At 42.4% G+C, this 121896-nt stretch overlaps 1 protein-coding gene across 2 annotated transcripts; it reads left to right on the forward strand.

Moving 5' to 3' along the window:
- Positions 1-55412: 55412 nt before the first annotated feature.
- On the forward strand, positions 55413-106606 carry HECA (hdc homolog, cell cycle regulator). Of its 2 annotated transcripts, XM_030316467.1 has the most exons (5): positions 91560-92197; positions 92319-93359; positions 96180-96302; positions 99687-99841; positions 102988-106606. In XM_030316467.1, the coding sequence occupies exons 2-5, from the start codon at positions 92432-92434 to the stop codon at positions 103150-103152; spliced, it is 1371 nt and encodes a 456-aa protein (XP_030172327.1). In that variant the 5' UTR covers positions 91560-92197; positions 92319-92431; the 3' UTR covers positions 103153-106606. The 2 variants fall into 2 exon arrangements, with proteins under 2 accessions (XP_030172326.1, XP_030172327.1); XM_030316466.1 differs by lacking the exons at positions 91560-92197; positions 96180-96302 and adding an exon at positions 55413-55830.
- The last annotated feature ends 15290 nt before the right edge of the window (positions 106607-121896 follow it).

A 121896-nucleotide genomic window follows, 5' to 3' on the forward strand; every position in this document is an offset into this window, starting at 1 on the left:
CCACATCCTCTCCAGCATCTATAGTCTCCTGATTTGTTCATTTTGGCCACTCTGACTGGCGTGAGGTGATACCTGAGTGTGGTTTTGATTTGTATTTCCCTGATAAGGAGCGACGCTGAACATCTTTTCATGTGCCTGTTGGCCATCTGGATGTCTTCTTTAGAGAAGTGTCTATTCATGTTTTCTGCCCATTTCTTCACTGGGTTATTGGTTTTTCGGGTGTGGAGTTTGGTGAGCTCTTTATAGATTTTAGATACTAGCCCTTTGTCCGATATGTCATTTGCAAATATCTTTTCCCATTCCGTTGGTTGCCTTTTAGTTTTGTTGGTTGTTTCCTTTGCTGTGCAGAAGCTTTTTATCTTCATAAGGTCCCAGTAATTCACTTTTGCTTTTAATTCCCTTGCCTTTGGGGATGTGTCGAGTAAGAGATTGCTACGGCTGAGGTCAGAGAGGTCTTTTCCTGCTTTCTCCTCTAAGGTTCTGATGGTTTCCTGTCTCACATTTAGGTCCTTTATCCATTTTGAGTTTATTTTTGTAAATGGTGTGAGAAAGTGGTCTAGTTTCAACCTTCTGCATGTTGCTGTCCAGTTCTCCCAGCACCATTTGTTAAAGAGGCTGTCTTTTTTCCATTGGATGTTCTTTCCTGCTTTGTCAAAGATGAGTTGGCCATATGTTTGTGGGTCTAGTTCTGGGGTTTCTATTCTATTCCATTGGTCTGTGTGTCTGTTTTTGTGCCAATACCATGCTGTCTTGATGATGACAGCTTTGTAGTAGAGGCTAAAGTCTGGGATTGTGATGCCTCCTGCTTTGGTCTTCTTCTTCAAAATTCCTTTGGCTATTCGGGGCCTTTTGTGGTTCCATATGAATTTTAGGATTGCTTGTTCTAGTTTCGAGAAGAATGCTGGTGCAATTTTGATTGGGATTGCATTGAATGTGTAGATAGCTTTGGGTAGTATTGACATTTTGACAATATTTATTTTTCCAATCCATGAGCAGGGAATGTCTTTCCATTTCTTTAAATCTTCTTCAATTGCCTTCATAAGCTTTCTATAGTTTTCAGCATACAGATCCTTTACATCTTTGGTTAGATTTATTCCTAGGTATTTTATGCTTCTTGGTGCAATTGTAAATGGGATCAGTTTCTTTATTTGTCTTTCTGTTGCTTCATTGTTAGTGTATAAGAATGCAACTGATTTCTGGACATTGATTTTGTATCCTGCAACTTTGCTGAATTCATGTATCAGTTCTAGCAGGCTTTTGGTGGAGTCTATCGGATTTTCCATGTATAATATCATGTCATCTGCAAAAAGCGAAAGCTTGACTTCATCTTTGCCAATTTTGATGCCTTTGATTTCCTTTTGTTGTCTGATTGCTGATGCTAGAACTTCCAGCACTATGTTAAACAACAACGGTGAGAGTGGGCATCCCTGTCGTGTTCCTGATCTCAGGGAAAAAGCTCTCAGTTTTTCCCCGTTGAGGATGATGTTAGCTGTGGGCTTTTCATAAATGGCTTTTATGATCTTTAAGTATGTTCCTTCTATCCCGACTTTCTCAAGTAACCTTCTTTCTTTATGTGGATATCGTACCAGGATTTCTAGCAGTGTACAAAGGGCCTTTAAAAATAGTTACTAATTACTGCATTTCATAGGGAAGCAAAGACTGGCCAGATGTTTCAGACTCAGTGCTTATTTTAATATAATTAAACATAAATCTGGGCATCATTATTTCTTCTCAAGTCTGAGTACATAATCAGCACATAAAGCATGATGGTGCCTGTATTATGATGATTAAAGGAACAATTCTCATTGTTAGTATTCAATTATCCTCCCCAAATGTTTATGAAATGCTGACATATTGATGGAGCTGTGATTAGACCCTACATAAACCAAATTAAGGTGACAGGTAACCACCTAGGCACCTTTCACTATTCAAAATAAACAATAATGCTAATGAGACATACAAAATAATGACACTGATAGGCACAGCATTTTTAGAAAGTTCTGGGCTAAGTACATTTTACAACTAGCTTTTGTGAAAATATTAACTTCAACAAAGCAATGAAATCCATAAACAATTGTGTCAGCTGTAACAGGATTAGTTTAGGTCATAGTCTGGGTTAAATATATATAGATGAAAAAAATATATATATATAATATATTATAAATGTAAAATATATTATAAATATAAATACATATAATAAAATATGGGTTTCATGTACTTATTATATTATAATATATATTTATTATTATACACTTATGTAAAATACATATTTATATAAAAGCAATTTTCTACATTCTTGTAGAGGTTGTAGCATTTTATTTTATTTTTTTAATTGGAGACAGAGAGAAAGAGAACGGAAGTGAGACAGAGGGGTAGAGGGTGAGAGAGAGAATCTTAAGCAGGCTACACGCTCACCGCAGAGCCTACTGGGGGGCTTAATCCCACGACCCTGAGGTCACGACCTGAGCCAAAATCAAGAGTTGGATGCTCAACCAACTGAGTCACCCAGGAGCCCCTAGACTGTAGTATTTTAAATTCCCATTTCTCAGAAAAGAATAAAATGATTATTAAATCAAATTTTATTAAGTCCTTTCTATATGTGTTTTAGCAAGGGAGGGGTGAAATCAGGAAAACCTTCACGAGGGATGTAAATAGAATGTTAAGAGAAGAAAAGATGTCAGCGGTAAAGACATGAGGGATGAAGTCTGTTTTAAAAGAAAGTGGGGAGGGGCGCCTGGGTGGCTCAGTCGGTTGAGTGTCAGACTCCACCTCAGGTCATGATCTCGTGGTTCGTGGTTCGTGGTTCGTGAGCTCGAGACCTCTGTGCTGACAGCTCGGAGCCTGGAGCCTCTTTCAGATTCTGTGTCTCCCTCTCTCTCTGCCCCTAACCCACTCACGCTCTGTCTCTCTCTCCTTCAAAAATAAATAAACATTAAAAAAAAATTTACAAGAAAGTGGGGAGACAGAAAAGGTCTAAAAACAATGGACAATTTAGTGTACTTCGGTTTATCTGGAGTGAAGAGGCAAGGTCAGCAGTTAATCTATCAGGGCAAGCGGGAGTCAGAACATGTCCTGGGACCTAATGTTTCCTGTGAAGGAGTTGGTGCTTCATTCTACAGCCAGAGGAGGCCATTGGGTGGCAAGCTGAGACCCTAACAAGAAGACGTCGCCTCAGGGAAATGGACAAACCAAAAGACAAGGGCTCAAACTATGGCAGTGGTTGTAGGGACAGAGGAAATGGGAATGATAGAGATGTGAGGGAGATAGACTCGTCGGGGCTTGGACCACAGGTGGGTGTGGGGAGGGAGGGAGAAGGAGCGTCGCAGGGTGATCCAGGTTTCTGGCTTGGTTCAGATGGCAGGGCTGCTGTTTGGCTAAGAAGCTGGCAATGCAGTCTACTGCTGTTCTGTAGGCTGTGATGTGGGTGCGGGGAAGGCTCCCTCAAGCTTTCCGCTCAGCCTGCTTTTAGCATGGGCCTCCCCCCTCACGTTGGCATCGTACTGTTACTGTAAGAACCCTGAGCTACTCTGAACATCGCGTGTGTGGACCAGGCTGGATGAAGAAGGGTGAAGGACAGAGGCTGAGTCTGCCCTTTGAAAAAAGAGCTTTCCTGGACAGAGGGAGACAGAGGATTCGAAGCAGTTTCCACACTGACAGCAGAGAGCCCGATGCGGGCTCGAACTCACGACCCACCACGAGATCGTGACCCGAGCGGAAGTTGGAAGTTGGAAGTTTCAGTTAGGCATGTGCTGTGTCTGAGGTGACTGTGGGTCATCCAGCTGTGATATTCAGCTGGCCTCTCAAAATCATGAAAAAGCATGATGGATGATAGTTTTGGGAATCCTTGGCCTGTATATAGCAGCTGGCCTTTCTCTTCCTCATAATAACTGTTACTGATTATATGCCTGGTTCCATTAGGTGTCAAATCAGATGGATTATTTGGTTCTTAATAGCCATTGTCTTCAAACTGGGGTGCTCCTGGGTGTGGAAGACTTTCCAAGGGGCAGTTTTATAGGAATCAACGTCCAGGCTCTCGCCTCCCAAGAATACTCTTATTTGAAATTCATCTTCCTGAAGACTAGTTGGCACGTTTCTCAGGGTTCTTCATCCTGACATCGCCTTTCCCAGAAGTCCTTCGCCCACTCGAAAGAGAAAGGCATACATCTACTGACCTAGAATTTCATATTCCATCGCTTAATTACAGATTTGTTATGAGAAATGTGTCCTTTTTGGTTTTATAATTTATTGTGAAAACGAGAAATTAATTCTATTACCATTCCACGCTTTTAGTCTCCTTAATTTTTAGCCATCTATTTCATAAGATGGACCTCAGAATTTATTTTTCCAGAGTTTTCAGGATATTCCTTAAAATCTGTATTGCTACATTTACTCAAATTGACAACTGAAGTCAATTTTTCTGAAGAAAGAGGTTGCATGCAATATGACTGATTTGGCCAACTCGTTAGATTGGCACAATTAACGTTGCCCACAAATTCAGGGAGTTAAATCTATTGCTTTCGCTCATTGAAGTTTTGACAAAAATATATTTAAGACATGTGATAAGACTAAAATAATTTTATTATTATTAATTATGACTATGCAAAGAAGTCCTGTTAAGATAAAGAAGTTCTATGTTTCCAATCCTTTTGCATATATCTTATTTTAGACAATACCTCGAAGTCAAAAGTAACATATATAATTAATACTCATTTGATAAGTCTTGGCAAAGCTTTCTTGGTGAGAGAGCTAATAACTGGATAAAAATTTTGGTTGCAAGCCAGGTGGTTTTCATATCTTTTCTTACAACAAAATTGAAGGCAAGCCTAATCAAGTTGTCATTTGATAGAACATGAAAAATAATTTAATGACAAATCAGTAGGTGATTTTTGACATAAAACTTAGAAGGAATTCAAAGAATTAAGTGACTTTGTTTCAGCAAAATCTTGTCTCTCCCCAGATATTTATTTCTGAACAAGATTTCTTAGACCTTACAGTTACAAAAATTAAAAATAGGAAAAGAAAGATACCAAATCTTTCTCATACCAGTAATAATAATATTCATGGATGGATATGTGAACTAATTTTTAAAATGCAGCCTCATTCATCTTATTGAGATCCATTTCTAATAAAGAATTTTTTTTATGTTTGATAATTATCTATCAAAAGTGTCAGCATATTGATGCCGTTTTGAACAACTGTGTACTAGTAATTACAATTGCAGAAAATTTTAACATTTAGAGCACTATGGGCTCAGAAAGTAAAAAAAATATTCAAAAAATATACACATTTGTGTTGCAGATAAGATAATATGGTGATCTATAAAAGACTTTCAAGCTTAGAACGATATTACATTTGGGTAAATTTATGTGGAGGAGGTGGAACAGAGTTAGCAAGGAACAAACTAAAATTTCCGACTGCTCACAGGAACTTCTTGTTCAGATGTTTTATTTTATTTTATTTAAATAAAAAAAATTTTTTTATGTTTATTCATCTTTGAAAGACAGAGAGAAACAGCACAAGCAGGGGTGCGGTGGTGAGAAAGGGGGACACAGAATCTAAAGCAGGCTCCAGGCTCTGAGCTGTCAGCACCAGAGCCCGACGTGGGGCTCGAACTCATGAACCGCGAGATCACAACCTGAGCCAAAGTCGGTTGACCGACTGAGCCACCCAGGCGCCCCAGTTCAGATGTTTTAAAAACAGATACTTGTGGGTATCAAATTGCTAGGATATTTACATTCCATTGGCTACTTTTAAAAGAGCCACATAACAGTTTTAACATATATATCAATATCTAATACAAACTGGAAATTATATGCTGTGCAGCCCTTAAACCTTTTACTAGCAAGCACACCTAGAATCAGGTTGAAAATGTGTGAAAAGATACATAGTTTTATAAAATCTTTATGTCAACGCATAAGGCTTTTAGGGTGTGGAGCAAAATGTAGTTTGAAGACCACTGTCATTCGGGAAAGCTGGTCCTCCAAACTCTCCCAGGCTCCAGGCCCCACATGCGTGGGCTACACACAACTGCACACCCCGCTCCTGTGCCCTGTCCCTCCCCCAGAGCCAGGTTAGCCTCCAAGCGCCATGCTTTCTCTAGAAGGTGCTGTTCGTGTGAAGAGCTCTTTTGAGGCTGGCTGGTCCAAAGATGGTTCTGAAGGCATCTTGAGGCCACCAGGACTAACCAGAGTGGCTGAGGAAGGGCTGGAGAAGACAATCCAGGATCAACCTGGAAGCCATCCAACAATAAGGACTAAAGGCTGAAGTCTTCTGGTGAAATTGAAGGCTCTTGTTCTCTCAAGAACAAGGGAACAGGTCAGGAAGAGCTGGTACAAGTGTCCACGGAAGGGAGTCAAGGGCTCGGAAATGAAACCCCACAGCCACCCCTTGAGTCTTCCGGGTCTGAATAAACACAATAACACGGTTCGGCACAACTGATTTCTTAAAAAGAATAAAAAAGAAATGCTTTCAGCACAAGAAAATGTACAGAATATCATGACACGTGTCCATGTTCCATTCACCAAAACTTAATGGGACCTTTTTGCTGTATTTTCTTCAGCTCTTTCCCAATTAATTTCTAACCCTATCAGCAATGTATTGCAAGTTTTTTTAGCTGACGAAAACTTGATATGTGAAATAGATTTTAAAAAAAGAAATACGTGGGTTGTTCATTGAACATTTGAAACTTCTGTTTTACAGTGAATTTCTAGTCCTTAGCTATGTGGGTTTCATAATAATCTACAGTTGAAGTCTCTTCTTTTCACACGATGGCTGAGTTGTTCCTTGAAGTCCTTGAAGTATTATCAGTATGCTCAAGAAACTCGTTTCCAGGTTACTAGCTCAAACCCAGCTTATGATCACTAGAGCGGCTGCAAAATAATTACGATTCATGAAGTTCACCGACACATAGTAAAGACCCATCATTAAAGTAATTTAAAACATTGTCTGATTCCAAAATTTTGTGATGAGCTCCACTCACTGATCCAGACAACTGCACATCTATTGTCAAATAAGAGTGAGAGTGGGTGTTTTCTTGAGTGCTTTTTCTAGGCTGCACCCATCTCCGTTCTCTTCTCTTGCTTTGCCTCTTCTTAGGACTTACGTGTTCAGTATGTATTCTGGTGCTTTGCCGGCGTTGTGATAAGGAGATGCCATACCCCCTTCCACTAGCACCAGAAAATTTCACATTTGTGATCAGGATCCACAGCAAGAAATACATCTTTTAAATTGGCCCAGTAAGTGCACGCTCACACACACACACGCACACACAAATGTATACTCTATTGGGATGAATAGTGTTCCCCCTAAATTCACGTTCACCTGGAATTTCAGAATGTGACCTGGTTTGGAAAGAGGGCTGTTACAGATGGAATAAGTCAAGATGAGGTCATACTAGATTAGACTGGACCCTCAATCTATATGACTGGTGTCCTTATAAGCAGAGAAGAGATACAGAGACAGACACACACACCCGGGGAAGAAGACACAGGGACAGAGACTGGAGCTATACAGCTACAAGTCAACGACAATCCAGAATTTCCAACAAACACCGGAAGCTGGGAAGAAGCAAGGAAGGATTCTCCTCTAAAGTCTTCAGAGAGAACAAGGCTGTGCCAATACCACCCAATTGGTGGTTGCTTTGTTGTAGTAGGAATCTCTCTCTCTTTCTAGATAGATAGATAGATAGATAGATAGACAGATAGACAGATAGATAAGATAGATAGATGGATAGACGGATAGATAGACAGATAGATAGATAGATAGATAAGATGGATGGATAGACGGATAGATAGATAGATAGATAGATAGATAGATAGATAAGATAGATGGATAGACGGATAGATAGATAGATAGATAGATAGATAGATAAACAGACAGAAACACCTATCTATCTCAACACAAAATGTCCCCATACATTATTTTCACAAAATCATGCTCACCTATGTTGTATACTGCCACAGTCTGATATTTTATTTTGTGGCACACTCTGCTATGTTTTAATTTGTTGTTAAGACTGGGCTATGATTATATTGATTTCATTTGGATGCCATGCTTTCTTCGATAAACCTTCAGGATGGAAAGCACTGAACTAGATACTGCTAAAGGAAAGAGAGTACATAATGTATTGGAAAATACCAAAAGTGTTTAATAATTAATGCAAGACAAAAGTTACCAGAGTCACTTGCATTATATTGGCATCATTATTACATTAATTAAAAGCCCCCAAAGGAGGTAAAGTATTAATATGCTCTCAGAAGTGCGTGAGTATTTCTATGTCATGTTTCAGTGGCTCCACACAGAGCACAAATAGAAAATCTACTTTTCTATCCAACTCAGAGACATCTGAAACTACACTAATAGAGTCTTGTATGACTGTACATCTTTAAGTTTTAAAGAGAGAGGGACTGATTTTCAACCAGGTCCCAAGAGTTACTAGATAAATGACTTTAAGAGAAGTGAATAAGTATCTCTGAATTTCACTTTTCTTATCTGCCTCACATCATACACAGTGCCAGGCATAGAGAAAATATATAATGTATGTCAGTTGTCTTCTATTCTCCATTTATACTAATGTGTTCAAAGAAGGAGTCAATGGAAAGATCATGAGGACGCCAGAATCTGAAAAGAGACAAGAGGTGGAAATAAAGATGCCATAGAAGGGCGCTTGGGTGGCTCAGTCAGTTAAGCGTCCGACTTCAGCTCAGGTCATGATCTCGTGGGTTTCTGGGTTCAAGCCCCATGTCGGACTCTGTGCTGACAGTTCAGAGCCTAGAACCCGCTTCGGATTCTGTGTCTCCCTCTCTTTCTCTGCGCCTTTCCCACTCATGCTCTGTCTCGCTCTCTCTCAAAAATAAATAAACATTAGGGGCGCCTGGGTGGCGCAGTCGGTTAAGCGTCCGACTTCAGCCAGGTCACGATCTCGCGGTCCGGGAGTTCGAGCCCCGCGTCAGGCTCTGGGCTGATGGCTCAGAGCCTGGAGCCTGTTTCCGATTCTGTGTCTCCCTCTCTCTCTGCCCCTCCCCCGTTCATGCTCTGTCTCTCTCTGTCCCAAAAAAAATAAATAAACGTTGAAAAAAAAAATTAAAAAAAAAAAAATAAATAAACATTAAAAAAAAAAAAAAGAAAGATGCCATAGAGGTGACCACAGATACACAGAAATGCAAGATCCCAGGGGTCGTAGTGGTGACAACTACAATGACGTAACAGTACACCATTATCGGTGCCACTACAATTAGTGGTAACAATACCAATTATTACATGGGGTTCTAACTTTTATTTCTAGTTTCATCAGATTTTGCCAGCTAGTCACTCATTAACTGTTATATTTGCTTCTCCATTAGTATCGTAAACCACAAATATTAGACTACAAGTTAAGCTTTTTCAACAAAGCAACTTCAATACACAGTGGCTTGAATAAGACAACAGTATGACTATCACGGAACAGTCCAGAAGTAATCAGGTCATGGCCAGTGGGAGGCTCTACTCTCCCCAGTAAATGTCTTCTCCCTCCCGGAGGTCCTCATCTCTCAGCCAGCAGAAAGAGGGAAAGGGGAAGAGCATACATGCCTTCTTTTTGAGGGGACACCCCTCTAAAGAGACATAAGTCACTTCCATCCACATCCCATTCCCCAAATTTTGTAATATGAGGACACCAACGGTGCAGTGTGCCGTACCTTGGCAGTTGTATGCTCCCTGGAACTTGGGAGTTCTACATTAAAGGGAGAAATGGATTTGGTGAACACTTAGTGTCTGCCATAGTTCTCCCCCCCCCCCCTTGCCTTCCACATATGCACACTCTTCTTTCCACTCAATGGATGAATTTACTCCTTCCCTAAAGGGGACAATTCAAACTCCCATCCAGTAACTACGATCAGCTCACAGTCCAAGGGCTCTGCATGACGTGTAGTCCTCTCCAGCCAGGCTGCTGGTAGACCTTTTGGCTTGTTGACCATAAATGAATAGAAAAGTGTTCTTCCCAGGGGGGAAACAGGAGTGGAGAGAGGAAAGGCAGGGAGGATGAGAAGAAAGAAGGGGACTGCCTTTGTCCCATCGCAGGGCCTTAGAGAGAAGCCTACTATTGGATGGATGTCGGCATTTCACTTATATCTGCTACCATTTTTGTACATACTATATTTCTTATGCATGCAGACTCCCAGGGTGCTTTCACTCTTAACAGTCAGAACCTGGGTCTCTTTATCAGAGGACGGTCTTTAGTCCCAGACCTCTCTTTGCTTGCACGCACAGACAGCCACAAGAGCCCATGCACAAGAATGTGCACACTCCTTAGAGGGCCTTTAACCTCTGACAGGCACAAGAGTATAAATGCCTCAACTCCCTTCTCTCTGTCTGAGACAACTACCTTCTCCAGAGCTCTCCTGCAGTTTTGAAGCAGTGAGCCGTGCTGGACACTGCCCTCCCGACCAACTTCCTTCTATGCCTCATCATTCCTCCCCACCGCTTTATTGTTTCATCCCCGGAATTCTTCTGCGTAAAGCACTTTAACATAAAACAAACATGTGTTCTTCCCTTCGCTTATGCCCAACATACAATGGAGAAGTCGACATGGGATAACTTCAATTGATATTCTCATTTGGAAAAGAGAAGGACAGGAAGCACATGGTGGCCGTTGGTCAATGGGAATTGTGCATTCTTGGGAGGCGGGAGCTGTGAAGACTTGGGCCCTGGAAAATTCCAGAACCCTCTTAGACGCTTGAAAGGAATTTTTGTGAATGTCAGTGTGCGGCAGTAGTTGCTCTCAATACTTCTGGCAAGCGCAGGCAAGACGGACCGTGTGCACAAGAGTCTGGAGAGCCAGTACTGGGTCGGGAAAATGGGAGAGAAAGAGACCTTATCATTTGCCATCAGTCTAGGGACAAGTTAGGGCTTCCTGGATCTCCTCTGGCACTGAACAGGAGTCATTTGCTTCTTTCCAGAGAAATGGCAGGATGATGAAATGGATGAGCCACGTCTGGTTTTGTAGCCTTAATAACACCATCTTCAAGTAATAAATATCGTAGCAAGATCGCTGTTGCCCCCGCCGAGGTGGCTCACTACCGATGCTATTATTAACACCACAACCCTCTTTACAATGAAATCTGGGTGAAGTGGTTACCTGTCGTCACTCTGAAGTAGCAGTACACCGAGTGGTAATTTTGTAGGCTGAAAGATGGAAAAACTTAATTAAACTTCCTGGGGCACCTTACCACGAACAGTTTGGCTTTAAGGGATTATCTGGCTCATATGCTCCTTTGTTTCTCTTGGACCACAGTTAAAGAATCACAACAGACCTGACTATTAGTACTATGTCTCAAGAAATTTTCTTATAACCCTGTAAGCCTAAATAAATGATAGGTTCTACGCAGCAAAAATGCCAGCCGATTTTTAAGCCTGCAATGTCGCAACGAACAAAATAGCACGGTAGACAGATCACGCACACTTTTCAAATGTTGAGCGCTGTCCGTAGATTTGCATCTGAGGAGATTGGTGGTCAGCTAAGGTCATGAGTAAAGGAAGCTCTGAGAAGGTTATTTCGCAAGAGAACTAAAGGCAAGTTCCCTCCAGTGGTCACAGAAGAGAAAAGTAATGTGTCCCTTCTATGATCAAATAAATAGAATGTTCTAAGTGTTAGCAATAGTGACATTGCCCTTCACAATAGAGGCTCTACAGAGAGGAATATAACTGGGGTAGAAGAGTATGGGGATGAAGAAGAACTTCTTACTCTATGTATTTCTTTGTGTGTGTGTCTCTCTCTCCCTCTTTTTTTTTTTTTATTTTTTATTTTTAAAAAAAAATTTTTTTTCAACGTTTATTTATTTTTGGGACAGAGAGAGACAGAGCATGAACGGGGGAGGGGCAGAGAGAGAGGGAGACACAGAATCGGAAACAGGCTCCAGGCTCTGAGCCATCAGCCCAGAGCCAGACGCGGGGCTCAAACTCACAGACCGCGAGATCGTGACCTGGCTGAAGTCGGACGCTTAACCGACTGCGCCACCCAGGCGCCCCTCTCTCTCCCTCTTAATACACACACACGCACACACACACATTTTTTCTTTACTTAGTTTTAGGAGGCAATGTCACTTGAAAGCTAAAGTTTGGACTTTGGAGTCAAGCTCCACTGTGGCCTTGTTCTGGGGCTCTGCTAGAGTTGTTTAACTCCTCTGAGCTTCTACTAGCTCATTGGAGATTATTATTTTCATGCCAGCCTCTGAGAGCTGTGGAGGGAGTAAATGAGATAATGTCTGTAAGGTGCTTAGTGCAGCACATGGCACGTGGTAAATTCTCATCAAACCTAAGCTGTTCCTTTTATTCCCACAGGATGATTCCACACTACATTGTGGACTTTTAATGGACGGTAATCGTGTTTAAATTTGTATAGGGTTCATTTTTGGAGGAAATAGCATGAAGAATAAGCATATACCGATATGTTAGTATCAGAGCACTTATAAATATCTCATGATAAAATAATGAGAAAATGAGGGTTACTATCAGCCTCAAAGTTTAAGTCTATATTTTGTAGTTAACTTAAATGCTTAAAGAGCAGCATCAGCTCTTTTAGCACACTGTCATTATATTAAATATATCGGAAGATACGCTAAGTAGCTTATAATGTTGTGACAAATGTATGACCCGTATGCAAAGGGGCAGGGCATGAAAAAGAGAATTTTTTAAGTATTGAAAAGAGCTTTCTGCAGGAATAGCAGTTAGAGGACTGGTTGCAAGATCTGCATATTAAGTAAAAATCTTTTTTGTCCCTTGCCCTAAAGCTGTGGAAGAAGAGAGATTGTTTCAAAAGGGATCCAGGAAGCAACTATAGAGAAAGGAGTCATCTATTCCTAAAGGACTTAATCCTCCTTGGCCAAAAACAACAGGGATGGTAGAAACAGCTCTTCCCAGGAAGGTATGAGCAGAGACCCAAGATTCTAGAAGACGACAGGAACACTGAGAGCTGAGACGTTGAGCAAGTCATAGTGACAGCCAGTGAGAAATCAGATGCCCACTGAGACTGATGATATAAGAAGGCAGCAGAAGCAGAGGAGAGCCAGAAAGAGGTTACTCATCTTGTGGTCTCTGGGCTCAACATGTGTTCCCTTGGAAGATTTTCTCTTGGGCCTGGTGAGCAGAGGGAAACCACAGTTTTGAGAAGGTGAACCAAAGGATGGAGAATCACAGGTTAATCCAGGAATCCTACCTTTGGGACTCAGTGCCCTCTGTGGAGGGTTTAGTATTATGCATGAATGGACATGAACACCAGCAGTGATAGGAGGTACAAGACGGTCTCCTGAGGAAACGCAACAAGCCTAAGGGGATTTGGAGAGTCTCTTGCAAAGTCATGACTACCACAAAATTCAGAGTACTCTGACCAGATCAGGCCAACGATCCAGGAGAGGGGAAGGCTAAGGACCGACACTGGGATTGAGGCTGTGTCCCCACAGACCTGTGGCTGGAAATGTGTACCAGTCCTTTAATGAGAAAGCATATGGTGACTGCATGTAAATCACTTCTGTGTATTACTCTTTATTGGTATCAGGACACAAATATATGTCCAAGTTAAAAACTTAGCAAATCCATGATGTAGACCGGATTCCTATCAATTAATTTCTTTTTGTTCTCAGTTCCCTAAATAAAGAACCCTAATAAAATGTTTCAATAACATCTGATATTTCAGTAATATCGGTTTCATTCAGAGGAAACTGAGTGAAAGTAAACAGCTAACGCTCAACGAATCCAGAAGACTGTCTGTTTGGAAAAGTAACATGGTGCCATTGTAATCATAACAGAACACATATGTTGGAATCTGCCAGATCCGGGTCTGAGACCCATCGCTAACACTTGGTGAAGAGGTGGGCACACTTTTAACTGGCATTCCTCAAATTGAAAGTAAGGATAGTGATGGCAACCTTGTAGGGTTGATTGTTGTTTAAGATTGAATGACCTTATACATGTAAAGCATTTGGAATATGGTAGGTGCCCAGTAAACGTTAACCCTTTTCTTATGATTTTGAACTTGCCAAGAAATTCAGGCTCCGAGACAGGTCTGACAGGCACCCTGATGGGTATGACCCCTGGGCCAAGTATTTCCAAGTCATGCAGGCTTTCAAAGGGGCTGCTAAGGTCTCCAGAATCAGACTGCCTGGGCTCAGAACCACTCAGCGGAGGTCTGGCCTTGGAGAAGTTACTTATTCTCTCTGTGAGTTGGATTTCTTACATATCAGTGAAGGTGTAATAGCTCACAAGGTTGTTGTAAGTGCTAAGTGAAATAATTCACACAAGGCACCTTGAATGATCTGAAAAATGCAGAACCGAGATAAGGTTGATAGAGAAAAAGTTCTCAGAAGGTCAAGACCTGATATAGCAGTTTCCTAAGTTGCCTAGTTAGGCTTTGATCAAAGGTAGCACTGGGGGTAGCATGTTGATTGCAAGGCCCCTACTAGCTAGCAGTCCCTGTGGATGACTCTAAGTAGGCCATAGTAGCCTTCCAGGCAGATGTTGTGGCATAGGTCAGAACCTGGGAACGGCCTCCCCTACTCGAATATAATGCCATTCAATCTGGTAGAAACAATCTGTGGCATTCTGATCCCCCATGGCCAACTTTGGATAGGTAGCTTTTACTTAAAATTCTACTCTATGTTTATTTTCTTACTTGCTTATTTTTTCTTCTCTTCACTTAAAATGTAAGCCTTCTGAGAAGAGAGACATTGAATTATGTACTTTCATGTCCCCAGAGCCTAGAACAGAGCCTAGCACAAAGTAGAGGGGTACGGGCGCCATAATACTTACTGAATGAATTTATATGCCTTCCTCTGCCGATCACACTAGATTATTTCCGAAACTTGTATCCAAGGTGTTGTAGTTCATCAAGTCTCTTTTGGTGAAAGTGACAGGAACCCAAAATGAAATAGCGTCAATAAAAAGGGAAATTTATAACCAAGAGGTCTGAGGGTTGAATCCATGGCCTGGAACAAGGTAATCAGGGTCCTGTAGTGCTGCTTTCCTGTTTGGTATCGTAGGTTTGAGGTAAAGATTTGTATGCAGGAAGTTCACTGGGGAGTGTTCTTGGTATCAGCATGTGTGAAGAGAATGAAGAAAGTAGGATTGAGTAGAGGGAGGTAGCTGATTCTTTAGGGATACTTTGCTTGGAGGGAAAGGGTCTGGGCCTTTATAAACCCACACCCCTACATTATTCAGTCATTGGGCCAGGTGGCTATTTGGCTGAGGGTATGTCATGGAGAACAGCTCAGCTGAGAGGCATCCCTTGCCAATATTCCAAGCAAGCGGGGAAATAAACGCTCCAGCTCTGAAGCAATGGTCTGGGCAGACCATGCATCCAGTTGGTTGACTTTATTCTCAGGCACTGTCTTTCCATGTGCCACCAATGAAGGCCACCAGCAGCTAGGCTTACATGATCCTTAGCAACTGCAGTCTTTCCTGATCGTTACAATGAAAGTCCCAGTGAGAACTTTTTAATTGCCTTGATTTGAATTATGTGTCCATCCCTAAACAAATCATGTGCTTTTCTGATTGTTGATGTCTGTATTATATGTCCCTCCCCCCCCCCCCCCCCGCCAGGGCAATTAATGGTGATTACTGTGAAGATTTCAGTTTGGGAAGGAAGTGCAATGGACACGGACCAGGTAAGTCTAACAGTTGCCTATGCAACCTTATTGTGGGTTGAATTGTGTCCTCCCCAAATTCGTATGAAGTCCTAACCCCCAGCCTCTCACAGTGTGACCTTATTTTGAGATAGGGTTTTTATAGAGACAATCAAGTTCAAATGAAGTCATTGGGATAGGACCTAATCCAACATGACTTGCATCATTATAAGGTGAAATGTGGACACAGATCAACATACAGGGAGAATGCCATGTGAACCGGAAGATGGATGGCCATCTACAGGTCGAGGAGAGAGGCCTGGAACAGCTCTCTCCCTTAACCTTGCCAACATCTGACTTCAGACTTCTAGCCTCCAAAATCATGAGGCAATAAATTTCTGCTGTTCAAGCCATCCAATTTGTGGTACTTTTTAATGGCAACTCTAGCAAACTAATACAAACCTGGGACATTAAAGTTTTTAGGCCACAAGATTTCCTGAAGTCATAACCCAGATAATAAAATAGGTTATTTGTTCTGTAATTTTGGCTGCCCAAGATTGAGTGGATTGAAATATTGAATTGCTCAGTGAGAGCGGCCCATTTTGCTTGGCATAAGTGTGATCTATTTTAGCCGTTGTCCCTAGCCCTTCTCAACTAAGATTACATGAGAGGATTAAGTTAAAAAAATTTTTTTAATGTTTTATTTATTTTTGAGAGAGAGAGAGACAGAGTGTGAGCAGGGGAGGGGTAGAGAGAGAGGGAGACACAGAATCTGAAGCAGGCTCCAGGATCCGAGCTGTGAGCCCATGTGGGGCTTGAACCCATAATCAGTGAGATCATGACCTGAGCCAAAGTTGGATGCTTAACTTATGGAGCCACAGGTGCCCTGAGAGGATTAAACTTTAAAGCATTCAATGTATATAATGAATTAACTTCTCTGTGTCTGTAATGGTGCTAATAATGGATCATCTCAGGGATAATTAAGAAAATAGTCACTCCAGGGGCACCTGGGTGGCTCAGTTGGTTAAGTGTCCAACTTCAGCTTAGGTCATGATCTTCAGGTCCGTGAGTTTGAGCCCCACATAGGGCTTTGTGCTGACAGCTCAGAGCCTGGAGCCTCCTTCAGATTCTGTGTCTCCCTCTCTCTGAAAAATAAATAAACATTAAAAAATTAAAAAAAAAAAGTCACTCCAATCATTTTATGTAGGGCTTCATTTTCTCACAGAACCCCTACTGAAAAAAGGTCACTGCATTATATTGGTCTAAGTGTTCTCCCTTGTGCTACCAAACTCGTCTCAATCAGACATCTGTACTTTGTCATCAGCTCTCATTTATGCACCTGGCTGTTGCCTTGGCCTGACAAGTCAATGTCATTGAGAAAAAGCAATGGGAAGATGCCACCACTGCCTCTTTCTTCTTATAGCACTATGGCCCTCGTGTCATGGTGGGAACATCCCTTCTGATGGCATAGAGCTGCATGTAGTCAGAGAAAGCCAGGATCCAGCGGGGGCAAAAGTGAGCAAAATATGGAAAGCCTTCACATCCTCCTACTTCTTGAATTTTGGTAAAGTTAAACCAAGAGTAGGAAATGTGCAAGTTAAAACTGTGACAGTCCTAGATAGAGGATGTATTGTAGGATTCAGTACTGGCTTAGGAATCCAGTCAGTGACTTCGGCTCAGGTCATGATCTCAGGGTTCGTGGGTTAGAGTGCCACATAGGGCTCTGTGCTGACAGCTCAGAGTTTGGAGCCTGCTTCGGATTCTGTCTCCTTCTCTCTCTGCCCCTCCCCAGTTTATGCTCTGTCTCTTTCTGCCTCTCAAAAATAAGTAAATGGTAAAACAAAACAAAAAAAAAAACACAAAAAACCAAAAAACACCTAATTTTAATGTCTACATAAAACCAAAGATATTCTCAGCTGTCTATTTTGTACATGCATGTGTCATTTTTTAAGGGCTAACTTCTCACCTATGTCTTCATTTAGATAAAAACCCCAACAGGGGTGTCTGGGTGGCTCAGTCGGTTGAGTGTCCAACTTCAGGTCATGATCTCATGGTTCCTGAGTTCGAGTCCCACGTCAGGCTCTGTGCTGACAGCTCAGAGTCTGGAGCCTGCTTCCGATTCTGTGTCTCCCTCTGTCTCTGCCCCTCCCTGCTTGTGCTCTGTCTCTCTTGTCTCTCTCTCTCTCAAGCGTAAATCAGCATCAAAAAAAACTAAAGAAAAAAAAACAATAAACCCCAAGAATTGATGATATTCTTTATTGTCCCGAGGGACTCTCTGACTAGAATTTTGAGGTGTTTTTTGGGCATTATAAAATACATTGTTTTTGCTTCTTTGAGCTTATGCAATTTCATATTTAGTTTTTCTTAAGCCTATGAATTTTTTCATTAGTAACCATGCTTTATAAACATCATTTTTAATGGTTTAATAGCATACATTCTGTGAGTATATCAATATTTATTATAATTTCTCCATAACTGTACATTTAACTTATTTCAATTTTTTATGCTTATAAATAAATAACAACTATAACTTTTTCTGCATATGTCTGTTTATATTTCATATTATTTCTTAGGATAGATTCTTATTAGCAAAATAACTGGATAATAAAATATGGACATTTTTGTCCTCATTATCTTTTAAAAGTTGCAAATGTAATAATTCTTACTATAAAATAGACATGAAACACAGGATGTTCAGTTTATACTTTTCTATTAGGAAGTAATTAATATATATAACCTCCCTCCCAAACAAATAAAACCGTCTCTTACTGTAATTGTCTGGACCTTTATTTTCTGATAATCATTATCATGCTTCTATTTTCTTTTTCTTTTTTTAATTTTTGTAAATGTTTATTTATTTTGGGGGGGCGAGAGAGAGGGAGACACAGAATCCAAGGCAGGCTCCAGGCTCTGAGCTGTCAGCACAGAGCCTGACGTGGGACTCGAACTCAGGAACCATGAGATCATGACCTGAGCCGAAGTCAGACGCTTAACCCACTGAGCCACGCAGGCGCCCAATGCTTTTATTTTCATAGGAGTTTTTCTAAGTAATTGCACTGATCCTTGAAATCACATTTTCACAGCAATCATTTCAACCTGACTCTAAGTTTTACAAATGTCTTTACACCCACTGTTTTACTCCTTGTTTCTCTGGGAATGTCTCTTCTTTACTCACTCAATTCATAAGGTCACAATGGGAGCAGCCATGTTCCTGCACATGATGTTGTCACTCAAGCCACAGTTAATTGTGTCAGGGATGAAGCTCTGACCTAAATTAGGAGATGAGCTCCATTCCCTGAGAAAGTTAGAATCAAATGAGGAGATTCAAGCTTCGTTGTCTGTTTGGCTTCTCTCTTGAGGGAAGGAGTCATCAGTTCGTTTTACACCGTGTAGAATGGATTCAGACAAATAAAATTTTTAATGCTTTCTTGTATTCACAAGGAAGAATGAGAAATTCCTAAATGCCAAAGGCTAAAAGTAGTGAAAGCACAAGCTAAAACTCTCACAGCCTAGACCGAGGTATTATCAGATTCCGTATCAGCTTAAGAGCTTAAATTTTAAGGGGTGCCCGGGTGGCTCAGTTGGTTAAGTGTCTGACTCTTGATTTCAGCTCAGGTGATGATCTTACTGTATGTTGAATCGACCCTGCATTAGGCTCTGTGCTGACAGAACGGAGACTGTTTGGGATTCTTTCTCTCTCCCTCTCTCTCCCCCTCCCCAGTTTGTGCGCGTGAATGCTCTCTCTCTCTCAAAATAATACATATATACATATATACACACACACACACACACATATATGTGTGTGTGTGTGTGTGTGTGTGTGTGTGTATATATATATAGGCACCTGGGTGGCTCAGTTGGTTAAGCATCTGACTTTGGCTCAGGTCATGATCTCCTGGTTCATGAGTTCGAGCCCCACATCGGACTCTGTGCTGACAGCTTAGAGCCTGGAGCCTGCTTCAGATTCTGTCTCTGTGTCTCTCTGCCCCTACCCCTCCCATGCTCTCTCTCTCTCTCTCTCTCTCTCAAAAATAAATAAAACAGGGGCGCCTGGGTGGCTCAGTCGGTTGAGCAACCGACTTCAGCTCAGGTCTTGATCTCACAGCTCGTGGGTTTGAGATCCGCATTGGGCTCTGTGCTGACAGCTCAGAGCCTGGATCCTGCTTCAGACCTGTGTCTCCCTTTCTCTCTGTCCCTAACCCACTCGGGTTCTGTCTCTGTCTCTCTCAAAAGTAAATAAACATAAATAAATAAGCACTTAATATATTATATATATAATATATATATATATTACGTGCCATCAGGGAAATGCAAATCAGAACTACAATGAGATATCAACTCACATCTGTCACAATGGCTAAAATCAACAACACAAGAAACAAGTATTGGCCGGGTGTGGAGAAAAGGAACCCTCTTATACTATTGGTGGGAATACAGACTGGTGCAGCCATTTTGGAAAACAGTGTGGAAGTTCCTCAAAAATTAAAAATAGAACTACCGTAAATCCAGCAATCACACTACTGGGCATTTACCCAAAGAATACAAAAACATTAATTCAAAAGGACACATGCACCCTTATGTTTATAGCAACATTATTTACACTAGCCAAGATATGGAAGGAAGCCAAGTGCCCGTCAATTGATGAATGGATAAAGATGTGGTATATATATACAATGGAATATTACTTAGCCATAAAATTAAACAAAATCTTGTCATTTGCAATGACGTGGATGGAGCTAGAGTATAATGCTAAGTGAAATGAGCCAGGGAAAGACAAATGCCGTATGATTTCTCTCAATGTGGGATTTAAGAAAGACCGCAAACTAGCGAAGGGAAAAAAGAGAGAGAGACAAACCAAGAAACAGACTCCTTTTTTTAAAAAAAAATTTAATGTTTTTTAATTTATTTTTGAGAGTGAAAACAAGACAGAGTGTGAGAAGGGGAGGGGCAGAGAGAGAGGAAGACACAGAATCTGAAGCAGGCTCCGGGCTCTGAGCTGTCAGCACAGAGCCTGACGTGGGGCTCAAAATCACGACTGTGAGATCATGACCTGAGCTGAAGATGGACAACCAACTGACTGAGCCACCCAGGCTCCCCAACAAACTCTTAACTATAGAGGACAAACTTACGGAGAGGAAGGGGAGGTGGGGGGGTGATGGGTGAAATAAGTGATGGGGATTAAGGAGTGCACTTGTGATGAGCACTGTATGATGTATGGAATTGTTGAATCACTGTATTGTACAATTGAAACTAATAAAACATTGTATGTTAACTAACTGGAATTAAAATAAAAACTTAAAAATATATATTATGCATACATACATATATATTTCATATATGACATATAGCATATAATGACATACATACATATATGTATATGTGCATAAACATATGTATATATATGTGACAAGACTGCTTTTCATGAAGGTTCTGCAAATGTACATTCTCATTAGCTATCAACGTAATATTTTAGTATAGCATCTCTACAGTGGATTTTATTAAAAAGACACATAAAACTCTGCCATTTCAAAGATATGGTATATATGCTTAAAATAAGCCATCATTTTTAGTGAGGTGAAACTTTTAATCTAACTTTATGCTACGAAAAAATTGTAAATATATACAAAAGTGAAGAGAATTGTATAAAGAATCTTCGTGCTCGGCACTCTGCTTCAACAATTGTCGATTTTTTCAGTGATGAAGGAGAAATGTTTAGTTAAATATATGTTAGGTATTGTATTTCTTTCTTTGTGAATTGTCTGTTTAATGCTTCTAACTATTTGTTTTTTGGGATTTTGATGTTTTTCTTTTGAAAAAGTATGAAGATTTTAGAAATTAAGTCTATTTCTTTTTTGTCATTATCATTGCAAAATAGTGCTATCACATATTTTCCTTTTAATTCTCTATTTTGTCATACTGAAGTTTAAATTTTAGTTTGGTAAATGGAATGAGGTATGGACTTGCTAGGAGTCAAAATTTTTTAAGTTTATTTATTTTCAGAGAGAGAGAGAGAGAGAGCACGCACGCGCGCGCGCGCCTGGGCAGGAGTGGGGGAGGGGCATCTAGAGAGGGAGCGACAGAATCCCAAGCTGGCTCTGCACCATCAGCGCAGAGCCCTCGGCGGGGCTCGAACCCATGAACCCTGATATCATGACCTGAGCTGAGATCAAGAGTCACCGACTCCACCCAGTTGCCCTGAGTTAAAAATTTTTTAATATGTTTTCCAGCGTATTTTTAGATGTTAAAAATGTTAACAGCCTTTATTTTAGAATAATGTTGCAGGAAGGCAAATATATATTAATTTGTTTTTAGATTTTAAGATTTCCTAGCATTTTTTTGGTAAAAGAAGTTTACTGAAGCATTACCTTTATGAAATAGGCTATATATTTTAAAGCAACTTTACATTTACAGAGAAGTCGCAAAGATAGAGAGTTCTCATAAACCTCATATTGTTTCCCCTGTTATTACCATCATATATTAACATAGTACATTCATCAAAACTAATGAACCCATCCTGATACAGTGTTATTAATGAAAGTCCATACTTTCTTCAGATTTCCTTAGTTTTTACTTAATGTTCTTTTTCTGTTCCAGGATTCCATCCACGATACCATATTACATTGAGTCATTATGTCTCCTTATGTTCTGCTTGGCTGTTACAGTCTCTTAGAATTTCCTTGTGTTTGATAATGTTGACAGACTTGGGAACTGGTCAGGTGTTTTGTAGACTGTCCCTCTGTTGGGATTTGTCTGGTGCTGTTCTCATGATTAGACTGGGTTATGGGTTTTGGGGAGGAAAGCTACAAAGATACGGTGCCACTGTCATTACATCATATCAGTAACACATATTAACATGACTTATGCTTGTTGATGCTGACCTTGACTACCTGGCTGAGGTAGTGTTTGTCAGGTTCTTCTACTGTAAGGTTACTTTTGTTCCCCTTTCCATACTGTATTCTTTGGACGGGAGTCACTATGCAAACAAAGTCACAGGTAAGGAGTGGGGACTTTTATGCCCCTACCTTGAGGGTAGAATTGCTACATAACTTACTTGGAATTCTTCTACATGGAATATTTATCTTCCTCCCTCTCATTTATTTATTTATTGAATCATTTATATATATTAATACGGATTCATGAATATTTATTCATATTTTGATTTATAATCTAATGCTACTTTGGTGTTTTGCACAAATTATTCCATCTTTGACCATTGGGAGCTCTTTTTTCTTGACTCCTGTGTTTCTTGACATACCTTCATCACTCTGTCTGTGTGTGTATGTGCGTGCATGTGCGGTTGTGTGTGAACACTTCTTTACTTTATGGCTTTACAGAATGTTCCAGGCCCATCTTTTGTTTATTTTATTTATTAATTTTAATTTTCTTTTTCAAGAGAGCATTCAGATACACACGCGAATGAGCAGAGGAGGGGCAGAGGGGGGGGGACAGAGGATCTGAAGGAGGCTCCATGCTGACAGCAGAGAGCCCCATGTGGGGCTCGAACTCACAAACCGTGAGATCACGACCTGAGTTGAAGTCAGATACTTCACCAACAGCCACCAAGGTTCCCTTGGCCCATCTTTTATATTTCCTGCTCCAGTCTTAGAATCAGTCACTTCACCAAGGAGTCCTTTTCCATTTTGTTGGAGAATAATATTATAAATGAAGATCTGGGTGGTAGGTATACTTTTTGTTACTAGGATGCTGTTGCTTCTGGGACCCCTCAGCTGACAGTGTGAGAACACACATATACATGTGTGTGCTAACCTGTGTATATACACATATCTGTACATATTTCTAACCATCTGTATCTATATAAAGCCAAACATAAAAAGAATGCATGTTGATGTCTCCGATGTTAATCCATTACTGCATGGATTGTTCTAGCACCTCTCCTTGCTTATCTCTCACTCCCACAGTCAGAAATCAGGCTCCTGCCGCTCACCATCCATTTATTTAATTGTTCAAATCCAGTACACATGTGTAACAGTAGCAGAATTGTGAAATCAAACTGTGGGAAATAACTTTATCAACTAAAGTATAGTGCTATGTACATTTTCTTTTGCCTTTAATTTTCAGAGTCTATTCATTTCCAAAGTCTGAGGTCAGTACTTCCCCACCACCTCCTACCCCCAACCTCCTTCAGTGAGGTTGTTTCATATATCTGTAATATAGTTAGATTGTTTTGTCATACTCTGCATTTCATCCTGGATCCCCCACCCTCCACCCCAAGATAGTTTTGTTTTAATTTGTGTCACTGTTGTGTTTTCAGCCTTACTTAAAAAAAAAAATTCTTTTCTGGGCGGCCGGGTGGCTCAGTCGGTTGAGCATCTGACTTCGGCTCAGGTCATGATCTCGCAGACCATGAGTTCGAGCCCTACCTGCGGCTCTGTGCTGACAGCTCAGAGTCTGGAACCTGCTTCGGATTCTGTGTCTCCCTCTCTCTCTGCCCCTCTCCTGCTTGCATTCTGTCTCTCTCTCTCTCTCTCAAAAATAAATAAACATTAAAAAAATTCTTTTGTTCACATCTAATTGGTAAGCCTTTCTTTATCACGTATTAAATTCTTATGCCTGCCGTTATCTGCTTCTTTGCTCACTGTGTGGGACATGAACCTCCCAATCCAGAAATTAACATAAAAAATAGTCTCAAGTCAGGGCAGAGAAAAACACGAAAGTTCCCTGGAGAACTGTCCTCTGATCTAGGCTGAATGGGATTCTGACAGGATAAAACCTGTTAAAAACAAGTTCACTGATATATACAGAAAGTTACAAAGCAAGCAGAGAAACAAGCTACCATGGGTGAGAGCCAGCAGGTACAACAAATGGGAAGATTCATGCTCCCAGGAATTTGAAATGCAAGATGAAAACTGAAATGGAAAATGAAAAAGATTATAAATAAGCCTGAAAAACAAATAGCAATGTCTATTCTGGGAGTTAAAAACAAGGTGTACTAGGAACAGTTACACGTAAGATGGGAGGGCGTTTTTAGAGTGTCAGTATTCCAAGTCCTTTTACTGTGAAATATGAGGTCTACAATACCAATTAATTTAGAATTTTTAAGTATCCACAGGCAAAGCAGTTCTGCAGAGGACTGATTCTAGGTCTTGATGAAAATGGCACTTTGACAAATAAATTGTGTACCAGTTACATTTTACTGTCATAAACTCTTAAGCATAACAGAGAACATCAGACAGGCAGATATTCAGTGAGCAAGGCTTCTCAAGTCCCCAGTGCTTCATAGACATGCTTGTATTAGACAATAGTGCTCTACCCATTGAAGGTAAAACAATGTTTATGAAGCTTCTTATACCTCAGTTTCTCAAATTTCAACATACTTAGCTTTTGTGGGTTCAGGCTGCCTTTATATAGTTATGCCATTGAATGGTTCTGTGTTTAGAAGTTGTGTAATAACGTCTAGGCTGTGGTAACATGCAGTTAGTTGTCAAGTTTTCAAATTTGAAGAGCAATTATAAACAGCAGGCTTGACCATAACCTACCATAGCATGTTAAAGTTTAAGAAAAAGTAAAGTAAAGGTAAATAGGAATATAAGGTAAGACCTCCAAAATAGCTGAAGAAGAAAAGGAAATGTAAAAAGGGAAATTCACTGGAAAGAAGGCAGGAAATGAGAGAGACACACACACACACACATACACACGGAGGAAGGGAGAGAAGGAAAGAACGTGAAAGAGAGAGGGGAAGTGAGGGAGAGAGAGGGTGAGAGAGAGAAGGAATGAATTAGTAGTTAAAAAAATCTACCTATAAATAAAACTAAGCACATGAAGCCAAAATTGTTTTATAAGCAAGTTCTACTGACTCTTCAAGCAGCAGAATGTCTATCTTATACATAATATTCCAGAGAATAAATAGAGACAATCCCTTAGTTCATGTTAGGAGAATAATGTAATCTTGATTTCAAGGACTGAACGAGAAAGAAGAATTGTTGGCTAATTTTCCTCCGGGCCACGGGTATAAACGCAGCTAGATTGGAGTGGTTTAAATACATCATCGACTCTTCCAGCAGGGGGAGCCCACGGGCAACCTCCAGTCTCATGACCGCCTCTTTCCAATGGTTGAGTAGTTGGAACAGATGGATCAGGTCCTTACAGAGCATCTTACTGATTGTAGTGTCTCCCAGTATGGAGTGTCAATTTGCTACCTATTAGAAGCTGAATCATGTTCCCCCCTGCCCAAAATATATGTTAAATATGACCTTATTAGGAAATGGAGACTTTGCCAATGATTAAGTTAAAATGAAATTGTTAGGGTTGGCCCTAATCTGTCATGACTGGTATTCTTATTACACAGGAGATATTTGGACATAGACACAGTCATACTGGGAAAACGACATGTGAAGAGACGCTCTACAAGCTTCAAACTATCAGAAGGTAGAAGTCTCTCTCTCTCTCTCTCTCTCTCTCTCTCTCTCAGAGCCTTCAGAAGGAACCACCTCTGCCAACACCTTGATTTTAGACTTCTAGCCTCAGAACTGTGAGATAATACATTTGTGTTGTTTTAAGCCACCTAGTTGATGGTACTTTGTTATAGTCTCCCTAAGAAACAAATACTGTACCTAAACTTTAAGGCCAAGCAAGATACTAACTTAGTGGTCTCCCAGATACTCGTGTCTAAGTGTGGACATAATTGTCCAGTCTGCTATTGAGGTGTTTTATGGACATCATCAGGTAGAGGTTTCGGAGGGTGCATTATAGAGAATTCCACTACCTCCCCCAATATCATACCTTGGTTGAGGGGGTCTCCTCTGGGGCTGGGAGGAAGTCTGGCTGAGAAAATAGAGCAGTTCTCAACTGTGCGACGTGAAGGGGGGATACCCTCTTATCATGAGGAGTATCAGAATCTCCGGGTCCGCCCGGGAATGGGTAGACTACAAAACATATTTGTTGAAAGCATATGTAATATTTTATGGCTCTTAGTCATGATTTTCCATTTTGTAAGCTTTGGATTCTAAAATAATGATTGGATCACAGGAAGTTACTTTTCCATTTATTTTGAAATTTCAAATAGACTTGCAGCAGTGCATATTAGTTTGCTAGGGCTATCAAAACCACATACCACAAACTGGGTGGCTTTAAACAATACAAATCTGTTGTCTTACAGTTCTCGGGGCTAGAAGTCCAAGATTGAGGTAGCAGCAGGTTTGGTTCCTTTTGAGGGAGAACCTCTTACCTAGCTTCTGGTGGTCTGTTGGCCATCTTTAGTATTTCTGGTCTTGCAGATGTATCATTCTGACTTCTGTCTTCATCTTCATAGTCCCTGTGTGACATGTCTGTGTCCAAACTTCCTCTTTTTCTAGGGATACAGTCATATTGGATTAGGGGCCAACTTAGGGACCTTATCTTGACGATTTACAAAGACCCCATTTCCAAATAAGGACACATTTGCAGATACTGGGGATTAGGACTTCAACATATGGGGGAGCACAATTCAACCCACAACAGAGTATATGAGCTTTTTATGTTTATTCAAAGTAGATAGGGTTTAAAAGGTTGAGAATTTCAGGGACGCCTGGGTGGCTCAGTTGGTTGAGCGTCTGACCTCGGCTCACGTCATGCTCTCACGACTCTTGAGTTTGAGCCCTGCATTGGGTTCTGTGCTGACAGCTTGGAGCCTGGAGCCTGTTTCGGATTCTGGGTCTCCCTCTCTCTCTCTGCCCCTCCCCAGCTTCTGCTCTGTTTCCTCTCTCAAAAATACATAAACACTAAAAAAACAAACAAAAAAAAAAAAACAAAAAAAAAAAACCCAAAAAACCTAAGAACTTCAAAGCTTAAAAGGTGTAGCTGAGACCGGGAAACTGGACTCCATAAAAATCTGCTTTTTCTCCTTTTTCTCCTTCTATTCTTACTAGGACCTGCACCCTCACCCCACTTCACACACACTTCATAATGCAAATAGTGTATGTCCTCCTTGTAAGGGACAAGGAGTTAATGATATCTTCAGAATAGATAACATCTAAGGAAGGACCAGGTGAGAATGACCAGACAAGCCATCACATGTGCATTCCAGATCACCGCACTAGACATCTCAAGGTCAAGGCCCCCTAACTCCAAGGAATGACACCTGGGCCCTCATCTTTGTTCTAACTGGTTTCTGGATGCCTGCGGGCACATGTACACCAGACCACTGTCCTCCATAAAAAAACCCAGACCCTGAACACAGATGAGACTCATGCTCCCTTCCTTTCCATGTCTTCCACATGCTCTGTCTGTATCTGCTCTTCTTTCTGGCTTGCGTTTGGTTCCATCCTGTGCAAAGCCGAGGACTCTCTTGGTTGGTCCCGCAGGACCCCCTCTGGATCCTCGGACCTGGGCTGCCAGCATCATTCCCATCACAGCTGACTTTTTACATAGGTTCCCTTGAGATGCTCCCTAACTTGGTGACACCCATCACTAGTCAGTGATGCTCTTACTGTGGAGCTCCTCTTCCCCGCCTGACCCCCATTTAGCCTCAAAAGTCAGCAAAGCAATGGATTCATAAGTCTCACATGGGAATCTTCCATACTGTCACTAAATTCGGGCTCCCAGGCAAGCAATCCTCAAGAGTTATTGCCAACGTAGTTTTCTTGAAAATTTAAGTTCCTGGCTATAAGAGAAAAAAGTGAACTTAATTAAAAAACCTGAATTATGCTAGCAACACCAACCCCCTGCCCCCAAATACACACACACACACACACACGCAATACAGATACACACAGGAATGTGTGTGTATGTATGTACACAATGAAAGGCTACATCTGTTGCAAAGGAGCTTTCACACAGAGGATGGTAAGATAGGAGCTTGGTTTGGGGCCTGTACAAGGTGTCCTTGGTGAACCTGAACTGGCACTGGGCTGCAGAGAGGATCCAGGCTGAATAGAAGTCCTGTGTAACCTGGCCATCACCTCCTTATTCTCCAGTCTCATCCAGAGCCTTCTCTCTGCTTGAATTCCTTCTCCTTACTGTGTGCAGGGCTGTTGTGCTCCTGTTAGCCCTTCAAGTGACCTCCGTTTATAACTTCACAACAGGTATTTTTTTAATTTTTCATTTATTTACTTGTTTGTTGGGCTTTCCCCCATTAAACTGTGTGAGAGCCGAAAGTAGCTTGTCCTTCTCAGCATTTGGCATGTAAGGCAGACTCAGCATTTGTCGAATAGATGAATGGGTGAATGGATGAATTTATGATTCAGGTATAGTGGCATGAAGGACACCCTGTGATTGTTTCAATATTTTTCAAGATCAGATATTACATTATTCCCACAGATTCTATTAATGAGTCCAGAATATCTTATGCCATCTTATTCCACTTAAAGATGATAAGGGTGCTCTATTTAATTCTGCCCTGTCTTGCTACTTGTCGATGAAGGCTTCTGGGGAAAGTGCAACCAAACAAACATGAGTTCACTCCCGGGTGAGTCACAGATAGAAACTCCATCAGTGGAGTTGTTGCACAAAGGAAACTTTATTTGCAGCAAATAAAAGAGGTCACAGGCAATAACTTCCAAAGCCATAACTACCCAAGCAAGGGTGCCTGGATCTCTTTTATTTAGGGTTAGAATGAATATTTAGATAGGGGAGCCTAGCCATCATATGTCAAGGTGGGCACAAGAAATATTTAGGGGTGCCTGGGTGGCTCAGTCGGTTAAGAATCTGACTTTGGCCCAGGTCATGATCCCACCCTTTGTGGGTTCCAGCCCTGTGTCAGGCTCTGTGCTGACAGCCAGGAGCTCAGAGCCTGGAGCCTGCTTCGGATTCTGTGTTTCCCTCTCTCTCTGCCCCTCCCCTGCTTGCACTCTGTCTCCTCAAAATAAATAAATATTAAAAAAAAATGTTAAAGAAAAGAAATATTTAAATCAGAATGGAAAATATTTTACAATTTTTAAAAAGGAACTAGAATAACTCTTCATGTGCTATTAGATTCCAAAGTTCAGTGAAAATGCTTCATTAAAATATCCTTTTCCCCCATGGTCATGGGACCATCATCCTAGGACACTTAAGAGCTATCCACTGTGTTTGTGGATATCGGGTAATTTTATGAGATCTCAAAGTTATTTTTCATTGAATGGGGTCAGGGTAACATTTAAATGAGGAGTGAAAATAAGATGTGGAATTTGCTAAGAGGGTGCCTTTCCATTCATTGTGCTTCTGGAAAGATAATGCAAAGTGGCAAAAAAGAGGGAACAGTGATCCTCGGACTTAATATTTCTAAATCCTTGAGACAAGGTCCATGATTAAATGGATACAGTGATAAATACACAAGTTAATTCAAGCCATTAAATGATTTTCCATTAAGATGATTTCAATTCAGTTACAATGAAATTTAATTCACATTTATTGAGCGCCTTGAGGAAACAAAGTTTTGATCATGGGTTTCTCGGTATTTCCTGGTTGTTCTCAGTTAAAAGCTCTGTTCCAGCTCTGGACATAATCCACTCTTACTCTTCTAACTCCCGGACCTAATCTCATGCCAATGGATGCCTCTTGTAGAGTTTATTCCCACAATCTCTTTAACAAGCAGAAGTGTGGATTCTCAAGAAGAGAAAGTTATTGAGCTGTCTTCTGCCCAGCTTCCATTCCCCAAATTCCCCACAGACACCCCCAATGCACCCCAAATCAGTAGCCCTCAGTCCCGGCTACACATTAGAATTACCTGGGGAACTTTGAAGAAGTTCTTTTTAGGAAGTTGAAGAAAAACTTTTAATTGGGGAGCTCTTTGCCAGGCTAATTAAATGATCTGAGTGTGAGACACTCACAGATTTTTGGTTTTGTTTTTTAAATTTCTAGGTCATTTTATTAGTTGTATTCTTTTCTCTCCTCCCATTCCCAGTAATTTCTGGGTCGTTTTAATCTTTGTCCAAGGAGGAGACTATTGAAATACAATTCAACAGAGAAGACTTGAAGCTCTTAATTGGCTTTATTAGGCAATTCACGAAATGGGCACCATCCCACCTAGGAAGCAAAGAGGAGCTCCCAGGAGTTGGCCAACACGGGAGGTTTTTATAGATGGGAGGGTGGGGCAAGGAAGTTATTAGCAAAAGAAAAGGATTGTTTTTGCGAGGTTGCTTTCCCTCGGGGGCAATAATAGGGGGTCTTGTTATGCAGATGACCTCATCTTGCTTTTGGGGGGTGGGGATGGAGAGGGCCCACGGGGCAGATTACTTCATTAGCACTAAGCAGAAAATTCCTGAGTGACCAGTTAAGACTAAATTTCTGGGGCAAGTTGAAACTGCAGTTAGGTTAGGTATTAAGACCCAGTTTGGAGGCTGGGGCTGAGTCACCTCATTCCGAGCTTGTAGGTTTTGTTGTCATTGTTGCTTTTGTTTTTGTTTTTGTTTTTTTAACAATGATGAGGTTTTAGAGTGTTGGGGGTTTGGAGCTGATGGCCAAGAAAAAATTCTTGAAGACGTCTTTGGTGCAAAAAAGGTGATTTTATCAAAGCACGGGGACAGGACCTGCGGGCAGAAAGAGCTGCACCGGGGTTGAAGAGTGACTGGTTATACATTATGGAGTTGGGGAGATAAAGTCAAGAGGAAGTTTCTTTTTTTCTTTTATTGAAAATTTTATTTTATTTTATTTATTTTTAATATCATTTATTGTCAAATTGGCTTCCATACAACACCCAGTGCTCATCCCAACAGGTGCCCTCCTCAATGCTCATCACCTACTTTCCCTTCCTGCCCATCGTCCATCAACCCTCAGTTTGTTCTCTGTATTCAAGAGTCTCTTATGGTTTGCCTCCCTCCCTCTCTGTTTGTAACTTTTTTTCCCCTTTCCTTCCCCCATGGCCTTCTGTTAAGTTTCTCAAGATCCACATATGAGTGAAAACATATGGTATCTGTCTTTCTCTGACTGACTTATTTCACTTAGCATAATACCCTTTAGTTCCATCCATGTTGCTGCAAATGGCAGGATTTCATTCTTTCTCAATGCCTAGTAGTATTCCATTGTATGTATAAACCACATCTTCTTTATCCATTCTCAGTTGATGGACATTTAGGCTCTTTCCATAATTTGGCTGTTGTTGAAAGCACTGAGATAAACATTGGAGTACAAGTGCTCCTATGCATCAGCACTCCCGTATCCCTTGGGTAAATTCCTAGCAGTGCTATTGGTGGATCACAGGGTAGTTCTATTTTTAATTTTTTGAGGAAATTCCACATTGTTTTGCAGAGCGGCTGTACCAGTTTGCATTCCCGCCAACAGTGCAAGAGGGTTCCCGTTTCTCCACATCCTCGCCGGCATCTATAGTCTCCTGATTTGTTCATTTTAGCCACTCTGACTGGTGGGAGGTGGTATCTCAGTGTGGTTTTGATTTGTATTTCCCTGATGAAGAGTGACGTTGAGCATCATTTCATGTGTCTGTCTGTTGGTCAATTGGATATGTTTGGGAAAATATCTATTCGTGTCTTCAAACCATTTCTTTACTGGATTATTTGTTTTTTGGGTGTGGAGTTTGGTGAATTCTTCATAGATTTTGGATACCAGCCCTTTATCTGATATGTCATTTGCAAATATCTTTTCCCATTCCGTTGGTTGCCTTTTAGTTTTGTTGATTGTTTCCTTTGCAGTGTAGAAGCTTTTTATCTTGGTGAGGTCCCAATAGTTCATTTTTGCTTGTATTCCCTTGTAAAATTTTTTTTTAATGTTTATTTATTTTTGAGAGAGAGAGAGAGAGAGAGACAGGGCGTGAGCAGGGGAGGGGCAAAGAGAGAGGGAGACAGAGACTCTGAAGCAGGCTCCAGCCTCTGAGCGGTCAGCATAGAGCCCAATGCGGGGCTCCAACTCACAAGCTGTGAGATCATGACCTGAGCTGAAGTTGGACACTTAACTGACTGAGCCACCCCCCAAGAGGGAGTTTCTTAAAGGGATTTCCATATGATAAAGACTAAGATTATTGGAGGCTTAGCTACTGGCAAGCTAAGGTTGTTTTTCCCTCTAGCAAAGCATTATCATTAAGACAGTAGGAGGTTCCTGGAAAAATGTTATACTCTGTATTTTCCTAGAGTACGTCAATAGGCTGCAGGTTATAAGAAAATTTAATTTTACCAACCATTTCCTTCTTGCCTTTGTTCCCACATCACTATGGAGGAGAGGGTGGTATTAGCGGCTCCAGGAAACTGAGTCTATAGGTTTTTGGAAGTTAGGTTATTGATAAGATTGCCTTTTTCTTGTAACTTACTAAGATATTTATAAACTGATGGAGGCTCACGTCCTGCGTGACTGTGATCCCTGTCCGTTAACCATTGGTTTTCTCTCCCTTTCCTTTGTCACACCTGGGAGGTAGGGGGCGTTGTCAGCTCGTGCTTTGCTCTCAGCTTGCCTTATGCTCTCTCATCAACAAAACCTGTGCCTTACACAAAGCAGGACTCTCATGTACCCTAATATGTCTGTAGTTAAGTCTCTGTTTTTCTCTGCCCTTTAAAGTGTAAATTGCATAGAATCAAGAGTTTTAAAGGTAAAACATATCTTAGAGGTCCTCTCTTTGACTTTATTTTTGGAAATCTCCTGCAAAGGATGCATGGAGAACCATTTGAAAAATTTAAAGACTTAGTAGGATGAAGACATTTGGAGAGAACTGTTTAGAAAGCAAATGCAACGGTCTCTTTTATGTGGAATAGCAGGCCAAAGTATGTTCACAGATCCCCAGAATAGCTGTGCTATACTGGACGTGCCTGGGCGCTGAAGTCAGGAGACCCTTCAAGTCTGGCCCTTAGGATGATGGGCGTGTCTCAGCTATTCCTATCTAAGCTATCTTTCTTTCTTTCTTCTTTCTTTCTTTCTTTCTTTCTTTCTTTCTTTCTTTCTTCTTTCTTTCAGTTTATTTCTTTATTTTGAGAGAGAGAGAGAGAGAGAGAGTATGTGCGCAAGGAGGAGGGACAGAGAGAAGGAGAGACAGAATCTCAAGCAGGCTCCACGCCACCGGTGCAGAGCCCCACGTGGGGCTCAAACTCACAAACCTTGAGATCATGACCAGAGCCAAGATCAAGAGTCAGACACTTAACGGAGTGAGCCACCCAGGTACCCCAAGGCCATTTTCTTACTAGTAAAAATGTGAAAGATAATGCCCCCGGGACTTGTTTTGAGGCTTACACTGGATAAGTATTTATGAGCGTCGGTGATACATAGTTTGATTTCTTTTAATGGTTGTAAAAATTGCAAGAACCTTCCTTCACTGACCTTAAAAGAGAAAAAGAACTAATTATTTTGCATTTGAATAGGTATTTCTCTATTCTGTCAGTTCTCTAAATATCTCAGATTCCCAGCATAATCTCGTTTAATTTTGCCAGTTGGATTAAAAAAAATGTATCTGGACTGCTTCCTATGGTTCATTGCTGGCCTCAATTCTGCTCTATTCTTTGAAGCATGTGAATGAAATATAAGCTCCATCGTTGTTCTAAGGGCATTTAGTATACTGGTAGCCTATGAGAGAACTAATCTATATTTAAAAATATATCGGTTTTAAAATTTGTTTAGGGAGAGGAAAACAAAAGAACTAATTACTTGAAGTGAACAAACTCAAAGCAGGCGGAGAACATGGTGAGTTATCCACCAGACGTGACAAGGAAAGTTAGGAATGCACTCGCCGTGGGGGCTCCCAGGCCCCAGGAGACTAATGCAGGGCAGGTTTCTGATGGTCTTTCAGTTGGAGCCTCAAGGAAAGCAGATCTCAAAGCACTTTTCTATTCTGCCTAGGAGAAGTACCAGGGTAGCCTATCAGAGAAAGAAAAACAAGAGAAGATAAGATCTTAACTAGACTGTCTAGGGCAAGCACTTGCTTTTAACCTCAGAACTAAGAGGAAGTGGTATAGTGTCAGAGTGTTGTTTGCAAAGTCGAAAGTTCCACACCAGCCTGGAACAATGCAGACGTCTTCCCAGGCCTCTGATTATAAGTGACAATTGCAGCATCAAGTTTATTGGGCTAAAAAATAACAGAAAGAAATGCCATCCCCCAATATTTTCAGGGAACAAATTCTTGGAAAAATTGTTTCCCTATGTCTCCTACTCCCAAAGCCTTTAACCTGCTTGCTCGCAGGCTGGGGAGGTTACCGAAATTAGAACCACAGGAGAAATTGAATGATGACAGTTGAGTCTAGTTAGAAAAAGTATTGCACTGTACTTAGTGGTGACGTACCTTTAAATCTTAGCTATGTATACTGACTCTTTGATTATGCCTCGCAGGTAAGTTAGAATAATGAGTTATGCTATTTATCTTGATCCAAAAAAGAATGTTGTTGGATGTAAAATTATGTATTATTAAAAAGAAAATGACAGGCTCAAGGTGGAGTCACTTGCCCCCCGGACAGAAAACCAAGACTTAATTTCAATTTCAGACTCTTCAAGGAGTGAAATTTTAATCCAATCAGTCTGAAATCCACACACCCCTCCCCCCAGCACTAATGAGGTAATCTGTCACCGGGGCCCTCTCTATTCAAGGGAAGATGAGGTCATCTGCATGATAAGACCCCAACCCCCTTCCCCTAAGAGAAGGTGACCTTGCCTGTAATCCTTTCTTTTCTTTTGCTAATAACTTCTGTTCCTCTTTCTTATCAAAACTTTCCATTTTGTGGGGCGCCTGGGTGGCGCAGTCGGTTAAGCGTCCGACTTCAGCCAGGTCACGATCTCGCGGTCCGGGAGTTCGAGCCCCGCGTCAGGCTCTGGGCTGATGGCTCGGAGCCTGGAGCCTGTTTCTGATTCTGTGTCTCCCTCTCTCTCTGCCCCTCCCCCGTTCATGCTCTGTCTCTCTCTGTCCCAAAAATAAATAAACGTGGAAAAAAAAAAAAAAAAAAAAAAAAAAAAAAAAAAAAAACTTTCCATTTTGTATAACTCCTTGGAGCTCCCCTCTCCTTGTTAAATGGGGTGCTTCCCAATTCATGAGTTACTTAATAAAGCCAATTAGATCTTAACATTTACTCATTTGAGTTTTATTTTTTAACAGTCCCTTATTTCAGCTTTTTAAATTCCCTGCTCTTTGGACCTAAGACATCTTAGATTGTCACTCTGTCTACCTAATGGCTTCTCTACAAATTATAAACTAGCATCCTCCAGATTATAAAACCATGATCCATGAATAGAAATTATAGAGGTGAAATATTCACCTGAGAACTGTCTGGGAACTAAAAATGTCCAATAATGTAGAAGGCCTTCCAGAGGGCTTAGCTCAGGGTCATGAGAAAGAATTCAAGCTAAGCCTAAATGTTCATCTGCTCAAGATGTTTTGGAAGCCATTCTGGGGCTCCAGGGCTCAGGAGGAGGCTGGATTGATTACAAGGTCTCTTCCCAACATAAGATTATATGACTTGGAAGTAAATCTGACACAGAAAACTGGTTTCTGCCACCTTTCTGATTTTAGACGATCAAGTATTTATGGATAAAGGCACTAACTTCAAAGTGAGATAATGAAGAGTATGGCCTATTTGTAAGCTGAGCCTTCTCAAGCTATATTGGGGTTTGTTAAAGAACAAAACTTCAACTGAGCAAATCTGAAGATTTAATTGGCTTTATTAAGCATTTGATGGTTTGGGCAGCATCCTATCTAGCAAGCAGAGGGGAGCTCTAAGGAGTTGTACAAAATGCAAGATTTTTTATAGGAAGGAGAGAGGAGCAAAATATTATTAGCAAAAGTGAAACAAAGACCCTTCCAGGTAAGGCTACCTTAAGGGAAAGGACAGGGGGTCTTATTAGTTGGCTTACCCTATCTTCCTCTGGGGGATGGAGAGGACCCATGTGACAGATTATCTCATTGGTGTTGATCAAAAAATTCCTGAGTGACTAGTTAAGACTACGTTTCAGGGGCAGGTTGAAACTGCAATTAGGTATTACGCCCTGGTTTAGACTGGGCCTAAGTGGTGCCATTTTGGGCCTGTGATTTTCTTTTTAACAGGTTCCTTAGACAACTATATTAGTACTTTTAAAAATTAAAATATCACCCAGCTTTGTTGTCCTGAATTGCTTTCACATGTATTCCCTGGTCCCTCTTCTGTCTTACTTTGCCAATGTGTTCTTCAATGTGTTTATGTCTTACCTATTCATTATGTCCATTATACCCAATTACAGGGCACTTTCACGGCAGATTGATTTTCATTGCAGACTCCAGTGAAATCACATAGATCGGTTCACCAACAACCTACGGAGCCTGAAGTCCTGTTCTTTGTATCTACTTAAGACATGAGGATAGATAAAAGGGGTCCGTCATTGGTGCTTTGCGTGAGAAATGTATTGCATAAAACACAATTTATTTCCTTAACTCTTTATAAGCTCTTCCAAAGCCGATAGCAAAGCTTATTCCTTCCCAAAAAGGGGAGGCTGCAGACAAAATTGAGTCTTCTTCCCCAGTGCCTGGGCGCTGCACATGTGGGGATAACAGCTGGCCTGGGGGATATTAATAGATTGCCGTTGTCCTTGCACCGGGCCATGGTCGCACTCCAGGCTAGAACCAGAGCAGCTGCAGAGGGTCTTGTCAGATTTTTCGGAGCCACAGAAATGAGAAAAATCATTATCTTAGAAATGCATGATATGCTAGCCTCCATTGAACCCCCTCAGATACTCAGGAAGGATAAATGAAGTACACAGTAAAATAAAATTATTTTGAATAATCTCCAAACTATTTAGTCCACTTTTCTATTATCTTAAGGATACAGAACATTGCCTCTAAAGAAAACTAAAATAGGAGAGGTATTTGAGTAAGAGAAAAATATGGGGCTAAACACTGGAATTTGAATCTGTATAAATGCTATGTGATTGAAGTTCTTAGATGGTACAGCTAAGATACCCATTCCAAGTAAAATAAGGATCTGGTTGCGAAAAAAAAAAAAAGTCAATAAAATTATACTTGTACTGCAGATCTATTATATACCCAATTAAAAATGCTAGAGGATTTCTTCTACTTCCTTCTTTTCCTTTCCCTTCCCTTCCCTCCCCTCCCCTCCCCTCCCCTTCCTAATCTCTTCCCTTCCCTTTCTAGTTTCTTCTGGTTCCCTTTTCCTGCCGTTTTTTCTTCTCTCTTTGCTTTTACCAAGATTTCCTAGACACTTTGTGCATAGGGCCTTGTCACATCTGCAGAGTTGAGGAGAAAGTTGCCCACCCCCCCCCCCCTTCCCAGCTGCTGACACTCTCAGGGATATAGCAGCTTTGTAAAACATTCAAACATAAGTTAGAATGGGCTCAGCTGGGAAGGTGCAGTAAAGTGTGACACACGTTGAGGGGTGGGAGAGATTGGGTTCTGCCAGCAAATGGGGAAGGTCGTGCAGGGAAAGCAGCCAGTCGTGGAATAGGATGGAGGGGGTCTACTTCTGAGAGACTGTGGAGGCAGAATCCACAGGGTCTCGAAACTCAACAGATAATGTGAGCAAAATGAGGTGGAGACAAAGATACCTTCAGCCTTTTAATTACTTGTACTGCTTCCTCACAGAGTTGGGAAAACAGAGCGGATGAATGTGCCTGTTCTCTCATGGCAGCCTCTGTTCTCGCTCCTCTCCGGCTGGGAAGTAGGATTGAACACTACTGTTGATTCCACCAAAGAAAATCCATCCCATAAACCAGTGTTGACAGGTTGGTCTTTTCCATGTGGTTTTGTGTGTGTGTGAGTGTGTGTGTGTGTGTGTATGTGTGTGTGTGAAAGAGGGTATGTGGAGACGGGGGCGGGTGGAAGGTATTTACAGCCCAAGACATTTTATTTTATGAGGTGGGTCTCCTCTCCCAGATATCTTCTTCAAATGGCACCCTCCCCCCACCCACCCAGTTCCTGAGTCTCCTCCTCCCGGTCTTTCCTCCTCCTTCCCTTTCATATAATGTCCAATTTGGAGGTTGGATTTGGCCATCCTTGGACAAATAGGTAAAAGTGCTTTTCACAGCTGTGTATTACTGTGGAAAACCCATCAAAACTGCTATAGTGTTCCATTCCTACTGTATTTCATTTGTAATCTATTTTTTTATGTTTATTTATTTTGAGAGAGAGAACATGCGCATGTGGTGGAGGGGCAGAGAGAGAAAGGGAGAGAGAGAGAATCCAAAGCAGGCTCCTCACCGTCAGCACAGAGACCAATGCAGGGCTCGACCCCAAGGACAGGAGATCATGACCCGAGGCAAAACCAAGAGTCTGAATGCTTAACGGGTTGAGTCACCCAGGCACCCCCAGCCTTCTCCCCTTCTCGGTCCCCTGTGCACTTACTCTCCACTCTCTTGTTGCAGGATTTTTTCCACCACAATACTCGGGATTCGTTGTCTCGCTGCCTCAAAGAATGAAGAGGTAGACACAAAATAAGCAGCAGGCCAAAGTTTATTAGAGTATAAGATCAGAAAGGAAGAATAATAGGAAAGCTCTCTTTACAGAGAGGGGACATTCGAGGGTGAATACCCACGACTCTAGGCAAGGGTCCTCGTTTTACAAGGTTCTGATCAGCCCTCCCCTCTCCCTTCCCCCTTGTTCCTTCTCAGGTTCTGCCCTTATTGGCTAGATGGTTCTAGGTGCTGGGTTGTCCATTTTTGATAGGCTCGTTTCCATCGTAGGAGGGGTGGTGTGTGGGCACACTTAGGTCTTTTGTAAAATTCCTGAGGGGAAATCTGAGAGGGAGTAGGTGGGGGCTGTCACATTCTTCAGAGGAACCTTATGCCTGAGGGGGCTTGCTGTGGTCTGACACTCCCAGCATTGTTCCCAAATAGGTGTTTTTCCCCACCCTGGGACCTGAGGTCCTATCTTTTCCCTCTCTGCCTCTTCTACCCTGTCTTTTCCTATCATACTCTGATACACAGCGATGAACCTCACCTCAACTCCTCCTCACCCATCACTTCAGTCTTCAGGAGTCTAATTCTGAAGATGACTTCATTTGTGCTCAGCAAACGAGATCCTTAAACTGAAAGATCCATACCCTTTACAGGATGGCAGATGGGTTTTAAACACTCAAATTTTATTTCTGTCACACACAAAAATGTTATCAAGCCTAGTATCTAAAGCACTGCCGGGGAAAGATTTTAAATACCCATTTTGTAATCTCAGCGACCAATCATATGTGCTCAGAGATAGAGAAGTCAAGACCAATGTTTCCGCGTGCTCTCTGACCAGTGGTGGTCAAAGAGGATCGCCCCTGATTTCGCATCTGTGCCAGTCCTTCTCGTTTTGAGCATTTTTGTCTGTGGAGATTTATCATTATCCTTCGTTATTTGGCGTCAGTCCCAACCATCGTGCTACGGAGGAGACTTTGTCTGCCACTCACCTGCATGATCCATGGAGCCTGCTCTGTACCTGTTGATGAGGAAGCTAAGTCACAGTATAAAGAAGCCAGAAAGTGCTACTTCTCTCATACTTGGCTGAACCCTGAGGAAAAATACTATCTTCCTTAAATCAACCATAGAAGCACTTTGCATTCTTCCTGCCTTTCTTTCCCTTCAAGACAAATCTTGTCACCTCCTTTTATTGGATGGATTGGAAATCCAAGACTTTTTCTTTGATGTCAAATACGTGGATTATTTTCTGTTGGGAATTTCCTTCTCTGTTCACTCTTTTTCTAATGTTCAGGAGAAATACAACTCTTGACCATGTCATTTATTAGAAATGCAGTTTAACATGGAACCAGAACTAATCCCCCTCAAAATTCCTTTTGTTCTGTGGTCTTGGATTTCTGAGGGAGCCTACTTAAAACTTGACGTAACTCTAAACTTTCACTGATTCTTTGAGCACCCAGCCTTCAGGTAGGTACGGTCTACTTTCCTAATTTATTATTCACTGTATTTAATAATAAGGGTGATCCAAGATATGTAAATTACAAAGAAAATGAGAATTTTTCCATTAAAGGTATGTTTTGACTTCTTAACGTGAATTTTGCTGTGATGAGAGAGCCCCGTTGTTTTTTTTAAGTTTATTTATTTATTTTGAGAGAGACAGAGAGAGCACGTGTGCACCTGCGCAGGTAGGGAAGGGGCACAGAGAGAGAGAGAGGGAGAGAGAATCCCAAGCAACTCCACAGTGTCAGTGCAGAGTCCAACGTGGGGCTCGAATTCATGAACCGAAGTTGGAAACTTAACTGACTGAGCCACCCAGGCGTCCCAACAAAGCCCTTTTAAAACAATGTTCTGGGGCTCCCGGATGGCTCAGTCGGTTAGGTGTCAGACTCTTGACTTGGCCTCAGGTCATGATCTCACAGTTTTGAGTTGAGCCTCACATTGGGCTCCTTGCTATCAGCTTGAGACTGTCTCCCTCTGTCTCTTCCACTCCCCCTCTTGCTATCTCTCTCTCAAAATACATAAAAAGAAAAAACTTAAAAAAAAAAAAGAAAGAAAAAACAATGTTCTATCCAGGGTACCTGGGTGGCTCAGTCGGTTGAGGGTCTGATTCTTGATTTTCACGATCTCACACTGACAGCATAGAGCCTGCTTGGGATTCTCCCTCTCCCTCTCCCTCTCTCTGTGCCCCTCCCCTGCTCATGTGCACATACACTCTCTCTCTCTCAAAATAAAGAAACTTTAAAAAACATTATAAAACAATAACACAATATTCCATCCATAATAAAAATTGATGTTCTAAGGGGTGCCTGGGTGGCTCAGTCGGGTAAGTGTCTGACTTCAGCTCAAGTCATGATCCCATGATCTGGGAGTTCGAGCCCCGCGTCAGGCTCTGTGCTGACAGCTCGGAGCCTGGAGCCTGCTTTGGATTCTGTGTCTCCCCTGTCTCTGCCCTCCCCTGCTTGCACTCTGTCTCTCTCAAAAATGAAGGAACATTAAAAAGAAAATTAAAAAAAAAAAATTGATGTTCTAAGAAAGTTAGGCTCTTGCAGCAAAACCTGTGGATTTCCTTTGGAAATTGAATAGAAGCTTCCAGAATCTTTCCTTGATGATGTCTGCTCCAACCTTGAATAATGCGATTGCACTTGTGTCCCCTCTGCTCTCCACAGCACTTTGTGCATATTTCTATTACTGCACCTATCATGTTATAATGATTTTCTGCTTAAGTGAACTCCTATAAAATTACTTTTACTAAACTGAACTTTGATGCTAAGCCATCAGCCTGGACTTTGATGTGCTGTAAGAAATAGCTCCACTCCATTGGGTATAAGGCTATTATTGAGGATATTCTTCCGTGTACTGCATAGCATTGCATTTGCAGGATCTTGAGGGCTTGTTTGGGACTTATATCAGCACCATTTATGTTTTTCCAGAGCAGTTGGTCTGCTGGTAGCTTGTGGGAGCTGTAGATTGTGTAACTGATCATATTTCTCTTTTCACAGAGATTGCTAAAAAGCTTAGAGCCAAACTCCTGGTGGATCTTTGGCAAATACATGTAAGCCTTCATTGTATTTATTCTGGACATTAGCCTACCTCTATTGTATGATCCCATCATTGCTTTCCTTCTGCCTTATCTTTCTCATTGCTTCTGATATGCTTTATTTTCTTGTATTGCACATTTCTTTGTTCTCTGTAAGTCCTGTGGAAGAAAATCATGAACATAAAGACATATCTGCATCTTTCTCTCACCAGGCTGTGAGCTCTTTGGGAGTGGATGGGGATCGTTTTCCATTGCTTTGCATTTGGATCTGGCATAGAACTTCATTATATGCTCAGTAAATATTTTTGAGAATAAATCAAACAAAGTTGCCATTATAAGGCTCATCTGGTAATTTGAACAATGACTATTTATCTATTTTAGTTTTTTTTTAATGTTTATTTATTTTTGAGAGAGAGACAGAATGTGAGCAGGGGAGGGGAGGAGAGAGAGGGAGACACAGAATCTGAAGCAGGCTCCAGGCTCAGAGCCTGATGTGGGGCTCAAACTCACGAACGGTGAGATCATGACCTGAGCCTGAGTCGGACACTTAACCCACTGAGCCACCCAGGGCGCCCCTGAACAATGACAATTTAAAGGAAAGCATTGTGAATCCAATTGTTACCTACATACAGACCAGAAGGTGGAAGATGTTCCTTATGTGAATCAAGGAGGAAAAGACAGATTGAATAAAAAGTTCCTTCTTTTCAACCTGTTGATGCTGTGGTCATGACATTTTTGTGGCCTATAAACTAAGGAGAAAGAAAGATGTTTGCTGTTCATCTATTACAGAGCATTGCACAAAATTGCTACTACAGAAATACATGTTGAGTTAAATCGACTTGTCTGGATACTACGTGAGGAAACAGTCATCCAGAATGTTTGGCAGAAAATGTTTGGCCCTTCATTGTTTTTTTAATTGATTTTTTTTCTTGTTCTTTTTTTTTTAAAGTTTATTTATTTGAGAGAGAGAAATGGGGGGAGGGGCAGAGAGAGAGGCTGAGAGACAGAATGTCGAGCAGGTCCCCTGTCTGGCCCTTCTTTTATCTCAGCCTGGAACCTAAAAACGTCTTAGGAAACCGATGAACTCAGGATTGTTGACCTAATCCAGAGCTGGCATAAGAGACTTCCAGACCACTGGATAACATTGTTTAATGACAAAATGCTCAGTTTTACCTGGAACTTCCAAGGCTTTTGTTTTTGTTTTTTTTTTTTTTTAGTTTACTTATTTATTTATTTATTTTGAGAGAGAGAGAGAGACAGAAGAAGGAGGAGGAGAGGCAGAGAGAGATGGCGAGAAGGAGAATCCCACACAGGCTCTGTGTTATCATCACAGAGCCAGACACAAGTCTTGATCTCACAAACTGTGAGATCATGACCTGACCCCAAATCAAGCGTCAGATGCTCAAACCAACTGAGCCCCCCAGGTTCTCTGACAAGTCTTGAGGAATAGTGACTTAATTTTGTGTGTGTTTTTTTTTTAAAGCAAACAAACCAACATAATAAGTATTGGGTTTTCTTTTACCCTGATGGGGTTTCCTTAGAATTAGAAGATGCTCACAACTTATTTGTGAGTTGAAATTTATGGTATCCATCTACATGGAATAAGGTGATGATGAGGTTGCTTTTCTTTAAAAATTTTTTTTAATGTTTATTTTTGAGAGGGAGAGCGAGAGCATGAGAGGCAGAGGAGCAGAGAGAGAAGGAGACAGAATCTGAAACAGGCTCCAGGCTCTGAGCTGTCAGCACAGACCCCACCGTGGGGCTCAAACTCACCAAGGGCAAGATCATGACCTGAGCCCAAGTGAGAGGCTCAACCGACTGAGCCACCCAGGCGCTCCTGCTTTTCTTTAAAATCAAAGATTATTAGATTATTCTTTCAAAAATACTGTTTTCATCGCATCATTTTTATCTTTTCAGTTTTTATTTAAGTTTTTAATGTTTATTATTTATTTTCGAGAGAGAGAGAGAGAAAGAGGGGGAGGGAGAGAGAGACAATGCGCGTGGGGAAGGGGGAGAGAGAGAGAGAGGAAGACACAGGATCCGAAGCAGGTTCCAGGCTCTGAGCTGTCAGCACAGCGGAGGGCACAGCCCTGATGCGGGGCTCAAACCCAGGGACTGTAAGATCATGACTTGAGCTGAAGCTGGAGGCTTAAGCGACTGAGCCACCCAGGTGCCCCCATCGTATCATTTTTAAATTTAGTAACTGCAATAACTTCTGTCCACACAAATCAACTTCAAATTCTCGGGCAAAGCATCGTCCGGGCTTCCAGCTGCGTACGCCAGAGTGCGCCCTGTGGCAATCGTAGCATCCTGCGTGGGTTTGACTGTCCCTTTAAAGGTACCCGTATTTGCACGCAACAGGAAGTAGGGTGTGGTTTGTTCTTGGGTGAGACAAAAGTGTGCTGAAAGCAGTTTATCCTTGACCTAGAACCAGCCCTGCTTGTAGAAAAAAACAACAACAAACTTGTTTACAGTGCAGACGGGGAACTGTTAGATGGCATTTATGAAGTTAAACAGCAACCCCAATTACAAACTTCAAATGCTCCTGCGAATATAATAATACCGACTGCTTATTGAGAGCTTACCATGTACTAGGCACTACCCAGACGCTATCTTAACTCTGAAATAGATACGATTATTACCCCTATTTCACAAAAAGGTTGCCCAAGATCATACAACTTGTAAGCCCAAACCGAAGCCCAGGAAGTTGGGCTGCATGAATAATCTCTCCTGACCACAAAACGATAATAAGTTTTAATAGAACCTAAATCCAGCGTCCTCCCTAAAGCCTCAGAAATGGCTGCTCTAGCATATAACAAAGAATATTTGGGGCTTATGTGCTAGAAGAAATTGCCTCTATCCGGAAGCCAAAGGTATTTTCCGAACAGAAGTGTGCTCCAGTGTGGGCCCAAACCTGACATGCGTGGTCCCTTTGCTACTCATGTTCCACTTTGCCTAGCCCCCTTCACCTGTTGTTTAGACGTCTCATTTCACAAAGAAATGAGGCCAACGTTTTCTCCTAAATCAGACCATTCACCTCAGTAACCACAAATTTGAGAATGCGGTGGGATTGTGTTGGAGTGGGGTCCACCCTGTGATCCTCTGTGGCAGCCTCTTGGCTAAACCCAATTCGACAATTTTCGTGGCGCAAAAAATGGTACAAGCCAGAAAGACGACAGAACCAATGGGTTGGCGTTTAAAGGGGAAGCTTCCAACAGAAATGTGACCACCGTATACGAGTAGAGAGACCTGACTGTGCAGGCAAGTGAACACAGGAAATGCCCATGCCTAGAATTCAGACATAAAAGGATGCTGTACACAGAAAAAAAAAGAGACATTGTACACAGGATGTTGCCTCAGTTTTCTATCACAGTGTGAACAAGTGCCACTGGCTCACAGAGCCGACTGCATCCACCTTCCAGCATTGAGGTCAGTGGCTCATCTTGGTAGCCTAAAATTGGCTACGGTAGGAGCATTTAGACCACACGGTCCCTCCCTCCAGGCCCCCTCAGTGGTTGAACAATAACATACCGTTGAAACTGTCCCAATAGTTCCTTAAAATGGCAGCCATGTATTTCTCACAATTCTGTGCATTGACTGGGCTCATCTGGGTGATCTACTTGACGCGGTGAAGACATGATGACCCATACGGCTGCATTCAACGAGAATAGGATATCTCAACCTTCTCACTACATTCGGGGCTAGATAATTATTTGTTGTGGAGGCTGTCCTGCACGTTGTAGGATTTTAGCAGCGTTCTTGGCCTCTACCTATTAGATGCCAGTAGTGACGACCAAAAATGTCCCTGTGGATAAAATAGCCCAGACTAAGAACCACTGAGCTAGGAGCTTGGCTGAGGCTGAAACATTAAAGATGATTCCTGTGAATTATCAAATTGAATGGAGTCACTTACATCAAGGGATTTTAAAATGGAGCTAGGAGGCTATTAAGGGGGTGGACCTCATGCATGTCCTCACTGGTGGAACAATGAACTTCTGAACTGGGCTGAACCGCAAATAATCCAAGGGCCCAGTCAGAACATCTGCAACTTGCTACAGTAACAGACTTTGCTTAGTGAGAGCCTTAGCAACGGATTATATTCAGTGAAGATGAGCTTTTTGCTGTGAACACCAATCCAAAATTCTTTGTAGCGGTGCCTATGGGGTCAGTCAGTTGGTTTTGGCTCAGGTCACTATCACCCCATTTGTGAGATGGAGCCCTCCATCAGCCTCTGCACTGACAGCATAGAGCCTGCTTGAGATTCTCTCTCCCTCTGCCCCTTCCTCTCCCCTGCCTCCCCTCTCAAAATAAATAAGCATTAAAAAAAAAAAAGATGTATACAAGCATTCCCTTTTTGCTTTAAAAATTCCTGACTTTCGCTTCCAAAAATAGTTTTGCTCCAAACTATTTGGTTTGCCACCCAAATCTGTGCACCTTGAATTGCAATTATTTGATCCCAAATAAATGCTCTGGCTTAATTATTGCCTCCTGACAATTTTAGGCTGACACTTCTCATCTTCCAGGTGACGAGGATCCTTTGTTAGAGAAATTTATTTACCATGCTTGTTAAGGATGGCAAGACAGACTTTATCCAGGGGGAACACTCCAATGGAATTTATAGTAAAGGATAGAGATTAGGCTCAACTCTGAATACAATAAGGAAAGGCAGGAATGTATAGCCAAGGAGCAGGGTTGGGGGTCAGTGGATGAAAACTCACCAAGAGGAAATGTCAGGAAATATCAGGGTTAGGAAGATCTTGGCCAAACTGACTTGATACGATTCTTGCCAAAGGCAGGCCAGGGTGATAAGGTATTGAGGGTGATATTTTCAACAGACTGACTCAGCAGGATTTTTGCTAAAAGTGGAGTGAACAGACCCAGGACAGAGCCCAGGGTTAGGGCCTCTTCAAACAGAGGACCCAGAGGAGCCTGACTCAAGCTTGATCAAGGGGAGAGGCTTTGTCACCATCTCTGTACGGCCGGTCATCCTTCCATGGTCTAGCTCAAGGCCCTCCACAGCATGGTGGCTGGCTTTAAGAGAGTAAGAGCAAAAGCTAACAGGATGGGAACCAGAGCAACGTGACCCGTGACTCTTGCTGTATTTCTAGTTGATCAAAGCAAGTCCCAAGCCTAGATCAGGTTCAAAGGGAGGGAAAATAGACTCCACCTCTTCTTGGAAAGAAGAGTCATGAACTTGTGGCCATCTTTAATCTGTGCAGTACCATATTGCATTCAAGGGGTCAGTATGAATATTCTGCAGAAGGAAGGGAAATCTTGAGAGAGAATTCTATTGAAGATCAATCAAAATTACTAGGCCGAAGGCGAAAATGATTATTCACGTGATGGTAAAGGAAAGAACCACATCATATTTAGAGGGTACAAAACAATATATTTCTAGGTTCTATAGTATTTATTACATCAACGATTATGAACAGAAGTTGGAGGTTGCTTCTGGTTAAAGTATGGGTAATGATGTCTTTCTGTCAACAAAAAACAAGTAGTCCTTAGTTGTTGATATTAATTTTTGTTCTTCAGTGGAACAATAAAACATTGATGTTTCTGAAAATGGAAGCAGTATGGTGAATGTTCAACTGTTTTACATTAGTACTTAAGGACTTTATATATATCATTATAAGTATTGGAGATTGTAGGTATTTTGCAAGATATTTTCTAAAGAATTGGTTGCTTACAAGAAGGATCCAATGTCTATCTTTTCCCTTGAATTTTTGCCCCTGCATTAACTCACCTGAATGCTAAAGATAGAAGTAGGTACTTTTTGCTCTAAGGCGTTATTTCCCAAAAAAGTATTTAGCATAACTCTAGTTTCACAAGATGTTAATGGGTGTTACACATAAGAGGATTTATGGGTTGTATAAGCTCGGGAAATTTTAAGCTGAGAGTAAGTAGGTTTCTTTACCGCTGGACTTTTTAGGGTCTTTAGTATAGTAATGTGTCTCATGACTAATAAAATATACAGTGTTTCCTAGACTTATTCAACCGCAGTAATAGAAGCATGTCTTATATAACTCGTGTTCTTTAGGGCACTCTGGGTAGAACTCGTTGTAAGTGGAGATAAAGGAGGAGGAGGAATCTTGAAAGAATTCTATTCAAGCTCAATCAAAATTAACTCAACAAAGAGGCATAGCGTAGCCTTAGCACTTAAAAAAATAGGTATCCTTGAAGCAGGCCCTCAGTCCAAGAATGCACTATACTGTTGGGTTCTTTCTAAACATCAAGTGTTTTCAATACAGAGGACTGAAACAGTTATTTATTTATTTATTTATTTATTTATTTATTTTTAACGTTTATTTATTTTTGAGACAGAGAGAGACAGAGCATGAACAGGGGAGGGGCAGAGAGAGAGGGAGACACAGAATCTGAAACAGGCTGCAGGCTCTGAGTGGTCAGCACAGAGCCCGACGCGGGGCTCGAACTCATGGGCCTTGAGATTGTGACCTGAGCCGAAGTCGGACACTTAATCGACCAAGCCACCCAGGCGCCCCTGAAACCGTTTAAACAAAGATCATTTTGCAAAAGTTATTTTAGATTCATGAAATTGAATCATCCAAGATCACCAAAGATTAATTAGTCAAAACAGTAATTTAGAAAGGAAGAACCAGAATAAGTTCATACCTTTTCTCACTCTCCTTGTCTTATTGGCAAATAAAAATTGTATATATTTACAATGTACTAACACCTGTATTTTGATACATGTATATATTATGAAATGATTACCACAATCCACCCTTGTCTTATAAGCTAAATTTGAAGCCCTTCAGAATTAGAATTTGGATTAGAAGCAATATATTAACTTACTTGTGGCAGGCAGCTTCTAAGATGGATTTCAGCGATCTTATCCCCTGGTATTTATGCCCTTGTAAAATCTCCTCCTGTTGAGCTTGGGCCGAACCGGGTGACTTGCTTTTTGCTTCTGAGATTAGGTTACAAAAAAGACTGGCTTCTGTCTTGCTTGCCCTTCTCTTCCTGCCTCACTTGCTCACTTGGATGAAGCCAGCTGCTCTATGCAGAGGCTCATATGATAAGGAACTGAGGGAGGCCTCTGGCCAGCTACCCTTAGGAACTGAATGCTGCCAACAACCTCAGGACGGGGTTGGGAAATGGGTCCTTCCCCAGTTGAGTTTCAACATGACTGCAGTCTTAAGAGAGATCCTGAGCCTGAGGACCCAGCTGAGCCATGCCTACATTCCTGACACAGAAATTGTGAGATAATACATGTGTGCTGTTCTGAGCTGCTAGACCGTAGGGTAATTTGTTTAGGCAGCAATAGATAACTAGTGTAGAATTAAAAGAGGCATTTAGAGAAGGCCAGTGTTGCATTATCTAAGGCAAACCTTGCAGACGGCCGAAAGAAGGACTAAAGCACCGTGGTTAAATCGTGCTTTAGAATGGCAGCCTAGAAAAATACTGATTTCGCTGGGAAGAAACACAGGGGATCCGGAAGATGAAATCTAGGTGATACAAGTCTTTGAATTTTCAGTGCTACGTCTAGAGGAGATGTCAGAAATACAAGGTATAGGGGCGCCTGGGTGGCGCAGTCGGTTAAGCGTCCGACTTCAGCCAGGTCACGATCTCGCGGTCTGTGAGTTCGAGCCCCGCGTGGGGCTCTGGGCTGATGGCTCAGAGCCTGGAGCCTGTTTCCGATTCTGTGTCTCCTTCTCTCTCTGCCCCTCCCCCGTTCATGCTCTGTCTCTCTCTGTCCCAAAAATAAATAAACGTTGAAAAAAAAAATAAAAAAAAAATAAAAAAAAAGAAATACAAGGTATAGAAATTGATAGTTGCCTGGACATTGCAATTGCTGAGGAAGATATTGCTATGCCATGGCCCCCTGCTATAAAAGCTGGCCTCAAACAGAGCCCCCAGTTTTGGTTTAAATATGCTAGCCAGCTGGGAAGGATGTTATGTCTACTAAGAGCATAGCAATGTGGGCTTAGATGGCTCTTTTGTTTTGTTTTCTTTCTTTTTTTTTTTTTTTTTTTTGAGGTCAGATCTGGTTTGGGTTATTTCTTTTAGATGTTCTTTTACATGTTCTTTAATTCCACAACTATGTGTTAAAGTCTTATTTTGTGCTAGGTGCTGATTTGGGCGCTGAGGATTCAACAGAGAAACCTTCACTTTCTTGAAACCTCCATTCCAGAGAGGAAAAACAGAAAGTACACAAAGTAAATAAACATATAAATGAAATATATCATACAGTAATAAAAGTAAACAATATGTGCCTTAGTAATTAAATACTATCAGAAAAAAGAAAGCACGGAAGGGAGAGCAGGATGGTGCGTTCTAACTTCTGTATCAGTTATCAAGGCCTGGACTACAAACAGCTGTGTGTCCTTTGTGATCAGTTTCCCAACTTGGCCAAACAAACACCAGAGTCCCTACGGCCTCCTCTCTTCCCTCTGTAGATTCTGTACTCATTCTTGCTTTCATCTCCTTTTATTTTTTGTTTATTTTTAAAGTTTATTTTTAGTAATGCCTATACCCAACGTGGGGCTCGAACTCAACCCCCTGAGATCAAGAGTTGCACACTCTTCTAACTGAGCCAGCAGGTTGCTCCTGATTTCAAGCCCTTTTAAAAGACTAATCTTCATGCTTCCCTGTGAAGACTTCTTTGACAATTTAGCCTCCATTACCCCTCTACCTTCTGGGGATCTGAGGGCACCATTCCCCCTCCAAAATCAGAGGAAACAAAACAAAACAAAAGGCAGCCTACCCATCTTTTAAAATTTTTTTAATTTTCAGGTTAACGGTTGATTAATTTGTATTTGTTTCCTCTGTGTTTGTTGTTGTGGTGCCCACCCCTCCCCCAATAGAATTTCAGGTTTTTGATTTTTTTTTAATATTTATTATTTTGGGAAAAGCGCAAGCAAGGAGGTGTAGAGAGAAGGGAACAGAGGATCCGAAGCACTCTTTGTGCTGAATTCCGATGTGGGGCATGAACCCATGAACCGTGAGATCATGACCTGAGCGGAAGTCTGATGCTCAACCAACTGAACCACCCAGGTCTCGCAAGTTTGGTTTGTTTTTACATATGTATGGAACATGCAGTCAAAAACACTTGTAATGGTAGCTTCATTGGAAGACGTAGAAAAGATAAAAGATATGATGCCTTCCTTTGCAGAATTTAATATATACTTGGAGGGAGAAAATGCTCTTCCTGAGGTGAGAAAACCATGGAAAGACAGCCCATACAAATCCAATACTTCGTGGTATGGTATAGTCAGTGGCTTCCAGATTTTTTGGCTTGCCACCTCAGTAAGAAATGGACTATACGACAAGACTCTGTGTGTGTGTGTGCGCGTGTAAACAAAATTTTACAAAGATAGTATGTATGTTTTACAAAACAACACTTAATATTGCATATAGATATGCATATAGATATGCATATTGCATATAGATATGCAATGCATTGATATTTTCTCTTCTGTTTCAGTTTTCAAAACATGCTGGTAGGAACCCTCCGAACTGATCTCATAGCGTGCAAAGAGACTATGAGCCACAGTTTGGAAGCCAGGTGGTGAGCGCACAGAGGTGTGAAGTAAACGAGTCTTGAATGGTAGGAGTCCAGGGATGTCTGTCCTGGGAAAGATTATGGATGTGTCTCTTGAAAGGAGAGTCCTATTTAAGTTATTGGGGTTCATGACAATGTTGATGCTGAGTTGGAACAACAGTATGAGCAAAGAAGGCACCGAGGCTGTGGTAGGTAGCAAGTTCAGGGGGCACTGAGATAATTCTATTCTTTTATATGACTGCTTTTGTAGGTTATGGAAATAACATAAAAGTCAAAATAAAGGCCTGGAAACAGATTATGAGGGTACACAGTTGAGAAAAATGTTAATATTGATAATTGGGAACAGTTTAATAGGAGAGCAGATCTATGGCATTTAATAATTCATGTCATTATTTGCATTAGTATTGCATTTTGTTAAAAGTCTTGGTAATCACAACTATTACTATTCCTCAAAGTAAACCTCTGGGCATAGGAGAGGCTATTTCTAGAAAAAAACAAAACAAAAACAAAAACAAAAAACCCTCGTCCATAGAGATAATAGGCATTGCTCAAGGTATATTTACTTGAAATGACTTTAGCAGATCAGCCCAATTCTAGCCCAAAGGACTTAGTTGACCCCAAGAGTTCAGAAGACAGGCACACAGGTCAAGCAAAAATGCAAACAGAACAAGAACGCTGAAACAATGACCATTTATTCTGATCCAGTCCTGAAGATTAGCTTGTCCCTTTTCTCAAGGCTATTGATTGTTTACCTCTGATGACCTGGATTGTTGCTGTGTTTTATTCAATTTTGCAAAGATGTGGTTTGGAGTGGGTGATAAAGTTTGGGGGAAGGAAACCTTGGGTATAGGTATACTTTTTTTGAAAGTTTACTTCAGAACACATGGGTTGATCATGGAAATTAAACAGAAGCCAAGTGTGGATGTACAGAGCATAGAGGCTTCCATGGTTTCCTAGAACTCTTCACATTTTCTTCTGGAAGCATCTGAGGGGAGGGCTTTGGGTCACCCACCATCCATCTTTTGCTCTTTGGACAGGCTTTCTCCCTTTCTCTCTTCTTCAAAAATCATGTAAAAAGGGAAAGATAAAGGGCTAGGATTCCAAGGAAATCCCACATGTTGTTTGGAAGTAGGAAATGGAGTCCTTTACCGTTGCCTCTGCATCAAATTTGACTAAGGCTAAAAACAGATGAGCATGGTTAAGAATGGAAGAAGTGGCCCAGCTTCTCCTTCCTCCTTTTGATTTTGTTTTAGTTTGAATGAGGAGGAGGTGGCTCACACAATGAATAAGAAAAGCAACTGGTTGGATGGCTGTGGGCTTTGAGTTAATTATGACATTTTTTGTGGGAAAGCTTCCAATTCTTAAGTCTCATCTAGAGGTGGGAGGCAGCTGGAATGAACATCTGTCTGCAGGGTACAGGCATACTTACTCTGATCCAATATGGCATGACAGCAATGTGCTTATTCAAGAAAATAGTTATCTCCATTTTCCGGTATTCTAATATAAAATTTCTTCATTCTCGGGGCGCCTGGGTGGCTCAGTTGGTTGAGCGTCCGGCTTCGGCTCAGGTCATGATCTTGCGGTCCGTGAGTTCGAACCCTGCGTGGGGCTCTGTGCTAACAGCCCAGAGCCTGGAGCCTGCTTCCAATTCTGTGTCTCCCTCTCTCTCTGCCCCTCCCATGCTCATGCTCTGTCTGTCTTTGTGTCTCAATAATAAATAAATGTTAAAAAAAAAAAAAAAAAAAAAACCTCTTCATTCTCACCACCAAAAAAAAAAAAAAAAAAAAAAAAAGAAGAAAAAGAAAGAAAGGCCCAAGGCAAGGTGAGACGTCTCAGCCACCTCTAGTGAGGGATCTCAGTAATGAAATTAAGCTAAATCTGAATAGGCCACATTACCTCATTATCTTCATCCCCAGCTCCTCCATTCTCCCTGTGAAGTCTCTAATTACACACTGTCAGCATTTCCTCCAGTTTTCAGTATTGTTTGACTTCCCGGGGCCAAGTGGTGACCAAATCCTGCTTCATATACCTTCAAAGCATTTGTCCATTCATTTATTCATGCACTTCTCATATACTTACTCTATACCATGCACTGAGCTAGGCAACAAGGATTCAGTGAGGCAGAAACTAAGACACAGTTTCCGCCATCACATAGCTGGTAGTCCAGTGGGGGCCTAGGCAAGAGACAAGTAAACAGGCATCTTCAATATGTGTGTGCATGGCGTTTTGGTAGGGAAGGTAACAGGGAGCACTTGGGGGCGAATCTCACTTTGGGCTGTCAGAGTAGACTTCCTAGAGAATGGATGGTTTAGGTTGAGACTTCAAGGTTCAGAAAAATGTAGCCAGAGAAAAGTGCATTACGCAACCTCCACTCAACAGATTTTCTTCACCACTTACTGTGGGTCAGGTTTTTTGCTAGACTCTGCCGAGTTAGCTAGAAAGATAGACTCAATTTCTGTTCCTCTAGTGCTTAGAAGATGTCAGGGTGGGGGAGAAATAGATGTGAAAATATAGGCACAAAATATTTATTTATCTAATGTAACTATCCATTTGTATTGGGGAATTAAAAGGTTCATCATTTTCCTACTGAAAAGTCCAACCAGCAATTACCCCTGAGTATCCAGTGCTCCTCCCTATAGCTCCAAGCTCTGCTATGGACTCTCCTAAGAACCTGGGAGCTCCCAGTCAGAATCTCTCCATTAGGTGAGCCTGAGAGGGAGAGTTCTCTTCTCTGCACATCCCTGTCTGTCCCTTTATGCTTTATAACACAGCCACTGAGCCTTTACTGAAGAGCTGGGTTAATTAAAGTTTACACTAGAGGAGGGGGAAACTGTAAATTGTCAACTAAAATAGTTTTCTTCCATAGATCATGGGGAAAATAACCTAATTTATACATTCAACAAATATATGCTAGCTGCTCCCTGAGGTGCCCAAGACGGATAAAACCTACTACCTGTGGAGCTTTCCCGAGAATGAGAAGGAGATAGCTAGGAAACAAGTAAATGTATACGTCGTCAACAAAATGAGAGATGGATGAGAAAAATTATCAGTGATACTTCTCACAGCTCCTCCCGGAAGGCAGGTAGGAGCTCTACTATAACATCCTGAAGGAAGTGTCTTTGATTTGGAACCTGAGATATGGGAAGGAGCTGGTCTGTGAAAAGGCAGAATAAAGTTGCAGAAAAGAGAAACCATGTAGAACTCTTCCCAGGGGTCTCCTGCTCTCAGGTCACTGCCTCTCTTCAGAGGCGTCACGTTTTAATCTTAGGCTGCTTCCAACGCAGCTATCTCTCTTTTGGGACAGCTCAGCCCACAGGGATTGGGTTTCCTCCCAAGCAGGTCCTGCCTAGTGGTCACAGGCAACATTTAGTTTTATCCCTGGATGGTGGGTCCTGTTTGTATGAATTACTTTCACCACTACACTGTGCCGGCTTCTCATTCAGGACCCTGCTGTTCATCCCCATTGTCTGGGACCTCGATCCTATTTCTGTAATTACTGACCCTAAAACTGTTCTTGAAGGGTAAGGTCTTTTGATGGATTATTAGTCCAAAATCCTTTGTTTTCCCTTCTTCTAGTCAGCCGCCTATTTTTCAGGACCATATTGTTCTAAGCCTCAATTACATGAAGGTCGGGAGGCCACCGAATAACTACGCCAGATGCCACCGGATTGGTGTAGGAGGCCACTTCAGGAAGGTGGCTTCGCGCACGGCCAATAGCTTCGCAGGCCCGCGGTGAGGGCGCCAGAATGACGTCACTCGAACGTGGCCGGCTCGCGCGGGGCGTGACGTCACGCGGGCGGGCCGGTCCGCCTTGAGGTCACCTGGTGGGCGCGGCCAGGCCGAATCCCCAGTGTCGTCACGGGCGGGGGCGGGGCCAGAGCGTGTCAGCGAAGCCGAATCAAAACAAGCCGGAGACCCGCCTTTTCCCTCCGGCTCGGGAGCGTCGCGCTCGGGTCCCGAGCCCGCCGCGCTCGCGCGGCTGCGAGCCTCGGGTGGCCGCGCGCCGGCTCCAGGAAGCCGGGGAGGGCGCGGCGGCCGGGATGGCGCGGCGCGGGCCGCGCGGCTAGACGGGCGCCGAAGGAGCCGCCGGCCCGCGCCCTCCATTCTCTTCCTCCCGGAGCCGGCGCCGCGCGGGCCGGGAGCGGCCGTGCGGCGGGGAGCCGCCTTCCTTGACGCCGGGCACCTGGACGCTCGCGAGATGCCCAACCCCAAAAACAGCAAAGGCGGCCGCAAAAACAAGCGCGCCAACAGCAGCGGGGACGAGCAGGAAAATGGAGCCGGGGCCCTGGCAGCGGCGGGCGCGGCGGGCGCGGCGGCCGGGGGGGGCCTGGCGGCGGCGGCCGGCTGCGGAGCGGTGGCGGCGGGCGCGCCGGGCACCGGGGGCGCGGCGGGCACCGGAGGCGCGGGGACTGGCGCCGCTAACGCCGCGGCCGCCTCGGGGGCTGCTGCTGCGGGCGACGCCAAGAACGGTAAGACGGGGCTGGCGGGGCGAACGCCAACTTCCTACCCGACGGGGAAGGCGCGGTGGCGGGGCCCGGGGCGGCGCGGGCGGTGCGTGGACAATGCGAGAGTCAGGAAGTGCTCACCCCGCCCCTCCGCCCCGCGGCGGCTGTCCCTTCCCGGTCCCCACGCCCGGCGGCGACGACTGATCTGCGGCCCGTGCCCGGGGTCTGCGCCGCTCCCGGGCCGAGAACCCGGGGCCGCCTGCGCCTCCGACGCCGAGGGGGTGCCCCGGCGGCGGCGGCAGTGCTCCCCTCGGGCCCTGCCGGTTCTGGCGGAGCCGACTGTGTGCTGCGGCCCGTGGGGGAGCGGCGGGTTGGGGGGTGGGGGGGAGGAAAGAGCTGCCCAAGTTGAAAAGAATGATCCGCTTGGAAACTTAGGCACCAATTCATTCTCCCTTGTGCCCCCCTCACCCACCCGCCTTTTCCCCGCGTGGGGAAGAGCCTCAAATCCCAGCAAATCGAGGCTTGCTGCGGCGACTGCCACAGGTGAAGAGGCCCCGAGACATTTTTACTATAGGGCGTGTGTGTGTGTGCGTGCTTGTGCGCGCGCGCGCTCTTTAATTCTCTTACTCGCTTGAGGAAGGAAGAGAATCTGAACTTGACTTCCGTTCTCAGACCGGAGTTAAAAAAAAAATCATCGTCTGTATGATTCTGTTTCACAGTTTTAGAAGGAAGCCTGCTAATCTTAGGCAGTACCTTAATGCACCTTTTGAAGGGCACTAAGGGAATACTGAAGATGTGACAGATTGACGTTGGCACTAGAGAGACACGATTTTCGTTATCGGGTGCCGGCCAAACACTTTTTTCTTACTTGGACAGTTCTTTGAATTCCTCTGGTCAGGCAGTTTTTCAGGGAAGGGAATAGAGGTATATTTTAACGAAGGGATATTAGGAGCTTTATTTCTGACTTTCAACTTGTAGCTTTTCAGCTTTTGAAGCCATTCTTCATGCAGATCAGTCACTTTTTTTAAAGAGGCACCTGCACTCAGAAGAGCCCCACAGTGCTCTGAACGTAGGAGATTGAAGTGTAGCCAATTAAGAACAGAACCATAGGCCCCATTGGCTGTATCTCCGCAATAGTGATGTAGGAAAGTTTTCTTTTTTTTCCAGGAACAGACAGCCTAGTTTTGAATGTTTGATAATACAATTTTTGGCCAGACTGTCTTCTCCATCCATGTTCTTTGGTTTTCCTAGCTCTGAACTTCATTTTGGTATTGATGTGGCATAGGGGAAGGAAGACAGACTGGTGGTTTAGCCTTTTAGAGCTCTGTCTTCTTGGGAAAGTCAGTCTTTCTGACACTTGATTTCCTCACCTGTAAAATTGAAAAAAAAAATTGTATATATTCCATTGCCCCCCCCATAGAGTTATTCTGAGGCTCAGAGTGTTACTTTCTTCTCCGGTTTGCAGTTCTTCTTTTAAAGGCTTGTTAAGCTTTTAACATGCTTAGTAAAGTTTTTTAAGAAAAGTGATCAATGAGTGATGATAGCTATCATTCATTCCTTCAAAAAATATTAAACACAGTGTTACAAGTACTGTGGTAAGTATGAAAGGGTACAGTGGTAATCAAGAGAGGACATCCTAGTCCTCATGGAGCTCGCATTCCAGTTCTGGTGTACCTTTTTATTTTTGGTCTGTATGAAGCTTCACGATGGCTGTTTACTTATTATTTTTTTTTAATTTTATTGTTTTTTAATTTACATCCAAATTAGTTAGCATATAGTGCAACAGTGATTTCAGGAGTAGATTCCTTAGTGCCCCTTACCCATTTAGCCCATCCCCCCTCCCACAACCCCTCCACTAATCCTCTGTTTGTTCTCCATATTTCAGAGTGTCTTATGTTTTGTCCCCCTCCCTGATTTTATATTATTTTTACCTCCCTTCCCTTATATTCATCTGTTTTGTCTCTTAAAGTCCTCATATGAGTGAAGTCGTATGATTTTTGTCTTTCTCTGACTAATTCCACTTAGCATAATACCCTCCAGTTCCATCCACATAGTTGCAAATGGCAAGATTTCCTTCTTTTTGATTGCCGAGTAATACTCCATTGTATATATATACCACATCTTCTTTATCCATTCATCCATCGATGGACATTTGGGCTCTTTCCATACTTTGGCTATTGTTGATAGTGCTGCTATAAATTTTTTTTTTTTCTCAACGTTTATTTATTTTTGGGACAGAGAAAGACAGAGCATGAACGGGGGAGGGGCAGAGAGAGAGGGAGACACAGAATCGGAAACAGGCTCCAGGCTCTGAGCCATCAGCCCAGAGCCCGACGCGGGGCTCGAACTCACGGACCGCGAGATCGTGACCTGGCTGAAGTCGGACGCTTAACCGACTGCGCCACCCAGGCGCCCCAGTGCTGCTATAAACATGGGGATGCATGTGTCCCTTCGAAATAGCACACCCGTATCCCTTGGATAAATACCTAGTAGTGCATTTGCTGGGTCGTAGGGTAGTTCCATTTTTAGTTTTTTGAGGAACCTGCATACTGTTTTCCAGAGTGGCTGCACCAGCTTGCATTCCCAGCTGTTTATCTTTTTCTCCAAAAGATTAAACCACTTTACAGCCGTGCGAGGAAATACTTTTTCTTAGGCTGGTGATACCTCCTCCTCTGTAAACTTTAAGCTGGTTATGGTGTCACTATTATTACTCTCCTCTGCAGTGTCAAACTCAGGTATATTTAGCAGTTCTATGTCTATCTGTGTTGAACTGTGTATTTCTGATTTGGAACTTGTTTTATGAGGTGAATGGAGAAAAAGGTAAGAACTGGGCCAAACATTGCCATTGTCAGGGTTAGAGAAGATACAGACTTTGATCAGCAAGCTGTATTTTAGGATTCCATATTTGGTTGTGCCATGGTGTGAAGTCTCCGTGATCCATTTTAATTTGAAGAACTTGTCACTGCAGTTGGTAACTGAACATGGGTGCTAAGGCCTCTTGTGTGCAAAACTGATAAATAAGGAAATTACAAATATGCGTGTGTGTGTGTGTGTTTGCCATTTAAAGCTATGCTTTCTAATGTTGGGGTAGGAGAAGTGGCATTGGTGAGTTTTAAAGGAAGGGGCAACAGATATGCAAACTCTCAAGAATCAGCTGCTAAGGCCCAATTATTTTTGAATTTTAGAATGACATTGATTGCACTATTATAGTATTTCTAAGAATATTTTGATTTTTTTAACTTGTGACATTAGATTTTGCAGTTATGAATATTACAAATTAAGTGATTATTTTGAGGATGTGCTGAATCTGAATTCTCTTAAACTTTTAAACAGTTTGTTCTCATTGCTCAAGTCAGTTGTGATCTACAAATGCAAACGCAAATTTAATGAAGTTAACAGTAGTTGTCGTTTGTACTTGTTTGGAGTTGATAGAATTGTTTTGTGTCTTGTGATTCTTGGTCAGGATGGCCACCAGGGCATGGTAATATTAGTTCTTAGTTGTTCACTCTTTGTCAGTACGTGTAAATAGCTGCTTAATGTATAAAAGAAGACTGTCAGGGAAAGCTCGGGAAGCTATGGAATGGTTATAGGGGAAGAAGTTGCACTGGGTGCAGTTGTGCGTCTTGGGTAAGACGAGTATTAATTGTAAAGACTTCGTACCCCTCATAAGTTTATTAGTGCATTTCTACATATTGGCTTAGGAAGCTTCTTGCAGGAATTGGAGTAAAAGATGAAGTGCCATGCTCCTCCTACATAGTAAACATCGGTGTACATATTGTAGCATTTTGATTGTAGGTGGACTAGGTTTGCCAATCATTATTTTTAGGGTCTAGGAATCATGCGGTAGATTATTACGATGTAGTTTCATTTTGGAATTCTGGTTCCATTAGGCCACTGCTTTTTTGCTGAGGGCCTAAAATATATGGACCCTTGATCATAGTATGTAGTTTTCAATGGGCCTGGATCCCAAGTCCTTTTATTAATTCCTGTTTTATGTATGACCATGGGTCACCACGCCACTCATTCCTGACTGCCACCAGAACCTCTGGGTAGCTGAATCTGCCTTAATCCATTCCATTCAGCAACACTTACAGTATAAGTATACGAGAGTTTGTTTCCATATTGATTGGCTGTGCATTTGGAAGGCATAGATAGAATCTTGGGCAAGTCATTTGACGTCTCCGAGACTCAGTTTCTGCATATTTAAAATGGGATTGTAGTACCTACCCATACATAATACCGCAAGATCACATATATTACATACATATAACTTATATACTGTATAAGTATGTATACGCACAGTGCTTGACTTATAATGCGAGCTTACTAAGTGTTAGTTATTTGCCTTAGATTCTGGAAACAGTCTTTGAAACAGATTTTATGTGTAGGAGTTTTACTGGGAATGCTCTAGCTGGGCAGCGAGGGAAGCAGGATTGAGTAAAGCAAGGAGTTGAACTGCCCTGCAGTTACAACAGGGAACTCTGGAGCTGGGATGCCCTGCAGAGTTATCTTACCTTGAGGCACGGGGGCAGGGCCTTTAAACTCTGCTTCCTCCACTGACTGGTCTTTAGGACTTGGACTGTCTCCTGAAAGAGACAGTATGACCTGGGGAGTGGCATCTATCTCTTGGCTGGAGAGCCTCTCTGGAGAGGCACTCAGCTGAGAGCCTTCTGCTCCGAGTGACGAGTGACGAAGAGCCCTTTTTATTCCTCTAGCATTACCTGTTTCTTCCCATACACCACTAGTGCTATCCACGTAAAACACAGGCATGGGATAAATAGTTCTCACTACCCTTTACGGATCAGGCCGGGAATTCACTACCAGTGTAACAGGGTTTTGGCGGGAAATGTGCCCTGAATTTCATACATCTTTACAAGTGGGTTTTTGGAACTCTACCTGTTCCCTATAAACAAGATTTGTGTTTTTCTGCATACTTAGGTCAGTGAACACATTTTGTATAACTTCAGGCTTGTAGTTTATTATAAGTAGTTTCTCTTTTTAGGTGTTTATTTGAATTTTTACTATATTTAAATTGTATTCATCAGAAGAAAAATGAAGAGTGTTTGCTGTTTCTTTTCTTTTCTTTTCTTTTCTTTTCTTTTCTTTTCTTTTCTTTTCTTTTCTCTTTTCTTTTATGTTTATTTATTTTTGAGACAGAGAGAGAGCATGAACAGGGGAGGGGCAGAGAGAGAGGGAGACACAGAATCTGAAACAGGCTCCAGGCTCTGAGCTGTCAGCACAGAGCCCGACGCGGGGCTCGAGCTCACAAACTGTGAGATCATGACCTGAGCCGAAGTCAGACGCTTAACCGACCGAGCCACCCAAGCGCCCCCTGTTTATTTTCAAATCAAGAAATATTTATTGCAGGCCTAAGGTATGTAGGGTACAATTATCATCTTGGAAGACATTTTCTTATTTAGAAGTTAATTTTGTCAGGTGTTTAAAAACACCTACTACTTGGGGCATCCGGGTGGCTCAGTCAGTTAAGGGTTTGACTTTGGCTCACGTCGTGATCTCACAGTTCATGAGTTTGAGCCCTGCGTCGGATTCTGTGCTGACAGCTCAGAGCCTGGTGCCTGCCTCCAATTCTGTGTCTCCCTCTGTCTTTGCCCTTTCCCCCCTTGTGCACATGCTCTGTCTCTCAAAAGCAAATAAAAATGAAAAAAAATCTGCTACTTTTGGATCTTGTCTTTTGAGATCCACCTTTGTAATGGGGATTGATAGAAAATATTGCCTCATCCATCAAAGATTCATCTTGTGCACTTTGTATATTATAGTAAGAACTTAAAAAAAATTTTTTTTTTAATGTTTACTTATTTTTGAGAGAGAGAAAGAAAGAGAGACAGAGTGTGAGCAAGGGAGGGAGGGCAGAGAGAGGAAGACACACATTCTGAAGCAGGCTCCAGGCTCTGAGCTGTCAGCACAGAGCCCAATGCAGGGCTCGAACTCACAGAACTCACAAACTGTGAGATCATGACCTGAGGTGAAGTCTGACGTTTAATGACTGAACCACCCCAGGCACCGTGAGTACTGTGATCAGTTAATGGAGGTTTTGGGTACCATCTTTTCTTTATTTACTTCTGAAAGGACATGAGCTTGAATTCTAAAAACTGAACCTTCAGTGTCATCCAAGTCCAAGAATATGTATCATGTAATCCAAGTCCAAGAATATGTATCATTCTGTAAAGAATTGAAAACAGGAGATAAAACTGGGAAGTCTCTTGCAGCTTAATCCTCTGAATTTACTCCACGCTTATCTATGAGCAATTTAAAAAAAAACTTGAAGGCATCAAAAGGAAAACTCTAGGGGAAAAAAAAATCTGATTGATTTTGATCACGAGCTCTTTGGCATTTTTAAGGGATAGATTTAATTAAAAATATTTTGCTATTTCGTTATTTTATCAGTAATAAAATGGCCACTGTGGAAAGAGAATAAAATGGCCACTGCAGATGGGTGCCTGGGTGGCTCAGTTGGTTAAGTGTCTGACTTTTGGTATTGGCTCAGGTGATCTCATGGTTCAGTTCGTGGGATTGAGCCCTGCATTGGGCTTTGCGTGGACAGCGTGGAGCCTGCTTGGGATTCTCTCTCTCTCCTTCTTCCTGCCCCTCCCTTACCTGCTCAATCTTTCTTTCTCTCTCCCTCAAATAAATAAACTTAAAAAAAATAAAGCTGGGCGAAGTTCTTTGACTTTCTATTCAAACACATAATCTTACCACTTAGATCACCATTGTACTTATATGCTTTTAATATTTTCTCTTATAGATTTTCAAAAGTACATGTATAATTTTTTAAAAAAGAGGATAATCTATTTTGTAACCAGCTTTTTATAGAGGCAGTATTTTGTGGAAATTTAGCAGAGTAGTAAATACACAGGTTCATCACCATTTTAATGTTTCAGTGACTGTATAATATGCATGCCATCATGTGTCCGTACCTTGGATAATTTGATCATTCTACTATTGTTTGACCTTTAGGTTTTTATTTATACATCTGTGGGTGTTATCCAGTTACTTAGGATACATTCTTCCCTGTGGACTTACTGTGTCAAATGATATGCTTTTTTAAAAAATATTTACATTAACGTATGCTGACAGATTGTCCTATAGAAAAGTTGTGGGAATTTGACCCTGCTCTGGTCAGAGTGCCCTTCCCCCACAGCCTCACCGTCCTGAGTTCTTGTAGTTTTAATGGCATGCTGGAGAATTGCTGCTTAATTCTCAGCAGTAAGAGGGCCCCGGTAGGATCAAGAGCCTGGAGCAGATGCTGTCACACTTAAGGGGACTTTCCAAGGCTGCATATGTTTCGGTTGGGGACTTCTGTGCTCTTTAGTGATTTGGTGGCTAACAAGGATTCAACAAGATATCTAATAATGGTGAATGATACTTGAGCAGTTGGTAATAGTGAAGATGAAGGCATAGGCTTTTGAAATTCTGTCTGAATCATTTATTCTAATTTTAAGAAATAAGGCCTAGAATTTCATTCATTCATTCATTCATTCATTCACTCACAGTTTATTTATTTTGAGAGAGAGATAGAGAGCATGGGAGGGGCAGAGAGAGAGAGGGAGAGAGAATCCCAAGCAGCCTCTGTACCACCAGCATGGAGCCTGGTTGGGGGGGCGGCGTGGGGCTCAAACTCACAAACCGTGAGATCGTGACCTTAGCCGAAATCAAGAGTCAGATGTGTAACCCACTGAGCCACCCAGGTGCCCCAGGCCTAGAATTTTTAAAATTTTAGTCAAAAAGCATGTGGTCTGAACAGACCTGGGTGCAAGTGTAGGTGGTCCAGTTGACCAGCTAAGTGACTTTGCGATCTAACCTTTCTCAGACTCCCATTTTCCAAATACAACCTTTTGGAGTGTTTATAAAGATTAAGAAAAACAGTGCATTAAAGATCTTGGCTCAGAGCCTGGCTGATATGGGTACTGGCAGTAATAGCGTTATATGTTTTGTGATTTGTTCAACTTTATTCAGTTAGAAAGCTTTTTAAACTATTATGCATTGAGGGGCACCTGGGTGGCTCAGTCGGTTGAGCATCTGACTCTTGATTTCAGCTCGGGTCATGATCCCAGGATCCAGCCCCCTCTGTTGGGCTCTGTGCTGAGCGTGGAGCCTGCTTAAGATTCTCTCTCTGTCTCTGTCCCTTTCTCTCTGCCACTCTCCCCTGCTTATGCGCTGTCTCTCTAAGAAAAAAAAAACAAAACTATTATGCATTGAGAACAGACACTGAGAGACAATAAGATGGTGGTGAAGTGTCTGTGAATGTTAATATAGCAAAAGACTTGTATGATACAGGTTTTTATTCAAGTACTGATTTGATTATAAATGATATTTTCTTCCCTCATCTTCTCTTTCTGATTATTATAGTTTACGTGGAAAAATCAGGTGATTTAGCAAAACAGGAAAAAAAAGTAACAAGCAAGATGTGAATATGGTTACATCTTCCTTTCTTCATTTATTTATTTGTCTCATGTATTGAGTACTATTTGTCAGGCACTGTGTTAGGCTCTGGGATTACAAGGACAATGTGAGGCCCTGGGATTGCAAGGACAAAAGAATTGTGCCCAAAGGGTTTATGGTCTGTTTGGGAGCCTTTATAGAAACAAGTGCAAGTTGGTTATTACATGGACTACACAAGGGCAACTGTGAAATAGAGAGCTGGAGCTTCTGAGGTGGTAAAAATGTGGATTAAGGATGCGGATTGTATTTGAAGATACAGAGAAGTGAAATGAACATGTGTGGGGTTTAAGAGTAGCTGAAAGGAGGTAAGGAGCTCAGGGTGTCCTTTGGGGATTAGCCAGGGCTTAATGTTACTGACATATTAATATTAATGTCTCCTCTCTCCAGGCCACAACTAGAAGGTTCATTAGTTGGTGTGTTCATTTGTTTGCTCGTTGGTTGTTTTGTTCACCTGTGCACTCGGCCATTTCCTCAACATTTATTATGTGCCTGTTGTCTCTTCTATGACTGGAAGTTTAATGTTGAATTGTAGTTGAAGACATCAGATTCTACATCCCTACAGGCTAATGGTGAAGCTGGGACAGAGACCTGTAAACACTAGGAGCATGATAATGTGCTGTGGATGCCCAGTGGAGAAAATGATTTATTTCCTGGAGGAGGGGACATTTGAACCAAGTCTTGGAGGAAGAGAAGCATGTAGTTCTGAAAGCAGAGGAAAGATGTTTCAAGCAGAGGGAGATGGGAAAGATTGCTGCCAGGAGTTTGTGACTGGTTTGAGGTGCGGTAGTAGGACAGGAAGCTGGAAAGGGAATGGGGCCAGATGGTTAAATCTGGATGTTTTGTAGCCAGTGGAGGACCATCCCTGAGGTTTGTAAGTAGGCACATGGTCAGTTGAACCTGCACAAGGGAGTAGCTTGGTTTGTCATCGTAGGTTGTTGACAGGCTTGTAAAGTTGTGTTATAGCTGGGTGGGAGAGACGCTGGTCCTTCCTTGTCTTATGGAGTCGAAGAATGAATCTCATACAGCAGAGAGCGAGCACGGTGATAGAGTTTATTGAGCAAAAGTACAAAGTTCTCAGAGAGTGAGAGGGAGTGAGAGGAGTCCCAACTGGGTTTCCGCCAAAGATTTTTGTCTCCGACTTTTTATTGGGACCTTATCAGGAACTGGATAACAGTTTGTGAGAATCTATTCATGGCACCTAGCATGGGCAGGTCTGGAATGTGTTTGTCCTTTCTTTACCCCCAACCCACCTGCAGCTATATAGCCTCCCACTTGAATCTGTGGAAGGGGTGGGGGTGGGGGTGGGGGATGCTGGTGGCCACTCTGAGGAGTAGGAGGGCCCAGGAGGGCCCAGGGCCTCTACAGGGAGTCTTGAAGCATGTGGTCACGGCTCCCTTATCTATCCCTGCCTACTACTAAACCTATCCCTATTCAGTTGTAATTTCAGCAGAATGCTATTTTAGCAATTTTTCTTATTTAAAATTTTTTTAAATGTTTATTTATTTTTGAGAGAGAGAGAATCCCAAGCAGGCTCCACATGGTCAGCACAGAGCCCTACGTGGGGCTTGAACCCACGAACCATGAGCTCATGACCTGAGCCGAATTCAAGAGTTGGACACTCGACCAACTGAATCACCCGGACACCCCAGCAATTTTTCTTTTGATACGGCTGGTCAAGGATTGTTGGCCCAACTTGCCATGGACCCTTGATTGTGGCTTTTTAGTAAAGCAGTGGGCACACGGGTGATGGTGTTATGGTACCCAAGGCTGCTGTGTGGAGAGTCTTCATTGTGGGCACCAGCATCCAGGTGCTTTCTGAGCCATGCAAGGTTAGCTAATTGAGGTTAATTTAAGAGAAACAACTGACTGCCAAGGGAGTGGTTGTGGCCATCGGAGCAGAAAGGGTTTTTCCCTGCAGGGAGAGTTGTCTGTTTTTCATACCTTGGTAAAAAGTGTGTATCTCAGAGCCAGGTTAGACTAATTTTCTTGGTTTGTCATTTTATTTTTATCATCATTGGATCAGTTTTAAAACAACCTCTGGTTGTGGTTGGCTTTCATTGTTTTGTACAAAGTAACCCTGCGCGCGCGCGCGCGTGTACGTACGTGTGTGTGTGTACGTGTGTGTACGTGTATGTGTGCGGGTGCCTTAATTCTGTATATTTCAGAAAGCTTCCAGTTCTCAGTGGTTGGTGAGATAGCAACTTGCTTTATTTAATCAACAGGATGTTTTAGTTTGATTGTACTGGAGAGGTATTTATCAAATGGCAAAGAGTAGTTTTTTTTTTTCTTTTTTTTTTTAAGAGTAGTGTTTCTAATGCTCAATTATTATATGTTCTGATTTGTCAGAAGTAGAAAAGGGAAACTTTATTTCTGCCAAATTATACTTACGAGAATAATACTTGAAAACAATCTAAGAGTTAGAAACAAAGATTAATAGGAAGTTTAAAGAAAAGCGAGAAAACAGGAAGACTTAAAGAGGAAGTGTTAAATGTTAATTATATAATTGCTTTTGACTGCAATTAATAAGAAAGTTAGCATGATTCTCATGCACTTACAGGATGTATTTTGTAGATTTATTTATTTAAAAAAAATTTTTTTTAACGTTTATTTATTTTTGAGACAGAGAGAGACAGAGCATGAATGGGGGAGGGTCAGAGAGAGGGAGACACAGAATCTGAAACAGGCTCCAGGCTCTGAGCTGTCAACACAGAGCCTGACACGGGACTTGAACTCTGAGCTGAAGTCGGCCGCTTAACCGACTGAGCCACCCAGGCGCCCCGGTATTTTGTAGATTTAAATTGTCAGTAGGAAAAGCATTTCCTCCATCTTAGGTGTAATAATTGGGGCCTGCAAATTAAGATGACAAAAGATACATAAACAAGAGAAAAGGCAGATTTAATCACAGGAAAATATGCCACTCAAAATTGGGGGTTAGAATTTGTGGCTTATATACCATCTTCATTGGTGAAGGGGAGGCGAGAAGGACATTCATGGGAAAACAAATGAGAGAAGGGAAGAGAAAAAGAGCACCTATAGAAAAACAAATAACTTTCTGGAAAGATAAATGGGCCCTTAGAGAATAGATGGGCGATGTGATAGTTTTGTGACAATGTGTGCTTAGGTGTGGTGTGGAGACATCTCTCTGGTGATAAGAGTCAGTCTTCCCTGATTGCTCCTAGGGAGGGGACATAAGTCGATTGAGTTCTTTGAGAGGCTCTGCTTTTAGGCAGATAAGCGATTTCAGGAACTCAAATGCTTGCAGCTGAAAGCAGTTTTTAGGCCACAGTGGCACATTCTGGATCTCTTCAAAATATTTTGCAGTTCAGATCACATTACCTCCCGTAATAGCAATTGTAGGTAGTCTGATAGCGAAAGACAGTGTCATAATTCAGGGTTTCTATGTTTTATTTTGTTAGAAATTTATTAGAAATAGATGGTATTAAGGCATATGCCTTTATAAAACTGATAAAAAGGATAAGTTTAGGCAAAGGTTAGCAGGGTATCAAATTGTTCATAGTAAGGGAGCTGTTTGCCAAACTTAAAATGTATGTTTTTCCCTAGAGATGAGTATAAGTTTGATACTTCAGATCACGTCCTTTCAAGTTATAAAAGTACCTCAGGCGAGTCTTTTGACGCTAATACTGAAACTGAATCACAAACTCTATTTTAGATTTCTAAATGAGCACTCTTAAATGTGATCATTTCAGTATAATATTTAGTGGAACTCTATTATGTTACAACTTCTTATTAAAGCGACACATTATTTGTTACACATGCCTGACAAAGCTCGGGGTCTGGGTAGAAATGCAGACTGGGGAATGTACAGAATCAAGTTCTGACTATTTTTGATTGGCAGCATGTACAGTTGGTAATCTGAGAGGCTGAGCCTAAGATGGTTTGAGATGGTTGTTACTAAACAGGCCCAGTGCTGCTGCCAGAAGCCACGGAGGGAGGCTGGCGTTGGGAAACGGGAAGTGTCTTTTGTGGGAGAGATAGAAATGCATGCATCTAATGTACGGGCCAGCTCCAAGAACTATTCCAAATGGTTTCCAACCCCTCGGATCTCTTTTTATCAGGCAGTGCTTACGTATTGCAGTACTGTTAGCTCTGTAATGATACAGTTCCACTATATAAGGCATTTAGTTGTAGATGTGCAGATGATGTCTTGCAGTACAGAGCAAGTTAGGTGAGATTCCTTGGGTGGTAGGTGTGTTGGGGCTGCAGAACCCATAAAATCCACAGAAAGGAGAAGCAGCCGCTTCTAGGTATAGGAACAACGATGACACCACAACTGCCCTTTATTGAGTGCTTTCTAGGAGCCAGGCTCAACACCCAGCAGTCACGAGTCTGCTTTTGAGGATGAGGACACTAGCTCCAGAGATGGCCTCTTTCCCTTTCTGCCGAAAAGGCGTGTTTGGGTTAGAGAGATGTGCCTGACCCCAGTGCCACAGTGTGATCCTATGTGATATTGGACGCACGTACATGTGCATAAATAATGAACAAGTTTTTAAGTAGAGGACTTAAAACATCAAGGAAGCAATAGGGCTGTTTATATTACTTTTAAAATGCCTTATGCTTATCATTTGGGTACTTGAACTGAAATTAAATCTGTGAAACAAAGCACTTGACCAAGGAAGCACTTAGCTCATACATTTTCCATTCATGGGGATCTGATTCCTTCTCATTATGACAGAAGGATTTCCTGGTGTTGGAATTGTGGAGGTTGTGAACACTTGAACTCACACTTCCTGTTCTCAGTGGATCACAGCTCATAACTAGGATGTGATTATGTTTAGGCTAAAGTCCTAAGATGTGGGATCACTGGTCACAAGGCATGTTTTGTTTTGTTTTGTTTTTAATTTTTTAATGTTTATTTATTTTTGAGAGAGAGGGAGAGAGCGTGAGCAGGGGAGGGGCAGAGAGAGGGAGACAAGGAATCGGAAGCAGGCTCCAGGCTCCGAGCTGTCAGCACAGAGCCTGACACGGGGCTTAAACTCACGAGCCGTGAGATCATGACCTGAGCGGAACTCGGATGCTCATCCGATTGAGCCACCCAGGTGCCCCACAAGGCATGTGGTTTTTAAGGTTTTGATACAAATTGCCTAACTGCTGTCTAGAAAGAGTTTAGCAGTTTCCGCTGACACTGGCCCTGCATAGGGTGTTCCTTTCTTCACATTCCTCAACATGGACTTTGGTAACCATTTTCATCTTTGCCAACCAGATCGTTGAAAAATTACAGCTCATTGTTATTTTTTTTAATGTTTATTTATTTGTTTAGAGAGAGAGGGACAGAGAGAATCCAAGGCAGGCTCTGCGGAACCCAACTCAGAGCTCGATCTCATGCACCCTGAGATCATGACCTGAGCTTGAAAGCAAGTTGGATGCCTAACTGACTGAGCCACCCAGACGCCCCATTTGTTGGATTATCAGTGAGCGAGTGCCTTTATATGTATACGTAGCTCATTTGTTGTTTTTTCATTCATTTCACTAATGGCATATTTGTGTTCTTACTGATGTGCAGAAAGTTTCTGTATATTAAGGATACTTTTTTTTAAAATGTTTATTTATTTTGAGTAAGAGAGTGTGCACAGGGGAGGGGCAGAGAGAGAGGGAGAGAGAGAACCCCAGGCAGGCTCCACGGTTGACAGCCCGACTTGGGGCTTGATCCCAGGAACCGGGAAGTCATGACCTGAGCTGAAATGAAGAGTTGGTTGCTTAGCTGCCTGAGCCACCCCAGCGCCCCTCAGGATACTTTTTTGAGGTACATTTTCCTTGGTTTATTATCTTTTTGCCTTATTTCAGGTGTTCTTGCTGGTTAGAAATGTTACGGTTTTGTACGATCACAGAACATCCACATAGTGAGAGAACTCAAGAGAAAGGTATTGAGTGAGGAAGTCCCACCTGTGACTTGTACTTGTGGGAAAAACATTGTGGGCGTGGTGGAAGGGTAATGACTGAGTTCATTTGGGTATCCGTGCACAGTAGTACTCTTACGTTAGTGAGGTTCTGTTTCCTTTTTTGTGTTTAATTTTTGAGGCTCTGTTTCACAGAATCGGTCGCAGTTCCTGCTGCCCTCCCTGACCCTCCACTTCCCTGATCACTACTGTCCAACTGACAGCTGAGCTGTGGTGCTCAACACCTGTCGCTTCTGGCGCATTTCTGAAATGCGGTTTCTATCCCTGCTCCACAGGACTTTGAAACTTGTAGATAAAGGTGCATTATTTACTTACTACCTCTTCTCAAGAATAAAGCTGCAACTTGAGTTCTCCTTGCGCTAAATTGCCCATAACTTCTTCGTTTGGTTTTTTTTTTTAATTATTTTTTTAATGTTCATTTATTTTTGAGAGAGAGACAGTGTGAGCGGGGGAGAGGTAGAGAGAGGAGGAGACACAGAATCCGAAGAGGCTCTAGGCTCCGAGGTGTCAGCACAGAGCCCGACGCGGGGCTTGAACCCACAGACTGTGAGATCATGACCTGAGCTGAAGTTGGGAGCTTAACTGACTGAGCCACCCAAGCACCCTGTCCCCTAATTTCTTTGTCATAACAAACTGAAATGCTGAGTCATGAAAGTTCTCATTTTTCTCTTTGTGACACTTGGATTGAAATTACATTTGCATATTAATGAAATGAAGATACAGCACTCAGTTGAACCAAAATTTATTTGCACCCCCATGCATCGTGCTGATCCAGTTAGCCCTTGTGCTTCTCAGATGTCTGTGATTTGGAAGAGGTTCCCAAACTCAATGCTTGTTCTACAGAGTGTGAGGTTTGAGAGACAGGTCATAATTTGTGATCTGGCATTTCGCAGGACCAAGTGAACTTTTCTCATCTCAAATGTTCTTATCTGTAGAAAATAAAGATGATATGATACATTGTTTGTGACCAACTCTTTGCAGACCAAGTGTAGAGCTTTTTGAAAAAACAAATTATTGGGTCATGATTAGGGGTTTTAGTGTTTTCTGGTTGAGTGTTTGGTTCTAAGTTACTTGATGTGGCTGCTCCCGCCTAGTTGAATGCACACTCTGATTTGGTGAAAATCCCAAGGCAGCCCTTGGCTTTCCTGTGTGGAGTTTGCTACGAATGTTATTCTTCCAAAATCCTTATTGGGGGAGCCTTTAGTTTCTTCCATGTTTGGGTCCAGAAGTTGTGCTGTGTAGATTTTCCAAGAGAATCTTCAGAGCTTGTTTACTGTTGTCTGGGCAGGTCTGCTTCCTGGAGGGCGTTCTTAAGAGTTTCTGCAAGGGCTTTCTGACCCTGCCGTGAGGACTGGGGTAAGCCTTGCGGAGGGTTGTTTCAGCAGAATGACTGGAGCTGATTTGGGGATTATTGTGTTGTGATCTGTGAATCATGCTGGCCCCACATTTCATTATAGCAGCAGATTCCACTGTGATTTTAACCATTTTTTCATAACAGAGCCTTGCTTTTGGCTGTTGTCTGCATGATTCACATGTGTGCGTGTATCTGTAATCAGGCCTCATTCGCTGTGGGCCTTTCTGCATTTTACCCTTTACCTGCCTCTAGGGTCCTATGGAGTGGGGGAGTGGGTAAGTGTTGTTGTAAAAACATTTGAAAGGCTTACATAGGACTTTCATTTGTTTCCTTACCTCCCTTCTGGATTTTGCATTAAAAAAAAATTTTTTTTTTAATGTTTATTTATTTTTGAGAGAGACAGAGACAATGCGAGTAGGTTGGGGGAGAGAGAGAGGGAGACACAGAATCTGAAGCAAGCGCCAGGCTCCGAGCTGTCAGCACAGAGCCTGACGCGGGGCTCGAACTCATGAGCTGTGAGATCATGACCTGAGCTGAAGTCGGACGCTCAACCGACTGGGCCACCCAGGTGCCCCTGGATTTTGCATTTTAAACCATAGTGAAGAATTTTGGATATACCAAACTATGTTATGGATTTCATCAAAATAACTTCTATAGTCATATGATGCTTGGTATGTGTAAGTGTTAATGTATGAATGTAAATATATCAATATGTTTATATTGTATGATTGTTTTTCTTGGGGTTTGGTTGATTAAAAACACTTTGTAAGCTTCATCCTCTAGATGCTCAGATTTGAAATTTTTGACTTTGGACTAAATCAGTTTTCCTTACAACTTATTTTTTAATGTTCCATGAGGTAAGTGATAAAAAGATATCTTGGAAGAATTTTTAAAGAATTAATTGGAAATTGTTTTCTCTTGACAGATTTGGAAGCACTTAGAATTCAATTAGTATGTAATCATATATATACTTGTATATATTTATATGTAGATATATAATATATATTATATTATAAAATATAAATAGAATTATATTTACTATTTAAATTCTCCTATAGTAAAAAGAAATTTCTAGATATTTTTGGTAGCTTTATAAACGGTCTATTATTTTTTCCCTCTAGTTTAGAAATGAATAGTTTTGAGTCTTTGAGACTGCCATGCTATAAAATTATATGTGTTCCACCAAAGTAACTGGAAAAGGAATGAATGTCTAGTTACAAAGGCATCACTGGCTTAATATATCATTGGGGGTCTATAACTTTGAGTTTTCTTAGCAGTAAAGAATCTTATGAAATAGTGTCTTGAAAACCAGTCATATTACAGCAGGTTGTGTTGGTTGAGTGTGGATACATAGTGAACTGCTGAACCAGGATGCAGACGTGACTGATTCTTGAGTCTAGCTTTTATTTTTACTGAGGTGTGTATAAGATTTAAACATGCTCTCTCCTTTGACAAGTCTTTCCTTGTTGCAACAGATTCTGTAACTTGCTTGTTGGTTGCTGATGCAGCATTTCAGAAATAGATCAGTGTGGCCCCAGGCAAAAGCTTTGTGTTTTCTCCTTGGATCCCGGCAGAGTGACTTGCCTGGTTGGGAGGGATCCCTCTAAAGCATTTTCCCAGGTTTATTTTGAAGGGAAGGCAAGAGAGCAGAAAGTATTTCTTAGGGAAGCTTAACTGGGCAGAAAAGTTACATGGAGAACAAGAAGTGTAAGGATTTATTTTATTTTATTAAAAAAAATTTTTTTAACGGTTATTCATTTTTGAGAGATGGAGAGAGACAGAGTGGGAGGGGCAGGGGCAGGCAGGGAGGGAGACACAGACTCTGAAGCAGGCTTCAGGCTCTGAGCTGTCAGTCAGCACAGAGCCTGATGTGGGGCTCGAACCCACGGACCGTGAGATCATGACCTGGGCTGAAGTTGGTGCCTAACTGACTGAGCCACCCAGGCACCACCAGGATTTAGTTTAGTGTAGAGTATGGAAATAGGGTAGGGAGATGAGTTTAGCTATGGTGTGCTGCGATTTTACTGATTTAAGTACACTAGGGTTTTTTTTTTTTTTTAATGTTTATTTTTGAAAGAGCAAGAGAGAGACAGAGTATGAGTGGGGGAAGGGCAGAGAGAGGGGGAGACAGAATCCAAAGCAGGCTCCAGGCTCCAAGCTGTCAGCACAGAGCCTGATGCGGGGCTCGAACTGACGAACTGTGAGATGGTGACCTGAGCTGAAGTTGGATGCTTAACCAACTGAGCCATCCAGGTGCCCCCAACACTAATCTTTTTTTAACGTTTATTATTATTTATTTTTGAGAGAGAAAGAGAGTAAGCTGATGAGGGGCAGAAAGGGAGACAAAATTCCAAGCAAGCTCCACGCTGTCAGCACAGAGCCCCATGTGGGGCTTGAACTCACAAACTGAGATCATGACCTGAGGTGAAATCAGAGTTAGATGCTTAACTGACTGAGCCACCTAGGTGCCCCAGCACTTACTTCTTTAACTTGGGGGTTTTTTATACGTAGTTTTAAGGTACGTATAAAAGGTACTGAGGATTAATATGGGTATTGAACACTTTGAATAAGCTTTTGGGTAATCAGATCATAGTAAGTCATTCTATAATTTTGTATAAGATGCTATTCCAAATTGTAGAAAGACTTACTATGATCCGGTTACACAAAGCTTGTTGGTCACTGCCTCTTGTTATAAAGTGGCTTTATGCTCTTCATTGATTTGTCTGCAGTATGGGTATGAGTGGAAGAGGGAAGGCCATGTACTAGCTGAATAACCTTCAGCAAATCACTGAAGGATCCTATGTGGGCTCAGGCAATGTTTGCAGAATTTGAATGAAGAGATCACCTTATTTCTGTTCTGTAGAACTTTGGTATTGTTTGTTTATTTTTGTTTGTTTTTTTTTTTATTAAAAAATGTTTATTTTTGAGAGAGAGAGAGAGCGCAAGCAGGGGAGGCGCAGAGAGAGAGAGTGGAGACACAGAATCTGAAGCAGGCTCCAGGCTCTGAGCTGTCAGCACAGAGTCCGATGTGGGGCTCAAGCTCACAGACTGGGTGATCATGACCTGAGCTAAAGTTGGATGCTGAACCAGTTTAGCCACCCAAGTGTCCCAGAACTTTGGTATTTTTAAGAAACATGCTGGGAAAGCTATGCAGCCATTATCTTCATTCTGATATTCAGCCTAAACCATGCACGTTCGGGTCTTTGTCCTTTTGGATCTTGACATGGCCTCTGTTAGAAAAGGAAAAATGGGGGCGCCTGGGTGGCTCAGTCGGTTAAGCATCTGACTTCAGCTCAGGTCATGATCTCGCGGTCCGTGAGTTCGAGCCCCGCGTTGGGCTCTGTGCTGATGGCTCAGAGCCTGGAGCCTGTTTTGGATTCTGTGCCTTCTTCTCTCTCTGCCCCTCCCCTGTTCATGCTCTGTCTCTCTCTGTCTCAAAAATAAATAAACGTTAAAAAAAAATTAAAAAAAAAAAAAGGAAAAATGAATTTTCTACTTTAGAGTTATTATTGATATAGATTTTTTTACTGATAACAGAATGCTAGAGCCAGAAAAGAAATGAAAAACAGGTAAAATAAAAGCCTATAACTTTCTATTTTGCTTGAACTTGAGGCGAGGTAGGCTGTGGGTTTTAACTGAAAGAAAAGAGTAGGTCTAGGAGAATAAACAATAGATTGAGGGAATGTTAAAGGCCTGAGTTGTTAAATATAGTTGGAGAGCTCTCTCTCTCTTTTTTTTAAATGTAAAACTTCCTTGTTTATTTGTATAGAGTGGCTTGTCTGAGTAAAAGCATGTGTTTAAACCCTACTTTAAACATAAAAACATGTTTAATTGAATGTAATCGCCATGTACTGGATTTGCTACTCTGGAGCAGTCTCAGCTACTAAAATAACATAAGGGAGGATAAACTAAATCAGAGGTTAAGACAGATGTGCTTAAGTGAGCTTATTTGTAGCTCCTATACTAATTAAAACAAGTTGACAAAATAGTTTTGTAGTAACTTCCCTTTATGTATAGGACTTAGTGTGTTTTTTTATGTAGTAGAGGAACAGGTCTCAAAATACTTGAGACAAAGAAAGTAAATTAATAAAGCTTCTTAGTTTTCACTTAAAAATATACTTACCAGTTAATCAAGAAATGACACGCAAACCTTCCGTGAATTCGAGGTGTGGTACTGGGTAACGGTGGGCTCCAGTTAGCCTTCTACTCAGTCTTTGTCCACTTGTTTTCTTCTGACCTGCTTCCTGCACTGCGGCCACAGGGGGAGACCCTGGCTGAAGCCCAGGCTTTGCTTTCGGGCCTGGTGGGTGATCAGGTGGGAAGGCCAGACTAGGGCCTAACTGTGGAGCTCCTTGATGTTCTGAAGACGTGCTGTTCAGTGTTGGAGTTTCTGAGTTTCCTGAGTGTGTGGATGATGTAACCACAGTGTAATTTTCAGAAGGCTGATTTCAAAGTGCTAGCCAAGCATTTTTGCTTATGTGACCCCTAAAAGAATTGAAGAACCCAGAGTTCCTCTTGCGCATGTAATGTTGTTGCACCCAGTTGTTTAAAGGTTTCACTAGATGCAGAGGATACCATTTCCAGTGTATCGTAAACGTCACTTAAATGTATTTAAAGAGAATCCCAATGTCATAGTAACTTGATAACCATTTGTCAGCCATTTAAAAAATAATAAAAATTTTACATTTTTTCTTTATTTCTATTCATTTCTTACCCACAATTTGATTCTAAGACCAAGTATTTTCCCGCTTGAAAGTCTCTCGTTGATTATTCTGTCATAGTTTTCTATAATAGAATATACATACAAACAAGTTTATATTAAGAAGCACTGTTGGAATGGCAGAATAAGGACATCTAGAAACCTACTTCTCTGTAAAAGCAGTGAGAACAAAGGCAAAAATGATTAAAATCAACCTTTTCAGAACTGTGGAAATTAGCCATAGGCTTGCAGTAATCCCAGGAGTGTGTATTCAAGGAAAGTGTTGTCTTTTAACTCGCTCTGTTCCCACTCCCTCTCCCTGGCTCTGTGGTAGCTTTAAACAAGTAGCGTAGGATCATTGGATGGGAAAGACAGGTTTGGAGTCCCCAAAAGCCCTAGAGCCAGAGATTTGCCACTGTGTGACTCCTCCGGAAGCTCCCTGGTAAAGCCTCATTCCCAGGGCTTGTCTGTATTTGGCCGGGCTCAGAGGTTACTCCGTGGTAAAGCCCTCTTCGGTTTTTCTGTTGAAAACAATCAGCAGCCATTGTTTAACATCACAACTGCCTGTGGCGGTGGTCTCCACTGGGGCAAAGAAGAAGCTGGCCAAAAAAACGTAAGAAAATCTTGGGAATGAGATGTCCATAGGGGGCTTATGAAAAGCTCTGCTGTATCTCTGGGGCTCTAGAAGACGATGCCCATGGACAGGACTGCACTCATGCCCAGGAAACGCTTGAAACCCTGTTCTCACCTCGGGTCTTGAGGCTCTGCACCAGCAGAAAGTAGAGGCTTAAAACAGTTGTAAACTGCTGAAGCATGGAAGACATGTGCCAGCACACACACAGAGCCCTTTGCTGAAGGGTGGGAGACTTGTTCAAGGCATTTAGGGAAGTCTCTCTCCAGTGTTTAGCTCCGTTATCACTAAGCAACTGAGCAGAGACCTCAGTGGCTGCACAGGACAAAATACAGACTTCATCCAATTAGTCCAAGAAAAGCACTAAACAAACAAACAAACAAACAAACAAACAAACAAACAGCAATAGCAACAACAGCAGTGACAGCAAGTCTTGTGAGGAGAGGGAATCTGATTTTCAGAATTGCCACCTTACAGTTTTAAAGTATTCAGTTTTCAACAAAAAAAGTGTCAGATAGGGGCGCCTGGGTGGCTCAGTTGGTTAAGAGTCTGACTCTGGGTCTCGGCTCAGGTCATGATCTCACGGTTTGTGAGCCCCTGCACTGACTCCACGGAGCCTGTTTGGGACTCTCTCTCTCCCTTTCTCTCTGCCCCTCCCCTCCTCTCATGAGCTCTCCCTCTATCTCTCAAAATAAATAAAGAAACTTAAAAAAATAAGGTAGTCAGAAATATTAAAGAATGGCTTATGATCTTATTCACCCCTTGCATCCCCTATGTTCAACTCTGCACTGGCCACATAACAGGTGTCCAAAAACATTTGAATTGACTTGGATTGATTAGCAGGTAGTTGTAAGTAGCTGATTTTAGAGACCCTATGTATTTTCTTTCTTCTTTTTTTAATGTTTATTCTTGAGAGAGAGAGAGAGTGTGCAGGGGAGGGACAGAGAGAGAGGGAGACACAGAATCCGAAGCAGGCTTCAGGCTTTGAGCTGTCAGCACAGAGCCCGACACGGGGCTTGAACTCACAAACCACGAGACCATGACCTGAACCAAAGTCAGACGCTTAACCAACTGAGTCACCCAGGCGCCCCAGTATATTTTCTTTCTTCTGTAGTAAGTGTTTAACCCTAAGACAAACCCTGGTGTTTTTATTAAATCTCCTAGAACATGATCCTTATTAAATGACATTTTTAAAAGCCATCCATTTGTCCAAATGTGTGTTGATTACTATCTTGGAAAATTTGAAGGCTCTTTAGGCAATTATATATAGTAAATCCGCTTAAAAAAACTGACTTATTTGGAGACCAGATCACTTTGAAATATTTCCTATGTGAAGTTTATCTTTATAGTTTGAATTTTTAAAGCATTTTGAGAATATAACTATTATGCTTTTATTTTGCAGATGTCCAGATCTCTTGTGACCTATAGTCAAGTTGTCACATGTTATTTTACTTTTTTTCTCTCTTTCATTCATTCATTCATTCATCCATTCATTCTTTTATTTTAAAAATTTTTTTTTTTCAACGTTTATTTATTTTTGGGACAGAGAGAGACAGAGCATGAACGGGGGAGGGGCAGAGAGAGAGGGAGACGCAGAATTGGAAACAGGCTCCAGGCTCTGAGCCATCAGCCCAGAGCCTGACGCGGGGCTCGAACTCACGGACCGCGAGATCGTGACCTGAGCTGAAGTCGGACGCTTAACCGACTGCGCCACCCAGGCGCCCCCATTCTTTTATTTTAGAGAGAGAGAGAGAGAGAGAGAGAGAGAGAGCGAGCATGAGCTGGGGAGAGGGAGAGAGAGAGAATTTTTTTTTTTTTTTTTTTTTTTTTTTCAACGTTTATTTATTTTTGGGACAGAGAGAGACAGAGCATGAACGGGGGAGGGGCAGAGAGAGAGGGAGACACAGAATCGGAAACAGGCTCCAGGCTCCGAGCCATCAGCCCAGAGCCCGACGCGGGGCTGGAACTCACGAACCGCGAGATCGTGACCTGGCTGAAGTCGGACGCTTAACCGACTGCGCCACCCAGGCGCCCCGAGAGAGAGAATTTTGAGCAGGCTCCATGCTCAGGGCAGAGCTTGACTCAGGGTTCCATCCCATGACCCTGGGATCATTCCCAGATCAAGAGTTGGATGCTCAACTGCCTGAGCTAGCCAGGCTCCTTGACTTCTTTGTTTAATGATTCTGAGGATTTTGGTGTGTCAGACCTAGTGAATTGCGTTAAGACTACTTATCAGCACATGGTGATTTAAAAATCTGGCCTCGAATCCATAATATTGGCTGATGACAGACTTTTACAATTTTCTTGATCAGTTGTGATGGTGGAAGAAATTCAGGGTTGTCGTGTACTTATTGATTCATTCCAGGAGTACAAAAAAGGAAACTGGAAATACTGATATCATCACCTGTATGCATACAGTGTTATCAATATTTCCTGTTTCCAGATCTCATTTTGCATATTTTTCATCATCTTTTACTCCAGTGTCTGAAAAAAGATGAAGTAGACCTGTAGACTGGCAAGCCTCAAAATCCTGTGTCACTGCAAGAAGAAGATGCTGCCAGAATTTGCACTGGTGCCAGGCAGGGAGGCAAGGGCTGATTAGGATCTTCGAGAATGTGGTCAGAATTCCAAATGATGATGACAGGTTCTTGCAGCAGCTGATGCTGAGCTGGCCAACATTCAAAGAGTGACGCGTGAAAGGGGAACCCAGAGAGTAAGCAGTTGCTTACTGGCATTTGTAAACAAGGCCCCAAATGACCGGGGTTTACAATGATCATGAAGTTAAAACTGAATTGTTAAAGGACTTGGTTAGCCAAACCATAATTCTCTTTTGAGGACTAGTTTGGGTTTAATAGTAAGTTGAAGGCCCTTGTCTTTTCTAGTTTTTGTTTCACAATTTTCTTTTTGTAAGTATATATGAACACCACAAATCTCCAATGAAAGAACATTTTGGGGTTTTCACTAGAGCAAGTAAAAGTAAAGTGCAAGGTTTTTTTTTCCCCCCACTGTGGAAATCATATTCCATGTAGACAGGTACATGTGTATAAAGTTACACGGATAAGGTTATATCCAGTTATTCGTAGAAAAACTCATGTACATATATGAATGTGTGCACCTGCTTTCTTTCTTCCTGTCTGTCTGTCTGTCTGTCTGTCTTTTGTAGGCTCCATGCCCGATGAGGGGTTTGAGCTCACGACCCTGAGATTGAGAGTCGTATGCTCTACCGACTAAACCAGCCAGGCAACCCGCACCTTATTTTAATTGACATCCGTTATAAACTTAGTTTTTCTTTTAATTTTTGTATATCAGAGTGCATGTATCTATGGTTAGTTTACCAATGAATATGACTTTTTCTTATTAAAACAAGTTGCCATTATAATTGCTAATGCCATTAATGGAGACCAGATAACCTCAATAATGTATTATTCTCCCCATAAAGTTGTTACATTGACACTTTTTTTTTTAACATTGATGTTTCTTTTTTAATTTACTTTATTTTTTTAATGTTTATTTTTGAGAGAGAGACAGAGCGTGAGCAGGGGAGGGGCAGAGAAAGAGGGAGACACAGAATCCAAAGCAGGCTCAGCAGTCAGCACAGAGCCCAACATGGGGCTCGAACTCACAGACTGTGAGATCATGACCTGAGCTGAAGTCAGATGCTTAACTGAGCCATCCAGGTGGCCAACCTTGATGTTTCTTTTTTTTTTTTTATTAGAAAAAAAAATTTTTTTTAATGTTTATCTTTTTTATTTTTGAGACAGAGAGAGACAGAGCATGAGCAGGGAAGAGGCAGAGAGAGAGGGAGACACAGAATCGGAAGCAGACTCCAGGCTCTGAGCTGTCAGCACAGAGCCCCATGTGGGCTCGTCAACTGTAAGATCATGACCTGAGCCAAAATCGGATGCTCAACTGACTAAGCCACCCAGGTGCCCCCATTGATGTTTCTTTTTTTTTTTTTTTTTTAGTTTTTTTTTTTTTCAACGTTTATTTATTTTTGGGACAGAGAGAGACAGAGCATGAACGGGGGAGGGGCAGAGAGAGAGGGAGACACAGAATCGGAAACAGGCTCCAGGCTCTGAGCCATCAGCCCAGAGCCTGACGCGGGGCTCGAACTCCCGGACCGCGAGATCGTGACCTGGCTGAAGTCGGACGCTTAACCGACTGCACCACCCAGGCGCCCCCATTGATGTTTCTTAAGTAGCCATCCCAAGAGGATGAGATTGGAATTGGCTGGACTCCTCTAGTTGTCAGTGGTGATGTGTTTCAGGACTAGGTTCAGATTATGTAGCCACATCTTTATCACTTGTCATTTCTCAGTTCATTGCACTTTTTCTGCCTCTCCCCATAGATCTAGTTTCCGAGGTAAATTTGGGACTCTCCTTTTCATATTTGCAGGACATGAATTCCCGGGTTTGATAGGTGAGGGAGGAGAAGGGGTGCAGAGGATGTAAAGACAATGCTCTTGAGAAGAGCCAAGTGGAGACAAGAGTGGGCCCACAGGATGCCAGTGCCCAAGAAGTCTAGCTTTTGTGGTTAGAGCCAAGGAGGGGACCCCTTGACGGAAAACTAGGCAGGGTAGAGTTGGGAGCTGTCTGAGCCCATTTCACCACTGTCTCAGTTTCACCAGTGAGGCTGGGAGCAGGTGGGTGGAGGTGGGGGGAGGGACATACGTGGACCAGGTGGACCGAGGCCTGGGTTGGCTGGCAGAGTAGAGTGACGGGAGTAGCCCAGGCTGTGTCTGAGAGAAGAGAAATGATGAAATGGGAATGGGTGGAGGCTTGAGTATGGATAGCAGGGTCTGAAGCTCCGGGAGCTGAGCCAAGAGAAAGTAGAGAAGAGGTGTGCAGTGGATGAGGTGAATGGTTCAAGGACAGAGAGCACTTGTGCTTGTCCACAGGGTGCTTCTCTGAGGACTGGAGTCCAGGGCATGGCAGAGAGGATGGCCCTCCTGAAATGTGCTATGTTTTATGGGACCCATGGGGTCAGTGGGTCACTCAGGCCTCCCCTCTCCCTTTGCACCCTTCTCTGGTTGACCTTGGCAGGTAAGGCGGGAAAGGGGCGCCTTGGCACCTGTCAGGTACAGATTTTAATATATGTTAGGCAAAACTGATTGGAAAGTTAGGAAACAGGTGGCGAATGGGTTTATTCTTTTTGATCACTTATATTCTTCTTCCTAAAATAAGGTGGTTTTCAAAAATACATGTAATACTAGAAGATAAGTAATAAGTGAGAATATTAGTACCAGGGACGATACTATTAGGAAAAATAACCAATGTCCTGAGTCATTATAAGAGGTAAGTCACAAATTTGGCTTCCATATTTTTTGCACACAGAAGGAGGAAGCGAACAGAAGCAGTGCTGTACTCCACAGCGTCTGTCAGATTAAAGAAGAAAAACGGTCACTTAGCCACTTCTAAAGCAGTATAAAATACTGAGCAATGGCCATGACAATTATCCTTTTATAAATAACACACACAAAAAAAATTTACTAGGCTCGCTCACATCATTAAAAGCAGTCTGTCCAGAGAAGGAAACAGTGTGGGCTAGGTAACGAACTCTGTGATACCTGGCTTCACTGAGGGATAGCTTTTATCTAGTATAGGAGTCTCGTACCCAAATGCCTCCAGAGTCCTGGCACGAAGAAGTAGGGCTGGAGTGCAGTCCTGGAAGACCTGGAGAGTAGGAGATGCACCTAAAGGCATTTGGGCTCATATTCCGTAACAAACAATCCTGTACTGGTTTAAGAAGTCACAATGCAGGCCAAAACACACCACAGGAACTCTGGTCTAGAGGAACGTGAGGGCATCATCTATGAAAACTTTCTTAAAAATTGTTTCTCTCAGCTGAGCTTTTGGAAGATACCGAGCAGCAATGAGTTGTGGGTCGTATTCTCTGACAGGTACCTGGTCTGCAGATGACCCATGTTGCCAGTTAATCATGCAGCTATATTGTTTTGGACTTGGTGGACAGACGAGGAAGGAGGTAAAGCCATTTGTCTTTTTAGCTGAGGCCACTGGGAATTGTAGGGGAGGAAAACTTTTCCCTTCTTCCCTTCCGGATTCTTTGGCTGACCTAATAATTAAATTGACATAAGACGGATTAACAGGAGAAAAACAAATTTAATTATATATTTATGAGAGCCACACGAAGACATGAGAGGCTTTCTGACAGGCAATTGAAGTTTATATGCCACTATGAGTTAAAAGAGAGTAGATATAGGACTCAGGGACTTCAGAGGGGAGGAAGACAATTTACAGGAAGATGGGAAGAGCAGATGTTTGGTAAACAAGTGTTTGCCCTGCAGAGAGATCTTTTTTATGTGTGTGTGTGTGGGGGGGGGTAGTCATCTTTGGTAATACCTCTCCTCCTGGTACTGGCTCCCTGTCTAAATTTTTAAGGGGGGAGGTAAAAAGCTCTTCTTGAGTCTGTTTTGCCTTGATTATCTTAAGCTCTGGGGTGGCCTGCCTTGAACCACATCAGAATCTAGAGGTAAGGGGAAAGGGCCAGTTCCACTGTGGCCTTTGGTCTCCAGGCACCATGTTGGGCCCACCAAGAGAGAAGAGATAGGCCATCATTTGGGGGATGCCATGCTATAACTTAGGTGGTAAATGGGTATCACATATAAAAAAAATTAGGAGTTTTGATTATGGCCACGTTTTGAATATTTGTGCTGGCAAAGGAGAGCACATTGACCAAGATAATCAAGTTCTGTGGTGTTTCAGAAGAGCAAGGAAAATTCTTAAAATTGGAATAAAGTACTGAAGGATGACAGGAGGTCTTTTCTGGGGTCTTTAGAAATGGGATTGTTTAAAAGCAGTCTTCTGACTGGGAGAAGATATATGCAAATGATATATCTAATAAAGGGTTAATATCCAAAATATATAAAGAACTTACACAAGTTAACACCAAAAAACCAAACAATCCGATTAAAAAATGCACAGAGGACCTGAATAGACATTTTTTCCAAAGAAGACATACAGATTGCCAACAGACACATGAAAAGATGCTCAACATCACTAATCATCATGGAAATGCAAACCAAAACCGCAATAAAATGAGAATATCACTGCATGCTTGTCAGAATGGCTAGAATCAGGAAAGCAAGAAATACACGTGTTGGCAAGGATGTGGAAAACTGTTGGTGGGAATGTAAATTGGTACAACCACTGTGCAAAACAGTATGGAGGTTCCTCAGAAAATTAAGAATAGAAATACCATATGGTCCATTAATTCCACTATTGGGTATTTACCAAAGGAAATGAAAACAATAGTTGAAAAAGGTAACCTGCACCCCTATGTTCATTGAAGCATTATTTATAAATAGCCAACTTGTGAAAGCAACCGAAGTGTCCATAGAGGAATGGATAAAGAAGATGTGGCGTATATATACATATATATACATATATATATATATACACACATATATGCCATATATGTATATGTACATATACATATATATATATGCACGCATATATACATACAGTGGAATAGTAGTCATAAGAAAAGGTAAGATCTTCCCATTTGCAACAACATGGATGGACCTATAGGGTATTATGCTAAGTAAAATATGTCCGAGAAAGATAAATGCCATATGATTTCACTTATATGTGGAATCTAAAAAACGAATGACTCAATGAATCTAAAGACCAAATAGACTCTTAAATACCCAGAATAGACTGGCTGCCAGAAGGGAGGTGAGTGAAGGAATGGGTATAATTGGTGAAGGGGATTAAGGGGCACAAACTTCCAGTTATAAATAAGTCATGGAAATGGAAAGTATAGCATAGTCAATAATATTGTAATAACTTTGTATGGTGACAGGTGGTTACTATACTTACCATGGTGGTGAGCATTGAGAGTTGTATACAATTGTGGAATCCCTGTGTTTTGCACTTGCAACTAATAGAAACATTGCCTGTAAATTATACCTCAATAATAAAAGAAATGGGATAGTTTAACGCTTGGGCAGTCTCTCTGCAGTTACATACAAATACGCTCCTGCATGTACATACATACTTAACCTGGAGTTGTGTTCCCATTTTATGATACTGTGATTTGGTTCCAAGAGCTCGTGAACCTGTCTTTCCTCCAGGGTGAGTGTAGGCAGTACATGTAATGCTGTGTACTTCTCTGTGGTCCAGCTCCCTCTGTGATCCAAGCAAAAGAAAGGCAGCCTGCTCATTTATTTCCTAGTACAGTGTGATCCCATTATATGCAAATTAAATTATGCAAATTCCAACTAATGACAAATAATATTAATAAAAGATTCACATGATGTGCAAAATTTCAGTGGATCCACTCCCCCAAATTATGCACCAAGCTATGTCATTTTCAAGCTGGCAGTTCAATTGAATTATACAAATGCTTTGGGGTGCCTGGGTGGGTCAGTTAAACTTCCCACTCTTGGTTTTTGGCTCAGGTCATGATCTCACAGTTTTAGAGTTCAAGCTCCACATTGGGCTCTGCGCTGTCAGCTTCGAATTCTCTCTCTTTCTCTTTGCCCCTCCTGCGTGTGTGCTCTCTCTCTCAAAATAAATGAACTTAAAAAAAGTTGCTGTTATAAAAAATAAAAAAAATGCTTTGATACCCAGTGGCATCACCTTTTCTTACAAACAGAAATACCTACTAACCCTTGGCAATATTATGTAAACTTTTTTTGTTTCTTTTTTTAATGTGGACTCTTTGTTTATAGAACTGTTTTCGGGTACCTGGCTGGCTCAGTTGGTAGAGCATGTGCCTCTTGGTCTCAGGATTGTGAGTTTAAGCCCCACATTGGGCATGGAGCCTACTTAAATAAACTTCTTGAAGGATTTTAATGATATTTATTATTTTAATGATATTTATATTAATGATATTTATATATACTTATATATATCATGATATATAATGATATTATATTACATTTTAAAGTGATTATCATACTTTAAGTCTATCTTTGAAAATATCCAGGTGTGCTAATATTGTGCTGAAAAACACCCTGAAAATTGGTAACTTTTGAACAGAAATGTGATAAAACATAGTATGATAGGCCATGTCAATTTATGAGATACAGCTGAGAAATATTAGAGATAATGCTGATATTAAAAAGCAACAGTAAAGAAAAATAGAACACAATGACTGCAGATTTATGTGTTCTGAGGATGCATTCCCCACAACCTTTCCCTTAGTTATGGGAGTTGTTCAGGGACACATCCCATGAATCAAATGTAGCCATGCTTTATGAATCCCTGTTAGCTAGGCTTGGAAAAGATTGCTTAGGTAGAAAAAATACATTTAGCAAGATACTTACTTGTCTGACAGGGAGTAGAACATCTTTAAAGGGTTAGAAGAAGGAAATTTTGCATCTGTTTCTTCAAGACTTGCCAGTAAACATTTAGTGAATTATTTTATGCATGCCACCCTGCTTTGTTGTGGGGAAGAAGTGCATTTCTTGCCCTTATTTATGTGAAGGAGAAAGGAGGATGGTCTCTTTCTGGTTGTAGCTTTGCGCTAAGTGCTTTCAAAGTCCTTTGGTTTTTACGTCACATAATGTAAAGTGATAGGGCTTCTAATAATAATTTCTTAAATTTAAATGTTGGTTAATAAGTACTGGGCACCGTGTGAACTGATTTAATCACTCACTTAATCCTCATGGCACCCCTTTGAGATAGGTACTGTTATTTGTGCCATTCTACAGGGAAGAAGACAGGAGCCCAGGGAGGTGACGTGATTTGCCAAAGATCTTAAAACTATTAAATTGCAGAGCTGAGAGTCAGATCCAGGCTGGCTGTCTCCAGAGTCGCTGTCCTCATTGACCAATCTCTGTGGCCTCTCAGGAAGCTGGAGATGAGGATCCTCACTTCAGAAACTTCATACGCTGAGGGGAATTAGCTCCAAAAACAAGGGGATGTGTTCCCCTGAAGAGGAATTATTGTATGGAAAAGATACGTGTAGTAAAATAGTGGTTCAGAAACCCTGCGGTTTGTATTTGGTAACTGCATACTGAAAGAGGGTAGAATAGATTATGGGAAGTTTGTAGAAGTGAGGGTGAGGGCCAGGCTGTACCCTGAAATTGGAGTCCTGGGATGAGTCTGGGAGGCCTGTTGAGAACAGTGAGCCCCAAGGGTTCACCCCTCACCCCTTCCCTGTCCTTCAGCTCTTCTGTCACCACAGAGTACTAAGTCTGGTTGGGCCGTGCTTTCCTTCACCAAGACGTTAATTGAACAGTATGATTTTCATAGTAGTGGGCTTACAAGGATGCGTGTGACCAAGTCCCTACCTTAGATTTTGCCTGGAGAGCCTTGTGTGACTTCAGAAGACCCTCCTCACTCACCCCGCTGCCCCGCTGAACTTGCCACCTGTTTGTGATGCTTGCAACTATTTTAAGAGGGATGAAACATTTAATTTTACAGTTAAAAAGCTGACAATGGCAATGTCTGTCTGGTTTATGGGGCTCCAGTTAGCGTGGATGGGTGTGTCGAGGGGTTTGGGTTTGTTGGGCAGCCAGCGTAGATGAGTACCGTCAGATCCTTCTTTTTTAATAGGTGTGGGAGCACAGAGACCTGCCTCGGGTGGGGGGTGGGAGACGGGATACCAGATGAGAAGGCTGGGAAGAGTGACAGACTTTACCCAAGTGATGTCACCTAGCTAGTTCATTGTCGAGACTTGAAACTACTTGAGATTTTTGCCCAGAATGAGGTGATCCCTGATTATTTTCACTTGGGCAGGGAGAAATTGCAGCCGAGTCCTGAGTATCTGATGATGAAGCAGTAAAAATGCACTGGAGGGTTTATATACATTGTGTAAAAGCAGTGTTGACTGCATGAAGGAACAGTGCCCCGTATTCCTTGTCCATCAGACTATCTCAGCTTTAGACTGATGTCCTGAGGAATGTACGTGGCTTGGGCCCTCACTGAACAGGGGGTGGGGTCCCTTCTTCCCCCTCTCCCATTAAAGATTTAGTTGTATCAGATCAGTCTGTAGTATATTTATACCTTCACCTTTGTGGAACTCCTTTTTTTTTTTTTTTTAAATTTTTAACGTTTATTTATTATTGATAGAGCATGAGCAGGGGAGGGGCAGAGAGAGAGAGGGGGACACAGAATCCGAAGCAGGCTCCAGGCTCAGAGATATCAGCACAGAGCCCGACATGGGGCTCAAATCCACAAACTGTGAGATCATGACCTGAGCGAAAGTCGGATACTCAACCAACTGAGCCACCCAGGTGCCCCAGGAACTCCAATTCTTAAGAGCTAGGAATTTTGTAAATTTAGAGACCACTTTCAGGAAGCAATCCAGTGCATGTCTATAACACTGTCATTTGTTATGGGTGCGATTTGAACACTGTGCTATTTGTTAGAGTTCTGAAATCTTTCGCTGTCTGTTTTAGTTACCTGTAAAACTTTGGAGATTGAAAGAGACATGGCCTCATTTCATTTCCTTAGTTCTGAACCCCCTTTGTGGGTCCAAAACATTAGGTAGGAAAAGTAGGCAATATATTGGAGCAGTTTGCGTTGAGTTGTGGAGCCAGAGGCACAGGTATCCAGTGACGGTGGAGGTAGCAGGAAGAGTTGTGGCAGAACTGCGCAGAGAGCCTCCACATACGTTTTAGCGTGAATGAGGGCAAGCATCTTTGTTCTCTCTTTACAGAGGAGGAAGCAGGAAACTGCCCCCCCGTCAAACAGCTAGTCACCCAACCCCCTCGCGCATCGTTCCCAGCTGCCTTTCCAGTGTGGACAGTGGGAGGGAGAGGGCAAGTCTGAACCAAACCTAGAAGGAAATCGTGTCTGCATGCAGACGCCAGCCCTCCGTGGCTTCATCGGAAGGCTGCGTGAGATGTGAGAAGCCTGTCCCAAGTCCGCGCGCAGGACCCGAGTCTCACCCCTGGCACTCACCCTGGTCCCTGGAGCCTTGCCTTGGGGATGGCGGTGTGTAATGTTTGGTCTCAAGCCCTTGTCTTTGTTTTGGAGGCCCAGCCACAAAGGCCACATCGGAGTGGCTGAGATGTAAACGAGCGCGCTGGCAGGTTGGAGCGGGGTCTCTTCGTGGCAGAGCCGCGGAGGGGAGATTGTGGGCGAGCTCGGCTGCGGTCGGGGTGGGGCAGTGACGGGGAAGAGGGGAGCTGTCTGGCCTTCTCTGATCCACACACACCTTTCTGCCAGAGCGCTCCGCGTGAGTTGCTGCTTCTCCCAGCTCCATAGACCCGGTTCGTACGCAGGGCTCAAAATTGCTTCCATGATGTATTTGCTGCGGCTTTTCGACAAAGATGTAAATAGGACTTTTCTCCTCTTAATCTACCTTCTTTAATGTGGAAATACTTTAAAGAGAAATATCAAGCCAGTCTCGGCATTTAAGATTTAAAACTTTGGATGTTGTGAATGCCAAGGTATAGTTAGGCCATTCTTTGATTTCTTTCGTCCTGGGTTAATATCACTTTGGCTACTGCTATTACATTTCAGAGGCATTCTCTCCAAAGCTGTTTCTCTGAAGGATAGATAAAAGCAACTGAACTTTGTTTAATTGACTAATTAACATTTTAAAGGACACTAAAGGTCACAGCCCAGGGGACTGCAGTTAATTTTGCCCAGTTTACAGACCATTTTTCTACTTCATCTCAGTGTGCTTCAGTACTAGGCCTTTCTCTCTGTGTAGGATTTCGGCTTGCTCTCTTCCTTCTCTGCTTGTCGGGTTGGGTTTCTTTTGCCAGTGTCATTTTAATGCAGCTTCATTAGCACAGGATGTGTGCAAGGCCTAGGCCCAGTGGTGCCAGGAACACAGAGGTAAGAGGCATCCTGTCTGAAGTTATCACCTGGTGGGACCACAGTGGGGACTCAAGTAAGGTTCAGACCAGACTGTGGTCGGGAGGGGGTGGTTCTGGTGAAATCAGCGTCTAGAGATGGGCCTTGAAGGATGGGAGGAAAGGGAGAAGGTTTTCTATGTGCCAGGCCCTGCTCTAAGTGCCACTCGTGTGTTGGTATATTTTGTCCTTACAACAACCATATAAAGTACATTCAGCTGTTACCTGCATTCCGTACAGGAAATTAAGACAGAAGTGACTTGTCCGGGAGCATGCAGCTCAGCAGTGGTACTGCTGGGATTCTAGCTCGGGCAGTCTGGTTGAGAGTCCATGCTGTGAATTGCTACACTAGGCCGGTAGGATTTGGACAAATGAAGATTAAGGATTGTGGGCTCCTAGGCGGTAGATGGGGGAACCACAGTGATCAAAGGAATGGAGGTAGACAAGTTGGGTAGGGCCTTTGACCGATGCCCGGAGTTCCACGCTGAAGGGGAAGATTGTAACACATGAGTGCCATAGGCTGTATGGGTGCCATCACCTGTGCTGGTGGAGTGCTGTATTTGTGATCCAGTGGGCGGGGGTGAGGTCGGGAAGGGCTTTGAGTGATGCAGTTGCAGAGCTCATTGCCTCTCCTACTGTTAAAGCTATCCTGAATTTTTGGCATTTGTTCCCTGAGTAGATATACATGTGTAGGTCCCTACTCTTACTGGCCTCTTCCCATTCTTTTCCCTTTCTTCTACAGTTGTACTTCTGGGAAGAGTTTTCTGGAAGGTCATCTGTACTACTACTATTTTACCTCACCATCTACTCTTCACCATCCACCTCTGATCTGTCCCCTGTCATCCCACTGGAACTGTTCTTGCTAAGATGTCACTGACTGGCTTACTGACCATTCTGGTGAGGACTTTTCAGTCTTTAAGTTACCCAGTAGTTTCCAACGAGGGGCAGTTTTTTTTCCCTCTGCCCACCCAGGGGATAGCTGGCAGTGTCTGGAGACATTTTGGGGCGTCACAGTTGAGGAGGGTGGTGTTCCTGGCACCTAGCAGAAATGCTGCTAAATGTCTTATAGTGCACAGGACACTGCCCACAACAAAGAAGTACCCAGTCCAAAATGTCAGTAGTGCAGAGGTTGAGAAACAGTGATCTCTGGGGGATTTCTTAGTCCTCTGTTCTTGTAACTTTCCAGCTGCCATGATAGAATTCTCTCCTGACTTGTCTTTCAGTGAATCCTCAGTTCATTCCTTACTAGGCTCTGTGGAGGACTCTTCTCCTGCCTTTTAATGTTGCCTCTCAGGATTCATTTCCTCTCCTCACATTCCTCTTGGGCTAACTCCTCAGTCCAGGGATTTAACCTCCACCTCTGGGTGTGTAGCTGCACATCTGTATTCGGGCCCCAGGTCACTTGAGCTCTGGGCTTGTCTTTCTCCACCTCGGTGGCACACAGGCTTCCAATTCAGCAGATCCAGAATCAGGCCAGCCTCAAGTTGTCTTTGTCCAAACCTGCTCCTCTTGTGCTCGCTGTCCATCAGAGTTTGCTCATCCCAGCAGCAGGTGCCATCTTACTGTGCTGCTGCTGTAGGTCAGGCTCTCACTCGTGTCCCACACTGCCACCAGGGACTCATGTCCCACACTGCCATCAGGGTAAGCTTTCTAGAACAGAACTCTGACTGACCGTTCTCAGCTACAAAAAGATAAAGTCTAAACTAAGCTTGGCATGTAGAACCTTCCTGATCAAGCCCAGCGGTTCCCGACTAGGAGTATTACTGCTTTCCAAAAGGGCCTTTTGAAAATATTAAGGGTGTTGAAGTAACCAGAATCCAGTGGAATTCGTCACTGTAAATCCTATTTACTTGTTAAGAAATAGATCCTACTCTGTGTCACCAAGTTTTCCCTCCTTTTAGGGGGACCCGATTGGCCTTTTGGATGCCCGTGGGGTATGTGGTTAAATAGGGCAGAAATATCTCGGTGTTCCTGCTTTCTGTCCTGATAGCTTGAGGAGAGTTCCGGTTTTCTCCTTCATGACCTGGTGGTGTAATTCTGTGTAGACCAACAATTAGTTTGACCAGACATTCTCCCCTTAGGTATCAGACCATTCCAGGAGAGAACTGGGGAGAGGTAATTCTGTTTTCTAGCTTTTCTGTGATATTCAGGATAACCTAAAGTTTGTGAAAAAGGGCTTTGCGGACCCTTTAGGAGCTATCACCTGAACTAGTTGGCTAAGTGGCTTCATCATATGATTTCCTAGTTCATTAGAGTGATTCCTTTTTTAAAAGAACCTTGGAACTGCCTGTCATTACACTCACATCTTAGGAAAACCTCGTACTACACTATACCGTTGTAAGTATTGACATACGGCTAATTGCACTGTGAAGGATTTGGACTTTCTGAAGCTTACTGGTGTGTTTTTCAGCAGATAACAAACATCTGAAAATAAATTCCCTCGGCCCAGCAAAACACCAGAAGAGAGTAGTACGTGTTGTCTAATCCTGTCTGGTGTTATTCCAGCAGAGGAAATCTTGACACCAGAAAATTGCACTGTTGGCATGAATGGGCTAAGGTGGGGATGGTAGCTTTGCTCTCTGACCAGGTGCCAGCTGGGATTCCAGCTCCTGCGTGCTGAACCTCTCTCTCTCTCTCCCCTCCTCTCTCTCTCTCTCTCTGTCTCTGTTTCTTCCCAGAAGCCCCTTGTGCCACGCCCCTGATCTGCAGCTTTGGCAGGCCGGTGGACCTGGACAAGGACGACTACCAGAAGGTGGTGTGCAACAACGAGCACTGCCCCTCCAGCACCTGGATGCACCTGCAGTGTTTCTACGAGTGGGAGAGCAGCATCCTCGTCCAGTTCAACTGCATCGGCCGGGCCCGCAGCTGGAACGAGAAGCAGTGCCGCCAAAACATGTGGACAAAGAAGGGCTACGACCTGGCCTTCCGCTTCTGCTCCTGCCGCTGCGGGCAGGGCCACTTAAAGAAGGACACAGACTGGTACCAGGTGAAGCGGATGCAGGATGAGAAAAAGAAGAAGTCCGTGTCGGAGAAGAACACGGGGAGGCCCCCCGGCGAAGCAGGGGAGGAAGCAAAAAAGTGCAGGCCGCCGAACAAGCCCCAGAAAGGCCTGAGCCATGACCTCCCGCGGCGGCACTCCATGGACCGGCAGAACTCCCAGGAGAAGGCAGTCGGCGCCGCAGCCTACGGGGCCCGCTCTCCCTGCGGCTCCCCTGGCCAGTCCCCGCCCACCGGCTACTCCATCCTCTCCCCTGCCCACTTCAGCGGCCCCCGCTCCTCCAGGTACCTCGGGGAATTCTTGAAGAATGCCATCCATCTGGAGCCTCACAAGAAGGCCATGGCCGGGGGCCACGTGTTCCGAAACACCCACTTCGAGTATAGTCCGGCTGGGTTATCCGTGCACAGGGGGGGCCACTTCGACGCGCCCGTGCAGTTCCTGCGGCGGCTGGACTTGTCCGAACTGCTCACTCACATCCCCCGGCATAAGTTGAACACTTTCCACGTGCGGATGGAAGACGATGCCCAGATGGGCCAGGGCGAGGATCTGCGCAAGTTCATTCTCGCGGCCCTCAGCGCCAGCCACAGGAATGTCGTGAACTGTGCTCTGTGCCACCGGGCGCTCCCGGTGTTCGAACAGTTCCCGCTGGTGGACGGAACTCTGTTCTTGAGCCCGTCGAGACACGATGAGATCGAATATGATGTTCCGTGTCATCTTCAAGGTACAGGTGTTCATTCACCTTGCCTGCTTTCGGTTTGTTACAAGCTGAAAAGCTAACACGATGGGATGGCTCTGTTCTGGCTTAATTTTAACTGTTGCTGCTTTTCGTCTTAGTCAGGTGCTAGGTAATGCTTGAGTATTTCAGCTTTGCCCATTGAGGTGGTGGCAGTGGGGCTGGTTTTCTTCCTTTACTCCGACGTCACCGTACCAAGTATTGTTGTCCCGGGGGGTAATTTGTGTTTGGTTCTGCTGTGATTTTGAACAGAGGATTCCTGGTGTATAGTTTTCTGTAACTGGGAGGGAATTGAGAGTAGGAATTGCATAATTATGTCACTTGGTGTAAGACAGTTGCCTTTCAAACCTTTGTTAATGTGCCCAGCACGTTGTGTATTCGGTTTGATCCTTGTAAACACGATGGGGTAAGGGAAAGTGGGGGTCAGAGAGGACCAACGCGTTTTTAGATTAGTTGAAACAATCTTGAAGTTTATGGAAGGTGAGTCTTTCTTGATGGCAGCAAAAGGAAAGTGGAGGGTTATTGAAAGCTGAGACATCACCCTGGTGGTGGAGTGGGGGGAACTTAGTGCTGTGGATGACTGTTCAAGGATGTAGGGATAGTTCGGCCATCACTTAAGTGATGGGGGTTGGTCAGTATCAGGGAGAAACCTGTCCATTCATGTAAAATTATTGAATTTTTTAAAAAGGTTTTTATTTATTTATTTTGAGAGAGAGTGCATGCACATAGATGTGTGAGGTGGGGAGGAGCAAAGAGAGGGGGAGAGAGAGAGAGACAGAGACAGAGACAGAGACAGAAAGAGGGAGTAAATCCCAAGTAGGCTCCACACCAGCAGCATGGAGCCCAACGTGGGGCTTGATCTCACAGCTGTGAGATCATGACCTGAGCCAAAATCAAGATCAGCCGCTTACCCCATTGAGCCACCCAGGCGCCCTAAATTACTGAATTTCTATAAAAGTGAGATACATGATGTGTAACACATTTGTAACTTTAAAAGCATGCTAAAAAATGGGGCGCCTATGACAGTGCAGAGCCTGCTTGGGATTCTCTCCCTTTCCCCCCCCACTCTCTCTGCCCCTCCTGTGCATGGTCTTTCTCTCAAAATAAATAAACAAACTTAACAAACAAAAATAAATTTCAAAAAAAGTGTGCTAACAAAGCCTGTAGTAGAAACGATGTAGCCCCACCTGCCTTCTTCCCATCAATGCCTGCTGTTTCGGTTCCCAGAGACGAGCACGTTTCAACTGTAACCGATTCTCAGGTTTTTCCCATCATCATTTAGAAACTGCTATCTTCATGTCCAATTTTGTTTTTTTGTTTTTTTTTTTTTTTAAATTTTTTTTTTTTAATTTTTTTTTTTTTCAACGTTTATTTATTTTTGGGACAGAGAGAGACAGAGCATGAACGGGGGAGGGGCAGAGAGAGAGGGAGACACAGAATGGGAAACAGGCTCCAGGCTCTGAGCCATCAGCCCAGAGCCCGACGCGGGGCTCGAACTCCCGGACCGCGAGATCGTGACCTGGCTGAAGTCGGACGCTTAACCGACTGCGCCACCCAGGCGCCCCTTCATGTCCAATTTTGGATAATGTCTGTTGGCTTACTTTTGAGGTGGATGACTCTGCTTTCTTAAATCTTCCGCTTTCTATCAGGATAATCTATTACAATTCTTGGTTAAATCCTTAATGTTTTTTTACTGTTAAGATTATGTAAATATTTAGTGTTGAGTAAGTAGTGTAGGTGCATTTCCTGTGTAGAGTACAGTATATTCTAAGACATCTTTTGTTTTTCTTCAAGTTAATAGTTGCTTCACAGTTTCATTGGCTTCATCTTTTTGGAAACAATGGCTGGTTGTTCTCACTTTCCAGCAGGTCTCACAAAGTTTTCAGAAACATTTGCACATACGTATCATACATTTTATAAATTTCTTTTTGCAGAAATCTCCTTCACGGAGCCTTTCGTCTCCCTGCTCCTGTCTGTCCTGGTGCACTCATTACTGGCTGTACTACATAGCTGCCCTTCCAGGAATTCTTTAATTGCTTTTCTTTCTTTTTACTTTTTTTCTAATCTTCTGTTTCCTAGATCCCGTGTTTTCTTTTTTTCTTGGTTTATTCCCCCAGTTTGTTAAGGAACATCCCCAGGAGCTTTCTGAGAAAGGAAGCATGGGAATAGGTATTTTCTGACTTTGAAAGTCTGATAAAATCTTGATTCTATCTTCATACTTGATTGCTGTCTGACTGGGTATAAGTCTTCCAAGTTATAAATATTCTCCCCTTAGGATTTTGAAGGCATTTCTTCATTGTCTCCTGTCTTCCAGTGTCACTGTTGAGAAGTCAAATAGTAGTCTTATTCCTGTCCCTTTGTTCTCCCCTTCTATCCCCTGAAGGTTTTAAGATTTCTTCTTTATCCCTAGTGTTCTGAAGTTTCACCGTCACTTGTCCCCCCCCCCCCCCCCCAACCCCCACCCCCCCAATTCGTTGTGAAACATTTGACTGTGTAAACTTACAGTCTTTAGTTTGGGGGAATTTTCTTCTAATTTATTTCTCTGAAGATTTTTTCTTTCATTTAAGGGGGAAAAAAAAAAACCTGTGCAACTGTTAGTCAGATATTGGATCTCTTAAAATTGATCCCCTTTTTTTGTTCTATTATATACACATTGAGCCTATTGTTTATCTCTTTATCTTGCCTTCTGGAAGATTTCTTGGACTTTATATTCCAGTATTTTTACTGAGTTTAAGATTTTCTGTTATGTAAATATGAATTATAATTTCCAAGAGCTCTTTTTAATAGCATCTTGTTCTTGTTTCACAGATGCAGTTTCTTGTCCTAACTTTCTCATCCGAGGAAGAGGAAGTGAAGTTGCAGGGGGAGCCCCACCCCCTTCCTTTTCCAGAGCTTCACCTCATCCCGAATGTCTTTTAACCTTTGTTAAAGGCAAATTACTCCCACACTGAGTGTTTTAAAACAGTGATGATTTCTGATTTGTCACCGTTCTGTGGGGAGGTTGATTAGGATGGCCCCTGACACGGGTCTGACAGTTGGCAGACTGGCTGGCCTGGGGAGCCTCAGCCGGACTGAATGGCTCTACCCTCCTCCTTGTTCTGTGTAGTCTTCTGTCTTCCGGTAGGGCTGGGCTGGGCTCTTTCCTGCATTCAGCGGGGGTGAGCGTGGGGGCTGCAGTCTCTCTCCAGAGGCGTAAGTGTGGAACTGAGTCTCATCACTTCTGTCACGTTGTGTTCTTCAAAATAAGTTGTAAGGCTAGCCGAGGTTTGGGGGCTGATTTGGTGGAAAAAGTTGCACAGAATGGCTACTTGTCTATCCCACACTGTTTTCCTCTCAGCACCTCATCCCAGTCCCCCCTGTGCATGCTGGCTGCTTCCAGAGCTAAACCATTTAAAATGCCTTCATCCAGCTTCTGAGCTCTTATTTTGGTTCAGGTTTGCAGATATCTCGTAGTTTCCTGGAAAATGGAGTTTGTGTTTTGTTTCTCATTCTTTATACTGGTCGGGGATAATTTTAGAGGGAAGTAGGTGGAAACTACTTTCACTTCGTTTTAAGGCTGGAAATACTCTTTCTGAAGATGAATGAGAGTACAGGCGTTTGGTGTACATGAGAGGAGTGTTCTTCTATTTGTGATGGATTCTTTTCGCTTAACACATTCATCAGCGAGTCCGTTTTATGAATTTCATACATGTGCTGGGTACTATCAGTTCTTGCTTTTCACCAATTTATAATCTTAGGATGCGATGTTTTTTTTTTTTTAAGTTTATTTATTTATTTTGAGAGAGAGAGAGAGGAGAGAGAGAGTATGTGCAGGTGGGGAAGGGGCAAAGAGAGGGAGAGAGAATCCCAAGCAGGCCCCGCACCACCAGAGCCCGATGCAGGGCTCGAGCTGCCAAACTGTGAGTTCATGACCTGAGCTGAAGTTGGACGCCCAACCAGCTGAGCCACCCAGGTGCCCCCAGGATGTAAGATGTTTTTATAAAAATGTAATTAACTTTACCAGACTGAAGACACTAGTACCACCTGTGGAGTTAATAACACCTGGATATGATGTACGTTAGGCATCCTGTAGTTGCCTACAGAACGGAAGGGGCCACTTTGGCCTGCGCAGTCACAGGAGGCAGCGTGAAGGCAGATGTCAGAAGGTGGGCTGGATTTTGATAAGCAGAGGGTCTGCTCACATAAGGTCTTTGCTGATAAGGACAGGGAGCAACATGAGCAAAGGAATGGTGGTTAAAAAGTCGGGAGACAGAACTGGAGAGAACAGGTTGGTTAGGGTAGAGATTCTGCAGTGGACAGTGAGTAGGTCAGGTGGACAATAGATTGTGGGTGTCCTTTTGAGCCATAACAAGAGCTTTGCTGTGTTCTTTAAGAACTGAAGAGTTTAAAAAAAACATTTTTTTTTAATGTTTGTTTATTTTTTGAGAGAGAGAGAGAGAGAGAGAGAGAGAGAGAGAGAGAGAGAGAGAGACAGACAGCACGAGCGGGGGAGGAGCAGAGAGAGAGGGAGACACAGAATGCGAAGCAGGCTCCAGGCTCTGAGTTGTCAGCACAGAGCCCGACGCGGGGCCCGAACTCACGAACTGTGAGATCATGACTTGAGCCAAAGTCAGACGCTCAACCAACTGAGCCACCCAGGCGCCCCAAGAGTTGTTTTTTTTAAGAGTAAATGATTGGTTGGGGAAAAAATTGTTCAAAAGGGGTGGAACCTATCTATAGGGAGGTGGAACTTTTTTTTTTTTTTTTTTTTTTTTTTTTTTTTTTAAAGGAGATAGAACTTCTATCTCCGGTCTAGATGGCAGGAGATGAGAGACTGTTGGGAGCTAACAGTGGGAACTGAAAGGTAGGAATATATATCTACAGGAGATTATTTTAAAGGAAAAATTGGAGCTTGGGGGACAGCTTGCCTATAGAGGATGAGAATGCATCCCTGTTAGCTCACTTTGGCTCTAGATCAGATAAATGATGCTGTCATGGACGGGAGTGGAGAATGTTGGGAAGGGGACTTGTCTTAGGGGAAAGACGATGAGGACATTGGTGTGTTTTGGGTTTGAAGGGGTGTTGGGACTCTTCGCTGGAGAGGTCTATGTAGCAAGCACCTTGAGAAATAAGCATTTGGGGAGCTTCTTTTATAACAGTGGTGGTTCAGATTTTAAGATTAGAAGAACTCTTGAATAGGGAGAAAAGAGAAAGTAAAGGAAGAGTATATGGCAGAGCCCAGGACCATGTCTGAAGGGAACCTATCAGGGAATGGGTGGAGAAAGGTGAAAATTAGATAGTCCTGAGAACAGTGTGTGTGTGTGCGTTTGTGTGTGCGTGCGTGCATGTAGACGTGTTCCTACCCTCACGGAGGAAGAGAGAGCCTTGTAAGCAAATGCAATGAAAAGTGTCTCTGTAAGTACTGTATTACCCCCGACTCCCCAACAGGTAAGGAGCAGGCTGGCCCTAACCTCTGAAAAGTGAAGAGCCATGGGCGGGCGGATGGCAGGGAGCAGCACATTCTGGAGGGGGACGTGTTCTTCTTACCATAGCTTTCAGCACAGCAGAGCTCCCTGTGAGAGCAACAGTGTTGCTCTTACACATTGTCTGGGCTGATCCTGGACATTCCCAGTCTTTCCCAATGATTTGAATCCTAACTAACCCTTCTGTGTAAACAAGGGTGACTTCTTTCTCAAGCACTAGATGTTAATAGGTGATGGAAGAATGGAGTTGTGTCTTTGAAGAGCCCAGTAAATAACAAAGCATTGAACTCCTTTTAAATAACCACTTACAAGTAAGCTATAATTCTGGTTCCTAAATTAAATATGGTGATGGCTGAGCAGTTTTGGAGACAAAGACAGTTAACGTAGTAATCATGGCTGTGGTAGAATTCTGAGCCACCAGTATATCAAGACAGACTTTTATGATGGGACCTGTCGGTGGATGAAAGCCCTTGACTGCAGACTAGTGTTGAGGTTCAGTCCCCACGCCACGCACAGACTTCCGAGCAGAAAGTCCTCTGTCATCACTGGCTAGTTTTTAGCATTTGTGGCTTGATCATTTGAGTTTGGATGTCCATATTGGAAACCTGTCAGTTCTTTTTGGAAAAGTGAATTGAGCCAATATTTATTAAAACTGAACTTCAAATATATGTCCCATTGATAATAGTTAGTGTTCATCATTATTCTAAAAGGACATCTTGGGGATATGTGATAAATAGGACCTATTTTGCTTATTTTATTTGAATGATAACATGTTTGTTTATAATTGATGGGTAACCCACTTTTTTTTATCCCTTCTAACGGCCACTCTCAGCATTATGTCTTCTGTGCACAGGGAGACTCATGCACCTGTACGCGGTGTGCGTGGACTGCCTGGAAGGGGTTCACAAGATCATCTGCATCAAGTGTAAGTCGCGGTGGGACGGCAGCTGGCACCAGCTGGGCACCATGTACACCTACGACATCCTGGCCGCCTCTCCGTGCTGTCAGGTTGGTATTGGCCCCACAGAGCGAGCTGTGGATGATCTCCAGCTTCTTTTCTGTAGTCGGTGTGGAGGAGTTAGAGGCAGTGCTGTAGTTAGCTTGGGAGAGGAGGAGGAAGATAAGTGAACAATCCTAAGACTTCCCCAGAGTCCAGGGATGATGGCCGATTCACCAGCGTGAGGGAGTTGTTGCTGGAATACTCGGCAGCCACTCAAAGGGGTATGTAGAGTAATGTCTAATTCATAAGAAAGAGTTTTAGTATTTCAGGTCACAAAGGTACTTTATAAAATAGCATAATATGTATGGAAGTATGCTTCCATTTGTAAAAAGGGAGCTGCTGGCCTGTTAACCAGAGGTTGTTTCTGGATGGTGGGATGCTAAGTGGTTCCCTAAGTTTTCTTTTGCTGTATTTTCTTATGTTTGTATGATTAACGTATACTTAGGTTCTAGTAAGAAAAAAAAGCTATTACTTAGGGGTGCCTGGGTGGCTCAGTCAGTTCAGTTGTCTGACTTCAGCTCAGGTCATGGTCTCATAGTTCATGGGTTCAAGCCCCTTCTTTAATAGAGAGGATTTTCTTTTGCTTTCTTCCTATGGGATAGTAAAGTTACCCAGGAACTGCCTGCTTTGTACAGTGTTGGGAGGTCAACATGAAAGATATGTAATCCATAAAGCACCGGTAAGAGGAAGCATTTTCCAAAACTTAGCTGCCACCAGGAAAAAGGGAAGTGGTAGCCTCTGAAAACATATTAATAAGTACATGGAAACACAGCAGACAAAAGAAATTTCTTGGAAGTATCTTGGTTTGTTTCCAAGTGCTTGGAGAAAAGAAAGCCTCGTTTTAGAATTCCTTGATATTCATGGGTAGGAGAGAATTTTCCTTGGCTCTTTGGCCAAGTCTGGCTTTCAATGTCAATAACTAGTACACACTTTATTGGTTACTACATAGTTTTGTATCTTTAGCATTAGGGTTTGATTTTATAAAGAGAGTATCCTGTGATAACCTGTGTTGGTTGAATTAAAAGGTTGGCGGAGTGGGTTTTTCAGCTATATTTTGTCTCTACTAGTGCTCTCAGAAGAGAAGCACGGCCGTGAGAGACCTAGATGGCCATCCGTAGCCTGTCATTTGATTCCGGATAGGACTGACCGCTTTTATGCTATTCTGATACATTGACCACATTTCCATTTTAAAATTCCATTAGCGTTGGAAATGAGATCTCATTAGCCTTTGAGTTCTGCACTGTAGCGTTTTGTAATATCCATCGTGCCGTGATGGCAGCTTTTGAGATGAGAGAAACAGGAGGCGGCGGCTTCTCTCTCTTTACACACATGAGAGAGGGTTCTCTTTTAAAGAAATAAGGAAATAAAAGAATTTGGGGCCTGTGCCTCATAGAATGTTGGTGCCGGGAAGGACCTGGGAGATCTAGTTTAGCCTCCTTGTTTTCCACACACAGAATAGACCTTTTTGCCCAGGTCTTTACAAATGTGTCACAGCCAGTCTGGTGTTCTTTCTACTAGACGCTTGAAAGGCAATGGGATTATTTCCTTATCTTTAGGGAGGAAAGCAGAATGGCATCCTGCCATACCCAGTATTGGTACCCACTATGTATTTCTTCCTTAAAACTGTAAGCTCAGACTTTTATTTTATGGCCTCCTAGTAAAATGGAAAACATGTTTGATTACTCTTTGGCTTTAAAAAAATATCAATTAATTACAGTTCACTCTTGAACAACATAGGGGTTAAGGGCACTGATCCCCTGTGCAGTCGAAAATCCACATACAACTTTTGACTCCCCAAATGCTTAACTACTAATAGTCTCCTACTGACCAGAAGCCTTACCGATAACATAAATAAGTAGTTGATTAACACATATTTTGTGTATCATATGTATTGTATACTGTATTCTTACATTGAATAAGGTAGAGAAAAGATAATATTATAAAGAAAATAATAAGGGAGAGAAAATACATTTATAATACTGTATTGTATTTATTTAAACAAATCTGCTTATTTATAAGAGGACCCATGTAGTTCAACCTGGGTTGTTCAAGGGTCAACTGTTTATTCACCGGGATGGTACAAGTGTTAGACCGTATTAAGGAATCAAGGAAAGTCTTCTAAAAGGCTTTGAGCCAAAAATAAGCGATGGTTAGTTATTTGAAAGGAACAGCAGATTAAAGAGAATGATTAAAGAGAGAGGTTTGCCCAGAATTTCACTTTTGTTGTTCAGAGAGATTAATCAGCTAAAAGACAATTGATCTTAGACTCCAGAAAAGTCGTCCATGTCACGACTAAACATGTGGGCTCTGGAGTAAGCTACTTTGTTCAGTTCCCAGCCTTTCTGCTTCCTAACTTTGTGGTCTTAGCCATGTTGCTCTCTCACTGTGTGCCTCAGTTTCTTCATCTAAAATTCACACGCCTCACAGGAGTGTGTTGAGCGCAAAATGAGATCATACTTTTTATTACATTTTTAGAATGACTCTAAATTGAGAGTCTGTTGTATTTATCATTTCTGTTTATTCACTTAAGTTCTTGGACCTTTTGCTGAAAGACTCTAGTCTTGTGCTGTCAGAGGCCCAGGCACGAATGAAGATCTGCTGTGCGGTGGTTTCCCAGAAGCCTCAGGATAAACATAGCACTTCTTCCTGGATCGTTAATTTTCCTTGAGTATTTTAGGGGGCATTTTATTTTTACATCAAAGGAAACAAGGGCAGTAAGGAGCAGAAAGAAATGTATATGAAGTTTTAACCTAAACTCAGCATGTTCCCAGAAGCTTCATGAGGCTTTGAATGAGGGAAGTTGGCTTCAGCCACTCGGTACAATCCAGGGGAGGGGGTTTCCTGTTGTTAGGGGAACTTTAGTGCAGACGTTCTGCAGTACAGGTTTGGAGCCGGCTTCGTACCAGTAGGTGGAAATGCTAGCGGTGTGCACATCCAGGGAAAAATGTTAAGAGTCAGTGCGTCGGACTGACGATGAGCAGTTGAGCATGCGTCTTAGGCTTTGCATAACCTGCTTTTGCAATGAAAGGGACGCTTTGCTAAACTCTCGATCCGTTTCTCTGGCCTAGCAGTGTTGCATCGCGGTGTGGGTGACATTGACTGTGCTGTGAGACAGAAGGGCATCGTGGCTCACGCGTCTGTGTTTCCCCCCCAGGCCCGCCTGAACTGTAAGCACTGCGGGAAGCCTGTGATAGACGTACGGATCGGGATGCAGTACTTCTCCGAGTACAGCAATGTCCAGCAGTGTCCGCACTGTGGGAACCTGGACTACCATTTCGTGAAGCCATTTTCCTCCTTCAAAGTTCTCGAAGCTTATTGATGAAAGCTTTGCTTTAGTAGTAGCTATTTTATTGACCTTACTTCTTTATTACATATCTTTTATAGGGAGACATTCTGTGACATTACTTTCTTTTCTAATTTAAAGGAGAGTTCCTTTGTGTACATGTGCCACTGACATGGGGTTGGCCCCTTGCCCTCTCTTGACTCCTCAGTGTTAGTCTGTGGTCACGACCGGAGCCCAAACAGATAATCCTGTGAGTCTGGGCTAGCGGTTCACCATCACTAAGCGTCTCATGCAGCTTTGAAGGTGGTGGGGAGGATAGGGTGAAATTAGCAAAGGGATTATGTGGTTATAAACTAAAAGCATGGTAGGTGTTGGAAGGAAACTCCTGTTCCGATCTTGTTAACCGTCTCAAGACCCACTTCTGAGATCTTCCCGGGGCCTTGGGAAAAACACGTGATGTGTGAACGTGAGTCTGTGCCTGGGGAGCTGATAGTGGATTAGTCTGTCTTGGTTTAGTGTTCTGCACTGCGCACTGACCACGTTATTTGCAAGTAGACCCGAGTGCTGTTTCTGTCACTGTTGTGACTTAGCAGTTGTCCTCCTGAAAATTATATCCGAATTATAAGACCTGTGAAAACTAATGGTGTTGCAAATATTTGTGGGTAAGTGACCTGTCACAGAGAATATGCTAAGTGAATTTGGAAGTGATACACAGTGACTCTAGGGAGGGGGCAAGATCAGGCAGAAAGAACCCTGTCATTTGAATTGTGTCTTTGAGGTTGGTCAGATGAGCCCTGAAGGAGAATCCATGAATAACATGATTTGGGTGGGTGTCAATTTATGTAGGTTGCACTGTCGAGGTGTCATCTGATGTCAGATCCTTCTTAGGGGTAATCTCAAAGCCGTGGACCCTAACTGGTGAATTTCAGAGCCACCGTTACCATGCCTTACCTTCCACAAAACTGTTACGGCCACATTTTACCCATTTAATGCTGAGTTTCCCAAATCATAGGTTTGACCCTAGGAAGGAAAGGAAAAAATTGCTTTTGAGGATATGAGGAAAAGAATTTTAATATTTCTTTTTAACTGTGTTTCATTTTTCAAAACATTACCTGTTGTAACAGTATGTTTGAGAAGAGATCATTCTGAAGCTCTCTGTGATACTTCACTGTTAGTGAAAAAAGATGGTAATTTGTGTAACTCGATTAGTCAGAGCATTGGGCTTTCCAAAATACGGACGTGTGTTAATGGGAGCTTGATGGTTTAAATAGACGGGCACCTCATACCCGTATAGAATTGTAATTGGAATATGATCCCTCAAAAATGATTTGATAATTTCAAGTATTACACATGTAGGCTAATAGAATGCTGAAAATACAGTCATTTCATGGGCAGCCAAATTTGGGGTTATGTGAGCATTTTGTGTTATTCATTTGGTTTATACCTTTTTTTTTTTTTTCCCTCTCAGAAAGACAGCTGTTTTTCCTCTCAGAAGCATTTAGCTATTATTGCAAGCAAGTCTCCATTCTGTTGTATGAAATATTTGATGTTTTGTTTGAGATAACAACATTAAAGAACCAGCATATTGACTAATATTCTTATCTTTCAGTTTGGATGATTGTAATTTGGTTTACTGCATCTGGTTTGGTGTTTGATGATCTGAAAAATTTCACAGTAGGGGGAAATGCCCAATGCCTTTAAGAAGTGGCAAATCGATATTGGTCTGGCAGTATTTGATGCGACTTAAAAGGTCTATAGGACATAGCCCTTGCAAATTTGTCTTTAATACACAAAGCTGTAATTGTGAATTAACTGGTTCCCCATTGATTCTCTCATGTACCCAAGTATAAAAATTGGTTTCTCTTATCCTAAGAGTAGCATTTGGATTTCAGTTCTGAACTTAAAACATATAGTAAAATAAATGTCTATAATGCTGTTTTTTAATCCACCTAAAATTTTGTAGAGAAACCTGCTTATATTGTTGTTCTGGATCTTAAAATTGACACATTGACACATTCACAAGCTCCTAGTAGTCTAAAACTACCGTGAGTGTAGTGTCTGATGCATTCAGTATTTTCTCCTTATATTTGTTTTCTACTCTCTGAAAAGTAAGATGAGGAGTTTTCCCTGTAATTGGATAAAATTTGCTTTTGGCCTTTATTTGGATGACAAAGTTAGGATTCTGTGGATGCTGCAGTTGTGTTAAAAGCCAAGGCACAGGTATCATCTGAGAGTATCTTTTGCCTTTAAGGCATCACGTTCTCCTCTAAAGTAGAGAATCTGGCTTATTTGAGAATAAAATATAATTGAGTATGCAACAATGTGGAGAATAAATCTTATTTTGGAAATGTGCTGACCTTGGTATTTTTGCCACACTTTGTCAAAGTACTTTGCTCTGGTGGAAATTGGAATAGGTCAAAAATGACCATTTTTGTTGTGGTTCGGATATTAAAGGACATTAGTCACACCAGAGATCCATTTTCTTTTTTTCTGATAAGTAGTGTTCAATAAAATGAACCACTTGTAAGTGATTAGTAATTTCAAAGTGAGTTTTCATCTGTTCTAACTCTTTTTTTTATTCATTTAGTTTTAAGCATTCTGTACCTGGAACAAATAAAATGTTACCTGCTTCATTCTAGTGAGAAACTCTTTCTGATGGTTTTAATACTTCCTCTTCAGGCTGACTCAGTTCTCCACTCCCTTCTGGTTGCATCTGAAGCAAGTGATAGATATACTGAGTTTATCAGCTGCTTGATTAAAAGATAGACATTGGCCATGAAATTGCAGAGTGGGATGAATTATTCCACTCTTAAGAAAGAGCTCTCCCCGGTCTTTACTTTCCAGTGTTTGCAAAAGAAGCTTATTTTCAGAATAAAAAGTATTTTCGTATCTGTTTGGGGGGAGATGACCTCATCAGGAAAGAATATTATTCGGTGTTGAAATACTAAAACTAACGGATAGGCTGACATGTAACTTCTCAGACCGTGAGACCTAACTTGCTGCAGTCTTCTGTTTTGTCCTGTAAGACTGACGCTTAATGTACAGTCTGTTGTGCTGTGCCCGGATCAGGACCTCCACTCAGCTCTCCTCTTTGGTCTCCTGGTTGCAGCTCTTGAGCATTTTTAGTTGGAGGTTTGGGGAGGACTTGAGGAATAAGTGCTCCTGTTCAGTGTTTTCGTTCCTTTAATAGGATGCTGCCTAACCCAGCTCAGCTCTGTGTCCTGTTGACTTTGTTATTATTCCAGGTAATGGAAAGAAAAAATAACGGATGGGCATCATTAAAACCAGCTCACAAATATATTCTTGTCAGTAAACATTTCTTGTCAAGATGTCTTGGATTGCACTTTTGTTGGGGGAAGAAAGTGTAAATAGTTAAAGAATGTTGATAAAACTGAAACATTTGGTTATGGAATTGTGTGTGGTGTTTGAAGGTTTCTGTTTGTGACATGTATGTATTAAAAATAATAAAATTTCAGAAACTAACATTGTATCTCTCTTCGGTGTGTCACTTTATTTGGGATTCAAGGTTTTTGAGCTTGGGGTTGTTTGATCAGAAGAGATCATAGGGAAGACCTGGGATTTTGATCACTGCTCAGGTAGCCATCCCACAATCACCGCTGCGGCTGATGAAAACTTCAAACTTAGAAAGCTGTGTGATGGCAGTGTGTCGCATGTAGCTGACCTCTGCAGTAAAATCACAAGGTTGGTTCCGTATGGATAGTCCACAGTTCTTGTTCTGGTTAGAGGGAATTCTACTGAATAGGTAGATAATCTTATTCTGCAGATTTTTCTTTGGTTCCCAGGCCTATACCAATTTTCATAATGAAAAGACTTGATCATGTGCTTCTTTATTGTAAAGAAATGAAAACTGAGTTGTAATTAAACTTATTGCTGAGTTTATGCACTGTGGTCAGGTGTCTTTTATGTTTTAAATCTCATTGTCCCTTTCATTTCAAATATTCTCAGCCAATGGGTTGGAATCCTCAAAAACGTTAGAACACAGGATAAGATGTGGAAATGTGGGTGAGGAAACTGTGTCCAGTCTGCCGGTGGATTCAAAGGCCTGTCTTACCATTTATTTACTACAGACATCATAGGCATAAATTTTACATAAGGGCCCAAGGCCCAAGGATATTGTGGTTTCTACTGGTGTAATTTATGTCAACAAAATTCCTTAGCAATTGTAAGAAAAATACGGTTCTCGCCGTGGTAGAAAGAAACAGCTAAACAGTGACTGATTAGAATTAAGGTTAATGGAAGAAGAATCTTGTTTGTAGTGGTTGCCATTTCTTTAAATCTTATATAGTTTTTACTTAATTTTAGCAATCAGATTGCTAATTATTCAGGCTGTTTCTCTAGTAAAGCATTAAATTTTGGAAGAATAAAAAGCTGTTTGGAGCTCGTGTTCTTTTCATGTTAACTGACCATAGTTGGGATAAATCTTATTTGATGAATACAAAATACCTTTGAAGATAGTTCTGGCATTGCTAAGCCTCAGGGACAGCAAAATGAAAATTAACAAAGCACTTTGTTTTATGGAATTCAGTAGAATAACACTCTTTACATTTGTTGGTGCTCAACAAAAGGAATTGGCCACCATCGCACCATTTCCTGGTGATGGATACCATAGCCTAGGGGTTCTGATACACTTGATTGAAAATTTAGATCATATCTTAAAATCACATTTAGAGCCAGCTAATCACATTTCTCATAAACCTAAAAGTGAAAACACACAGCCATAAAAGTCTAGAATTTAGGGATGCCAGAATTTGAAGCAAAGGCTATAGTTTTGATTGTATTCTCAATAGTGTATGTTTGTTAAGTTGGGTGGACTGTTGTACTCATTTTAGAGAGAAATGGAGACCCAGAGAATTTACATCTATATAATAAGTTCACATAGTCAATGGCCGAGAATATTAAGTCTGGGTTTCCTCTCCCTGGTCTTCCAAATGAGATCAATGGGTGGGTACTTTGTTTCCAGGTGAGAGATAACTTTGGGTTTGTTTTCACAAGGCAGTAGATTTAAAATGTATAGTAGCCCTCACTTTGGCTGCACAGGTGCTAAAATGGGAGTAATTCTGGAAGGTTTCACTGGGCCCTTGTATAAGGGTGACAAGTATGTTTGAAATCACCCCCTATTTTTAGAAAGAAGAAAAAAACCAAACAAACACTTTTATAAGAGGGAAGAATAATATGTGAAATCAGCAATTGTGTTTGCCTCATTTTTCATGCATTAATTTGTTGACCTCTGTTCCCTTTTGTAAGAGCATTGCTTGAGAGTGTAAGGGAACATTTTAACAGCCTGCACTTGGAGTCTATCATTTTATTCACGTTGGGATCTGACTTTGAGTTGTGTTTTGATTCAAATATGTCCAGCTGTCAGATTTGATAGCATTGGTCTCTGCAGTTTGGGTACGGTTTTCCTTTTTGACTAACTTTTCAAACAGTTGCTCTTGGTATGTTTCATTTTCAGTTGCTCACTATTTTGTCCGAAGCTCTGGTATCTGGGAGTTCTTAAGTTGCTAACCCTGAGCACTGTATTGGTATCCCACACAGCCTTGGGGAGGAAAATGCTGGTTACATGTTTCTTTTAGAGACTTAAGATGTTTCACGGTACAGGGGCTATCTCTTGAGCTAATAATTAGTGGTATTCCAAATTATTGCACAACCATGGGTTGGCAATCAGTGCCTTATACTTGTTGTTTTTTTTAAAAAAAAATTTTTTTTTCAACGTTTATTTATTTTTGGGACAGAGAGAGACAGAGCATGAACGGGGGAGGGGCAGAGAGAGAGGGAGACACAGAATCGGAAGCAGGCTCCAGGCTCTGAGCCATCAGCCCAGAGCCTGACGCGGGGCTCGAACTCACGGACCGCGAGATCGTGACCTGGCTGAAGTCGGACGCTTAACCGACTGCGCCACCCAGGCGCCCCTATACTTGTTGTTTTTATCCCATTAACAAATCACACATTTTTCTGAAGCTCATCAACCCAGCATGTGGTTGATGAAAAAAGTAAAGCTGAGGTGAAGCCCCTAGGCTAGGGTTTGTCTGAGGCTCTAGAAGCCCATGGCTCTAAGAAGAGAGTGGTTTGGGCAGGGAGCAAAATGGTGGCAGTCCTGGGGGCTACTGTGAATATTTCAAAAAGCTTAATGGAGTTGTAACATTGCCCACCATGACACTGCACGGGATATCTAAAAGGTCAATTTATTTTTGGCAGGAGTTTTGTCAACCTTGGTTATCTCGTGCTCAGAAACACTGACAGTAGCCTGTGTCTCAGATGAATAATATATGAGGGCACAAATGAATTATTATCTAATAAGTGCTGTTTACCTCATAGACATATCCTTTCAGAGCAGGATACGGTCATGTTAGGTGGGGGGTGGTCTTTGGCGATGGCAGAGTTGGGAAAATGCCATTTTTTAGAAGTGTCTACACTTTTTTTTCTTTAATTTTTTCAAACATTCATTCTCAAGAGACTGAGAATTAGCAGGGGAGGGGCAGAGAGAGAGGGAGAACACAGAATCCGAAGCAGGCTCCAGGCTCTGAGCTGTCAGCACAGAACCCTACGTGGGGCTTGAACCCACGAACTCTGAGATCATGACCTGAGCCGAAGTCGGACACCCAACCGACTGAGCCACCCAGGTGCCCCAAGTTGAACTTTCTTAAAATTAAGGCTTCTCAAAGATATTAAGAGAATGAAGATGAGCTACAGACTAGAAGAAAAGGACTTGCATCCAGAATCTATGAAGAACTCCCAAAATGTAGTAAAAAAAAAAAAAAAAAAAGGAAGAAGTTATTAAAATGAGCAAGTCAGTGATGATTCCATTTAATTCTTTAAAACAGGAGCATTTATACCAGATGCCTTTGATCCCTGGTGTTTAATGGCTGTGACTCTGTCACTAAAATTTGTCTTTCTCATGACAAGGTTGGCTTGCTAAATGCTATTTAATTCAACATTTATTGAGCACACACTGTTTATTGAGCACACACTATGTGCACATGCTTTTTTGCTAAAAAAAAAAAAAATGTGACTATTCAGAAGGCTGATCTTCAGTAGCTGTGAAAATCTTTTAAAGACTCTTATTGAAGTCTACTTTTGAAGTGTCATCCTGTGAGAGGTGACAAGCTCCTTGAGGTTATGTACACCTAAGATTGTTCTTGCTGAGAATTGCTGTGTTCATTGGTGATCTCCTCTAACACTGAAATGAATGTTTAAGTGTAGATCCTTTTTAAGAGAACTAATAGAGTTTCTTAACAAAGCATTTGGCTTACAAGGTTTGCTTTTTTAGATTATGATTTTTATTAGGCCGAAAAAAGTCGAAAGAAATTTCACACCGGGCATATCTCATTTACATTTTTGTCAGGCTTATTAATGCGTATGTAGCACGTTGTGTGCGGAGAAGCAAGAGCTTTTGGAAGAACTGTGTTGAAATCTCAATTATTTTCCAGATGTCTTTAATCTGGTGTCTGTGTAGGCAGGATATGGGCTGTGATTCTTATTCTTTTGAAATTGGGACTTTAACATTAAGCATTTCTGTGATGCGTAGTGTAGGAAGTACTAATGTTTTATTATAGCTTTGGGGATACAAACATTACAGAAGAGGTAACAGGCATTTTCTGTTGCTGTTGCTAAAAACTTAATGATTTCTCTTTATTTTTTTTTTTAATCTTTTTTTAAGTTTATTTATTTATTGGGCGGGGGGGGGAAAGACAGGGGGAGAAGAGAGAATCCCAAGCAGGCTCCTCATTGTCTGTGCAGAGCCTGAGGTGGGGCTCAAACCCAAGAACGGCGGGATCACGACCTGAGCCAAAGTCAGACGCTCAACTAGCTGAGCTACCCAGGTACCCCACTTTATGATTTCGCTTAAAGCTGATACGCATATTTGGATTTGCCTTCGTTGACAGTTTTAAGCAAATTATCTAAGCGATGTGAGAAAGCTTATTCAAAATTGCTGTTTTAAAATTGGAAAGATGATTTTACCTAAAAAGAAAAATGTTTAAAATAGTCAAGTTGAAGGTTTTTGTTATTAGAACTCTATTTTGAGGTTGGAGCAAGTACTTTGGCACTTTTAGTTTTCTTGGTTTACACATCATTTCAGTTAACAAGATACTAAATAGGAGTCTGAAGATTTCAAAATTTATCATGACACCCAAAAAAGGAAATCAGAAAGTTCTTGAAGTAAATGGGGTTCCTGGCTTGTGGAGATGTGCTCATTCGGAATATAACTGACTGAGCCACCCAGGCACCCCTCCAGGTCAGAGGTGCTTCTTATGTGGGTCAGGGAAGAAAGCTTTCAACTCTTCAAAGGCAATACTGCCTCGGCAGGTGTGTGGTGGGGAGGGCAGAGCCAGATGAAAACAGAGCTTTGTTGGGTTGCAATGTTAGCATTTAGCAAGGATGATCTTGTTGGCAAGAAGTTGCTCAGATGTGGGGTACAGAGAACTTGCCAGGCTCTTGTACTGTGGAAACTGTATGATGGAATTACGCTCTCCTTAAGGGCAGGGATTATTTTCTTTTCACATTTTGTATTCCTAATGCCCGGTACAGGGCCTTCCCCGTTACCTCTCTGTTAAATGTTGAGCGAATGTGCTGGTAGTTCTGCAGGTCAGAGACACAAATGAGCCAGTTGTGGGAGAACTCAGTTTCTTTTTCACCTAGTATACTATACATCATACTGTGGTTTGCATTTGTGATGCCTGTTCCTTTGGGGATTTCTTTCAGAAAATCAAATATCAAAATGTGAAAAGAAAATACCTGGATCATTAGAACTAACCTTTATCCTGTGCCGTTGGCAAAAATCACTTCATCTTTCACACGTTTACAATAAAGGTAATCTTGTTTAAGATGATTTAGGTAGTTAAGATGAAAAAATTAGAATTAGAGAATGTCAAAAATAGAAGGCCCCTTAAAAATCCTTTCTGGAAAGAAAGGGAAACAGTACAAAAATTGCTTAGAATCAAGGCCTCTGGAACTGTGTCATTCAGTCCAGTGGCCACTAGCCATTCAAATTAAATTAACAAAGTTTTGAAAATCCACTCGCTAAGTTGCACTAGCCACAGCCCAAGTTTTTAGTAGCCACACGTGGCTAGCGGCTAATCTACTGGACAGCACCAGTTCTAAAACATTTCTGTCATTGGAGACAGTTCTGTTAGACCATGCTCGACTAGACTTTTTCACCAAAGCTCTTTTTTCTCCACTTAAAACCTTAATGAATGGGTGCCTGGTGATTGGCCCCCCACACTGTATTTCAATAAATGAATGAAAACTGGAAGCAACGTGTGAAGTAATTTTGTTACTTATTACTCATTTTTGGTTATCCCAGGAGGGAGGTGGATCTGGAGACTCAGTGTGTATGGTTCATTTAGATGTGAGCAGTCGCAGAACCATGTCCCTGAGATTGAGCAGAAAAGGCCTTATTTGGCCCTTGTCTGCCTCCTGTGAAACAACAAAGTTAACTCCAGGTCTGTGTCAAGTAACTTCCCAAAGCTGGTGTTCTTAACATCCCTGCTTAATTTAGCCTCTTCTGTGAGCAGCTAAGTATACTTAATTTAGTTTTAAATAATCTAATATTGATAGATTTTTTTTTGTCTTAGTAATGCTTTATGAACTTTCATTAGACTTAATAGGAAATAACTTTTCTTTGGTGTTTCTGATAGATCGCAGTACTGATTGGATCATTCTAAAGGTAACGGCGAAATGAGTGGAGACTGAATCTTGGTTTTTACTTTTGGTTTATTTCTTTAGCTAGTTAACATTTCAGGCAGCCTCTAGAGTCACAGGTCTTACAGATTTCTCGATTCCTTAATGCCAGCTGAGGGCTGTAAACTGCGAGGACATTGAGAGAAGTAAAATCCTGGAGAGCCTCTTGGATCAGAGGATTAGCTCTTTCAAGCTATAAATCAAATGTCACCTTCTTTATGAAGCCTACCCTGACCACATTATTTAAATTGCAGCCCCTCAGGCATTTCTGATTTCCCTTTCCCTGCAGTATTCTTTTTTTTTTAATAGCATTTATCACCTTCTGACCCATTTATTATGCTTTTTGTTTGTGTGTCTCTTCCCACTACAATCTAAGCTTTTTAAAGGCACAGGTGTTTTCTTAAGGGAGAAGTGGGGAGGCAGGGGGTGTGTGTTTCACTGGCGTTACCCAATGTCTAGAATAGTGTGTCGCATAGTAGATGGTCAAGATACAGTTATTGAATGAATAAGTGGATGTGATTCCAAAGAGTGATGTTTCCATTTGATCACTCCATTAAAACCATGACCACCATCTGTTAAAACCAGTGGTCATCTCTCAGTCCTTATCATACTTAAGTGGTTAATGGCATTTGATAATAGTGATCACTCCCTCTTGCAGAACACCGGATGTTCCAGTTTTTCCTCCTACCTTACTGGCTAACTCCTTCTCAATCCCTCCTTAGCAGGTCCTCCTTCATCGCCCCATTCTCTTAACGATGGAGTGCCCCAGTGCTCAGCTTTTGATCCTCTTTGTTTCATCTGTACTCATTGTCTTGGTGATCTCATCCTATATATATATAATATTATATATATTATATATAATATATATAATTATTATATAATTATAATATAATATATCATATATTTATATAATTATAAAATTATATAAATATAAATTTATTAAATATATAATCATATATTATATTATAATTATATATATTATAATTATATAACTATATATTATATTATAATTATATTATAATTATATATTATAATTATAATTATAATATATTATAATATAGAATATATTATATATTGTATATATTATATTATATAATATATCCTATATAATGTAATATATGTGTGTGTGTGTGTATATATATATATATATATATATATATATATATAAGCCTAGACTTCTCCCCTAAACTCTAGACTGCATTAATTTAAAAGCAAATAACCCCTAAATTTCAGTGCCTTACACTGACAACCATTTATGGCTTGTTCATGGATTTGCCTGCATCTCAGCTCCAGGCTATGGGTTGGGTTCAGATTTTCTTTGTTCCATAGATGGATCTTCTCTCCCTGTCTTCTCTTTCTCAGACCCCTCAGACTGGCTGAAAGTATCACCTCTATCTGGTCTGAGCTATTCTCTTGTAGCAGAGAGAACAAGATGGCAGGTGAAAATTTTTGATGGCCTCTAGACATGGCATATGTCACATCTGCTCACATTCTATTGGCCAAAGCAAGTCATGTGGCCAAGACCAAGGTCAACGTGACAAGGGAGTGTACCCCATCAACTGGAAAGGGAGTGAATGATTTTGAACAACAATATAATCCAATGGAATGTGTATTAGACATTTTAGGCTTGACGTGTCCAACATTGAGTTCCTGGTCTTCCCTCCACACCTATTATTATTCTTGCTTTCCTGCCCATTTCAATTACTTGCAACTCCAGTTGCTTAGACCGAAATGCTTGGAATCATGCTGGACTCTTCTTTTTCATATTCTATATCCAATGTTTTGGAAAATCTTGTCAACTCAGCCATTAAAATGTGTCTAGAATCCGATCACTTCACACAGCCCAGTGCTACTGCATGGTACAAGGCATTGTGTCTTGCTCAACTCACTGGCATAGCCTTCTGGTCCGTCTTACTCCTTCCGCCTTGCGCTCTCAGTGTATTTTCCATGTAACAGCTCTGCTGGAAACTGATGTTTCCCCTTTCCTCTCAGAATGTAAGTCAACATCCTTAAGATGACCAACAAGAAATGATGTGATCGCCTTCCCAATTATTTCTCCAAGTGCAAGTATTCCACTCCTTCCTTTGTCCGCTCTGTTTCAGTGATGTCTCTGCGTTTCCTCTAACATACTGCTGTGTTTCCTTGTGTATTAGTTTTCTCGCTCTGCTGTAACACATCACTATAAATAGTGGCTTCAAACAACACACATTTATTATCTTATGGTCCTGTAGGTCTGAAGTCTGATACAGATCTTGCTGAGCTAGAATCGTAGTGTTAGCCGGACTGCATTCCTTTCCAGGGGCTACAGAGGAAAATTGTTTCCTTGCCCTTCCAGGTTCTAGAGACTGTCCGATTTCCCCAGTTTGTGGCCCCTTCCTCCATTTTCAAAGCGAGCAATGGTGGGCTGAGTCCTCACATGGCATCCCTCTGACATCATTTTACACCTCCCTCTTCTACTTTTAAGGACCTTGGTGAGTACATTGGGCTCACCCAAGAAGTGAGAATAGTCTCCCCGTTTTAAAGCCCGCTAATTAGCAATCTTTGCCACATGACATTTTCACAGGTTCTTGACATGAGGACATTGACATCTTTGGGGGAGTTTTTATTCTGCCTACTCTACTCTCTCCGAGAACTACCTCTTCTACTTGTTGCTATTCTCTCCCCTCAGTTACCTGCAAAGCACGCCCTCTTGTAGGGTTTTACTTGTATTTGGTCTTCTCAGGTCTTTACTGACTGTGGGAAATCGCACCTCCTACCTAACACTCCTTTTTCCCTTTCCAGCTTTAGTTTTCTTCATGGCACTTAGGACCAACAAACATATATTTATGTATCATATTTAGTGTCTGTTTTCCCTGCTAGCAGGTAAGCTCCATGACGATGGATATTTTTTTTCTATTTCGCTCGCTGCTGTATCTCAGCGTCTAGATTGGTACCTGGCACATAGTAAGCACACAATAAGCGTTTACTGAGCGAATGAACGAAGAGTTTTCATCTTTCATCAGCTGGAAGTTACAATTCATTTCAATCAACTAAGGAAATCGGTCACTCACTAATTGACAGACCTTCTTTGAGAATGATGTGACTGAGAAGATGGTCTTTGTAGTCTAGGAAGATTATGAATTACAGGAACCTGTGGAAACCTAACTGGATATTAGGTTGTAAAGTTGATCTATGAGGCAAAAAAACTGTTTTCCCTCTGAAAATTCATACCATCTCTCAGTGTATCTTTAGCAATGTTACTTCAATCATTGTTTCAAGGAGGGCCTACTTAATATGCATTCTACCCTCATAAAACCCATGATTTTATTCTGGAAAGCAACATGCCCAGCCAAAATATTGCATACATTTGCCAGTCTCCCTTGCAGCGACGGGTAGCTAATGAGGTGTCTGTGGAAGTCTTGGGTTGGGCTACTAGGGAACTCCTCAAGGGAAGAACTTGGGTTGGGCTACTGGGGAACTCCTCAAATGGAAGGCACCTTTTGGCCTTCTCCCTTTTCTCCTTATTCCTTCCTGGAATCAGAATGGTTATCGGAAGCACCAGAAGCCATCTTGGACCGTGCCTGACTGTAGGGAAGGAAGCCAGCTCTTAAAGATGATAGATCAGAAAGATAGAAGGAGCCTGGGTTCCTGAAGACCATGGAGCTGGCATCTTAGTCCTAAGGCACCTGCATCAGGATCTGCTACATGTGAGATAAATAAGCTGTTGTGTTGGTTATTTTCCTTTCACAGCCCTTCCCGCTCCCGCCCCGCCCCCCCCCCTCCGCCCCCCCCAAGATCCATTCTGTACCCTGTCTTCCATGAACTGTGCCCTAGGAGGCTCCCTTACCCTCTGGCTTCTGGTTGGATTTGGCCAGTTGAGGCACTTGGCAGATCAGTGTGGGAGAAGAGAACGATTATTTTTTCTGTTTCCACACTGCTTGCATTGTCTCAGTTCTAGCGGAGCCTCTGTTCCTCTGTGGCCAGAGCTCCTGCCCAGTGGCCCCTCTTCTGTGGCACCAGCTCTTGATGGGCCCCAGTAACACCATCCCTCCACTGTCTCTTCAGCCTAGAGGTGGTCATGGCTTCCCAGTGTTGGTGACCCCAGGGAGCTTCCCCACCCATTCCTTATTGGTTTCCTTGATCCTGTCGCACCTCTATACCAGTGCTTCCCTTAAACCTTGTTTTAGTAAAAGCCTTTTGAATGTACCATCTGTTTCATGCTAGGATCCCTGATGGATAGAGCTTCAAATTTAGGTTCCTTGGTATATGCAGCTAAATTTAATCCTGACTGATACAGCCTTCAGGTGCCATGTTCTTTGAAACATATCTATAGTTAAAAAAAAAAAAAAAGAAAGAAAAAGAAAAATATCTATAGTTATAGTTATGTCCTAGATTCACACCCAGTTCAGCAATGGTCACATTGTTAGTATGATCTTTGCTTTAATTTTTCTTTGCAAAACATTTTATTTGACTTTCTATTCCAATCCTCCTGTGTTAGGTCTCTCACTAATTTTTTTCTCCTAAACCTCAACCTTAGCTGGCACTCTAGGATTGTGACTGCCCTGATTTCTTGCTGGCAGCCCCCTTCTACCTGATCTCCTTTTGCCAGGCAGTCAGTCAAGATGGTTTATTGTGTATCTCTTGAGCATCGACCATGCGTTAGGCCCTGGGGGCCAGGGGTGAGTGAGACAGAGGGGTCCAGCTGTCATGTGGCTATTTCATCCGGCAGCAAAGTCAAGACACTAGATGCTTACTAGACAGATGCTTACTCCTCTGACCTCTTCTACCTCAGAGAACTGGCCATCACAGGAGCACGTAATGGGCATATGGTCCAGTCTGAGGGATATCGGCAGGGGGGTTGAGGAGATGGTGTTTAAGTGAAGACGTGAGTAGAGACTTAGTAAAGAAAATAGCTGAGCAAAGATGGCGGTGGGATCAGGATGAGCCTTCCTGGTGGGGGATCCAGAATGTATAAAGCCTTCAAGGGTGTGTGTGTGTGTGTGTTTAACTTTCAATTTTATTTTTTATATTTATTTATTTTTGAGAGAGAGAGAGAGAGAGAGAGAGAGAGAGAGAGCGCGAGCTCGAGCAGGGGAGGGAGCAGATAGAGAGGGAGACAGAATCCGAAGCAGGCTACAGGCTCTGAGCTGTCAGCACAGACCCTGATGCAGGGCTCAAACCCATGAACTACGAGGTCATGACCTGAGCCGAAGTTGGACGCTTAACCGCTTAACGAACTGAGCCACCCAGGCACCCGTGTGTGTGTGTGTGTGTGTGTGTGTGTGTGTGTGTGTGTGTGTGTGTGTTTTCAAGCTCTATGCCCAACGTGGGGCTTGAACTCACAACCCTGAGATTAGGAGTTGCATGTTCTTCCAACTGAGCCAGCCAGGCACACGTCTGGAATGTATAAAGTCTTAATAAAGTGTAAGCACGATGTGTTCCTGGATTTTGAGAGAAGTCTGTACAGTTGGAGCAGAAGAAACAGGGCTGGGTTAAGCTGGAGTGATAAGGGAAGGTCAGAGTTTATATGGCCTGTGCCACTTTAATAAGGATTTGGGACATTAGCTAAAAGTGGTCCTAAGAGTGCACCTCACAGACACTCCAGCGACAGAGAGAGAAACCAAGGGTCCAGCTGCCATAGGTTGAAATTCCTCACCGTGTTTGCTCTGAGCTGTGCTTGCACAGGCTGCTGCCAGCCGGTGACCGACCACAGCGTGGCCATGAAGGCTGGCCCTTCCCTGGGAGACACAGGATGCCTGGAAGGCGCTTTCAGCTCCAGGACTCCCCAGCAGCCTGTCACCCCTTCCAGAGGCTGCTTGGAGGTCCGGGCACTCCCCCCACCTTGCTCCCCTCTGCCCTTCCCTGGGCAGCAGACTGCATTCTGGTTCCCCTGCTCCCCCTGCCTCCGCTGTCTCCTTTATTTTCTCTCCCTGGTAACGTCCTTGCATGTTCAATCCCATCTTGGTGTCTAGGATCTGGGCAGCACATTTGAGAGGGACATGTTTACTCACTGGGGCACGTCAGATTAGAGGGCTCGTGGGGTGGGAGAAACAAAACCGTCTCGTAGGCCGTGTGTTTGAAGTACCTTGATCTTTAGCTGAGATCCTGGCTCACACGTCATTGAAGGATTCTGAGCAGGAAAAAGCAAGGTAAGTTTAGGGTTTTTTCTTTTCTTTTTTTATAGTTCAGAGTTTTTGTTTGTTTGCTTTGTTTTGAATGCCTATTATACCATGAATTCATAGGGAGTGGGTTCCGGGTGTTCAAACTCCTTTCCATTGCTTCTCACAAAGCATGCTCCTCTGGCTGGTGATTTAGTTGAACTCAGGTAGCTTTTCTTTTTTGGCTTCTTTCTTTTTTCTTTTTTTTAAAAGAATTTTTAAAATGTTATTATTTTTGAGAGAGAGACAGAGAGACAGAGTGCGAGCGGGGAGGGACAGAGAGAGAGGGAGACACAGAATCCGAAGCAGGTTCCAGACTCTGAGCTGTCAGCACCGAGCCCGACACGGGGCTCGAACCCACGAACCATGAGATCATGACCTGAGCTGAAGTTGGACACTTAACTGACTGAGCCACCCAGGCGCCCCGGCTTCTTTCTTTTTCTGATCATTTTTCGTCATGTGTCAGGAAGCTCTCTTGGCTCTTCGTGTGCTCTGTGTGCTCCATATGCACAGCGATGCTCTTGGCCAGAACCTTGTGCTTCACTTGCTTTGTCTACAACGATGCCAAGAGCATGCTGGGTGCGGCTGCACACTTCCTGTTTTGCCCTGGTAACATTTGTGGGGACCACATCATCTTTCTTGTAGATTCACATGTATGTGGCCAAGGGGCAGCTCCGTGTTTCTGAGAGCCCAGAGAACAATCAGTGTTGCCTCAGCTCTGCCCCTTTGTGTTGGCCATGTTGGCCTGTTACTGAAAGACAGTGAGTCAAGAAAGCAAGTTTTGGTATTTAAGAAAAGATTTCTCACTGTGGTGATCAATGGTGGGTAGGGGAAGCTCTGGGAGGCTGGTGACCGTGTGGTGACAATAGTGGCAGGGGACGGAAGGGGAGAAAACGGTGAGAGATTTGTAACCGAAAGTCGGTGAGGCGTGGCTATTATGTCTGGTGGGAAGAGGGGGAACTATTAGGTGTCTGTTTTTTTCTTTCTCCATTAACAAGGATTTGCAGAGTACAGGTACTCCAATCAACTCATGTCTTGCTAACACCCTCCAGGTTACTCCTTGTATCCTGGCTGCCATTTGTATCCTGGACCACCTCCTCTGTGCCTTGCACAGCCTGGGCGGCTGCTGGGAGCCCCCAGACCCATGCATTTGGAGACATTTCACCTTCCTGGTCTCTGTCCAAGTCTCGACAGGTCTACAATCTTGTGCTCTTTTCACTAGTTTCCCTGCCACATTCTCCATGGCAGGTTTTATTTATTTTTTTAAAGTCTGTTCTCTTAAACCCCCTCCCACCATACTTCCTGCTCCCCGTTCACAGGTGACAACCTTGCCTTTGGCTTCACATTGAAATTCAAGTCAATGCATGAAAAATCCTTCAGTTGCTTGCCACCAAATTCCCAAACTTCACAGCAGCTGTTACTTTATTCCTTCTGTCTTATCCATAAACGGTTGTCTCTTTTCCTCTCTAATGTTAGTATCTGTTACCTGTTTTCTTTCCCTGCTTCAGAGATTCTCGATCCTGATTCTTCCACGTTTCCCTGGCTATTGACTCCTCAAGGCTTGGTTTATTTATTTATTTGGCCCCATGAAAGAAGGAATAGAAACCAGAAAGCGTGAGCCTCTTCTCGAACTGGCTAACTGAAACGCTTTGGAATGAACACTGGACAGCCACGCTGGAGAGAGGCCTTAGACCAGCCCCAGAGTTGAAAGCACCAGAGAAAATCAAATGCTTTCGACTCAGCGAGAGCTAACCCTTCATGTGTGCCCTGACCCCTCCCCTCCTACAGGACCCACATCATAACATGCTTCTTCCTCCTCTCGCCGATAGTGATATGTATTCTTTTTTTTTTTTTTTTTTTGCTTTTGTGTAATCTCTACATCCAATATGGGGCTCAAACTCACAACCCAGAGATCAAGAGTCACCCCCAGTGATACTCAGTCCACCGACTGAGCCAGTCAGGTACCCCCAGTGGTATTGTGGTAGGGTCCCCTCCCTAAGGAAAGAAAAAAAAAAAAAAAAGAAGAAAGAAAACCTCAGGCAACCTGGTATACAACATATGTGATAACATCTCTCATGACCTTGTAACATGAGACCACTTCATCAGACTACATGTTTGTATGTTACCATATATGGCAGACAAAGTAGTAAAAAATACATAAAAAAACTACACCACATGGCATTTGGGGCTCAGTTTTTCGGGTACAAACCCAACTGAGCGATGCTGGCAGCAATAAAGTTGCTTCTTGGAAAGAAGAGCCTCGGTGTCACGACTTTCTGTGTGATTATCCTGCTAACGATATGTATTCTTAATTTCATTATTTTCATTTGATTGAAATGACACTATATAAAATTTCCATTGGAAAGTTTCTCTGTCGTTTCTAGTTACACAGCACAGTTTAGAAACTTGTCTGAGACTGACCTGATGAATAATCTAATCGTCAGTGATCATATCACGTGTATGTGGTCATGCATTTGTTTTACTGGGCTCACCTGGGACCATTTCAAGGATGCAAATTGGTGTCTCTGTTTAGGGTGAACAATCCTAGGCTCTTCAGAAACCTTGATAAAGTATTCGACAGTTCCATACCTGGACGTTTTAGGAATTTCAAATTTGAGAGATACATCGGTTCCTTATCTATTTTATTTTTATTTTGTTTAATGCAGCAGGGCTAAACAAATGGACTGTGGTCTTCGTTTTAAAGATTATTACAATGTTGAGGTGTATATACATATAGCTCTCCTCAAGGCTCACGACTTTGCCATACTGCAGGGTGGTATCTCCCATGAACACATATAAAACTACGGGTTGATTTTTCTGGAGTGCTTTATACTGATAATTTTTTTTTTTTTTTAATTTTAGACAGAGGTAGAGAGAGAGAGCACGGGGGAGCAGGGTAGAGGGGCACAGAAAGAGAGGTTTCGAAGCAGGCACCATGCTCAGT

Source organism: Lynx canadensis, chromosome B2 (genome assembly GCF_007474595.2).
Source record: "Lynx canadensis isolate LIC74 chromosome B2, mLynCan4.pri.v2, whole genome shotgun sequence".
Taxonomy (NCBI): Eukaryota; Metazoa; Chordata; class Mammalia; order Carnivora; family Felidae; genus Lynx; species Lynx canadensis.

What these genes read in the sequence shown, in the direction of transcription:
- HECA (XM_030316466.1), top strand. Translation starts at nt 55,560, where the DNA reads ATGCCCAACCCCAAAAACAGCAAAGGCGGCCGCAAAAACAAGCGCGCC. An exon ending in TGCGGGCGACGCCAAGAACG is followed by an intron (nt 55,831 to 92,318) that starts GTAAGACGGGGC and finishes GTTTCTTCCCAG; the next exon opens with AAGCCCCTTGTGCCACGCCC. An exon ending in CCGCCTCTCCGTGCTGTCAG is followed by an intron (nt 99,842 to 102,987) that starts GTTGGTATTGGC and finishes TTTCCCCCCCAG; the next exon opens with GCCCGCCTGAACTGTAAGCA.